The sequence below is a fragment of the Pelobates fuscus genome, chromosome 2 (genome assembly GCF_036172605.1).
Source record: "Pelobates fuscus isolate aPelFus1 chromosome 2, aPelFus1.pri, whole genome shotgun sequence".
Taxonomy (NCBI): Eukaryota; Metazoa; Chordata; class Amphibia; order Anura; family Pelobatidae; genus Pelobates; species Pelobates fuscus.
In genome coordinates this window covers 24,014,045-24,150,634 of record NC_086318.1, presented here as the reverse complement: position 1 = coordinate 24,150,634, position 136,590 = coordinate 24,014,045, and the positions used below count along the sequence as shown (strand labels likewise).

Below are 136,590 nucleotides of genomic sequence, written 5' to 3'. Positions count from 1 at the left end.
CATCTTTCTTGGAAAAAAAATACCAGCCTTAATCATTTGTATAATTAATTAGTTATGCGTGACATCACGTGATGTAAATCACAAGGCGTGACATCAGAGAAAATTCTGTAAAATCACAAACTACTCAGTTTGATTCTACTGTATAGATGGATTGCTCCCAGTGTCTCCCTGTCTCCCAGTGTCTCAGTCCCCTAGTCTCACAGTATCTGTGTCCCCATTTCTCCCAGTGTCCCAATGTCTGTGTGTCCCCATGTCATTAGGATACTGGGGACACAGAGAGACCTGGGGACACAGATATTTAGGGAAACTGGGAGAAATGGGGACACTGAGACACTAGGGACACAGACACTGGGAGACATGGGGACACTGAAACATTTGGGGACACTAAGACATGGGAACACAGACACTGGGAGACACACTTGGGGACACTGGGAGACATGGGGACAGTTGTGTACATAGACATGGGGACACTGGGACATATAGGGACACTGGGAGACATGGGGACACCAGGCACACTGAGACACTAGGAACACTGGGAGACATGTGGACACTGAAACATTTGGGGACACTGGGAGACTAGGCGACACTGGCTGGGAGACACACTTGGAGACATGGGGACAGTTGTGGACATAGACATGGGGACACTGGGACAAATAGGGACACTAGGCACACTGAGAGACATGGGACAAAGACACTGGGAGACTTGGGGACACAGACATTAGGGACACTGGCTGGGGGACATGGAAACATAGTGTCTCCATGTCCCAATGTCTCAGTGTCTCCCAATGTCTCCATGTCTCACAGCGTCCCCATGTGTCTCAGCATCCCCATGTGTCCCAGTGTCCCCTAGTTTCTCAGTGTCCCCATGTTTTCCAGTGTCCTTAAGTGTCTGTGTCCCCAGGTCTCCCAGTGTCTGTGTCCCCTAGTGTCTGTCCCCGTGTCTGTGTCCCCGTGTCCCCTAGTGTCTGTGTCTCAGTGTCCCCTAGTGTCTCAGTGTCCCCTAGTGTCTCAGTGTCCCCTAGTGTCTCAGTGTTCCCAGGTTTCCCAGTGTCTGTGTCCTAGTGTCTCAGTGTCCCCTAGTGTCTGTATCCTAGTGTATCAGTGTCCGCTAGTGTCTTTGTCCCCATGGGTCCCTGTTGCCTTTTCCCCCATACCTCACTTAACTGAGCTGTAGAGCTGCTGTCTGGACTGTCTGGACCACAGATCAGTGAGTAGTAGACAGAGGCAGGGATATGCTGTAACTTTCTATCCCTGCCTCTCTCCACACACAGTGACCCCTACTGGCCTGTGCTGGTATTGCAGAGTAATCTCCATTTATTCGGAGAAAATTACCTGCATTTGCATTGCCGGTATTACTGCAATACCAGCACGTCCAGGCAACCTCAAATACCGGCTGTGCCAGTAAAAAAAAAGGTGGCAAACCTAAGAGTAGTGTGTAAAAAAAAAAAAAAATGTTTGTTTTTTTTTGGAATGGGCCTAGTCCATGGGCCTGAGCCTGGAGCTGCAGCTCCATCAGCCCCTATGTTAATCCGGCCCTGATGATGATGGGCTCTAGCTGCAGTCTGGCTCCACTGGTCTGGTGTAGAACAGGCTCTCTGGAGGCTGTTTGTAACTGTGGTCACAAAAATCAATGTTCTGGGAGAACGGGAAGCAGCTCCATTTTTTGGGGGCCCTTTACACAGCTCAAGGTCTGGGTCCCAGGGTCCACCTTTATGTTCCACCAATGAGTTTGTTCACAGGGGGTTGAGTGTGTAGAGGATGTCCTGATATGCGTGTAAGGAATGCATTGTGTGAATCTGTGTTTGTATGTGTAAGGGCTGCAAGGTGTGCTTCTGTGTGTGTACGGGATGCAGTGTGTGCGTCTGTAAGGGGTGCATTGAGTGTGTGTAAGGGGTGCATTGAGTGTGTGTAAGGAATGCATTGTGTGTTTCTGTGTGTGTAAGGGATTCATTGTGTGTAAGGGTTGCATTGCTTGTGTGTGTGTGTGTGTGTCTGTGTGTGTAATGCATTGTGTGTGTAATGCATTGTGTGTTTTTCTGTGTGCAAGGGGTGCATTGTCTTTGTGTGTAAGGGGTGCATTGTGTGTGTGTGTGTGTGTGATGGATGTCAATCTCTCCCACCTCCCGTGTCACTCTCTTCTCCCCCCTCTCCCTCCCTTGTCACTCCCTTCTCCCCCACTCCCTTGTCACTTTCTTCGTCCCCCCTTGTCCCTCTCTTCATCCCCCCTCCCTTGTCCCTCTCTTCTCCCCCTCCCCACTTTCATTCCCCCTCCCTCCCCCATCAATTCCCCTCCCAGTCAATTTCTTTCTCCCCCCCCTGTAAATTTCTTTCTCCCCCTCTCCCTGTAAATTTCTTTCTCTCCCCCCTCCCTGTCAATTTCTTTCTCTCCCCCCTCCCTGTCAATTTATTTCTCTCCCCCCTCCCTGTCAATTTCTTTCTATCTCCCCCTTTCAATTTCTTTCTCTACCCCCCTCCCTGTCAATTTCTTTCTCCCCCTCCCTGTCAATTTATTTCTCTCCCCCCTCCCTGTCAATTTCCTTCTCCCCCTCCCTGTCAATTTCTTTCTCTCCCCCTCCCTGTCAATTTATTTCTCTCCCCCCTCCCTGTCAATTTCCTTCTCCCCCTCCCTGTCAATTTCTTTCTCTCCCCCTCCCTGTCAATTTATTTCTCCCCCCCTCCCTGTCAATTTATTTCTCCCCCGCCCCTACCTCTGTTGTAGTGTGGCCGAGCCCTGTATGGTCTGCGGGTACAGGGAGCTTTTGTTTCCTGTACCCGGCCGGACTAATAGGAAGTGCACACTCAGTGTTAGTCCGGCTGGGTACATGAGACAAGTGCTCCCTGTACCCACGGACCATACAGCGCTCGGCCACGCTACAGTGAGGGAGTGACAGGAGGGAGCGCTAGGCGCTTTCCTCCTGTCAGCCCCTCTCCTCATGCTGCGCCCGGGCGGTGCGCCCTCATGGACGCCGGCCCTGACAGTAACCAATGTTTCTCATATTCATTAACAGTGTTTGCCATGGCTTTGCCTTGTCTGAACTGCAAGGCCTTCTTTTAACGCGGGGCAAACGAGGGCGCATTGGGCCCTAGTACTCCTGAGGACCAAGGCAGTTTCCCCGTGAGCCCTGCTGCCCCCAACAATTTATTTTTTTCTCCCATGGGCTCGCTGGTGCAGCCGGGGGCCCACACTCTAAGGAGGCCACCCGGTGGGCATGTGTCAGCAGGGGCCCAATTGGGTGCTGTGGGTGCTGCACCCTTGCTTTTAAGCAGCCTGGGAGAAAGTGACAGCTGCGAGTCACTTCCTCCCAGTTGCGAGTCACTTTGTCCCACAGAAAACATGGAACCATGCAGAGAGGGAGGAGGAGGTAGTGAGGAAGGGTGCTGGAGAACCAGACCCAAACTCCCAACAGCTTGAGGCACCACACTGGACCCCAGGGAAACCACCCTCCAGCAAAAGGTAGGAAACTGGAACTTGGGTTTACAAATGTAAATTTTGCTTGTGCGTGTGTATCAGTATTTCTGTCTGTGTGTGTGCCAGTATGTCTGTCAGTGTATGTGTCTATGTGTCTGTGTGTGTGTCAGTATGTTTGTCAGTGTATGTGTCTCTGTGTGTATGTGCCAATATGTCTTTCAGTGTATGTATCTGTATGTCAGTCAGTGTATGTGTCTGTGTGTCAGTATGTCTGACAGTATGTGTATCTGTAGTCATTGCATGTATCTGTTAATCTGCATGTGTGTGTCGTATGAGTATTTGCATGTGTGTGTCGGGTTGTGTATCTGTTTGTATGTATGTGTATCGGTGTGTCTGTATTTGCATGTTTATCAGTGTGTTTAAATGTGTCTGTATATCTGCATGTATGTCAGTGTGTATATTTGTGTATCTGCATGTGTTTCAGTGTGTGTGTGTATGTGTTTCACAGTGTGTGTGGCACTGTACATGTATATGTGCATACACACCTGCACTGAAACATCCACACTACATATAAACACACCACTGTGTTAAACACCAAACTTATGTATAAACACACCCATGCTTGCATTCAAACGCCAACACCTCATACAAACACACCCCTAGACAGGGACGTTTTAGCCGCGAGGCAAACAAGGCATTTGCCTTGGGCGGCGTTTTCCAGGGGGTGACAAAAAAAGCTGCCCCCAAATGCCCAGGGCAAATGTCTTGTTAGCCTTGCAGCTAACAGTACAGGCAGGCGGGCAGCGCTGGCGAGGGAGCACTTTCCCCTGAGCTCTCTGAGTGATGCTGGGAGCCGGACCGGCATCACTCTGCGGCGCACGAGGGAGCTGAGCAGAGCGTTCAGGGGGAAGTGCTCCCTCGCCAGCGCCGCCCAGCAGCCCCACTAGACCCCACAGAGAACCCCCCGCCCCCAGCATTCCAAAAGGTAAGGAGGCTGGGGGGGGGGGGGTAAATAAAAAAAAAGTGAGTGTCTTAATGTGAGTGAGTGTGTGTCTGTTAGTGTGTGTTGACTGTGTGTGTCTGTTAGTGTGTTTGTCTGTTGGTGTGTGTGTGTCTGTTAGTGAGTGTGTTTGCCTGTTAGTGTGTGTGTGTCTGTTAGTGAGTGTGTGTGTGTGTTTGTCTGTTAGTGAGTGTGTGTGTGTGTGTGTGTCTGTTAGTGAGTGAGTGTGTGTAAAGTGTGTGTCTGTTAGTGTGTGTCTGTTAGTGAGTGTATTTGTCTGTTAGTGAGTGATAGTGTGTCTGTTAGTGAGTGTGTGTGTGTGTCTGTTAGTGAGTGTGTGTTTGTCAGTGAGTGAGTGTGTGTGAGTGTGTGTCTATTAGGGAGTGTGATTGTGTTTGCCTGTTAGTGTGTGTGAGTGTGTGTGTCTGTTAGTGAGTGTGTGTGTCTGCTAGTGTGTCTGTGTGTGTCTGTTAGTGAGTGTGTGTCTGTTAGTGAGTGTGTGTTTCTGTTAGCTAGTGTATGCGTATCTGTCAGTGAATGTGTGTGTGTGTATTTAGAAGGCGGGGCAGGGGGGAAGGGCCTAGGGCAGCACAAAACCAGGATACACCACTGGGTGAGGGGTAAGCAGGGCACAGGGGACACAAGCACATGCTTTTCCAAGGTCCAATCAATATTTAAGATGGGCCTGCTGAACTGGATTATGATTTCATTTACTAGAAGAAAAAAAAACAGAGCATCTCCTAAAAAATACAAGCTATAGGTAATACTTTTTAATGTTTTATTCAATTTTGTAAATTCCAGAGAAGCCATCGTTCCTCTTTAAACTACTAGAATGGTGCAAATACAAAAAAATAATGGTAATAAACTTGATATTTTTTTTAGCAGATCACATAATAGGTTCTGTAAGTAAAGTGTAGATAATGATTGATAAAACATGCATTTGTATTCATATTCCATTGTACATAGGCACATAATAAAGAATAGCTACTATATTTATTGGAAGAGAAAGACGGATTCCGTGTTTGCTGATTAACCCTTTAAATGTCATAGCAGTAAGCAATTCAAAAAGAATACTCATTTTGCTAGGCAACTATACATAACCAGGGCTACTATCAAATCTTGGGGGCCCCCACAAAACCACGTCAACACACAGATATACACACTGTCACGCATGTACACACTACCACACACATACATCAATCCACAACTTTCCTTCCCCTCCCACTCGTTTCATCTTTCTTTCTGGGCGGGAGTGATCTGATATCACTTCCTTCCAGCACTGCATCGCAGGAGATCAATGGGGGCTGTCCATACAGCTCTTGAAGATGCCATCTCCATCTGGATGGGGGAGGCCAGGCCCTGTAACAGAGAAAAGACTGTCTTCCAAAGATTTGCTCTTATTTTAGTAAGAGCCTTTTGGCTTACATGTGTGAAAGGCAAAATCTAAGCAGTATAACCACTACAGCTCAGTGTTTAGGAGAGGTTTCCAAAAATAAATACTGCTCTCTGAGACAACCAGAGGTCTTCCCCTCCTCAGCAACTTTGATTATACAGAATTAACACTTCCACAACATCAACGTCAGTTTTCTTCATCCTGAGCTGACCTACTCCCAACACTCTTGGTCCATCAGCATTGGAGAATCCTGTTTGGTGCTAAACACTTCTAAATGGTTTGGACAATCAGGGAACAGTGTCCAAAGCCTCTAGGAAATATAAAGAATGTACTGTAGTGGTTATGTTGCCTTCAGCAACTCACAGAATTATGAAATACTGCAAAGTTATCTAAAATTCAGATAATCGCTGACCTCACCCCATGCATAGTAGCACTATTTCAGCATCAAACTGTTGTCAAACTTCAATTCTCAGAGCTCTTTACCAGCCTGTGGTCCAAAGCCATTCATAAACTACAGGCTCATTATAGATAATGGGAATCGTAGTTAAAATAACAGTTGTATAAGAACAGGTTGTTTATCATTGGTACATACAATGGAGGGATTTCAAACCAGTCTGCCGAGTGAATCATATTCTGATCGCCATCAAAATGGACTATGCAGTAAGCTTTATATCTGGGTCAATCACGTCATCACGTTCCTGTTTCCCGTTAAATATCCTTAATTCTGTTATTCTCAAAGTCGATCTCTCCACTGCAAGGGCGACCCTATAACTGTCCTCTAGCGGTGAAAAGGTGACACTAAATTAAGATGATTATATCTTGTTTATGCTTAAAAACTGCCTATTTTTTAGAATTCTTTTTTAGCAGAAAAAAACACAAAGCATTTCTTTCCTGTTAAGCTCTGTTAATGGAAGTCAGTGTCTGTCTTCCCTCTGACAACATGAATGTATGTTTTGTAGCTGAGGAGTACACAGAGAGTTACAAAAGAAGAACATTTTAAGAAATAAAGATTTTTTTGTTTGTTTGTTGTAAAGCTGGTATATTTTTTTAAATGATTTAAACGTTTCTATTTTTGCCGCCATGTACGTGGTTTTGGGGAACCCAGGTTGAGTCAAGAGATCATGCCAAAATGAGCCGAAATTTCAAAAACTAATAAAATAAAAACAACAAAAACACAGAAAAACGTTTCATTTAAACCCTTCTTCCATACAATAAATCATTTCAATGCCATTCTAAGTGTTTTATTGAACATGTACTGATGAAAATTAAGTCATCTTGACAATACGATTTATACATGAATCAGAAAGTTATTTATTTCGATTTTGTACCTTTCCATTTTAATACATTATAATGTACTGAATTAACTGAAAAATATAAACGGTTCATTTTATTAAACCTTGTGTGTTGTTTTTATTTTAAGGGAGGTAATCCTGTACGGTTTATTCACTAAAGGGTTTATTCACTAAATGGAGAAATCCAACAACAGATAATGTTATTTGTAGCCCAAGTATTGCCAACACCTCACATATTGTTATTGTAAGGACGAAACGTCAGAGAGGACCCCTTATAACATCAATGAGAGCAGAGGGAGACTCCAGGTGACCTCATTGAAACTGAAGCTCATGGAAGAATCCATTTGACTTCACTCAGAAGTAATGGTTTTCAGAGTGCGGATCACTTGTTTTGCTTATAAAACATTTCTTGATTTTGAACGAGGAAGGCCTGCATATAGAACTCCAGCTGATAAAGGTAAGTTTTTCTTACCAACCATGCCACATTCCAACAACCCTTTTACCCATAGTCCACCTTGGTCTATATTTCCCCGTGCAATCATTGCATGTTCAGGAGGATGAAGAGGTGACTGGGTATTTTATTTAACAGACAGGGCTCTGATTTCAAAGTCAATTTAATATATAAGGTATAAATAGCCGAATTGGAAACGTTCTCTAAGTCAGCTACTCTTGCCTTAAAGGGTTACTCCAACCTGCATGGTCACTTCTGCTTTTAGAAGTGCTTATGGTGGTAGGAATCTGTATGTATCTGCTTGAAAAGCTGCCTGTACAGAATAATCTGCACATTTGTCCCTGGAGAAAGTTATACCCATGACACACGTGATTTAGGGAAACTGGAACTCTGCTTTGGACTGTCCACTGTTAATTCTGGGCAAAAAGTCAGTCTGTCATCAGCATGCGCAACGTGCTAGCAACAGATGTAATCAGAATCTACCTTTGCAGGCAGTGCTTGGACAGCACCTGCCAGGGGAAGCCTTGGACAGCACCTGCCAGGGGAAGCCTTGGACAGCACCTGCCAGGGGAAGCCTTGGACAGCACCTTCAAGGGGAAGCCTTGGTCAGCACCTTCAAGGGGAAGCCTTGGTCAGCACTTTCAAGGGAAGGGGAAGCCTTGATCAGCACCTTCAAGGGGAAGCCTTGGTCAGCACCTTCAAGGGGAAGCCTTGGTCAGCACCTTCAAGGGGAAGCCTTGGTCAGCACCTTCAAGGGGAAGCCTTGGTCAGCACCTTCAAGGGGAAGCCTTGGTCAGCACCTTCAAGGGGAAGCCTTGGTCAGCACCTTCAAGGGGAAGCCTTGGTCAGCACCTTCAAGGGGAAGCCTTGGTCAGCACCTTCAAGGGGAAGCCTTGGTCAGCACCTTCAAGGGGAAGCCTTGGACAGCACCTTCAAGGGGAAGCCTTGGACAGCACATTGTTTACTTCTATGTTAGATAAGTAAGGGTTCATTTTAACTTGTATAGATCAAATCACTTTAATAAATGCTTTGACAGCATGCCTAATGACATATGTTGCTAAGAAAGGTAATAGAAAGTGTTAAAGGGGAATGGTATTACACCATTGAATAAAATATGAAAATTACTTATAAAGCAAAAACAAAGATTACGAGAATTCTAAAAATGGACAAAAGCTTAAAGAAACTCAGTGGCTTGCCCTTTGGACCCCGTGCTTACTGTGCCTATCAGGGTATCAGCTACACCAAAACCATTGTCTGTGGCTGCTGGATCACTAATGCAGAGAGAACTTGCTGGCATTTCAGTTCTGGACTGCCCGTACGGGTCGAATCAGTCTCATATGCTTCAGAATTTGTTCTCTCTGTAATGGCACAAGCGAGCAAAACTATTTGATACCTGAGCAGAGATGTACCGAAGGGCAAGCTACTGAGTTTCTCTAAGCTTTTGTCCATTTTCAGAGTTTTTTATATACTTTGTTCTTGTTGCAACGAAAATTGAAGATTATGCTAGCGCCAGTGTTCTTATAATCTTAATTTTAATAATGACAGGAGGCGAGTATTTTGCATAAACTCTCTTTACTAACTCCACATAGCAGTAAAGAAAAGTGAAAACATTAACCAATCAAAAATGCAGTAGGAGGCATAGTAGTCATAATGATGAGGCTCCTCCCCCTCTTTCGAAAGCGACATCAAATACAAAATGTTTTAAACGGATAAAGTCTTGAAACATGCACCAACGGGTGACTTTCCAAAATACGAAGTCCTAGTGGCTGAAGGACGGTCCAAACGTGTCTATCCTGAGCGTAAGCTGTAATGTCCCGAAGTTATGCTGAAAAAGAACGTGGAAAAGGTTATGTACTGATCTGGCAACTGTTTGCAGTAATGTAATAAACCCAACACACATTCCACCGAAATGTAAAACTAGTCTAAGTATGACAGTAAACGATAACAATGAGCTAACTAAACAAGGCACATGCCTGATTTCATACAAGGTGAGTAGGGAGATAGAGAAAGGAAGGAATACTCAGAATATAGGTATACTTACATGAGTCTTCATCCCTCGAGGGTGTGGAGGGTGGGAAAATACTCGCCTCCTGTCATTATTAAAATTAAGATTATAAGTACACTAGCATAATCTTAAATTTTACCACATGACAGGAGGCTTCATATTTTGCATTTTTAACGCTGAAGCAGGAGAGACGTGGCTGCCCCCGAGTTCGGGCGGAAGTAGAAGGTCCGAAAGGTCGATTCTCGTGACAAATCTGCGGCCCGTAGGATGTCTGTCAGTGACGCGCCTGGGGCGAAAGCCGATGAAGCCGCCGCGCCACGGACGGAGTGGGCTCCAAAGGTCTCCTCTACGCCCGCCAGAGACAGAATCCATCTTACCCATCTGGCCAGGGTGGTGGTAGAGACTGGTACATGGGGTCTAACTTAGGATACCAAGAGATGGCCCGAAGGGGAGACCCGCAATCGGGATGTGACCTCCACGTACCGATGCAGGGTAGACACCACGCAGAGAAGCGGTTCTGTAGGGAAAAAGGGGTAGAAGACTGATGCGGAGTCGGATTTCATACGGCGGGAAACTTGGAAGGTAACTCCCTCCGGGGAGACCGAAAAGGCATCAATGTCGAATGCCCGTACGTCCGAAACTCTGCGGAACGATACCAAACAAAGTAGGAGCGTCAGTTTGGCTGATAGCTGTCGGAGCGAGAGTCTGTTGTTGTCTGGCCAATCCCTAAGAAACTGTAGGACGACCTCGACGTCCCATAGCCGGGAATATTTAGCTCTCGGAGGCCTCTGTAGTCTGATGCCCCTGAGGAGAGGGCATACCAATGGGTCTTTCCCGACGGGGATCCCTTGGGCCGCCGAAATTGCGTAGCGCACGACGTTGAGGGATCGATAAGATCGGCCCGTGGAGAAGAGATGAGAGAGAAAATTCAGGATGGCTGTTATAGGTGCAGTAAAGGGATCGAAATTCCGCTCACTGCACCAAGTAGACCAGGAGTTCCATGCTGATAAGTAACATCGTCTGGTTCCTGGTGCCCATGAGTCCCATAGGAGATCTCGAGACGTTTGCGATAAATCTTCGGTTTGCCAGGCTCCCCTGAAAGCGTCCAAGCCACTAGCGTGAGACGGTCTTCCAGGATGAGCGGGTGCTGGTTCCCTCTCGGGTCCGTAAGGAGCGTCCCTGTAGGATGATGCTAGAAGATCCGGAAACCATGGTTGACCCTGCCATAGGGGTGAGATGAGGAGCAGGGATCCGCGTTGAGTCTTCAGGTACTGCATCGTCCTTGCTACCATGGCGAATGGGGGAAAGGCATACGCCCCCAAGGGTGGCCAAGGTTGGAGAAACGCATCTACTGCCTTGCTCTCTGGGTCTGGGAGCCAGCTGAAGTACTTGTCTGTCTGCCTTTAGTTGCGTGAGGCAAAGAGGTCTAGGTGGAGGGGACCCCTCCTGGCCGAAAGGCGTTGGAAGATCGCTGGGTCCAGTCTCCAGTCGCTGCTGTCCCGCCAGTGGCGTGAAAACCAGTCCGCTGTCAGGTTCGTTTCTCCCGGGAGGTATTCTGCCATGAGGGAGATTCTCCGGGGTAGACAAAATTCGAAGATTTCCTTCGTGATCTCTGAGAGGAGTCTGGATCCGGCTCCTCCCAGACGATTGATGTAGCGGACCGCTGAGATGTTGTCCATCCGGAGGAGGATGCAGCAGTCCGTCCGGTCCCTTGCTAAGCTCTAGGCAGTTTATGTGAAGGTCGGTTTCTTGGGAAGTCCAAGTGCCTCCTGTCGATCTGCCCTCGCCTGTGGCGCCCCAGCCCCAAAGGCTGGCGTCTGATTCCAGAACGATGTCGGGTGTATTCCCGAAGATGGCTCGCCGTTCCAAGCTTCCATGCTGTCCAACCACCATCCGAGTTCTTCCCTGACTTCTTCCGTTACCGGAATGTTTTGGTCGTAGGAAGGGTTCTGGCGGAGGAAGGAGGCCTTCAGGCGTTGCATCGCCCTGTAGTGTAGTGGGCCCGGGAAGATTGCCTGTATAGATGCGGACAGTAGCCCCACGATCCGAGCCAGGTTGCGGAGTGGAATGGTGTGGCAGCGGATGACTCTGCGTAATTCCTTTTTGATGGCTGTGATCTTTGAGATTGGGAGCCGTAAGGTGCTGGTCCTGGAATCTATCTCGAAGCCCAGGAAATGTACCGTCTGGGTTGGGGATAGTTCCGATTTTTGGTAGTTCACCACGAAGCCTAGGGACGTCAGGAGCTGAATGGTATATCGTGTGTGTTGCGTTAGACTGTACCTGTCTGAGGAAAACAGTAGCAGGTCGTCCAGGTAGATAATGCACCGAATTCCTTGAGTTTGTAGTCGTGATACTACTGGTTTGAGAAGCTTGGTGAAGCACCACGGTGCGGAGCTGAGGCCGAAAGGGAGGCATGTGAACTGCCAGGGTTGGTTTTGCCATAGGAACCTGAGAAATTGGCGACAAGATGCGTGGACGGGGACCGACAGGTAAGCGTCTTTGAGGTCCAGTCTCGTAAACCAGTCCCTGTCTTGGAGGAGATCTCTCAGAAGGTGAATGCCTTCCATCTTGAAGTGCCTGTACGTTACAAAAGCGTTGAGTCCCTTCAAGTTTATAACCGAACGGAACTCTCCGGATTTCTTTTTTACAAGGAAAATGTTGCTGAAGAAACCCTGTCCGTCGTGAGCCAGTTCTATCGCTCCTTTCGCCTTGAGCTCCCGTAGTTCGCCGTCGATTAGGCGGCGGTCCTCCTCGGAGCATTGAATGGGATGCGGAGGAGCGAGTTGGTACGGGGGTTCTACGAAATCGATGACATAGCCCCGAACCGTCTGGAGGATCCATGCGTCCGTGGAGATGGTCGTCCAGTTCTGAAAAGAGCAATACAGCCTGCAGTATAAGGGGTAAGTGAAACTAGAGACATAATATTGCTGACCTGTGGGGAAGCGTGCTCTGCCACGGTTACGAGGTCCTCTGCCTCGGTCTGCTCCTCGGGTATAGGAAAAGGGTTGTCTGAAGCCCACTTCTGGGTAGAAAGGCTGTGGTCTGTGTGACCGGGGGCCAGAAGGCCAGAATCGGCTGGCTGCTCGGCCCCTGTAGCGGCCAGCCCGTCCAAAAACACCCCGACTGGGGTAGCCTCTGAAGACTCGTTTCATAGACGTCTGAGCCTTATTGAGGGACGTAAAGATGTTAACATGCTTGTTCAGCTCTTTTAGGAAAGGTTCCCCGAATAATTTGCCCTGTGCCAACGGTCCCAACTCTTTGGTGCCCAATTCCACCAGTTTTCCGTCAATACGGAGTAACGCTGCCTTGCGCCTCTCAGAGGAGAGGGCTACGTTGGTGTTACCAACAAAACAGAAGCACCTTTGTGCCCATTCTCTGATATCATGTGCCCACTCTTTAACCATGCTAGAGTCGAATTGATCAGCCCTAGTGAACGCATCATCCGCCAGGTATAATATGCGGGAGAGTGGGCCGATTGAGTCCAGCAGTTTGTCCTGGACCCCGTGGAATCCTTTCTCCACGCTCGCCAAGGGTCGCGGCCACCCCTGGACATAAAGGTGTTCATCACCTGATCAAATTCCGGGGTCCGCGTCACATGGTTGGGGATTGAGGGGCGCGGGCATTCAGAGCGTAGACGGTTGCACACCGTTTTGTCAAGTGGTTTGCGGAGCCAGCGGTGCATAAATTTGGAAAGGTGGTCGGGGGGTGTCCAGACCCCAGAGCGTGGATGGCGGATATTACGAGGGTCAAAGAGACGTTGCCCTGTGGGGTCTAGGATGGTATCCCCTTCTTGAGCAGGTGCGAGGTCGTCTGGTAACTGGATGTTCTCCAGGAAGGTGCCTCGTAAGAAGCCAGTATGGGAGCCGGAGTCCGAGTCCCAATTGTCATCTTGCGAATCAGAGTCCGCGGTTTGCCACTCGTCCAACGCGGCCATAGAGCGCGTGTGTTCTTCCCACTCATCCGAGGAGTAGTGGGCAGGTATAGGTGGGGCTGGTCTGTGGCATTTAGATGGTGCCTTGTCCTTGCCTGGTGTATCGCCCGCTTTCTCACCTTTCCAGTGACGTTTGGTGGGGCGTGAGTCCGCCTGTACGTGTGACTCCGAGGCCTCAGAGTCCTCGTCCTGAGGTTGGGCCAGCGTGGCTTTTTTGGTTTTGTCGGTAGATGCCGACATAACCCTGGACATCGCTTTCTCCATAGAGGCGGAGATGGCCTCTGCAATCATAGACTGGAAGTCCGCAGGGGTTTGGGATGCTTCCATAGTGATTATGGTGTTGGCACAGGGTAGGTGGGCTAGAGGTCAGGTAGTTAGAGTATGGATTCAGTAATAATAATAGTAATCACAACACCCCAACAGGATGTGTGGTAGTATAGGTACGAGTAGTACCAGAGACCCCAGCAGGGTAAATTGGGTTTTGTTGCTGGGCCTCACCCAGAAATGTATATGACAGTGAGTGTGGCACGAAATCCACCTAATCTGGTATCAAGATGGGGTTGGGATGCCCCTTACCATATACATAAATATATAGGTGGCACAAAATCCACCTGATGGCAGCAGTGAAATAAGGGCCTCACCCTGTTAGAACTGTAGGTGGCACAAAATCCACTTAGTAAATAAATAATAATAGTGGACTCAGCACTGAATAGGGCCAGCAGCCTCTGACTTCTTATAGGAAAAATGCCTGTGACCCCTGCCAGAGTGTACCTCTTTGAAGGTTGCAAGTTAGCACAGATAAGTATAATACACCCCAGACGGCTGGGATGTGTGTGAATGTCAGGAGAACCGAGCGGGTTGCGGTCGGAGGCCGGCACTGCACAGACCGCGGGACTCCCAAAATGGAAAGAGGGGGAGGAGCCTCATCACTGTGAATACTATGCCTCCTACTGCATTTTTGATTGGTTAATGTTTTCACTTTTCTTTACTGCTGTGTGGAGTTAGTAAAGAGAGTTTATGCAAAATATGAAGCCTCCTGTCATGTGGTAAAATTACTTATAACTTATGTTAATTTAAATCATGCGATGTCTCCTTTTTTTAAGATTTATATTAAAGATTTAGTCAATTAAACCATAATCCATTTCAGACAAGGCACAGCCAGGGCACACATTGCAAATAAGAAGAAATAGAAACATTGCTATCTGTATGTTTCTCTATGCTGACTGACAGGTGCACAGGGAGCTAAGATGGAGACCCCAGTTGTAGGATAATGAGGTACGGATTTCTGCATTTAAATTATTTAAATGATAATTGTTATTTCAGGACTTTATGTTATCTTCTGTCTACACCCCTTTGCCCTATAAAAATGAAGTTAAATTAAATTAATTTTACCCCAATTTCAGTGCCAGGACACTATCTGACACTACTATGTTTAACATTGCAGGGTTAAAGGGACAAGGGCACTGCACCCAGACTACCTCAATGAGATGACCTAGTCTGGATGCCTATTTTGTCCCTTTAAGGCAATCCTATGGATAACACAAATAAAAATAAGTCTGTATTGGTGAATCAGTGATCACAAAGTAGTTAGTTATGGGTTGCCCTTTTTAATGGTGGTAGCTGCAAACCATTCCAGACACTATCAGGGTTATTTACAAAAATCTGTATACACCTACCCAAGATTGGCAAAAGTGTGACCACAGTACAAACTGGAAGTATAGTGACTTAGAGAATGTTTCCAGATCAACTATTTAGTCCTGAAAACGGCACTGTCATACCTCTCTCTAAAACTCAATTTCTTCACATCTGATCTAGTTTACTTTAAAACATAACACAAAGTAGGGACTACATTGTCTTTTCTATTTTTCCGACGCTTGACCTTCTTTGTCTAAAGGAAGAGCTTAAAGGGAAACTCCAGTGCCAGGAAAACAATCAATTTTCCTGGCACTGCAGGTCCCCTCTCCCTTCCACCCCCCAATCCCCAGTTGCAGAAGGGGTGAAAGTCACTTACCAGAGGCAGCAACATGTCCCACGTCGCTGCTTCTTCCTCTACCGCCGCTCCTCCTCTGTATTACATCGGCCGGTGGGCGAGACTGATCCCACCCACCGGCCGGGGAGACCTAATGTGCATGCGCGGCAATGTCGGCATGCGCATTAGAGCTTCCCATAGGAAAGCATTGAAAATGCATTTCAATGCTTTCCTATGGGGAATTGAGCGACGCTGGAGGTCCTCACATAGCGTGAGGACGTCCAGTGACGCTCTAGCACAGGTTTTTTGTGCTATGATGCAGGAAGTGCCCTCTAGTGGCTGTCTAATAGACAGCCACTAGAGGTGGAGTTAACTCTGCAAGGTAATTATTGCAGTTTATAAAAAAAACTGCAATAATTACACTTGCAGGGTTAAAAGTAGTTGGAGTTGGCACCCAAACCACTCCAATGGGCAGAAGTGGTCTGGGTGCCTGGAGTGTCCCTTTAAGTCCGCTCCATTTCCTGTAGTCAAATACATTTTCCCACAATACTCACCTCTCCTCCTGTGTTCTCACGTTGTTTCATTTGCTGTTCGAACATCCTGTCATATAGACAGGGCGCCGGCAAAACTAGTGAATTTCATCCTAACAGAATGAGCACAGTTTGACCATTCGTGTAAAGACGAAATTCGTGCATTTTGTTCGATTCGAAAAAAAAATTGAATTAAATTTCGGACCCTGTCAGTGCCGTGGCTGCATATTGCTAGCGCTTAGTAGATAGCCCCCTAATTCCCACGGTGTTACGGAGCTATCTGCTATGGTGTCTGGACAGGTTTTGATGACAGCGTCTCTTTAAACAATTAATGGAGTCCTCTGCTGGAAAAGGGTCTGTGAAAAATGAAAGAGTTTTGTTGCATAAACAGCCAGCATTTCATTGTGTTTGTTACACTATCAATGGTTTCTCTTCTGTTATCTATCAGTAAAGTCATTGGACAAAGAGCTCTGCAAAATGCGTCATGCCCCTTACTGGAAGCAGTCTCACCTGATATACACCCTTAAGGTAAATTTGCCAACATCTAAATCTTCACCTTACTGGGAGTAGCTATTGTGGCTGGACCTGTATGACTATTCCCCTCCGATCATTGTTTCCTCCTGTCTGATGGATTCAGATCTGTCCTGCCTGCATTGAAAGGAAGGGAGAAGTGATGCCGAATGAAGGTGAGAGTTTACTGCATTATACAAAGTAGGTCACCATCAAAGATTATAAGGATAGTAGTGATGTTCCTACTCACTGATAATGCAGCTTCTACTGTTTTTATAGCCTTTCACTCTTCACACAATAATGGACTAAGGCAGTGGCGGCGAACCTTGGCTCTGATGAAAGGTGTGAACAAAATCTCCCATTACTCTCAGCCAGCAAGTCATGGGAAAAGTAAGCAGTTATGGGGGGCAAGCCAATTACACAGTGTAGGCCTAGTTACATATGTTGGCCTCAGTTCAGAAGGTACATTTTAAGCTATCCATGCCCGATAGGTGTAGAGTTTGGGACAAATTTGAATCGGTTCAGATTTGGTTTAAATCTTTGTTTGTGCAGTCATTAGTGAAAATTGGGAATTTCAATCAGATCAATCAGATTAAATTTCATTGAAATGTTACAAACTCAGCTTTTAGTAAATTAGTACATGGCATCCTTGCTCTATATTTACTTAGGTGATTGAGAGATCACTATTAATTGAATGAGGCCCAGGATAGCCATGTATTTATGATTTGTGAGGGTCTATTGCGAATTCACAGTGTTCATTTTATTTTAACAGAGAAATCACATGAAAACGACCCCTGTATAAACCTTAATATGATATTATTAATATATTCCGCAGCACAGGAAGTTTAACAATAAATGAGATAATTACAAAATGTTACAGGAATTATGATGAGGACCCTGCTCAAACGAGCTTACAGTCTAGAGGGGATATAACATGGAACATAGATATATTCAGACCACTAAAAATGTTCCCATAAAAAAAGTTTGCTAAATCAATCTTAAGAGAGGTGAGGTTAAATGATCTTGTGCACTATCCCATGATCTCATTACATGTCGGGAATCCAATCAATGTTAACTATAGCGCTGTCAAATAACCCCCAACATTCCACAGGTTCACCATCACTGCTTTCACTTTACATTTACAAACAAGGACGGCTGTTGTATTGTTGTACTCAACAACAATAAAATTACATTATATTTTTAAATGAGAGTATTTCTGTATTTTTTACCAGAAATTAAAAAATAAAATAAAAAAATGCAGGCAGAATATATATTTCACATAGGAGAAGTATTTTGTATTTCTATATTTAAAGGAAATAAGTGGATAGTTAAAGGGACACTCCAGTGCCAGGAAAACAATCCGTTTTCCTGGCACTGCAGGTCCCCTTTCCATCCCCATACCCGGTTGCTGAAGGGGTGAAAACCCCTTCAGTCACTTACCTGAGACCCCCGTTGATGTCCCTCGGCAGTGGTTTCGGGTCGCCGCCACTCCTCCCCTTCCTTACGTCAGCCGGTGGGCGAGACTGATCCCGCCAGCCGGCTGAGGAGAACTTATGCGCATGCATTTCAATGCTTTCCTATGGGGAATTGAGCGACGCTGGAGGTCCTCACACAGCGTGAGGACGTCCAGCAACGCTCTAGCCCTGTGCTATAGACCAGGAAGTGCCCTCTAATGGCTGTGTAGTAGACAGCCACTGGAAGAGGAGTTAACCCTGCAAGGTAATTATTGCAGTTTATAAAAAACTACAATAATTACACTTGCAGGGTTAAGGTTAGTGGGAGTTGGCACCCAGACCACTCCAATGGAATGAAGTGGTCTGGATGCCTGGAGTATCCCTTTAATGCAATGTTAAACACAAATACACACACCATAAGACTTGCTTTTCCCACAGAAATCTCACTTTAAGAGTGCTCTCACTACTGCAAGGGATTCTGGTTAGGCATATGTAAATGAGCTCAACAAAGAACCACATTTTTGCCTCATAATTCCACTTATACATGGATTTTATTAAAGGACAATGAGGAGAGTATTATGCTAAATCTCTTTCTTTATTCCTCAGCAGCAGAAGAAAGGATATTGTAGATATACTGTACTCCCCTGCCCCCCATACAGTGATCTGTCTCCCCTATCTCTCCCCAATCTCTCCCCATACAGTGAGCTGTCTCCCCTATCTCTCCCCATACAGTGAGCTGTCTCCCCTATCTCTCCCCATACAGTGAGCTGTCTCCCCTATCCCTCCCCATACAGTGAGCTGTCTCCCCTGTCCCCCATACAGTGAGCTGTCTCCCCTGTCCCCCCATACAGTGAGCTGTCTCCCCTGTCCCCCCAGTCCCCCCATACAGTGAGCTGTCTCCCCTGTCCCCCCATACAGTGAGCTGTCTCCCCTGTCCCCCCATGAAGTGAGCTATCTACCCAGGCCCCCCAATACAGTGAGCTGTCTCCCCTGTTCCCCATACAGTGAGCTGTCTCCCCTGTTCCCCATACAGTGAGCTGTCTCCCCTGTTCCCCATACAGTGAGCTGTCTCCCCTGTTCCCCATACAGTGAGCTGTCTCCCCTGTTCCCCATACAGTGAGCTGTCTCCCCTGTTCCCCATACAGTGAGCTGTCTCCCCTGTTCCCCATACAGTGAGCTGTCTCCCCTGTTCCCCATACAGTGAGCTGTCTCCCCTGTTCCCCATACAGTGAGCTATCTCCCCTGCCCCCCATACAGTGAGCTGTCTCCCCTATCCCCCCATACAGTGAGCTGTCTTCCCTATCCCCCCATACAGTGAGCTGTCTTACCTATCCCCCCATACAGTGAGCTGTCTCCCCTGTTCCCCCATACAGTGAGCTGTCCCCCCATACAGTGAGCTGTCCCCCTGTCCCCCCATAAAGTGAGCTGTCTCCCCTGCCCCCCCATACAGTGAGCTGTCTCCCCTATCCCCCATACAGTGAGCTGTCTCCCCTATCCCCCCATACAGTGAGCTGTCTCCCCTATACCCCCATACAGTGAGCTGTCTCCTTTATCCCCCCATACAGTGAGCTGTCTCCCTTATCCCCCCATACAGTGAGCTGTCTCCCCTATTCTCCCCCATACAGTAAGCTGTCTCCCCTATCCCCCCATACACTCAGCTCTCTCCCCTATCCCCCATACAGTGAGCTGTCTCCCCTGTCCCCCCCATACAGTGAGCTGTCTCCCCTATCCCCCATACAGTGAGCTGTCTCCCCTATCCCCCCATACAGTGAGCTGTCTTCCCTGTCTCCCCTCATACAGTGAGCTGTCTCCCCTATCCCCCCATACAGTGAGCTGTCTCCCCTGTCCCCCCCATACAGTGAGCTGTCTCCCCTGCCCCCCCACACAGTGAGCTGTCTCCCCTATCCCCCATACAGTGAGCTGTCTCCCCTGTCCCCACAATACAGTGAGCTGTCTTCCCTGTCTCCCCTCATACAGTGAGCTGTCTCCCCTGTCCCCCCATAAAGTGAGCTGTCCCCCCTATCCCCCCCATACAGTAAGCTGTCCCCCCTGCCCCACCATAAAGTGAGCTGTCTCCCCTGTCCCCCCCATACAGTGAGCTGTCTCCCCTATCCCCCCATACAGTGAGCTGTCTCCCCTGTCCCCCCATACAGTGAGCTGTCCCCCATACAGTGAGCTGTCTCCCCTGTCCCCCCCATACAGTGAGCTGTCCCCCATACAGTGAGCTGTCTCCCCTGTCCCCCCCATACAGTGAGCTGTCCCCCCATAAAGTGAGCTGTCCCCCCCATACAGTGAGCTGTCTCCCCTATCCCCCCATACAGTGAGCTGATCCCCCCTATCCCCCCATACAGTGAGCTGTCTCCCCTATCCCCCCATACAGTGAGCTATCCCCCCCATACAGTGAGCTGTCTCCCCATACAGTGAGCTGATCCCCCCTATCCCCCCATCCCCCCATACAGTGAGCTGTCTCCCCTGTCCCCCCCATACAGTGAGCTGTCCCCCCCATACAGTGCGCTGTCTCCCCTATCCCCCATACAGTGAGCTATCCCCCATACAGTGAGCCTATCCCCCATACAGTGAGCTGTCTCCCCTATCCCCCCATACAGTGAGCTATTCCCCCATACAGTGAGCTGTCTCCCCTATCCCCCCATACAGTGAGCTATTCCCCCATACAGTGAGCTGTCTCCCCTATCCCCCCATACAGTGAGCTCTCCCCCCATACAGTGAGCTGACCCCCCTATCCCCCCATACAGTGAGCTGTCTCCCCTATCCCCCCATACAGTGAGCTGTCTCCCCTGTCCCCCCATACAGTGAGTTGTCTCCCCCCATACAGTGAGCTGATCCCCCCATACAGTGAGCTGATCCCCCCATACAGTGAACCCCCCATATCTCCCCCATACAGTGAGCTGTCTCCCCTATCCCCCATACAGTGAGTTGTCCCCCCCATACAGTGAGCTGATCCCCCCATACAGTGAGCTGTCCCCCCCATACAGTGAGCTGATCCCCCCATACAGTGAGCTGTCCCCCCTATCTCCCCCATACAGTGAGCTGTCCCCCCCATACAGTGAGTTGACTCCCCTGCCCCCCCATACAGTGAGCTGTCACCCCTATCTCCCCCATACAGTGAGCTGTCCCCCTATCTCCCCATACAGTGAGCTGTCCCCCATACAGTGAGCTGTCCCCCCTGCCCCCCCATACAGTGAGCTGTCCCCCCCATCACCCCCATACAGTGATCTGTCCCCCCTATCTCCCCCATACAGTGAGCTGTCCCCCCTATCTCCCCCATACAGTGAGCTGTCCCCCCTATCTCCCCCATACAGTGAGCTGTCACCCCTATCCCCCCATACAGTGAGCTATTCCCCCATACAGTGAGCTATTCCCCCATACAGTGAGCTGTCTCCCCTATCCCCCCATACAGTGAGCTATCCCCCCATACAGTGAGCTGATCCCCTATCCCCCCATACAGTGAGCTGTCTCCCCTATCCCCCCATACAGTGAGCTGTCTCCCCTGTCCCCCCCATACAGTGAGCAGTCTCCCCCATCCCCCATACAGTGAGTTGTCTCCCCCCATACAGTGAGTTATCTCCCCCCATACAGTTAGCTGATCCCCCATACAGTGAGCTGATCCCCCCATACAGTGATCTCCCCCATACAGTGAGCTGTCCCCCCCATACAGTGAGCTGTCTCCCCTATTCCACATACAGTGAGTTGTCTCCCCCATACAGTAAGTTGTCTCCCCCCACACAGTGAGCTGATCCCCCATACAGTGAGCTGTCCCCCCATACAGTGAGCTGTCCCCCCTATCTCACCCATACAGTGAGCTGTCCCCCCCATACAGTGAGTTGATCCCCCCATACATTGAGCTGTCCCCCCATCTCCCCCATACAGTGAGCTGTCCCCCCCATACAGTGAGCTGTCCCCCCATACAGTGAGCTGATCCCCCCCATACAGTGAGCTGTCCCCCCTATCACCCCCATACAGTGAGCTGCCCCCCATACAGTGAGCTGTCCCCCCTATCACCCCCATACAGTGAGCTGTCCCCCCATACAGTGAGCTGATCCCCCCCATACAGTGAGCTGTCCCCCCTATCACCCCCATACAGTGAGCTGCCCCCCATACAGTGAGCTGTCCCCCCTATCACCCCCATACAGTGAGCTGTCCCCCCTATCTCCCCCATACAGTGAGCTGTCCCCCCATACAGTGAGCTGATCCCCCCTATCTCCCCCATACAGTGAGCTGTCCCCCCATACAGTGAGTTGACTCCCCTGCCCCCCCCATACAGTGAGCTGTCCCCCTATCTCCCCCATACAGTGAGCTGATCCCCCCATACAGTGAGCTGTCCCCCCTATCTCCCCCATACAGTGAGCTGTCCCCCCATACAGTGAGTTGACTCCCCTGCCCCCCCATACAGTGAGCTGTCACCCCTATCCCCCCATACAGTGAGCTCAATCTGCATTAATGAGAGAATTTGTCGGTGTGTCCCTTGGTCAGGGCCTGTCGGACTACATCTCCCGGCAGGCTGTGTGTTTAATAACCTCCTGTGTTAGCTCTCTGAGCATGCCGGGAACAGTAGTCCAGACGGGGGACAGCAATGTGGTGACATCATTAAACACGGCCCAGCCTGCCAGCATGTGCTGCGTTCCAGCGAACCACGCCTTCCGGTGACGTCAGTGCTAGGCGCCCGCTGCACGTTCTTCCCAGCCCGGTAGAAGCTGTCCCTGAGCCCCCTTGCTGCCCGTGTCCTGGGATTCCAGCCGCTGCCATGGCCATGCTAGCCGAACGTGAGTCACTGCCTCTCATCACTGCAGGGGGGATGGCATTAGAATTCCATGGGACCCCACAGAATAAGGGGGGGTGGGGGGCATTACAATTCCAGGGGACCCCACAGAATAAGGGGGGGGGGGCATTACAATTACAGGGGACCCCACAGAATAAGGGGGCATTACAATTCCAGGGGAACCCACAGAATAAGGGGGGGTGGGGGCATTACAATTCCAGGGGACCCCACAGAATAAGGGGGCATTACAATTCCAGGGGAACCCACAGAATATGGGGGGGGGGCATTACAATTCCAGGGGAACCCACAGAATAAGGGGGGCATTAGAATTCCAGGGGAACCCACACAATAAGGGGGGGGCATTAGTATTCCAGGGGAACCCACAGAATAAGGGGGGGGGCATTAGAATTCCAGGGGACCCCACAGAATAAGGGGGGGCGCATTACAATTCCAGGGGACCCACACAATAAGCGGGGTGGGAGGGGGGCATTACAATTCCAGGGGGGGTGGCGCCATTACAATTCCAGGGGAACCCACACAATAAGGGGGGGCATTAGAATTCCAGGGTAAACCACACAATAAAGGGGGGCATTAGAATTCCAGGGTAAACCACACAATAAGGGGGGGCATTAGAATTCCTGGGTAAACCACACAATAATGGGGGGCATTAAAATTCCAGTGAACCCACACAATAAGGGGGGGGGGGGGCATTAGAATTTCATGAATTCCCGAGGCTAACAAGGTATTTGCCTTGGGCGGCACTTTCCAGGGGGGGCAGCAGAAAACGCAGCCCAAAAATACAAATGCCTTGTTAGCATCATGTCATGGGGAGGGGGAGGGGGAGGGGGGGGCTCCATCGCATGCCCTGCTTTGATGCCAGAGACAGGAATATGTCATCATTCTGGCCCCGGCATTACTAAATAGCAAGCAAGGATGCTGAGCTTGAAGATTACAGCAGCCACTCTGGACCCCAAGGAAAACTAGAGGGGCTGGGCGGACTTAAATTAAAATAAAATATAATAATTTGTGAGTGTATGAGAAAATGTGTCTGTGCGCGCGTGTGCCAATAATGTGGGTTTTCAGTGAAAGTGCATGTTGGTTAAACTTTGTGTGCCAATGATTGTCTGTCAGTGAATGTATGTTGGTATGTTGATTAACCCCTTAAGGACCAAACTTCTGGAATAAAAGGGAATCATGACATGTCACACATGTCATGTGTCCTTAAGGGGTTAAACCAAGGCTTGACAAATTTGCTTTGAATCTAGGAGCCAGCTAAAAAAGTTAGAAGCCAGTTTTTTTCATCGACAAAAATACAATTCTTAAAGTAACACTAAAGTCACCAGAACCACTGTAGCCTAATGTAGTGGCTCTGGTGTCCATTGCCTGTTCCTGTAGGCTTTTCAATGTAAACACTGCCTTATCAGAGAAAAGGCAGTGTTTACATTATTGCCTAGTAACACCTCTAGTAGCAGTCACTCAAACGGCATCCTATCTCAGTGCTGTACAATGTGCAGCACTTTCATTCAGCGTCTCCACGCTCTGCATGAATTGATTTAATGCATCTCTATGAGAAGATGCTGATTATTGCAGCATTTTGCCGCGCATGCTCAATAGCTTTGGATTGGCTGAGATCATCAAGATTGATAATTTCAGCTACCGAGGCGTGTCAGCTGCGGCGAGACGGGCACATCCTTGGAAATAAGGTAAGTAAAAACACCATTCTCATGCGATCAGAGGGAAGCTGGTGATCTAAACATACACATTCACTGACAGACACACACATTCCCTCACACACTTGGATACATACATACACAGACAAATACACATGTCAGATATACACACACTGTCACAGAAACACACACAGAAATAAAAATAAATACATATTTTAGCCACCCTCCTGTATCCTACCTTGTGGGTACTGGATGGTGGCTTTCCTGGGGTCCAGTGGGGCTGGATGCGGCTGATGGGAGTGGGCTGTCGCTGGTCCAGACTCCCCCTCCTGTCTCTGTATCCCCTTGCAGCTTTCTGTGCGCTGGGGCAGAGCAGGGGAACGGCAGGTGGGATTGCGTCTCTGCGGGATAAGGGCGGACGGCGAGAAGAGACGTATGTACCTGGTGCCCTGCCAGCTTGTCATTCGACGGGAGAAAGTAGTTACAGTTCCCTTCACTTTCTCCTGGCGCACCAAAATCCAGAGACAGGACGAGGAGGGAATGGGCTGACTAAATGGGATTTGTCGAGCTATGAGTTAAATAGTGTTTGTCTGTCAGGGAATATATGTCGGTGTAAGTGTATCAGCGAGGGTGTATGTCTGTCAGTTAAAGTGTGCGTTGGTCTTAAACAGAAACAGATATGGCATTAGCAGGAAGGGGAGAGGCCCATATGGAGTTGCCAGAGTCTAGTCATGCCTTTAGGTGTATGTTGTCCCCATTCAATGGATGTCTGTTCTAAAAAAAATCCAATAAATTTAGGCTTGCAGACATGTAAGGAGATGTTACAATTATCTATTCAATAAAGTGTGAATTTCACAATTCGGGTCACTGCAAATATTCTCTAAGTCGGCTATGGATTCAGTTCAGCTACAGTGACCTTAAAGGAACACGATATGCAAGGAATACAAAACTGTAGGCTATAGTGTCCGGGTGCTAGTTTAGACTTCCTCCCCCCCCCCCATACAAGCAGGTGAAAAAGTTTTTTTTAGTTTTTTTATTTCACTCGGTTATGCCGCCTGCACCTTTTCCTACGATGTCATTCTGCTCTTGAACTGATGGGTCAATCCAATACTCCTCATATAAAGCATCCACATTCTTCTCGTAGGAAGCATTGACTGCAATGCTTTCTTATGCGCTGCTATGTCACGTGACCGAGTTTTACTCAGTCGTTGTAAAGGAAGTGCCTCTACTGTCTATCTGGAAGACAGCCACTGGTGTGCTTAACCCCTTAAGGACACATGACATGTGTGACATGTCATGATTCCCTTTTATTCCAGAAGTTTGGTCCTTAAGGGGTTAAAGTGAACCTGTAATGTAGTTTTGTACTTGTCTTTAATCGCCCCCATAGACACTGAATACATGACATTTCACAAACCTACATGATGTATTCAATGTCCGTTTCTGAGATCTCCTTCCCAGCACCGCCATATACTGAGTTTCATGGATGTTGCTCTTTATGTATTTGTATTCATTATGTTCCTTTTCTGTATCTCTTAAACTAGCTCGGAAAAAACAGAAATGGTCCGTGGATCCTAGAAACAGCGCTTGGAGTAAAGATGAATCCAAATTTGGCCAGAAGATGTTGGAAAAGATGGGATGGTCCAAAGGCAAGGTACTCTACCTTGAGAATTGAAAAGACACTGACATAGTAACATAATGTGACTGCATTTGCATCCTCCGTTAGTTTTGATTGTAAATATGTTAATTTCTATGGTTTCTTTGTTGTGCGCGGATGTATTGGTCATTAAGTGCTGTATTTAGGTTCATGAGTCATCCAATCAGGTGCCTCTCCTGCCATGCTTTAGTTAGTTATGACGCTCAGTTCTGTATTCTATTTGCCTGATGCTAATACCATTACTCTCTGAAAAGTAAATGGAGGAGTGTGAATTCTGATTTTTCTGTTCCTGACTTACCGTTCAGTTTACTTAGAACAGCAAATTCAGTTCAAGAATGAATCTCATGGTGGATCCAAAATTTGAGCAGTTGTTCGGCCTGGCTGACCTTGAAGCCTTGGTCGAATTCAACGGCGTGATGAGTTGTCAGGTTGTTTAGGAACATCTCAACTGGCATCAAAATAGCAAATGAACACAGGTAATTGATTTTGTCAATGCCCAGTGCAACTGCAAGCACAGAGAGAATAACATCAAGGTTCAAAATCAAGGCAATTATGGATCACGGGAAGAGGACTGGTGGGGGCCCTCCACTGGGATGACTTAGCAAGCCTATTTATCTGCAAGGTGTCTGCAATGCAATGGATCCTACCCCAAGATGACATCTTACCTTTTTTCTATTGTACTAATAGGAGACACTATATCTGCATTCACACCCCAAGTCACAACAACATGTGGCAGACACAGCTCCTCTAAATACTTCCGTTATACCTGCCCAGCCATCCTGAAGGCCTGTTTAGGTGTGAAGATAAAGTAGAGAAACATGTGGGCAAGAGTCAGGACATTATCCTGGAAGTATCAAAGACGTAGAATGCTTTTATTTGAGGTTTGTACTCTTATTTTATTTAAAATGCAGCTCGTCACAGTGATGGCATCTCTCAGCTAGTACATAATGGAGGCATTTCCAGCCATGAATACCTCCGCTGCAGAGCATTCAGAAACAAACACCACCTCGGGATCAGCAGAGCATTCCGCACCCAACCTATTCTAAAGAACGTTGCCGCTTATGAAACAACCAACAAAGATTCATGGGATGTGCTGTAGAAAATAAACAACCACAGCATTCACTGATGTGTTCAATGGACACATTTATATTTTGTCATATTTTTTTTTTTTTTTAAAAGATCCTTTACTTCATTCCACCTAAAAATAAGATTTACAGTTGGTTACCATCATTCTTGGCAGTAGGGATGCTAAAATTTTCAGACGAAAATGGGCCTATCCCATTTCGGACAAAAAGGGTCAAATCTGCTAAAAAGTACACCTTCCCCCACGTGTGATACCGCGAGAGCACCCTATAGCTAATCTGGACTAATAAAACCAGCCTGTATTGGTTAGGTCTGCATAATGACAGTGATTAAACAAGCATTCACAGTAGACTGCATTAAAACTATACTAAGTTCTAAGGAAGGAAACACTCATTCCACATCATAGCTGCCAAGTACTTTACTCTAACAAGCCGTAAACACCGCTGTTTAAATCTCAATGCAATGCCTTAAAACTAGCTGTGCTTTTCCAATTTCTTGCTATAAAGCTACATAACGCTGTTAGGGTGTACTATGATCCTGATGAAAGTCCTGGAAGGGGACTGCAACATCGGTCCATCATTTTTTAATGAATCTTCAATAAAGAATTTGTATTTTATGTTTAAAAGTCAGTGAGTGCTGGTCGTCCTCATATACTGAATATCGACTTTCTCCCTCACCAAGCACCCGGCTACTTTATTTCACAGCCTGAGTGCAAGGACTCTGGAATATATATATATATATATATATTTTTTTTAAAATCATTTGGGGGAAAAGTCATTTTTTGGGCATCCTGAATTTCTTGTTTCGGCCCAGAATTTTCTTATTTTATGTGTCCTTCATTTCATGGCAAGAGTACCAAATCCACCTTGAGATATGTCACTCGCGGTATAGTACATGGTGCAACATGTATCCACTGTCCACAATGATGGTGATTTACCTGCCAGGTGCCAGGATTTTATCAATAATTCACACAGATATCCTTATTTACTGCTGTTGAAACATTCTGAACTGTGTACTGCCATTTAGGGCTTCTGGAGACCTCCTAATAAACCTCAAGAACAAAGATTTGTTATTCTCGCTGGATCCCCTGGAGGGCAGTGTTCTCCCATATTATATTGCATGTTTTTTGTTTGATTTATTTTAAATCAGTGCTAAAGTTCCTTTAATCTTTGAGTAGCACCAAGGTACACCTGTCCCTTTTACACCGGACTTTGGTAGAAATGTAAATACTTCCCACCCTCACATGTGCTAAATGCGTGATTGGTGACTGTGCACCTTATACACTAGTTCAGCGGCTGGGGTCTAAATCTTGTGTCTCTTTTCATAGGGTCTTGGGGCTCAGGAACAAGGGTCCGTTGACCACATCAAGGTGCAAGTAAAGAACAACAGTTTTGGACTCGGAGCTTCCGTCAAACACGAGGTATTTAAACAGCCATTGTTCACGTCTAAGTACAACCTGTTTTGACTTCGTTCTAGTTTATCAGTCAACTTCTTTTATTTCCCCTTTATAATGTTGTAGGGCAATGTCGAATATGGGGTGGGTGTAAAATGATATTCTCTATACAAAGATATCAAGGCTTGACAACAGGGATCTGGGAGCCAGCTAAAAAAGTTTAGAAGACCCTTTTTTTTTTTTTTTTTTTTTAAACTAACAAAGCTTTCTTTTCAACGACAGTCACCAGAGCTGCTGCAGCTTAATGTACTGGTTCTGGTGTCTGTAGCCTGTCCCTGCAGCCTAAGCACTGTTAACACTTCCTTTTGAGAGAATAGGCAGTGTTTACATTGCTGGCTAGTAACACCTAGTGACAGTCACTCAGACAGCCACTTGTGGAGTTTCCGTCCCCTACATACCAGCTTTGTTTAATATCATGGCCTTAGTTTTGTTGTCAATATATCCATCCAAAATCTATTTGTTTCTATGTCTTTGCAAGTCTATGTGAACTGATATAAAGACATTCTAAAGATTTAAAGTTAGAGTTCTGTTCTGATTGTACTATGGGACGCGTTTCCCGGTTTGCAGTTCCTTTGTTGATTGTACCTTTCAGTCCGCAAGGTTTAGCCTGTGAATTTCTGTATTCACACTCATGGGGTAGCGCACTTGGCACTGTGGGAGCTTGTTATTCCTCATCCTTGCGCTACAGCAAAGCATTCATTCTAAAATAAGGTCAGATCTTTACCAAATACTAAACTTGTATCTGTGCTTTATCAGCAGTTTAGTTCAGACATTATGTATTGATGGGTTCTCCATAAGGTGTCACCATTTGACAATTCATTCTTAATTCAGAATGTGGAGATTTCAGGCAGAAACTGCAGCGAATTAAAAAGTTCTGTTTTTTTTTTTATTTTTTATCAAAGCAATATATTGGAAGAAAGTGTTCTAACAAGTGGTGCAAAAATCTAAAAGGAGATGAGTCAGTGCTTGCTGGTTTCTATGGTGATCGCCACACGTTGAGTACTTTACATTACTTTTTTAAAACACAGGTCAATCTCTCCCAATGTGTCCAATCCCTGACAAAAATGAATGCCTACACTATACACCGCGCTTCCCTCTGGCCCCTCAGTAGTGTAAGGGTTACTGTCAGTCTTAACCCTGCAATGTAATTGTTGCTGTTTCTTGTTGTCGGGTTAAGGGGGACCTGGTCACTGCACCCAGGCAATGAGCTGAGATGGTCCGGGTGCCTTAAAGGGATACTATAGGCTCATGTTTATTTTGTGCCTATAGTGTCCCTTTAAGTCATTGGCTTCAGGAGAGGCCATCTTGCTTGACCGAGCCTAATTGTGTGTTTCATCCAATGCTCAGGATAACTGGATAGCTCATCAGGATGATTTCAACCAGATTCTGGCCGAGCTTAATGATTGTCACGGCACTCCTGATCCCGGTAAGTAAATTAAATGTCACCTACAGCACTGCAGCTTTCAGCAGCTCTCATTCACAACTCTTCGTGCATCTCAAAATCGTTTCTTTAGTTTAAAACAAACCTAAAGAGTATAACGGCTCTTTAAATAGTGCTCTGAACTCTATTTTTAGTAAACACACACATTTAAATGAATTGTTAAATAAAAAATTAGGAAACTTACAGTCTGGATATAGACTTTCTTGTCGATTTTTTTTTTTTTTTTGTTTTTTTTTTTTGTTAACCTTTTAGTTGTTATTGTTGATAGCCCGAAAGTTAAAATGTAATAATGGATATTGCCCACATCATGGCGCTGTTGCTTCAGTAACCATTTGCTTGTCAGCCGTCTGTATTCTGCCTGCTTGCAAATTGAATATGTGTTACTACTACTACTACTACTACTACTGATGTGTGATTGTGGAGAGTGGAGTAATGATTGATTTTCACTGAATATACAGGTTTTTCTTTAAGTATTTTTCCTTTAAATTTAAAAAATAAATCAATATTAAAAGCTCTTCTAAATTACCTACATTTGCTACAATTTACTGTGCTATGATTCTCCCCAAATGATATTTGTTGAAACCATCAAATGGCTGAGATGGATGAAATAATACGCTCATAATTTCTTTGTCTGTCTGTCCCCAAATCTTTAATTCTCTGCCAAGATTATTCTCTAAGCAGTTAATTGTCATGAATTCACAAGGAAATTATTAATTTCAGGACAAATGGCTTTCAAAGTTTAATTTCTCATGAAATGTTCTTGCACATAGGTCTCTTTGTTAAATGCGGTGCATGTGTCTTTGTGACAAGAGATTAAAGGGAACCTATAGTCCCAAAATATTCTTGGGGACTATTAAGTTCCTTGCTATTACACTGACCTCTGTCAAACCCCCCTTTACCATAAAAATGTTAAGCCAATATTTTTTGTTTAGTTATTTTGTTTCCAGCACTAAGACACTGCCGTTACAACAGCCCGATTTGCCTCCCTTTACATCAGCAAGCACGCTGACGTCTTCCGACTTCTCGTTCATTTTTGTATGCTTCTCATTGAGAAGCATTGGGGATGAGAAGCACATGTGCGTCAAAACGCTGCACTTAGCCAATCAAATACTCCATACCATGAGCAATCATGGAAGAACCAAGTCTGACTCCGATCAGTGAAATTGTGCACAAATAAAATTGCAGAGGAATTGCCTTCAGTGGCAGAGAGACCCTGCGATGAGAACATTGTCTGACTTTGCACCTGGCCACGCAATAGTTGGTTTGCTTGATTTGTTTTTCTTTCCTAAATCTGTTTTTACCCATTTCCAACTCTCCAGCACTCACCAGGTTACTCAATAAACTGTGAATGATCAGGAATTCCCTGGGCATGCTAAATTCGGGGCAAAATAACAGTCATCGTCATTTCCAACAGTTCAATGTTTAGTAAATTATTCAGTCCGTTTTAGTCTATTTTAAATAATGATCTACTAGAACTTGGTGAGAAATCCAGATTGACTTTATTATATGATTAAAGCTGAGTATATATGATCCCATAAGAACAATGGAATAAAATCTTCCAATCTTACCTTAACCCCTTAAGGACACATGACATGTGTGACATGTCATGATCCCATTTTATTCCAGAAGTTTGGTCCTTAAGGGGTTAAGGACCAAACTTCTGGAATAAAAGGGAATCATGACATGTCACACATGCCATGTGTCCTTAAGGGGTTAAGGATGCTTTCCACTTGGGTCTCAAATTCATTTTACCAAGTGAGGAACGGCTGATGCTGATCTGTGCACAGTGTGAAAACTTCAATGACTGGATTATGCTTTAGGCTTAAAGGAATACAAACATGTATTCCTAAAACCATAGTGTTCTCCTCACTATTTAGATGTTCGGACCCCCCTGCAAGGTTTACTAAAAATCGTATTACTTACCTTTATATCCCTCTGTGTCGCTCTGCCTCCCATACTGCACATACACAGCAGATCATCATGCTGCGCCAATCAGCATCTCCTTATGGACCTGCATTGATTCCATACGTACCTATGGGGAGCATTCAGTGTCTCTGTGTATGTCAGAGTGACAGCCACTAGAGGTGGACTTAGACAGCAAAGTAAACACTGCGTTTAACAGATAAGGCAGCGTTTATACTGCTGATCCTGCCTCAGAAACTCTACGGTGAGCTGTAGTGGTTCTGGTGACTATAGTGTCCCAAACTAAATGTGAGAGATTACATTTCGTGTGTGTCACACATTTCAAGTGTCTCTAGCTCCCAATTACCGTATATCCTCAAGTAGAAGACGAGTTTTTCAGCACATTTTTTGTGCTGAAAACCCCCCACTTGTCTTATACTCGAGTTAATGTCTGTATTATGGCAACTTACATTGCCATAATACACACAGGACCGCCGGGCTCATTACAAGCCCGGCGGTCCTGTTGGGGGCTGGCAGCGAGCTGTAACTTACCTTCACAGCAGCTCCTGTCAGCTCCCTTCTCTCTCCTCCGGTCAGCTCCCCCTGCAAGTCTCGCGAGAGCCGCGGGGTCAGAGCGTTGCCACAGGTTACCGTGGCAACGCTCCGCGCGGCCGCGAGTCTTACAGTGGGAGCTGACCGGAGGAGAGAGAAGGGAGCTGACAGGAGCTGCTGTGAAGGTAAGTTACAGCTCGCTGCCAGCCCCTCCTCCTACAGCCTATCCACTGGACCACCAGGGAATGACAGCTGCCTTCCCTGGCCATGTATTAAGCAGGGAGGGGGGACGAAAAAAATATAAATAAAAATTTTAATAAAAATATATTAATAATAGTAAAAATAATAATATAAAAATAAAATATAATAGATAAAAAATAATGAAATATTAAAATAGTAATAATTAAAAAAATAAAAATGCCCACCCCCCCAACAAGGCTTTGCATCAGACACACATACACACTCTGCATCACACACTCTGCATCACACACTCTGCATCACACATACACACTCTGCTTCACCCACACTGCATCACACACATACCCACACTGCATTCATACACACCCACACTGCATTCATACGCACACACACTACACACACTGCATTCATACACACACTGTAAATAAATATTCAATTAATATAATTTTTTTAGGATTTAATTTTATTTAGAAATTTACCAGTAGCTGCTGCATTTCCCACCCTAGTCTTATACTCGAGTCAATAAGTTTTCCCAGTTTTTTGGGGTAAAATGGGGGGGGGGTCTCGACTTATATTCGGGTGACTTACACTCGAGTATATACGGGAATCAAATACAAAACTCTAATTTTGCTCCCAGTAGCTATTTACTAGGACTGCTGCCTGTTATTTCCGAATGATGGTTTATTACAGCGTTACGAAGTAGCAGATTAGTGAACGTGCCTGTTTTTGATTTCTGTGATTTTGTTCTGTTTCAGAGCTGTCGCAAGATAATGAAAAGAAAACTTTTAGCCTCGAAGAAAAGTCCAAATCTTCCAGAAAACGTGTCCATTACATGAAATTTGCCAAAGGTATGTGTTATGCAACATGCTTGGATACTAAATAGAATGAGGAGTGTTTTCAAGTTTAATGAGAATTATCACCCTGGATGTTCTCGTGTAAATCTAGTTCTGCTTCATGGGAAGGTAGGTTCACAAACATGGTTAGCAGTTCCTGACCTTTATTAATGCTCCTATTCTGTGCCTGCCGTACCTTGTCCCTTGTCGGGAATTAATGTATTCGGTTATTGTGACATAATTAGCAGTGTCCAAGTCTTGGCAGATCACAAGAAATTTTTTGTTTTCATGTTAAGCATGTCCTGAAAATCTGATTGCTCCTTTACAATTCTGGTACAATGCCAGTTCTACACAAAGTATCCTATTACTAGCGCCAAGTCATCGTCATCATAATGAAATTGTAATAATATAGTACGTAAGGATAAAAAGCCTCGAACTACTGACTGTAAGAATTATTTGCTACTTGTAGCTTTCCATGTGTGCATGCTGGGAATGATTTCTTATGTGCAAGTTATGTAGGACTACCCTGTGCATCGCAATCCATGTCTAGGTCGTTGTGGTACTTGGAGTGTCCATAGTGGACACAGATCCCTCTATAGCTTTGCCCAAACATTCCCTTAGATGTATTTAATAGAGGCAAACTGCTAAATTAATGAGGGGGTCAAAACATTAATTATGAAGAAAGGGTAGAAAAACTACATGTGTTTTCTTTAATAATAAAAAAAGGCACCTGAGAGGGGATATGATAGCACTATACAAATGTATACAGGGTCAGTACAAACCGCTATGTGCTAACCTGTTCATTATTAGGAATATACAACAGACAAGAGGTCACCTATTGAGACTGGGAGGAAGGTGTTTTCATATACAGCAGAGAAAAGGGTTATTTACATTAAGGACAATAACGATGTGGAATTCTCTAACAATGTTTTCTTATCAGATTTTGTAGGAATTTTTATTTATTTTAAAGACCTTTATTTATTCTTATTTGGAAAGCAGAATTTGCAAGGATATAATTAATAAGCATGGGAATTGGTTGTTGATCCAAGTAGAAGTCTGATTTGCCATTATGGAGTCAAGAAAGATGTAATTTTTTTTATGGCGTAATTGGCCATTGCTGCGGCTTGTGGTTTTTTGTTTGTTTGTTTTTTTTCCAGCATAAAAAGATAACTAAGTAATTTCTTTCCATTCGCACTATTCATCCAGGTGACTTTGCACAATAAGTGGATACAATTTTTTTTATTTTATTTTTTAAGCTTTCTGAAAAGTGTTAAATTCTGTAATTTTTATTTTTTTTACTCACTTTTACTGGCTCAAAAAAACATTGTTTATTATTATTTTATCTGTGAATGTATGACTATAAAAAATAGTGACTGCTCTGGGGGATAAGTTTTAATAGTTGAAAATTGAGTTTTATTATTCAGTCAGTAGTTCTGTGTGTATGATTTCTAGCACAGCTTGTTGGAAGTCCTGCAATTTACTTAGAATATGTGGCGCGATACGTGGCGGTAGTGGAATTATTCTGGGTATTCGTGTAGTTGTTTGACCTGAGGTGTTTCTGTTAAATGCCTTTAAACACACGAGTTATGATGCAATTACACCTGTCCTGTAATTACAGCTCTTACTAGCACACAGAGGCAGCACTTATGCAATTAATGGCCTTGGTTTGCTGAGACAAGCAGGGTAGTGTTGGTAACACTGTCTGCTGTCCTGTGTCCTACTGTCTGACCCTCTTCATTTCCTCATTCTACCTGCTCTGACACTTAGTCATCTGTAAATAGTGTTTCTTCCTGACGGGAAGAATTGTGATTAATAACTGATCAGTTCAGAAATATCAGAGTTATTTTTTTAATTTATGTTATATTATTTTTTTTATTTTTCATATATACATGTATTTCCCCATCTTGTTTGCTATTGCCTTGAAATACACTACCTGGGTTCAGTTAACCAATCCGCGGTGAATCCCTCCCTAAGCACACAGTGTTTTCAATGATTCATATTATGGTATTATGACATGACCCCTGTGTTAGTAGCTCCCCATAAAAACACAGAGTAATGTAACAGTATATCTAGTAAGTAAAGCATGCGTGCTACTTACATGGAATCTTTGTCATTGTAATTCTGTTGCCCTAGCTATTCCTTTTTATAGTTATGTGAATTGCATGTGGGGGATGCAGATCATAGACTGTTATTTCAGCAATGACAAATGTTTGCAATCCTTAATCTAGAACAGGGGTAAGCAACCTTCGGCACTCCACATGTTGATGCTGGCAAAGCATCATGGTAGGTGTAGTCCAAAACGTCTGCAGTGCCAAAGGCTGCCTATCCCTGATCTAGAACCTGATAGGGGTCTGTAGATCAGACCTTGAACGGTTTCCCCACCGACCAGATATCCCTTCCGGTGTACACAAATTAAAATGACTAAGGCACTGATTCACTCACCTGTGCTAAAGGAGGGATATAATGACATTGTGGCCTAATGATTGGTTCTGAGAACGAATTTGAAGAACGCAGCATTGATGGGCTTGGGTAGATTCAATACTGGCTTCACAAAACTAGTTCCACTTGCTTCCTAAGTACAGGTTTTGCTTGTATCTTCCTATGCAATTTGCTATTTATCAATCAATATATCTATATTGATTGGAAGGATACAAACAAAATTAAATTAATATGTTAATTGAGTCCTGGTGAGTGTGGCATGGACTGTCCAGGCTTGCAGTGGCTAGTAACTTTAAACATTGTCTCATTGACCATTTGTGCTTGCTTTGTGTGGCTTTTTCATTGTAAAACAGGTTAAGGGGGACCTCTGTCATCACACCTAACGAACGACAATGTTTTTGCTCGTCCATGAAATAAAAAAAGTGAACATCACCTGCGCAGGAAATCGTTAGAAAATTTACATCATAGGTAACACTGTGGGTGTTGACCAATACATCAACTTGGCCCACATGTCATCCCCTGAGTGATCTATGTTCTCAGCCCTATCCTTATGGTTGCCTAACAGCAGACCAAGGTGCAGAAGACGAAAACTGGTTTTTCCTCTCTTAGGCAGGGTTAAGTGATGGCTGAATGAGCCGTTCGTCTGTCAGGGGTCAGAAGTTCATGCTTGTGAAATAAGCAATGTTAATATCTGTAGGATGTTTTGCCCCAGGCTGATTTGGGTGGAGATACTCAGAGCAAACATATTTCTATGTATTTAATATTTAGGCAAGGCCAATAAAATCCTCAGCAAGCCATTGGCAGAGTAAATTGCACTGTTCAATACCCAGAATCGGTTTATATTTCTCTCGAAAACCTTTTAACTGTTGGAAAAGCTGTGATATATTGCACTTACAAGTGTGAACTCGTTGCTGGTACAATTCTAATTAACCCTTTATGATATGAATCTCTCTCTCTGTGTTGATGCAAATAAACTGCCCTTATCAATTTGTAGCACATATACAATGATACTCTGTCTACACATTATGTTAACCAAAATACTGGTCTTTTGGCTTAATGCTGTGATTATATAATAAGCGATAAAAATATCAAAGGTTTCAAACCTCTGCTGGGGTGGTGACATGATCTGAATGCCACTTTGTGTCCCATAATGCTTTGTGCTCATTGCATTCCATGATGGATCTATCTATTATCACTAAGGGATCTTGCCAAGATCTTGACCCAATGCTCCTGCCTTGCTGCTTTGTACCCTGCCTGGGTATTTGGTAACAGATTCTAAATCCTCGAAGAAATGGAATCTAATTCCGTTGTCTTTCTAGGATGAAAAGATTGAATGTCCCTCCAAACTGGGGCCACTTGGTAAACGTGAGAAAAGGAGTGGGATGGTAGTGTTTGATGGTAGTGAGCTTGTGTTGTGCATTTCTTTAATGGATAGACCAATTATCTGTTCTGCAAATTAATAGATCTTATATTCGGCATACTTCTGATAATCTGTATCAGTCTTGTAATTTCCCGATAACTTACCTCTTCCAGTCACCGCACGCTGTTTTCCGCATCAGGAAACTCCGGCCAATGAGGTGCCACATTTCAACCTCATGTTACCCCCACCCTGTGAGTTCCGCTTGCGCTATTTAGCTGAAGACAGGAATGTGAGACCGTTAATAATTTACTGTAATGTACCAGCTGCCTGATCGTGATAGGAGTGCGCGGTCTGCATGTTCAGTTAATGCCAGATTTGTGTCGAAATTGTGTTGCTTTTTCAAATCTTTAATGTACAGAATATCGTCACCGGTTATGGGCAATTGGACCAAAAGGCAACCAATAATCAGTATCTGCATTGACTCTGTAAAAATAATATTTATCGATCCCTAATCTGTTTGGTGTTTGTGGGACTACAACTTCTATTCTACTCAGTCGCCCCAAAATCTGGACTCGGTGATCTAATCTTATGCGGAAGGTCAATGAGGTTGACTTTAACTCAGGGCTGATTACGTGACTCTCTGTTGCTGTTTCAGCTCCTGGCATGCTCAGTCAGAGGTTGCACCCAATGGTAAAAATCGCTTATGTGCCCAATATCAACATGTGCTGAAAGTTATGTAAATTATAGGATGACGCGCTAAGAAAGCATCTTCTGTGCGTCTGGATTATTCCCCAATATGTTGTGGAGAACTCAGTGTATCTGTAAGCTTTCTCTGGTGTCCATTTTTAGGTATAAGCTAAATTACATTTCTCTGCACCAGGTTTTGCACAGAACAGACCACGAAACACATTTTTGGTAGGGTATATTTCATTCTCTATATTTATTAGGAATTTTATGTGCACATTCTATATACTGTACAATTTCCTAGATTGTCAGCTCATGCGAGCAAGTCCTTCTTCTCTCCAGCAGTTACTTGCGGTTTTTAATTCACGAATGCTATTAAGAGAATTACAATGATGATTATATTAATACTATTTAAAATGTAACTTCATCCAAAGTGGCCGTAAATCCCACTTATATAGGCGGCAGTGTTCCTTTAACACGGTATTTAAAGTTCCTCTGTCTGTAATTGGATTTCAGGCCTGGGTCCCTTAGTATGCTCCTTGCTCTGTATGTGAGTCTTTCCGGATATTTGCTTGTTTTCATAGAATGCACTTCCTTCCCAGCCACAATCCGGGTTGAGAGGAGGAAATCGGGAGTGGGAGAGAGAAAGCCGTCTTTGATATAAAAATATTATGACATCTCACCGGTGTATTTCTTTTGTTACTTTGATGCACAAAGCTGTAATTCGGTGGTTTCCCCTAAATATTTTTTTCCCCCCATCTGTTCATTTTGCCAGTCCTGATTTTAAGCTGTAATCCACGCATTGTGTTGGCAGCATTACAAATGACTTTACTTTGTCGGCAGATTAAATAAAGCATTGTTTAATGAAACGCTGCCTTGTGATTTGCTATTTGATGTGCGCGCATTTGCCATGTATGTGTACCAATTGAAATGAATCGGTGTATGCGGACTGCTCGGTTAACACAATAACTCCCAAGTTTTCCTATTTAAGTGGGACACTGCCTCTTTGGTCATCAAATTCCCTTGTTCTGTGTTTCTCTTTGAAAGGGTTATTTACTTAAATGTGAATTGACAAGAATGAAACATTTTTAGGCTGAGGGATTCAGATTCCAGACTGAATTTCCCTCTTTAAACAGGACACTTGGGAAATATAATGATATTCAAATTATTTATATTTTAAATATTTGGAAATATATTGGGTAATATCTTGTAAAAATACCATGTAATTGTTGGCAATTTAACAGACTGGATATAAGTTACAATTAAATGCTGTTTCATTAGGAGCTCTATAGCGCAATCTTGCAATTAGCTGAATTGGAAGCTGATTAATCATTGTTACTTATAAAGTGTTGTGTATCATGTTTGCACGACGGGCACAGTGAATATCTCTCTTCTTACCAAATATATTCCCAATGTTCTAGTAGTATGCTGCTCGCTGTTTAGGTTCCCACCCCTATAAGGATTCCAGCCCATACAGCTCTGCCATCATGCCCCCTTGGCTCAAACGATCAACTTAGAAGTTCTCAGCCAATCCAATGCCTCCCATAGAAAGCATTGGGAGGCTGGAGCACACGTGCGATAAAATGCCACACTGCATCCATAAAATGTTCTCTATGATCCCATCTGATTGCAATTTACTCTGGCATTTCAGTGGAAGCCTCTCTAGTGGATTACAGTTTTACAGCCACTAGAGACATTTAAACCCTGCACTGTAAAAATTGCATCTCCTGCAGAACGGCAATGTTTTTACTCGCAGGGCTGGATGACGTGCTCTGGGTGCCTGTGATGTCCCTTTAAGTCTCCTGCTCTGTTATTTACATGATTGAGCAACATTTTCAAAGTGTTTCTGGAAGAGGGTGAGTGCCTGTCAGATCCTGGTTGAGACACTTCCTCTCTCCCTGGCTGCATTCAGCTCGACGCAGAGTTCATGGGAGAAGGTGTATCCATAACATAGTATGGCTCATGAGTTGCCAATATGTGCTGGAATCCCAGTAATGCCCCAGCCCTGATTGTAGAGAACACCCGCAGTGTTCCAGATCCTGTAAAGAAGGTGAATGAGGTCATGCTGCTATGTCAGTGGGGAAACGGTTGCATGTGGAATATTTCAAACTCCAAATCTCTGCGTTAGCAACTTTGACTCAAATCCAAAGTTCTGCAGTTAAAATCCCAGCTGTGCCAACTGTGCTCCAGTCTGCATCCTGGAAGCTTCCTAAATAAGTGACCTGTAGCCATTTAACAGCTTTACTAGCGTGAATCCACACAGCGAGCCTTTCCAAATAACCTCTAATGGCTCTCGATGAGCTATGCACAGATAGGTGATTTAGTTCATTCACTCCCTCCACATACTGTATTCACAATCTGACTGTCAGAGTGTTAAAGTTAAATGCAATGTGTCTCGAACAGACATGGTGCCAACCAATCAGTGCCAGGGACAGTTTCTCTTATCCAGTCAATGCCAGTCTCTGTGCCATCCATCGGTGCCAGGGACAGTTTCTGTGTTTTCCAGTCAGTGCCAGTCTCTGTGCCATCCACCAGGGCCAGTTTGTTTGCCAGTCAGTGCCAGTCTCTGTGCCATCCATCAGGGCCAGGGACAGTTTCTGTTATCCAGTCAATGCCAGTCTCTGTGCCATCCATCAGTGCCAGGGACAGTTTCTGTGTTACCCAGTCAGTGCCAGTCTGTGCCATCCAATCAGTGCCAGGGTCAGTTTCTGTGTCATCCAGTCTCTGTGCCATCCAATCAATGCCAGGGACACTTTCTGTGTTATCCAGTCTCTGTGCCATCCATCAGTGCCAGGGTCAGTTTCTCTGTTATCCAGTTAGTGCCAGTTTCTGTGCCATCCAATCAGTGCCAGGGACAGTTTCTGTGTTATCCAGTCAGTGCCAGTTTCTGTGCCATCCAATCAGTGCCAGGGACAGTTTCTGTGTTATCCAGTCTCCGTGCCATCCAATCAGTGCCAGGGACAGTTTCTGTGTTATCCAGTCTCTGTGCCATCCAATCAGTGCCAGGGACAGTTTCTGTGTTATCCAGTCTCTGTGCAATCCAATCCGTGCCAGGGACAGTTTCTGTGCCATCCAATCAATGCCAGGGATAGTTTGTGTTATCCAGTCTCTGTGCCATCCAATTAGTGCCAGGGACAGTTTCTGTGTTATCCAGTCTCTGTGCCATCCAATCAGTGCCAGGGACAGTTTCTGTGTTATCCAGTCTCTGTGCCATCCAATCAGTGCCAGGGACAGTTTCTGTGTTATCCAGTCTCTGTGCAATCCAATCAGTGCCAAGGACAGTTTCTGTGCCATCCAATCAATGCCAGGGACAGTTTGTGTTATCCAGTCTCTGTGCCATCCAACCAATGCCAGGGACAGTTTCTGTGTTATCCAGTCTCTGTGCAATCCAATCAGTGCCAAGGACAGTTTCTGTGCCATCCAATCAATGCCAGGGATAGTTTGTCATCCAATCAGTGCCAGGGACAGTTTGTGTTATCTAGTCTCTGTGCCATCCAATCAATGCCAGGGACAGTTTCTGTGTCATCCAGTCTCTGTGCCATCCAATCAATGCCAGGGACAGTTTCTGTGTTATCCAGTCTCTGTGCCATCCATCAGTGCCAGGGTCAGTTTCTCTGTTATCCAGTTAGTGCCAGTTTCTGTGCCATCCAATCAGTGCCAGGGACAGTTTCTGTGTTATCCAGTCAGTGCCAGTTTCTGTGCCATCCAATCAGTGCCAGGGACAGTTTCTGTGTTATCCAGTCTCCGTGCCATCCAATCAGTGCCAGGGACAGTTTCTGTGTTATCCAGTCTCTGTGCCATCCAATCAGTGCCAGGGACAGTTTCTGTTATCCAGTCTCTGTGCAATCCAATCCGTGCCAGGGACAGTTTCTGTGCCATCCAATCAATGCCAGGGATAGTTTGTGTTATCCAGTCTCTGTGCCATCCAATCAGTGCCAGGGACAGTTTCTGTGTTATCCAGTCTCTGTGCCATCCAATCAGTGCCAGGGACAGTTTCTGTGTTATCCAGTCTCTGTGCCATCCAATCAGTGCCAGGGACAGTTTCTGTGTTATCCAGTCTCTGTGCAATCCAATCAGTGCCAAGGACAGTTTCTGTGCCATCCAATCAATGCCAGGGACAGTTTCTGTGTTATCCAGTCTCTGTGCCATCCAATCAATGCCAGGGACAGTTTCTGTGTTATCCAGTCTCTGTGCAATCCAATCAGTGCCAAGGACAGTTTCTGTGCCATCCAATCAATGCCAGGGATAGTTTGTCATCCAATCAATGCCAGGGACAGTTTGTGTTATATAGTCTCTGTGCCATCCAATCAATGCCAGGGACAGTTTCTGTGTTATCCAGTCTCTGTGCCATCCAATCAATGCCAGGGACAGTTTCTGTGTTATCCAGTCAGTGCCAGGGACTGTTTCTGTGTTATCCAGTCAGTGCCAGGGTCAGTCTCTGTTCCGTCTAGTCAGTGCCCCCAGGGCAGATGGGCAGACAGGCCCTCTGCACAGATTTTGGAATGCCTGTCTGACCATGCCTGGAATTTAGAAGATTGCAATATTTTAATTTGAGGAGAAAAAACAATGTAAAATATGTTTTTACCAACTCATAGTGAATAAAATGTAGTTTTTGGAAAATAGATTTTTCAGACGTGTTGATGTTGTTTGGCAGGTAAGGAGCGTGAGGAGCACGTACAAATGGTGTCAGGTGGGAGTAGATATAGCGAAGTAATGGGAGTGCTCACGGTGAGAAATAGGAGGCAGGACGTACTAGAAGAGTTGATGGATAGTGGGAGTAGAAGTTAGAAAGGATACGCAATAGATTGTGGAAGATATAATGGGAGTCTGAGTCAGTAGATCGCAGGAGTGACCGTGCAAGTATAAGTGTGCAGTGGATAGTGGGAGTAGGAGTCAGCAAGGACTTGGCAGTAGATTGTTTGAGAGAGAGTGCGAGGAGTAAGGGGAGTTTTGGTAATAAACTGCGAGAGTGATAATGTGAGAACAAGTAGGCAGTGCCCTGGATAGTGAGAGTAGGAGTCAGATTTGGCAGTAAACTGTGGCAATGATAATGTGAATAGAAGTAGGCAGTGGATAGTGGGAGTAGGAGTCAGGAAAGGTTTGGCTGTATATTTCGGCAATGATAATGTGAATAGAAGTAGGCAGTGGATAGTGGGAGTAGGAGTCAGGAAAGGTTTGGCTGTATATTTCGGCAATGATAATGTGAATAGAAGTAGGCAGTGGATAGTGGGAGTAGGAGTCAGGAAAGGTTTGGCAATGATAATGTGAGTAGAAGTAGGAGTAAGGGGAGTTTTGGTAATAAATTGCGAGAGTGATAATGTGCCCTGGATAGTAAGAGTAGGAGTCAGCTTTGGCAGTAGACTGGCAGTGAGTGTTCCTCTTATTCTCCAGTCAGTGATGCCAGTCCATAACATACAGCGGCAGTGCCCTGTGTGAGTCTATGCCTTTCATGGTTTACCTGGGAGTTGATTGTGGCTGGTGTTTTGTGCGTGGTTATAGTTACATTCTAAGGATTGCCAGCTGGTTGAGTTCTCTGCCTGCAGCTAATGTTCTAGTCAGGTACTGGATATGTTAATGACTGGCCCAGGCTCGTACACTATGGGTTTGGTTAGTAAAATGTCAGGACATGCCTAGTCAGTCCTGGTTTCTGTAAACCACTCTAAACTCACAATGGAATCTCTTATCCCCAACTTCTTGGTTTTATGCAAATGTTACCAAACTGGTAGAATCAGTGGCAGGTTGTAGAATGGCCCATGCAGTTACATAACTGACCTGACCGATGAGTCATTTCCAGAACAAATTGGTCAGTTCTCTTCTCTGGGATAGAGCGGTGAGGTTATTGGGGTTATAGGAAAAGCAAATTACGTGACGCAAAGAAACACATGTATTTATTTAATTATGTCATTAGAACAAGTCATATCACCTGCAGCTTAATCCTTGTGTTTGTCATAGCAGAGATCCACCCGTTACAACACTTCTCACATAGATCAGCAATCCCATCCAGCGTCTCATACATATCACCGTGTGAGCATACTTAGTGGGGTAAAAACACAAACAAACAAAAAGCTTCCAGTGTCATTGGACTGTGTTACAAACGGAGAGACCATGCTACTGTCCCACTTCTGCACCATTGCGAAGATGCTAAAATAACAGACTGTTTTGTAGTAACATCTACCGCTAGTGAAACTGTTCGGTGGTTTTGTTTTGTTTAGTTTTTTTGCTGCAGATTATACTATAAGAGCTTGGGTTGGCACTAGTTTGGCGTTTCGGCCCAGACCTTTTCAGTTGGTTTGCTAATGTGGTGAAGGAGAATTTTTAGGTTTATTTTATCGAATGAGATGACTTGATCTAAACTTACTGCGTGGTGCGTTTAAACAGGCGTGGAATGACAACCAATCATTTATGTTATATAACCAAAAGTGTAATTATCACAAAAAGTTCTGGATTTCTTTCAGGTGTTCTTAATTAACTAAAAGTTCATGTGTTTTTAACTGCAGTTTGCAAATATTTTAGCGATGCTTAGAAGGTAGCTCTGCTAAATACGTATTGCATTGTAATAAATATTAATGCATGTGTGTTTTTGTTGGGGGTGACAATAGCAAATTATAATAAACTATATTGTGGTTAATAGTCCTCGTTCCAGTTGGAGCTTTATTGTTCCCCCCAGTGTTTCTTATTATACGTTTAATAGCATTTTAGTGTAATATTTAGCAACAATGTAAATAATTAAATATCTGTTTTCAGTGCATGTCCTCTCTTACCTTTGTTTTATTCGGCTAGCCAGCCTTCTTTAAGCCCTCTTTGGTCTTAAAGGACCACTATAGTGCCAGGAAAACATACTCGTTTTCCTGGCACTATAGTGCCCTGAGGGTGCCCCCACCCTCAGGGACCCCCTCCCGCCGGGCTCTGGGCAGAGGAAGGGGTTAAACTTACCTCTTTCTCCAGCGCTGGGCGGGGAGCTCTCCGCCTCCGATCCTCCCTTTCGGCTGAATGCGCATGCGCGGCAAGAGCTGCGCGCGCATTCAGCCGGTCTCATAGGAAAGCATTTACAATGCTTTCCTATGGACGCTTGCGTGCTCTCACTGTGATTTTTCACAGTGAGAATCACGCAAGCGCCTCTAGCGGCTGTCAGTGAGACAGCCACTAGAGGATTTGGAGGCTGGATTAACCCTATTATAAACATAGCAGTTTCTCTGAAACTGCTATGTTTATAATAAAAAGGGTTAATCCTAGAGGGATCTGGCACCCAGACCACTTCATTAAGCTAAAGTGGTCTGGGTGCCTAGAGTGGTCCTTTAAGCGCAGTTTATCAGACCACAGACCAAGCAGATAATTTAAAGAGACACTCCAAACACAAAAAGCACTTTAGCTTGTTTAAGTGTTTGTGTCTGCAGTCTCTCATGTAATATTGCCCATACTCTCTCCCCAGAAATAAATGCATGTGTTCATTGGGGGCATATCTATTAAATTGTTAAAATATTCAATGGAGTGCCCCTTTAAGAGTTGGTGTCAAGAATCAAGACATCATTTTCAAGTGTTGGACATCCAAAAAAAGCAATCTGGGACGGTGGTCTTGGCAAGAGATACGTCAGACCAAAGAGGGCTAGAGGTGGCCTCCCAAATCTAGCAAGAGCAATCCAGGTGATGCACTAAACGAACATTAACTTATTCCTACACATTAGTGATATATTACGTGTAATCTTTATTTTCAGTAATAATATAAATAAAAAATAAAAAAAAAGACAGTTTTCCTTTAAGGTCATGGGACTCTGACATGAGGATTAACACTGCTTCCTCACCCTGTTCACAGATTAACTCATCACTCTGCAAATCCTTCCTTTAAATACATTCTGCATTGCTTAACAGGTTTGAAATTGCTTGAAATTAGGTGCTTTAGTGGGGTATTAGGACTCCCATCATCCCATCATTAATTAGAGGTGGGGAAAGTTAAGGTCGGGTTAATCTCTGGTGTCAGATGTCAATAATAGAAGTTAAAATTAACCTGGAGAAGAGCTAATTAAAACCCAAGAAACAAGCCGATTCCTCTTTCTTCAAATGTACCTATCCATTCAGCTCTGGCAATATGTGTAATAAACCAGTTCTGCTCTCTCTCATGTTATCTAATAATTGGCTTTATCCACATGTTTAAATGGTAGTAATTGCCAACTAAGAGATAATTGTGTGAGAACAGAATTGCAGACAATCCTGGGGACAGTGAGTGAGAATCATACTGTGTAGCAATCACTTTAGGCAAGGATTTGCAGGTGGATTTTGTTTTAAAGGAGCCCTAGCGATACAATGTGCACCTTTGTATATCACTCCTTTTACAAATTGGTTTAAAAAAAAAAAAAAAGGACTTTCAACGTTACCTTAATCTGAACGATGTGTAATGTAGACATAAACAGCAACTTAAAATATATATAATAGCTATATAATACAGGTTGGAAAATGTAATCAAGTTCATCATGTTTCATATGATGTTAAAGTGGCTCTGCCACCCAAGAAAAATAAAAAAAGGATGAAATACGCCTAACGACTGCATTCACTGCCGTTGAGATATGACAAATTACGGCTACCTTGTCTTATGGTAAATCATCAAGTTGAAAAATACGTGACCAAAGGCAGAGTTACCGCCGTTAAATTCTGTCACTTCCCAAAGCTGTTGCTAGTGATGGCTGTGGGAATAAGGCATCAAACACGTGTGAGAGTTCCGCAATGACATTGAAAATCAAAGATGGCGACGTCCTTCGGGAACAGCATTGAGTAAGTATAACTCTCCTCCACTAGAGTCCCGTATACCATGTAGCTAAAATATGCACAGACCCCAATAGGTGACAGAACCACATTAATTCAAAAAAAAAAAGGAGAAAAACACAAGTGTGAGGCAAAAAGGTAGAAAATGATTTATCGCGGCCAAAGTAACAAACCTTTCTCTTTTAGGCTTTAGACTGCTCGTGCCTATAACCGTTTACATTTCAATTCATATCCTTTGGTGCCTGAAGAACATGCAGTCCTCTTAAAATACTCGATGTGCTAAGAAAACCTCTCTCCAGGCAGTTTTCTTAATGTAAATAACCATGTCTGTATAATGTAGGTGACTTATAATTTCTAGAAAGTTATTTCCGTGTGTCCGTGTCCGTGTTCCTTTAAAACTTGTTTTGGTATTCCCCAACTCCCCATTCGATGTCTAGTCTGAACTAGGTAATGATTTACATAACAAGTCATTTATCTTAATGAGTAAAACTGTTCTTCATAGTATATTGTCTATATATCAGTGGCTCTGTCTGGACACATACTGTGTATTCAAAAGGATTGAACAGGTTTATTTATTAAAGTAATGATATAGGCACCTTGACCACTTCATCTCACTGAAGTGGTCTGGGTGCAGTGGCCATGTCCCACTTACCCCTGCAGCTGAAAACCTCTACCAGACAGCCACCAGAGGCTCTTCCTGCAATCTGTGAAACAGCGCTCTACGTCCTCACGCTTTGCATGAGGACATCCAGCGTCTTAGAATCTCGTAAGAAAGCCTTGATTCTCATTAAATGCATTAATTACTGTTTAATCTCTAAGGCGGTCAATCCATTTGATTTTGACATAATTAGATACTTAATGGAAATTGCTGAACTGGAAGGTTACAAACTTGTAAAGAGTTCTAAAGTTTGTGTGTTGTTGCAAAAGTCAATTGCAGCACTATATGCATTACTGGCCAGGTGTTCCCATTGCCAGAGCAAATGCATATCATTGATGTTTGGTGGATTAGGGGGTAATGATGGCAGCATTATTCATCTTCTGCTTAGGTACAGTGAACTGGAGAAAAGCAGCTTCCAAGCAAACCAGAGAGTCCTGCTGACAAATTGGAGTGGACCAGGTGATAAGCAATCTTAAAGGACCACTATAGGCACCCAGACCACTTCAGCTCAATGAGTGCCAGGTCCCCCTAGTTTTTAACCCTGCAGCTGAAAACCAAGCAGTTTCAGAGAAATGGCTATGTTTACACTGCAGGGTTAATCCAGCCTCTAGTGGCTGTCTCCCTTACAGCCACAAGAGGCCGCTTCCGCGATTTACACTGCATAAATCGCACTTATTTGACGCTGGACGTCTTCACGGAGTTCAGTGTCAAATAAGATCCCCATAGGAAAGCATTGAGTAATGCTTTCCTATGGGCGGGTTTGAATGCGCAGGCGCCTCTGGACGCGCATTCTGCTCCACTCAGGAGCTGACGTCGATGGAGGAGGAGAGGTCACCGGCGCTGGATTAAGGAAAGCAAATAAATGGATAACCATTTTTTTCGCCCCGGAAACGGGCCCTAGTCACCTAAACAGTGACTAGGGCTCTATAGCGTTAGGAATACATATTTGTATTCCTAACTTATAGTGTTCCTTTAGGTGACAGGCTGGGAGAATGACGAGGAGCAAATTTAGCCTGTAATATTGCAATATTTCAGTAGTCCTATATTCCTCTGAACCCCAAATGGCAGGGCGGCATTTATGAGACATGTTTTGGCAGCTGATGAACTTCAGCTCGTAAAAAGTTATTATTGTGCTGAGGATCTCTGTGTAATTGTGTATTTACTCTCCTGTACACACACTGTACTGTTCCGTTGGCTCATCTAATAAATAAATACAATTTAAAAAAAAAAATACATTGTATTGCAGAGAATCTAAAACTAGCTCCCTGATATATATTTAACAACGACATGGCAAGTAGCAAAGATTCCAAATGAACTGTCCCTGAACCGAATAATTTGGCTAAAACAACTGGATCCGTCATAAAATGAACAGTAATTGTAAGCTGAAGATTGTAAAGACAGACTTGTTAAGATGACATTGGATCAGCACCTCTTTAATAAAACTATACATGATTGTCAACTACTTGGTGTAGTGAACACAAAATCCGGACCCCTCGATCCATGAAAAATGAATCCGGTTTTATAAGGCATGTTTCCCCATACCACTACTAAACCCTGGTTACAAGAATACCAGGACAAAATGACGCCTTCCATGGCCTCACCAACCGCCAGATCTAAACATTGATATATTTTACTAGATTTCTGGAGCTCATTCGCTTTCAGTCTGTATGGATATACATTTTTATATCTACCACAACAGCTTGCCAAGAATAATTAAAAACATTCCAAGTGCAAAAAATGTGCTTTCTCTTGGTTAAAGGGGCAATCCGGACCCCTAAAGCACTTTAGCTTGCTAAAAAGCTTTATCTGTGAAGTATATATCCTGTTGTTGTTGTTGTTGTTGTTTTTTATATATTTTTTTCATTTTGCAAAAAGTGCAGCTTTCAATGGAAATTTACACTTTTGCGAATTAACTTGGCCACACCTCCTTGGCTTTCAAGCAGACACCAGGTCCTGTTACTTCCTGGCTTGATTAGCGCAGTGGAACTAGACTCAAGAGGCAGCAATTGCTCAGAGTACATTCCTTGCAAATACTTCTCATTGAGCTGCATTTGGAAGTCTGATTGGACAACCACAGAATATCTGGGAGGGGCTAGAAAGGGAAGGGCTTCCAAAGCAGCAGACAAGAGAACGTGCTTTAGATATACACAGAGTGAAAAATGAATAAATGCATGCAGTGATTTTTATTTATTTTGTGTTTGGGCAGTGGAGTGTCCCTCGAACATTTTATCCCCAAAGCTGCCTTCAGCGGCGTGCTTCCGGCTTCTGAAATGTCAGATTCAGGCAGCGCGGAGTGTTGCCGCACAGTGACTCTGCTGATAGCGATCGACTGACACACTCCCATTCACTAAACTGGCTTTAGATTAAGTTATTTTAGTGCCTAAAGTGTCCCTATAAGAATAGAAGTACTAGTGCTTCCTTGTAGCTGATTAGTTTGTGGATTTTTGCCCTAGCCAATCTGCACATAGAGGTTGCCCACCTGCACGTGTATAAGATTAAAATATATCCTTAGCTGATGTGGCATCTTGGAGCGGGCCAAGTATCTGCATACACAGCCACCCAGTCTATACTGCCATCAACAGCCCACAATATCGCTCCCGCTACCTCCTCCTATTCCCATAACTTCTCTCGTTTCTTATCTTCCTTAAGTTTCGGCATATTATTCCGTTAATTTCTACTCGTTCTCGCACATTACCTACTTCCGGCTGCGTGTTCAGAGCTGCTAGGATTGGGCTGTAATTGATGGCTCTTGATAGCCCCACGTGGCAGCAGTGATTTGTGCCAGCATATAGGAGGGGGATGCTCTATTTTCCGATATCTCTGGTAATTTACTTCTGGTGTAGCATTATGTACCGTCTTGCTGGTACCAAACAAAAATTGGTTTTCTTTTTCTCTCAACTTTCTCTTATTTACTTTTTTTTTAAAAAATGTAAAAAAATAGGTTTTTAACAGGACCATATATATAATTATTATTTTTTATTATTTTTTTTTTTTACCCAGGGACTGTAGTGGAAGTCAGGGGTAAACCTTCTTTCTCCAGATAGTAAAGAACAACCTAGGATGAGAGTTTGAGTCTCCCTAGATGCCTAGATGAGACAGCTGGGAGTTAAAGGAAGGCTGTAAAACTGCACAAAACCTCTTTATTGGTCCCTTCTAAAACCGTCTTATTCTTTACACAGGAAAGGATCTCTCGTGTCGTACAGACACTGACTTGGCTTGCATTTTTGGGAAACGAGAGAAAAGCAAGAAAACAACTCAGCAGGTAACTTTTAATATAATTTATTCTAGCGTCGACAAACAAAATGCCTTCATACAACTACAACAGGATGCTCTGTCCGGCCAGGCAAATACTCAACTGAAAGGGTTAAATTGGCAATGTTATTATTGCCATTTATATAGCACCAACAGATTCCGTAGCGCTTTACAATATTATGAGAGGGGGGGATTTAACTATAACTAGGACAATTACAAGAAAACTTACAGGAAACAACGGTTGAAGAGGGCCCTGCTCAAACGAGCTTACAGTCTATAGCTATTGTACATACACAGCAAAACTAGGGAGGCACCGAAACTGACAAGTCAGGATGCCCTTGGCCCAAAACCGAAACCGATAATGACTTTTTCCCCCAAATGATTTTAAAATAGTTTTTTTTCTATAATTTTATTAATCTGAGACTTTTTAATTGTCAGCAACTTACAGCAAAATTCATATTTTAGACGATAATAACTAAACCAGGAGAAAAAGAAGAAAAAAACCAATATTCAGTTTGGCTAATTTGTCCTAAAATAAGAAAATCTGTTTAATTTCACTTTCACTTCCTCACAATTGACAGCTAAGTAATAATCCTGAATTTATTACTAGGTCATAGAGGTAGCTGTAAAACTGCAACTCCCATGGTGCTCGGTGAGCCTAAAGGGTGAGAAAGCATGATGGGAGTTGTAGTTCTCTAGCACCTTTCCATTATCATTATGCCCACACATGTATTTTCTAGTCCTGCTTTCTATGTGTGACAGGCAAAATGATGCAGGATAAACAATGAGACTGCAGGAGAGGGAGTGAGCTAAACAGTGGGTGAATGGTACATTTATCCATAGTGAAATTAACAAATACAGGGTTATTCGTAAAACTTACATTTATCAGGGAATTATACATTTACAAAAATATATTTCCAGAGGTAACTGTTGTAAAACTGCAACTCCCCTGCTCTGTGAGCCTAAAGGTTGAGAATGCATGATGGGAGTTGTAGTTCTCCAGCACCTGTTGCTGTAGGTTCTACATGTGCTGTCCAGGTTCGGCCCTCTCACCCACACTGCTGCTCTCCTCCCCCAGGCCAGCAGGGGGCAGGCTGCCGTCGACCCCATAGACAGGTGTTTCCCTGCCCTCCCCCCCAGTGCAGGTTGCGATTGCCAGATATGTCCGGTGGGGTGGTCACCCAGTGCTGGGACAGGTCCCCCGAGGAGCTGAATGACCTTGCCAGGCAGCCGAGCTAGTGGTCCTCCCCTTGGCCCGCACCGCAAGTGGCTCCCCGGTACCCCAGCCCATCAAACCTTCAGGCCTGCAAGGCTGCATGCTCTCCAGGACAGCTTCACAGCTCCCACATCACATGACCGCCCAGCGCCTGCCTTCCGCGACACCTGCCAGAAAGCGCACTGCGACACAGGGGTTACAAATACTAGAGAACGCGGCTCATGGCTTGTCCTGTACCAGTTCTACTTCCGTGTGCTACTTTCTCTGGTGTTTATAAATCCTGTGCGTTGCACGTTTTGACTGACGGTCAGATAAGTAGTTTATATAATATGTACCTGGCAGCTCACTGTGCTGGGTTTATTATTGTGGGATCACATGTGGGACCCGATGTCGGGTCCTCTGCTTCTAGTCCGAAGCCAGGCTAAAAGAAAGGGGTGTCATTTTCGGCACGTTTGGACCATTTTCAGCTGAAATGTGATAGGCCTATTTTCGGACGAAAATTTCGGTGCATCCCTAAGCAAAACAAACTGGTCCTTCTCAAAGTGCCGTTGGCCATCCTATCTACCAAGACACACAATACGGCAAAAGTGAAACTGAAATCAGCTTGAATACAAGGTGACTTTCTGTGACCTTTCTTTGACCAGGTGTAATGATGGCCAGCTCTTTGTAAAGCTACCTGTTTTTATCACTGTTGAGCCTGCAAGCCTTTTCAGTCTAGTAACACTTTGGGAGCAACCAGAAAGGAAGAAACGATCCGCGGGGATTTACCTGTGGAGTCTTGTTAATTGAATAAAACTCCACTAGTAAATTCTGGGCGAATCGATGCGTTGGGTATGAATTAAAATGAATTTCATTCAGATGAACTGGCTCGAACAGATTTTTGCATAAGCTACACCCTCACCAATTTGTGGGATAGATCAAATAAACTTATCTTATGTATAAAATACAGCTTCCTGTAAGGATATCCCAGACAGTATCCTTATAACAGAAATATAGAGGATACAGCTGTAGATCTAAATATATATATATATATATAAGTGTAATACAGTTACACTATATGTCCCGATGGAGTTACACTCACAAGATGAAGACTGGTATTTATCGCTTTAAGGTGCCTCCCTCTAGAGTATTGGGGGGCTGTTCCAGGACCCCTTCCTCCATGATGGGAGCTTTCACACCAGTATAGTAGACTGGACTCCAAAATTGATCCTAATAAAAAATCTGCTTTATTTTATACATTAAGTGTAAAAGAATTTATGAAATGAAAATAAAAATTGAAAGCTGGTTTAAGGTCCTCAGGCACCATATGGTCCTTAAGGAAGTCCTATGTATAGGACCTTTTAGCCATTTTTATTTTCATTTCACCCATGACCGGTTACTGTCGGCAGGAAGGCACGCAAGTAAGCCCTATCAAGGTCTTTTTAGACCCCGGGGGTGTCTCTTTAGGGGCAAGCTGAGAATCACTGTGGCTGAGCGATTACAATTATTTAAAGGGCTATATGCATAACTTTACTTGTCTGTTAGTCTGGGGCCACTAAATATGGCAGGCACGTCATGGAACGTCTTAACGCCGTGAAGAGGATAAAAACCACTTATTGTGTTGTTCAGTTATGTTCTATTGTCATATCATGTTCTCAGTATTAGTCTGTTGTCAAGCATCTGATTATGAATGCTGTCACCTTTCTCTCTGGTGACTCCAGACTGTCCTCATCATCTGCTGTATAGCGTTTGAAATCCGCAATGAGACTGTCCTTCGGGGTCATTCTGAGACTGTGGCCAGGATTGTTTTCTCGTTGTTGGCTGTGTTATCTCGCTAGGTGTTAGAGAACAGTTGAGCAATATCAAAGACATCCTGGGTGGATCTTCAAAGGTTGGAACGTAAAACACAAATCTGCGACTTTGTTTCCTTTAATAGATTGTGTTTTCTCCAGATGCTTTACTGTCATGTTATTACTGAGGAAGGAGCATTTTTTTCCTAGAACAGGTTTGTTTTTTGGTTTTATAGCACATGCCTGTCCTCTGTGTCACTCGGAATTACACAACTTCCTGTTTTCTTCCTGGTGATTTGCTTCTCTCCGGAGTCTCTTCCTGGCATCCCCACATCTTACAATGATGTGTGTTCATATTACATGATCATTATGGTTTTCAGGATGATCGGCTGTTTAAAATTTACATATTTAAAAAAAAAAAAAAAAAATTCTATTGCAGAACCAATTTTCTCACCTCTCCATTTAACTGTAGCAGAAATCTTGAATTACTCCGTAACAGGAAAATTGTCTGCAATTCAGAGTGATTTTAAAGGGAAAGCACCAAAACAACTTTAGCCTAATGAAGCAGTTTTTCCATCTCCTGCTCTGTAAATTTAACTTTAATCATACACGGGAGTCTTCTTCAGACTTTAGAGGACTATTAATAGTGCAGGAGACAAGATGAAACTAGATGAAAACTCAATTTGAAATAAAGGAAGTGTAAACAGTAGATGGCTTTTTAGGAAGTGTTTGGAAAGGCTGTGTAAGTCACATGCAGGAAGGTGTGACTAGTTCTGTATAGACAGTGATTTAATTCCTAAATGGCAGAGAATTGAGCAGTGAGACTGCAAGGGCATGATCTGTACACCAAAACTGCTTTATCAAACTACAGTTGTTTTGGTGACTGTAGCGTCCCTTTTAAGGAGAATTTCATATTTAATGACAAAATGGCAAAAAATGTTAGGCTACAAAAACAGAACTGTAAACACAGCCAACATTTTGAATTCCTGATATTTTACGCTTAAAGGGCCCTAATAGTCCTGGAAGGATGCCCGCTTGGCATTGGAAGACATCAGCATGCCGCTGATTCCCAGAAAGAGATTTACTCACTATAGAGGAGGACGTGCCCCTACTAGTGGCTGTCAGGGATACAGCAACTAGAGGTGGATTTAACCCTGGAATATAAACATTGCCGTTATTAAAAATAACAGGACCACGGTGCATTGCTGGAACAAAGAAGGACGTTAACACTTGTTTGTAACCTTTTTCTATCAAGAAATATCCAAATGAATCCATGGTAATGGCCTAAATATTCCTTGTTTATCGTGTTTTGTAGAGGCTGTACTGCAACAGTTGTCAAATTGTTAAAAAGTGTATATAACTCTCCCACTCTAGTTCTGAATTCCTAGACTGGCATGCATTCCCCAGATGCTATAGAATGTACCTTTACCAACATCAGTAACTGTAAAAGTAAGGTAGATTTGTGGAGGAACCGTCATTCCAAGCTCCATAGTTCTTTGTGCTTGGACTTCTAAGTTGCTTTTACTTTGCTGACAGCTAGAGGGCGCTGAATGGTGATATCCTGTTAAAGGTTCTGTGAAGAAGCTCCGCTTTTATTCAGGTACTGTCTGTCTGTATATTGTGTTAACATGCAGAATCTCAAAGAAATCAAATAAGTTGCAGAACGTTCTGGTGTAGTTTTCCTTTAATTCTGATTTTCAGCCTGCTTTCCAGACACATTATTTTCATGAACTATGCAGCAATCCTCTTATTAAACTCTGCCTTCCAGGAAAGGTTAAAGGATCTTAACATGTATAGCTTGGAGGAAAGACGAGACGTGGGGATATGATAGAAACATTTAAATACATAAAGGGAATCAACACAGTAAAGGAGGAGACTATATTTAAAAGAAGAAAAACTACCACAACAAGAGGACATAGTCTTAAATTAGAGGGGCAAAGGTTTAAAAATAATATCAGGAAGTATTACTTTACTGAGAGGGTAGTGGATGCATGGAATAGCCTCCCAGCTGAAGTGGTAGAGGTTAACACAGTAAAGGAGTTTAAGCATGCGTGGGATAGGCATAAGGCTATCCTAACTATAAGATAAGGCCAGGGACTAATGAAAGTATTTAGAAAAATAGGGTTAAACGTTAGCTGGAGCATTTAGTCTGCCTTCTCCTAGTACTGGTCTGCATAAGATTGCTGAAAGAATACATCATGTGAGAGCTTGACTCAGGCCGGACCTCCCTGTCACTCACACAGCGTTACTTGTTGGTAGCTCAAAGTGAAAGACTGGATTGTTTGTCTCCTGCTGCATTGTGTACAGTTTATCTTATTCACACGTTTGGAAGAGTTTGTGCTTTTTTTGTGGTTATTTTATGCTCTATTTTAAATAGTGACTTTTCGTAAAGATTGCATCAAATGAATAATTGCCACATGGAGAAAGCAACCATTTCATTTATCGACCATGTTAAATTCGGCTACAATCGACACTTCAACAGATCACTTAATTCTGTTTATGTTGAATGGCCCAAACTTACAAAAAAAAATTAGTTTTTAACTGTGTTAACTTTTGCTCCGATCTAATTTTTGAAGGGTCCAAAAAATTCTAGCACCTAGTCACATGACACAGAGAGGCGAGTGATATTCTGAAAGAATGTACCGGTAGTTCCCACAGCCAAGCCATTCACCATGTATCCAGCCTTTGGTTGGATTTCCTTCTTCCGGCCCCAGGATCAAATGACCAAATCATATATTTTATATCAAAGCAGAAGAGTATTTCAAGTGAGAAGTGTATTTAATATTTTGTAAACCTAATACGAGATGATTTTGTAACAAAGCGATTATTAGAACACTATTTGCCAACTATATGTACTTATCATTTCCTGTAACTGCTAGACTTTTAAAAATGTGCCAGGTCTGCTGTGATGGTCAAAAAAAAAGCAAACCTTTTTAACCCCTTAAGGACCAAACTTCTGAAATAAAAGGCAATCATGACATGTCACACATGTCATGTGTCCTTAAGGGGTTAAATACATCGGTTAAGTATCTGTAGAGCTTTGGAATAAATTCTGAACATGTTGCGAATTCTATTGGTTCTGAGAGGTGATAATATCGCTTACCCCAGTAACCACTAGTGACATTTCTTGGTGTTTTTATATGTTCGGGAGACTCGCCTCTCAACATGTGAAATGGACAACGAGGGACACTTATTATTTGGCGTATGAGTGTGGTGTGTAGCCAGGAGCAGGGCTGTTCTGAGAAATTGAAGGAGACTTCATAACAATTTATCCAACTAAAACGTAATTTAGAACACGAACAATGTATCTTATTTACACAGACTGATTTCCGAACACATTTATTGTAGACACATTACTGGGAGGATTATTGCTTTAGAGCAGATAGGCCAACATTATGGAGCTCCCAAACTATGGCCTGTCCCTCCTAAATAGGGACACTTTGGAGCTATGGGGAGAGGTATGTTTGTTTTGCTGGCGTGCCCTGAACACCTTTTGTGAAAATTCACGTGGTGCATAGACCGGGTACAGGGAATAAAGGTGTATTCTGTCATTAAATGCCAGGATGTGTAAGCAAAGCCTTAAATTTGGTGCAAATACAATTATGGCTGTTTTGTTTTTGTTGGGTAAAAAAGGTGGCCAGCCTTGTCCTATTGTGTAACCTCTCTATGTGAGAGATTTCTTATATTTGTGGCAGACTGTGATCTTGCGTGTATGTGTCATAAGTGTGATAAGCTACACCCGGGTGGCCCCCAGGTCTTGTAGAAACACAACTCCCAGAAAGCTTTGCTAGCTATGGACTGCAGTATTTTCCAAAATCTCTAGGTTACCCTGTATTAGAGCACTCATCCACTGGACGCACGGTGTGACATGTACATATACCAATCCATATTGGTTGAGGTTGCTTTACTGGAATGCATCCCCCCACAATGACCATCCGTGTTTTTAACTAAATACTTTAAATGTTTTGTTCCGTTGGGTGTTTAGTTGCTAGCCCACATCCTCCCACATCCCTCAGTGTTTAGGCTGCTGCACGGTGTGAGATCTCCGGATGCGTCTGGTGAAAGGTGAGCACGTGTATTACGTTGGTGGGTTAGAGTTCATGGCCTTGTTAATGCAGCGGTCCGACCTGTCCTGCAGGTGTGATAGCAGGAAAAGGTCATGGAATGTAGAATTCTGGTGGCGCTAACTACATAAGCATCAGCCCCCAGAATTGTGAAAGGCTGCAGTTCAGTGTTTGCTTGATGCATGTAGAGTGGGTCAGGAGTTGGGGAACTAGTTTAAGGTTGGCTAATACTTCCTCAGGTTGGCCATTTGTCTCGCTCAGTTTCTTGCAATCCCAACCTTTCGTTTATTGTGTGTAATCGGAGTGGACTCCTGTCAGTCAGCTATGTCTATCTTGCCACTCCTTATTAATGGCGTTTCAGACCTGATGTACTTTGAAGAAGCTGTGGCAGTTTGCAGAGGGATGTACAGGACCAAATATGCCTTGATTACACCCAGTTTAAAAACACATTCAAAGCAAAGAGTATCATGTAGTTTGCATTGAGTTCACAGGTGATAGACCTCCCTGTGTTGGTATTTAGTCTGTGTGTAAATACTCACATGTAACGGATACACCCCATTCGGCAGCGTGTGAAATCCTGGTTCCAGTCTGTACACAAGGAGAGTCTGTCTATGGCTCTCCAACTGTTCTTAGACTACGTTCCCCAGAAACCTTGCAGGGTGATTTACTAAATCCCTAATTTTGGCAAAACAGAGGATAAACCAGCTATTTTAACCTCAATAGTGCTTAAATTCAGAGCTGAATGAATAACCCTGCCATAGAGCAATGACTGGCGAATAACCAAGATTGTGCACTCCTATTTTATTTATATATGTATAAGTAATCCTGCACACTCCTGCAATAATATTTTCTGCCCGGTGCTTGTCAGCATTAACTGGGAAATAGCAATAGATTAGCACTCCAAGGTCTTGGTTAAAAAGTAAAATATAACTTTTATTAGCTCAAAACAAAAAAAAAAAAAAATAACGTTTCAGTGCGGATCCTGATGAGATTTATTTTTTGAGCTAATAAAAGTTATATTTTACTTTTTAATGAAGACCTTGGATTGCTATTGCTTATATATATATATATATATATATATATATATATATATATATATATATATATATAATTATAATATACACTTACCCACCCTTTTCTCTCTTTATTTTTTCATTTTTATTTTTTTCAGGTTTTTTAATTCTTTAGTAATTTCAGAAGTTTTATAATTTGGCCTGTAAGGGAACATAATCCTGTTTTTGTTTTTTTCTTATGTTTTTAATCTTTGTTCTTTTAAGGGTGGTAGTAATTTTAGTATCATGTTTCCAGACATTTAAAATGTTTACAGACCATTCCCGCGCCCCCCCCCCCAAAAAAAATCTTCAACCATCTCATCAGAAACCATTTATTTTCTTGTGCATTTTAATAATGTTTATGTTTTGTTTTTGTTCTATGGATGTTTCTGTAGCTTCTAATGTAATTTGGAGGGATTATGATAAATATCCTCCATGCTAAGTGCACTTGTCCTGTCTTAATATATTTCCGTAAGACTTTAAAATGCTCTTATTTAAAATGTTGATTCATGATGGGTCTTTGTTCCTTGTGAACTCCCCTTCATTTGCAAACAATAGGCTGATCACAAACACCGGTCCTTAATTTGGAAACAGCTACAGATTTTTAAGAATACAATTTCTGCTCAATACTTCAGATCAATTCAATTGTCTGCCTATGTCTGCAGAGATTGGGATACGTGAACAGGTTAGAAACTGTTATTTGGTAATGTCTTGTTTACTAGTTGGCTATTATTTATGCAAGTGTTTTGTCATGCAAGGGTTGGGGAGGCAAGGGGAGGCCAACTTCACAATGGGGTTTATTCACTAAAACTGAGATTCAAGGAAAATCAATATAGAATTTTCTTATTTCATGTCAAAGTAGAGTTTAAAAATGTTTCCAATTTGGTAGTTTAAATCTTGAATTTGTCGTTCCCTTGTCAGTTCTACACAATTTCTAGTTTAGAAAATAATCCCAAATGAAAGGAGCCATATCTCACAATAAAGTCTACATACGAGGTCACACAGTGCCAAGTTTGGGTTGTGTCCCCAAGGAGGGGAAAAGACAGGAATGACGTCCTTCAGGTGTATGAGAACAAAAACAAAGCCTCATAAATGGAAAATGGGTAACGTACATAGTTTACAGAAATGGAACATTGTAAAATGCACTCACTCTTGGATCCAATGCAATAGAGGTTATCCATTTATAGAGTTAATCCAGCTGATTAAAACTTTATCTTGGGCCATTGGCTCATAACATTTGGGAGAAGACCCAAAATGTGGTTCTCTAAATGGTTGGTAAGGAGCATTATATTTTTCATTAGGTGAGACACTTTGAACAATGGGTCTAATGAAGAAAGTTAAAAAAAATAAAAAAAATTTAGATCCATTATTTTGCAATTGAAGAATTTGTCTCCAAGTGAGGCCACTTGTGTAGGTGATATCAGGCCTCCTCTTAATCTATTAATCTATTTGCTGTCCCTAGAGCTTTTTAGCTTTTTTATAAGACTATCAACCAGCAAAATGTCATATTGTTTTATTTAATACACATGTTTTATAGCCATACTAAGAGTCCCTGTAAGTTTTAATTCAGTTGTCTGGTTTCTGCTGTATGAAGTCATGGCATCAGGGGAACACTGGCTATTGGGATTGGGGGCAATAGGGTGTTATTGTGCAGCAAACGTAATTATATAAGTGTCTTTTTAATAATATAAACCCACCCAGTATAACGAACTATAACCTAACCTACACAGTGCAACTGACGTGTGTGGGAGCCAGGAGTGTCCCTTTAACCCCTTAAGGACACATGACGTGTGTGACACGTCATGATTCCCTTTTATTCCAGAAGTTTGGTCCTTAAGGGGTTAATAATATAAACCCACCCAGTATAACTAACTGTAACCTAACCTACACAGTGCATCTAACGTGTGTGGGAGCCTGGAGTGTCCCTTTAATAATATAAACCCACCCAGTATAACTGTAACCTAACTTACACAGTGCATCTAATGTGTGTGGGATCCTGGAGTGTCCCTTTAATAATATAAATCCACCCAGTATAACTAACTGTAACCTAACCTACACAGTGCACCCAACGTGTGTGGGAGCCTGGAGTGTCCCTTTAATAATATAAACCCACCCAGTATAACTGTAAACTAACCTACATAGTGCACCTAATGTGTGTGGGAGCCTGGAGTGTCCCTTTAATAATATAAACTCACCCAGTATAACTAAATGTTACCTAACCTACACAGTGCACCTAACGTGTGAGGGAGACTGTACTGTCCCTTTAACCCCTTAAGGACCAAACGTCTGGAATAAAAGGAAATCATGACATGTCACACATGTCATGTGTCCTTAAGGGGTTAATAATATAAACCCACCCAGTATAACTAACCGTAACCTAACCTACACAGTGCACCTAACGTGTGTGGGAGCCTGGAGTGTCCATATAATGATATAAAGTTTGTTAAAAGGACACTCTTGGCTGCCATGGGCTATATCTGCGAGATTAGGGGGGCTGAATGAGCAGGTGCCCTGGGTGTCTCGTAGAGAGGGGCGCCCCGCCGCACCACCATCTAAGCAGCAGCTGCTGCGGAGACTTGCTCCGAGCGCCCAGCCATGCCTTCCTGGAAACCGCCACTCACAGCCCAACCACTAGACCTGTAGAAATGTTTGCCTTCCCCATTGTGATAAACTAAAGGGGCCATAGTCACAGGGTAAAAGGATGGCAAGTGGCTTTCACCACACCCATCACCACATGCACATTATTACTATTTAGAAACATAGAACCAAGGAGGCAGTTTTGAGATATGTATGTATGTGTGTGTGTGGGAGTGAAACTTGTGACAGTGATTGTGTGTCTGTGAATGTCCATGTTTGTATGTGAGTGTATGTATGATTATAGATCTATGCATATATGCATCTCACTGTGTATGTATGTAGAGAACAAAAAAATGTAAGAGGGTTACGAAACAGACAATGGGTAAAGGGGGCTTAAGAGATACAATCATTATTATTATTAATATTGAGATTTATATAGCGCCAAGAGATTCCATAGCGCTTTACAATATTATTAGAGGGGGATTTGACTATAAATAGGACAAGTACAAGAAAACTTACAGAAACGATAGGTTGAAGAGGATCCTGCTCAAACGAGTTTACAGAGGTGGGGTATAAAATACATTAGGACAGGGTTGAAGTAACATGGGTTAAGAGACACAAAAAGTGACAAGATTTAAGAGAGACACAAGGTCAAAAAGGGGATTAGGAGAAACACACAAGGGAGAGGAGAAAGGAATGAGTGGGTGTGAGTTTGGTGTACCAAAATATTTTCGTCCCAGGTACGAGCAAAAACACAGGGTACTAGAAGATACTGAGAACTTACAACAGGTCAAATAGCTTGCCCGTCGATGGGTCCCCGCTTGGTTCTCGCTGGTTTTAGCTTATATTGTGACATTCCTGAGAGAATCTACACTATTTGCATAACAGATTATAACGGACATGTTGGGTGGGATCAGTCCGTTATTTATAACTGACATGTTGGGTGGGATTAAATAACGGACTGATCCCACCCAACATGTCCGTTATAAATAATGGACTTGATAAGAGACTCCTGTGTTCAATGCAGTGGTATTTTTGTCTCCATCCCTAGGTCAGTATACAGTTTCTGAAGGTGACCTTGTTGCACTTTATTTATGAAGTGTAAAGTGTAGATACTTTGCACTTTATCTTTATTGCACTTTTGATTGTATACTTATAACATGATATATTGTATCTAATTGAATAAATATTTTAGCATGAAAGGGTTTCCTGTGGGTTTCTTCAATCCTTTAGAAGTAAACCTTATAATAACAAAGTTACATCATGTCCATTGATAAATGCTTTTCCTCGATATTGATAATTAATTCCTTCTATATCACAAACACATTGTGTAACCATTATAAGAATGACACAAAGCTCCGATTATACACCTGTAAAATAGTATAATGTAATAAAGCCAATGTTTTGGGAATATTTGACTAATCTTCTTCTTCAAAACCCTGGATTAGTGGCAGTAAACCTCTATACTAGCTGTCGGGGACTGTTACCCACAATGCTCAGCCAAATGGCTGGCTAAGCATCATGGGAAATATTCCATTCAGCAGCTGCAAAAGCGGAGGCTGTGCACAGCTGCCCTGTGTCATGGCTGTCCCTTGGAGAGTGCTAACAATATTTCCTTGCTCGTCTAACTATGCAGAAGCTGAAAAAATGCACATGGCTTTTATCTACACACATTTTCTGGAAGTCTCCTCCTTCATAATAGTTTTCTTTTCCTTTTTTTAATTTTTTTATTTTTTTATTCTGTATTTCCTTCCTCTATCCAGCTGTGCTTCCTGATGGGTCCTTATCACAAGGGAAAGATTGGCGGCTGTTCCAGCATATTGACCTGGGGTGTTAATAGCTGTCTGATCTGGGGCTGTCACCTTTTAATTGCTGTCAGGAAATAACCCAAATCATTTAATGCCTCTTACCATCCCCTCCGCTTGTTTTCCATCCAGTCAAGCCTGTGGCACCACGTTTTAGTCTGCCATCACATCCCAAAAGAATTCGTCTAAATTCTTGAACCCTACTCACTCAGCCCAAATAATATCTTATTAACCTAAAATAATAATTGGGTCCTTTTTTTTTCACTCTAGCCCCCTATTTGGATCCTATATCAGAAGACAGGAATTCAATAATACCGTTTTACTGGTGTATAGTCCGAGGGGGGGGCTTCCCCCTGTATATTATCAGACTTATTGGTAAAGTTAGAATTCAAGGTCAATTCAACGTGAATTTCAAATTTAAGGTCAAGTAGCTGAACTGGAAAAAGATTTAGTCAGCTCTGCTTTCTGTTTGACTACTCTAGCCCAATTTTAGATTCTCTTTGAACGCACTTTAAATTCTCACGTTAGTAAATAGCCCTGTATATTCTTCATAGAAAGCTCCCGGTTATGACATCTGTAAATTGGAGAGCTCTGGTCCAAATGGCTATTTCCACAGACCATTGCATGGCATTGTTTTGTTGATACATACTTCAGATGGAGAGTTGGCTCCATAACCCATTCTACGGTTATAATTTACACAACACACTCTGTATATAACCTTCAGTAGACTCGTGCTAGTGTCAGAAGGGTCCTTCACAGCCCTGGAGAAAGCAAGGCTGATACAAGAAAGTGTTTGTTATGGATGGTTTCCTAAGGGTTTATGAATACAATGTAACCATTTCCACCACTGAAATGGCACGGCTATAAAATAACTCCTGTTTGTTATTGTGGATGTATTTTGTTATGTGTGTTACTCTGTGTAATAAAGCTGTCATGCATTTGTGGTAGGTCATAGAAATTAATCTATACTTTGCATTACGCAACTTGCAAATGTCTACAATATTGTGTTTTTACAAAAATAAATTCTATCTCTGTGCCATTGGTGTAGCTTTTTTTTCTGGGGATGGCTTCTAATGAATGGATTCATTGGCGATTTCTCTTCCAAAATGTAGAAATAAAAGCTCAGTTTCTCGCTGGCCTTGTCAACCACGCATTTTATCCGTGACAGGTTTATTTTACCAAATCGAATCGTGGCATTTCTTATTGGGTATTTAATTAAAGGTTTGAAGGCACGGGGCAGGTCTGGTAATATTCCTTGTGACCGATGTAGATATGAATTATTACACGTAAAGGGTTATTGATGGAGACTGTGCTTTTAATTAACCCTTTCCCTGCTGGAGCATTCTGTGAAGCAGGCCCACCTCGGTGCAGTGGGGTTAAAGCCCTCCCTTTCTCAGAGCTGTTCATTAGACTGTGAGCAAAGCCCGGAGGGGACCTTTGGTGATTTATCTCCTCTTGTTGGGCTCTTGTCGCTTCTTGGTGCTAAAAGAGCCGACTTGGCTGTAATGTGTCTCCATTGGAAAGCAGGCATTAGCTGGAGTGAACCACACTGCAGACCTGTGAAAAATGGCCTCTGATTGGCTAATTAATCAGTCAAAAGAGGAATGACATGGCTCTCGGCTTGAGGGACCCCACTGCGGAGGTAAACTGGGCCGGTGATAAATGGTTTCCTGAGGAATTCATATATCAAGGAAACTTAGTCATTTTTAACTAGTCTGGTGCAGGCTTTTTTACCATCGAGTTTTTATGTTTTTTTGCTGCCTTAGGTTTCCAGGGAACTCTGTACCAAGTGCTTATCTATCTACACATATATTACATAAAATCACACACCGTCTGTCTACACAATATGTGATTGCACCCTCGCCCTCTGTCCAGTCTGTCCGTCTGTCTGATCTATACACACACACACACACACACACACATCTAACGGTAACAAAACAAATAACACATGGTTTCAAAAATGAGTCTCCCAATAACCTGGAGCATTTGATGGTTTCCCTGTGACACCAGACAATCACTGTGCATCAGAATAAACTGATTATCTCTGTTTTGCATAAAACTCAGTGAATTCATCTTTTCCTAAATGCTGTTTGAATTCAGAAAACCTGACAAGACACCAGATCGATGATGAATTGTTTATGATGCGCTTCTCAGGGGCTCTGGCTATCTATCAGTATTTTGTTTCTGTGAAACCGCATGATACATTCAATCACACTGCTAATTACTGTAACGACTTATATTTGTTGCTATGGCATTCGTACGCATTGCATAGCTCAGTATGTTTAATTGTTGTGGAGCTCTGTGATACTCATATACCACACATTACTGGGAGTTTTATTAATGCGGAGCTCTGATCTACTTACAGCACAACAGACATTAGTGTGACTTTGTGAGGTCTACGTTGCATTCACAATACAGTAACCATTTCTGTAGCGGTTTGTGATCGATACAGAAGGGGGAGATACTTCAGTAATTAAAAATAGTTTATATTGCTGCCATGTGATTGTAAATGTGTCCCCTCCTTTCTTGTTTGGATGCTGTTGGAGGCCGTACGCCAGTCCTCTGAGTTCTAGGTACATGCTGGATAGACGTTCGGAACCCAGGAGGGATCCATATAAGTTCAGAGGGTTATCCACTGAACTCCTAACTTTCACGAATTAAATATTTGTTCTCTTTGCTTTGTGACCTACTGCAATATTTTCTCGTTCTGCATCAGACGTCGCAGTAAAAGGATAGTTGTTAGTAGTTTTGCTGATGCATATAGCGGCATCCTATCCCTGTATAGTGTGTATTACAGTACACCTCACTGGAGTGTGAACGTAATGCCCAACAGCAATACAGGGCAGAGACTTACAGCTGAATAAGCAATTGGGTTGTTGGTACAAGTGTGTTTTAATGCAGAAACCAGTTCATCCACTTTTTTTTTTTTTTTAAATTCTTTATTTTTTCAGTGCATTTGATAACAGTAATGCAATTTGACCAAGCAAAGGTAAACAGAAATCAATGTATAGCATTATGTCACAGGTGCTTGTTTTTTGCGAGCATCGCACTTTTTTTTTTTTTTTTTATAAAACAATCCTAACAGACAGTTACATGTCAGTGGTGCATGTTTGTGGGTATACATGTGAGGGTTGTAGTTCATCCACATTTTGAACCCTGTGTTACCTCGACATTTCCTGAACTATTACAGTGCAGCCCTCGGATCCTTTCTATACAGTCTAGTTTGGGATTTTAGAAGATGCTATGCTTTTCTAGTGGTCTTAGAAAAAGCTATCATGGTTCTCCCCATTACTGTATTTATTTTGGAATATGTGTGTGTATATATGTTTGCCAAACCATACTTTTACTATTAATCACCTTGCACTGGGCTAAAATTCACTGTTAGAGTCATGACATTTTGGGCCAAAATAGATGTATTGGATATTCTCCAATTAAACCTGTTGGCCTGAATTTTACAGTGTAATTTTCAGTTTGCCACAATTCACCTTTTGCATGCGCTGCTATCAAACTCCGTGAAACATCGGAAGTGCCTCTAGTGACTGTCTGGTAGACTACAAGCAGTCTTAACGTTGCAGTTTTTCTGTTTTAGTGTCATGTAATGTAGATATAAATAAAAAAGAATTTTACAGCGTGTGTGTGTGTATATATATATATATATATATATATATATATATATACACACACACACACACGCTGTAAAATATATATATATCGCAATAGTCTTAAAATTAATAAAAATGGTGCAAGATATTTTAGTTAATAACTTTTAACACCCAAACCAAGTGTTAACTTATAGACACATGCAGCAACCTATATTGAACCCTGGTATAAAAATTCCCAACAAGTAAATCTAATATATATATATATATATATATATATATATATATATATATATATATATATATATATATATATATATATATATATATATATATATATATATATATATATATAAATTTAAACCCAACAGTGTGAGTGGAGATTAAAAGTCAATACGTCAAGTGACCAAATGTTTCTAACTGAAAAGGAAACAATCTTGCTACCCATGAGTGTCACATAACGCTGTTATATAGTGGGTAGTATAAAATATACTTGTAAACACTTAGTTTAGGGGGTTTTACCTGCACTGTATAAATTATTAACTAAAATATCTTGCGCTGTTTTTATTCATTTTAAGATGATTATTTTATGTATACTGATATATACGGAATAACGGGCTGCAACTTGTAATTCATTTGAACGTTTCTTTTCAGCAGGGTTCTATATATAATTTCTGCATTTAAATTCTCTCTGTTTTTATGTATTTTAGATCCTTAAGATCATATCATTCTCTGTGCAAGTATATTTTATACTACTCACTACATAATAGTGTGTTTTGTGCAGGGCTTGACAAATTTGTTTGGAATATAGGAGCCAGCTAAAAAAGTTGTGAGTCGGTCATTTTCAACGAGAGTGCAATTCTTAAAGGTACATTATACTAACCAGAACCACTACAGCTTGATGTTGTTCTGGTGTCTATAGCCTGTCCCTGCAGGCCTTTCAGTGTAAACACTGCCTTTTCCGCTCAAAGGCAGAGTTTACATTGCTGCTTACTAACATCTGTAGTGACAATCACTCAGACGGCCACTAGAGAGTCCTGGGTCACTGCTGCTGTGCAGCACCCAGGTTCAGTTTCTCCAAGATCTGCATGGAGGCGCTGAATGTTCCTCGTAGAGATTGGTTAATGTAATGCATTTTATATGAGGAGATGCGGCGTGGGAAAATGGGAAGAAAAGTGAGTAAACACCTTCCCCATGCAATCGGAAGGGGCAGGTACTTAAACGCACACACTGACAGGCGTACACACTTATGCTGACAACAGGCTTGCATGCACACACTTTGACAGACTCTCACACACTCTTACACTGACAACAGGCTTGCACGCACACACTTTGACAGGCTCTCACACACTCTTACACTGACAACAGGCTTGCACGCACACACTTTGACAGGCTCTCACACACTCTTACACTGACAACAGGCTTGCACGCACACACTTTGACAGGCTCTCACACACTCTTACACTGACAACAGGCTTTCACGCACACACTTTGACAGGCTCTCACACACTCTTACACTGACAACAGGCTCTCTCTCTCACACACACACACACACACTGACAGGCTCACACACTCTTACGCTGACAACAGGCTTGCTATGACACACTCGTACACACAAACAGGCAGGCGCTCACACACTTACAGACTCTCTGACAGGCTCTCACACACACACACACACACACTCTGACAGGCTCTCTCTCACACACACACACACACACTCTGACAGACTCATACAGGCTTACACACACACATTTTTGTTTTAATTGAAACCCACTCAGTCTCCCTACCTCTGGGAGAGCTGAGTGGGTCTTTCCTGGGGTCCAGTGGGGCTGCTGTCTTCCTGTATGCGAAGGAGCAGTACTCTATCTGTAGCTCCTCTGCTCCCTCATGCTCTGTAATGATGCCGGGGCCAGAATGACATCCTAGTCCGGCTCCCGACATCATTAAACAACGCGAGGGAGCAGAGAGCAGCTGCAAACAGAGTACTGCTCCCTCGCACGCCGCCCACAATGCTCCGGCTGGCGGGCGGGTGTCCGCCTCCAATATTCCCCATGACGGCCGCCGTCAAAGCTCCCTCCCACACTAACTAGAGAGCTGGCAAATCCCAGGCGCCAGATTGCCACGGCGACTATAAATTTCGCCCTGGCGTCTGGGATTTGCCAGCTCTCTAGTTAGTGTGGGAGGGAGCTTTGACGGCGGCCGTCATGGGGAATATTGGAGGCGGACACCCGCCCGCCAGCCGGAGCATTGTTGAGCCCTGGTTTTGTGACACTCATGGGTAACAAGATTGTTTCCTTTTTAGTTGGAAACATTTGGTCACTTATACATATAGACTTCTAATATACACTCACACTGTTGGGTTTAAATTTCGATTGCGCATATATATATATATATATATATTTATTTTCTACTTGTATGTTTAGGTAATCATTTCACATAATTACGTGATTTTATTAAATATACCCATGCAGAAAGTCCAGAGAATTAACTTGCAAGCCCTATATTTAACCCTGTAACTTTACAAAACACCCTAAAACATGTACCTGGGGGGGTACTGTTTTACTCGTCCTACTTTGCTGAACACAATTATGAGTGAGTGTTTTAAAACGTGTCACGACAATCTCATCAGTAAAAGTGCAGTTTTTGTGTTAACTTTTTTTTATATTAAAAGCCCAAATACGAACGCTAACTTTTAACAGTATTAAGACATTCACAGTTAGAATGCCACTCAGAACTAAGGAAATAACATTTCTTAATTTCTCACACCTTTTCTGTTTTTATTCCTATAAAATTGTTTCATACCTACATATTTGATGTGAAATTAAAGCCCTGTTTCCACCTTAACAAAATGAGATTATATAATAAGTGTGGGTGTATATAATATAAAAGGTAAATTACGGTTGAACAAACATACAACTCAAATGAAAGGTTTTGTTTACATTTTGTTTTGATCAGACGTGTACAATTGACTCCTTCCTTAAGGAGTTAAGAAGCATATCAAGTGTTTTTTTTCTTTCAGTGTCTAAGAGTCAGGTTGCCGGCACCTTTTCAGTGCTGTTAATTGGACAAACACTTCCTATTTAGAACTCTTTAGAAAAGTTGTCGTTTTATGTTTGTACTAACTAGAACACTGTTAACCCCCTTGGCTGGTTTAACTGGTTAGGTTAAGTTACCAGTATCTGTCGTATTGGGCCAGCTGACATGTGTCTCTCTCAGGAGGGTATTATACAATATATATAAATATACATACACTTTTACATTTTATTTCACATGGTCTTTTAGCACTACATTTATCAAGGTTTTATAGTTTGGGTAGACCACATAAGCTTGGGCTGTGGGTGGAGGCGAACTTGGAGGACCACCCCTTCCAGTTTAATTTACCCGGTACGTTCTACCCTGGCAGTTACTTACAGTAAGGACTCTGGTTAAACACCCTGATCTAATAAGCCCAGAGCTTGGTTACAAAGTGTCCCTGAGCAACAAGCATTTAAAAAGGCGGTTTCCCATATCTGTCTCGTTGCTGCCTGAAAGCACCCTGAGGTGATGTGTAACTCAAAACATCACAATTATTACCCCTGCTGGTATGTGTGCCTTCCAATCCGCACGTGCAAACTCAGCACCCTCAGCAGGCCCCTACCCACGCTGGCCTAACAGGCTGCTGGTTTCTGTGACGTGCTCATCTATCAAACCCTACTGTAGAACTCACTATTTAAAGTGACAGCTCAAATTAGCTCAGCAGATTTATGGCTTTCCATTCTTTCTCCAGGACAACCAAATGAAGATCTACATCTCACCTGTGGGCATCTTACCTTGGGTTTTTGTCAACCCTTTGAATGCTGCTCCCTATAATTGCTGTCAGTCAAAGGGTTAACGTGTGTGTTACCCATAACGAAGTAGCAAGTATTATAACGTAATGCTCTCAAGATATCATAAACCGTGAACGTTGAGTACATTGTTTGGTCTCCAGAATACCAAGATGACATTGTTTCATTATTTATATTTCACACCCAGCGGCTGGAGTGCCGGTTTTCCCTTGCTATTCCAACTGCTTTAGAATGGAATTTGTGCACGCTAATATAGGCGCACTTCCTGGCTGTGTCACAGGTAGAATCTTATCTTATCTTACTGATATCGCTGTATCTCCCTCGCCTGGCTTGTAAAGAGCAAAGCAGTGTGACTTCCATTTTCCTCGGTGACTCAGAGCAGAGTGTGAAAGTGTCTGGATTTTGCTGCCTTGAAAGGGCTACTGGGATTTATAGCCACTGGCCGTCTTCTTAAAGGACCACTATAGTGCCCTGAGGGTGCCCCCACCCTCAGGGCCCCCCTCCCGCCCGGCTCTGGAAAGGGGAAAAGGGGTAAAACTTACCTTTTTCCAGCGCTGGGCGGGGAGCTCTCTGCCTCCGATCCTCCTCCGTTCCGCCCCGTCGGCTGAATGCGCATGCGCGGCAAGAGCTGCGCGCGCATTCAGCCGGTCACATAGGAAAGCATTTACAATGCTTTCCTATGGACGCTTGCGTGCTCTCACTGTGATTTTCACAGTGAGAATCACGCAAGCGCCTCTAGCGGCTGTCAATGAGACAGCCACTAGAGGCTTTGGGGGAAGGCTTAACCCATTTATAAACATAGCAGTTTCTCTGAAACTGCTATGTTTTTATAAAAAAAAAAATGGGTTAACCCTAGCTGGACCTGGCACCCAGACCACTTCATTAAGCTGAAGTGGTCTGGGTGCCTAGAGTGGTCCTTTAATAAACCTGTTTGTTGTATACACCTGTTATCTGGCGGTGATGTGATAAGAGCTCGTTAATCTGAGCCTCTGTTTGCTTGACGGGTTGGGATTTAGTTTAATTCGTGCTATACCTTCTCTATATTGGAATCCTCTGAGCAAATGACTCTTTTGGCCATTATCAGACTGATGTAAAGAGAACGATGGTGTCATCTATACGACAAAATACTGCATTAAAAACAAAATCCCAGAGTATCTAAACTGTACTAATGCCTGAAGCACTTAATAGTTCATAATATACTTCTTGTTCAACTTTAATTATTACCCAGCATCCCCCCCGAATGCCACACATGCCGCTACAGTGTATGACATGCCATAGCAGGTTTCTGGAGTGTCTAATGTGCCATAATAGCATGTACAATCATGGCATGGCTCCCTGGCAGCTTCATCAGGCAATAGGGTCTTAAAGGACCAAATTCTGAATATGGCATTAATTCTCTGAGATCTTTAATGAGTTATACTAGCGAAAGCAGCCTAGTGTTAAATATTTCCTCCCTAATCAGCCATAGTGTAAATGCTGTTTGAGAACAATAATCAGCCGGATTGCATTGAAAATCTTGCGATCTGTTTCTGGAGAGCTGCTGAGCTGGGCAGACCTGCTCTCCGAGGGGCAGCTGTGTGTACACAATACCTAGCGATGGGAAACATTACACTGCAGGGAAGGCTCCTGTAAGCTCGCGTGATGGCTTCTGAAAGGACAGCTTGTGTGAAATGCCTTCTGCCATGGTGATCGTATACAAGAGCTGTTTGAGTTATTGCTACTGCAGCCCTAGGCATGGGTTCGGAGAGCAGTGGGCAGGTGGCTAGGATTTGGACATGGGGGCGCAGCATGTTGGAAATCACAGCATAGAATAGATCTTTAGTTAGTACATCAACCCCACTGCTCCCCTGATACTGCTGTACCCTTTTTTTACTCTCTTACTAACCATTCCAGTTAGCAGGCCCTTCACCTGTCCTGCTAAATCGGAATGAGCTCCCCTTCACATCCCACCCAGGTTTCTTATAATAAGGGTCTTCCCACTCTGTCTGTGGGTTCTCACGCTGCTATTGTACAGCACTGAAGTATATGCCAGCACTTTATTTCTAAATTATTAATTCTGATTGATTTTTGCTGTTAATGTACTCCAGCTAACATACTATTTATTGTGCATACACCTGTGCGTTGGAGTAATCAGATTAATAAAGTATAGGTAAATATCGTAACCCCCAAAAAACCCCAATCATTTCGCTACTAAATGTCTCACGTTTTTCTTTGATCTGGACTGTATAGGTTATACTGTATTTTAGCATATTCACTAACCCACAGTATATTTATTTTTTTCTTTGAAGTTCCCACCATAAATGGTTGTGTTTTTAACACTAAAATATAGTTTGTTTTAGGTAAATGCCCTATGGGGAATTTGTAATGTAATGCATAGTGTGTTAAATATGTTTTATTTCTTTGCCATTAGGACTATTGTAAATTACTTTTGTTAATTGATCTGTTTTTGAGAAAATGGACATTAAAATATTGATAGTGGATTATACTTTTTCTGATATAGGCAAGTAATCATCTGAAAGAGGTCTGGTTACCAAAAGTTAACAACAAGGTAACAAAAAAGGGTCAATATTACATGTTTTTCATCCCTATAACTTTGTAAATACAGAAGATATGGGCCTGCAAGGTGGCCCCTTTGTTTTTATTTATGGCTTACACATTGCAATAAAAGTTACAGCGAAAAAAGAAAGTGAGTGAAAAAGTGAGAAAGTGATGGCATTGTATACAGATAACTCTAACCATGTGCTAACCATGTTTTTTTTTTGTTCGAGAACTGCCGTGTGAGCACCTAGGGGAACATCTGATCAGGTTAGGGGCATGTTCACAGCAACAACAAAGTACGATTATGGTGAGAGAATGATGAAATTGAACGAGTGAGGCTATGGTGAGCTAGAAGACAGCTCCTCTAAATAGAGCTGAGTGTAAGCTAACATGACAAGAGCTGGCGGGGGGGGGGGGGGGGGGAGGGTAGATGGCGGTATTGGAGCTAGTTTATCTAGGATAATCCTGGTTTTGGCCAGGTTAGGCCTGCCTCTAAGGCATGGTTAATGCCATGAGTATGTTAGGTAGTGCCCCTAGACAACCTAAGAATATTAAAACATGAAATTAACTCAAAACTTAGAATAAGTGTCAACATATAGAAAAATAGAAGTACACAAAAAAGTAAAAAAAAATAAAAATTAAATCAGGTGATCGCCATCCCAGATGTGCTACTGCGTGCTGGAACAAACTGGGCAGCATTCGCTGGGTCCCAGGTTGTGGTTGTGGGAGGAGAGGAAGGGCTGAGGCCTATGGTAGACAGAACAGCGTCTATTTCCGATGCATCCGATACTTGTGCTCTGTATTCTGGTGCTGGACTAGAAGTACACGTGACGATCCCCATCTGTAGTTTACTCCTTTCTTAGATGGGATTGATGTTGAGGGTTGCAGGGATTTTCTTCACTGTAGAGTTGTACGTGTGAGATCTGAGAAGAAAGTGAGTTCCATGCCTTCGAAACGGTATGTTGTCTTCCCCCTTGTGGCATTTAGGAAGGCAGCCTTGTCTTGACAGTTTTGGAATTGAATGAGCAGATCACTCGTAGTTGTTCTTGTAGACCAGTGTGGTTTAGGTAGGCGGAACATCCCATCCAGCAGGATGCCTTTAGCCTGCTTCGGTGCTAGCAAGGCCACAGACTGCCTGCAGAGAAAATATGGTAACTCCGTGGGGGTCACCTTGTCCGAAAGACCTCTAATCTTCATGTGTTTCCTGCGCCGCTTGTTCTCCAGAGCAGACAGTTGTTGCGTAAAAGTGGTTTAAACTGAAGTAAGGTCACTGACCTTCTTCTGGAGTTCTAGGACTTTAGCGGTGTGAGTACTGGAGGTCTGTTCCACAGTTGTGAGGCGTGCGGTGAGCCCTCTGACATATCCTCCCTTACCTGGGAGATTTCTGGCGTCTGGTGAAGATCAGACAGGAGGCTGGTTAGTATCTCCATAGTGACAGGGAGATAGGCTTGCAGTTGGTTGTGAGAGTTTTGGTGGCCCTGTGTTCTCCAGAGTGTCAGGGTTATGGAGGGGGTAGTCATCTGAGATGTCAGAGAAATCACTGAGTTCGGCCACCATTTCAGGCCTGACCTTGCCATGTGGCCTTCGCAGAAGATCACCTATATCCGTCGTGAAGCATAGACGATCTGGCCGCGGCTTTTTGTTCTTCCTTCCCATAGTGTTAGACGCACGATCACCCACACGGCACTGCCGATAATCGCTTTGTGGAGCTCGGGGTCAGGCAATTTGAGGTACCGCTAATGGAACACTGCGGGTTTGCCTCTGATCGGGCCGAGAGCTAGCTCCGCCCCAGGAGGCCCTTTTAATATGTCAAATACATAAAAAAAAAAAAAAAGAATGTGAGGTTTAAAAGTGCCTCTTCATTGGTTGATTTCATATGGAATGGCCCAAATTGGTGACTGCCCCCACCTTGGCAACATTTAGAACGTGGAATTATCACTTCTCCATTATAAATGTCAATTAACCTGGACAGCAGTGATTGTCGGTCTTTGTCAGACTGCTTTTTACCTGCTACCCAAAGCCGTAGTGGTTATGTTGCTTAGAATGTCCTTTTTAATATATTGACGTATATAATTGTATCCCTATTGGCTAAAACAAGCCTTCACCCTCAATGGGTCTGTAACGGATCCACTGGCACCCCGACTGGGTACCTCCGTTGAAAGATGCTCCTAGCGCTTCCAGAGGACTCCAAGCACTCCACCAGACACCATAAGCACCGCAGGCTGCAGCTATCTCCCTTCAGAACGAAGCAGGAACAAGCTCTTACAAGAGCTCAGTGATTATAGCAAGGGAATATGCCTAGCATAGCAATCCCTTGTAGCAGATTCCCCCAATAAGACACAGGACTCAAGTTGAGGGTAAAACAGGAACTCTGGACTGGCTCATCCAGCCTGGCTTTTATTTCCATCTTACACATTTAAGCCTGCCCACAGGGGAGGTGTAAAATATCCAATAGCATAGATGTTACCTCCCACACATCTCCTCCCCTTAGATTAACACTTAACCCAATTACACATACAGTTAAAACATACTTTCTACCCAACTTTCATAACTCTAAAACCATACATCACATTCACATAAAAAATACATATCCACAATCAATCCATTCAGGGGAACAACATATTAAAAAATGGCATGAATCATACCAGGGGTTCAAAAGTTAGTAAAGTATCTTTTAAAACCCCTGTTAGCATGACTTTCCAGCTCAGACCGGTTACCTCCCACAATGCCTCACAATCCCTCCCCTCTGGCCTGGAGATAATTGAGGAAGGAATCTAATTATCTCCAAGGACTGAGGCAAAACTCCATTACCCACATGGAAGACAAAAAGACAGTAAAAGACATAAAATACTTTAAAATACAGAAAGTTACTTTTTATCCATAACACACAGACATTTCACATATCCCCAGATAGCTGGGATCTGCGCGCACAAAACTACCGAATAGCGCGCAGATCCTACTCACACAGTTCACTCGCCACGGAGCCGAAGTCTTTAACTACACGAATGGGCTCCATGGCATAACTATCTGGGTTAACACATTCACATAAGGTCTGGTCCATAGTCCAAAGGCAAGAGGCGGGCAAGCAGCCCCCTCCAAGGACACGTGGCGAGTTCGGTTTCGCCACACTTCTCCCCTTTACCCCCCAGACTAACAGGGTATCTGACCTCCTGCCGGTCAGTGCCCTGGTTAGTCCAGCAACCCACCCATGAAGCACAAACAGCAGTACCTCCCACCCACAATAACTGGTTACTACACCTGGGTAGAGGAGAACTTTGTCCAGGTCCAGGTGCCTCACCACGGCTGTGTGGGGGACTGGTAGTCTGCCTTGGTGGGTTGCTGAGTGGGCAGAGACCAGCGGTACTCTGCCCTGGTGCCAGTGCTACCACTGAAGTAGCCTGATTGGAGCCTGGTTGTGGGAGGGGGAGACCGACCGTCTCCCCTCTGGGTACACAGCTCTGCTGCTGGAGACAGACTGTCTCCCCTTTGGCTAAACAGCCCTGTCGTGGGGGGGCAGGACCGACCGTCCCTACCCCCTGTGCTGGAAGTGCAGAGACCACTGTCCCATCTGCACAGGTGTGGGGCTTACAGTCTCCCCCTGGTACATTAAGCTGCCGCTGGGGAGAGGTGGTAACCAGCTCCTCTCCCATTAGAACACTCTGCCGCTGGGGAATGGAGACTGGGCTCTCTATTCCCTGTACATTAATGATCCGCCACTGGGGAGAGGTGGTAACAATCTCCTCTCCCATACATACTTCCCGTCTCTGCGGAGGGAGACCGACTGTCTCTCCTCCCAGCACAGAGTCCTGCTGAGGGGGAAAGGGGGCTGGGCTCTCCATTCCCTGCTGGATACTCTGCCGCTGGGGAATGGAGACTGGGCTCCCAATTCCCAACAAATCACACTGCCGCTGGGGAGGGAGGACGGCCCCTTCAGCTCCCTGTAACTTGGGCGCAGAGACCACGGTCCCATCTGCGCTGGTGTGGGGCTTACTGTCTCCCCTTGGTGTGCTAAGCTGCCGCTGGGGAGAGGGGGTAACAAACTCCTCTCCCTTACACACTTTCAGCCGCTGGGGAGCAGGGCTGACCCTCTGTACTCCCTGTAGGCAGGGCGCAGAGACCACGGTCCCATCTGCGCTGGTGAGGGGCTTACTGTCTCCCCTTGGTGAGCTGTGCTGCCGCTGGGGAGAGGGAATAACAAACTCCTCTCCCTTACACACCTTCAACCGCTGGGGAGAGGGGATAACAGGCTCCTCTCCCTGCACCGTAGACTGCCGCTGGGGAGCAAGAACGGCACTTTCAGCTCCCTGTAACGCACACTGCCGCTGGGGATCTGGGCCGACTGCCCAGCATCCCTGTAGGGCCGGTAGAGAGACCGCAGTCCCATCTCCACCTGCCATCTGTGGGTCTTCCCAGGACCAATCCGTGAGGCCCCTCAACATTTGTGAGTAAGGGCCACCTGCTTCCCCACCTGGCAACTCTGGCTGCTGCTGGGGATCTGGGCCGGCTGCCCAGCATCCCGGTGGAGAGACCTTGGTCCCATCTCTACCTGCCTGTTGTGGTTCCTCACAGGACCAGTCTATGAGGACCCCCACTTCGGGTTCCTCCCGCCGCCTCAGGGAAAGACGGCTAACCTCCTCGGATGCAGCCTCTACTCGGCTGCTGTAACACTCCTGCTGCTGAGCATACTTCCTCTCTTTCGCCAACCGGAATTCTCGGTCCAGCCTTGTGTTTCGCTCAGCCATGACCTGGTTCCAGATCACCCGGCGTGTCTCCATGGGTATATCATCCCCATACTCGGCCACTCGCTGCCTCACCTCGGCCAGCCAATCATCTCCAGAGCCAGAACCTTCCATACTTGTCTGCTCCCAGGGGCGCTGCATGACTGCTAGCGTTGCCCTCAATTTGTAAATCCAAACAGTGTCTCTGAGCTGCTTTACCTCACACTAGGACGCCATCCCACCGCTTGCCACCAATGTAACGGATCACCTGGCACCCCGACTGGGTACCTCCGTTAATGGATGCTCCTAGCGCTTCCTGAGGACTCCAAGCACTCTGGCAGACACCATAATCACCGAATCCGAGAAACCTTTAAATTCTCCCAAGCGTATGAATGCTGTAGACCATTGAATAGGAACCATACGAATAGGCTTGTACTCCTAGCAGTCAACTGGGACAGCATACATTAAATCCTTCCCCCAATAATGAGACGACAAATCACTTTGAGGGTAAAACAGGAACTCTGGACTGGCTCATCCAGCCTGGCTTTTATTTCCATCTTACACATTTAAGCCTGCCCACAGGGGAGGTGTAAAATATCCAATAGCATAGATGTTACCTCCCACACATCTCCTCCCCTTAGATTAACACTTAACCCAATTACACATACAGTTAAAACATACTTTCTACCCAACTTTCATAACTCTAAAACCATACATCACATTCACATAAAAATACATATCCACAATCAATCCATTCAGGGGAACAACATATTAAAAAATGGCATGAATCATACCAGGGGTTCAAAAGTTAGTAAAGTATCTTTTAAAACCCCTGTTAGCATGACTTTCCAGCTCAGACCGGTTACCTCCCACAATGCCTCACAATCCCTCCCCTCTGGCCTGGAGATAATTGAGGAAGGAATCTAATTATCTCCAAGGACTGAGGCAAAACTCCATTACCCACATGGCAGACAAAAAGACAGTAAAAGACATAAAATACTTTAAAATACAGAAAGTTACTTTTTATCCATAACACACAGACATTTCACATATCCCCAGATAGCTGGGATCTGCGCGCACAAAACTACCGAATAGCGCGCAGATCCTACTCACACAGTTCACTCGCCACGGAGCCGAAGTCTTTAACTACACGAATGGGCTCCATGGCATAACTATCTGGGTTAACACATTCACATAAGGTCTGGTCCATAGTCCAAAGGCAAGAGGCGGGCAAGCAGCCCCCTCCAAGGACACGTGGCGAGTTCGGTTTCGCCACAGGGTCAATATTCTAACCTATGTCTCTGAGCCATCAACATGGGGGCTTTAACTTGAAGTGTGTGAGGTTTGGGTCTTCCCTCCCGGTCATAAATGTTCTTGTATGGAGTGAAGATACAGGTGACGCACAGTTCATACAAGTTAAAGCTCTTCATAGTGTTTTTAAAATGTCTGGAGCTCCGGGTAATGCAGAGACAGGGAAAAGGGCCTTGGTGCACCACCTGCTGTGCAAAGAACAACCTCTACATATTTTTTTATTTATTTTTTTGTGATTTTTATTAGCACAATGTACAATAACTCGCCTGAAGCGCCCTTGTCAGTCACACCATTTGCGGATGAAAGGTCCACGTTAAAAATGTTGATTGGGTTAGACTATTACCTTTGCCAGATCCTGTTTGGATGAGGGCTTACTTCACCGCTCTCAGCATAATTATTATAAATGATGAGTTCTACATCTGATGGATTTCACAAGCCTGTTTTGTTTTGCCAATTAATGATTATATGGCTGTTGCGATCTCTGGCTGTAATCCAAGATAATCGCCTCCTCCCTTATCAATTTCTTCGTCTCGTACTGTACCGATCCAGTGGAGCGCAGAGCACATCCATTTCACCAATAAATCTCATGTTCTGATTTGGAACACATTCTTACACTCAACATGGCTTTCTCTGTTAACCCTGTGAGTACTACCCCTCCGCTCTCAAACGGTTAATGTCACGTTCTGATATTTCTCTATCCATGCAGTTTACAGAAGAATGTGCTCATCGTTGGATTACATTCCCTGTTGTTTATCAGGCAGATCATTTTGGGAATTGTAGTCCAACAAAAGGTGGAGGGCTGGTGTTGATCTGCCGGAGCACAAATCTGGTGTCTCTAACCGGACACAGAAAAGATGTCGGTGCTGGTCAAAGAGAAGTGTTTGATTATTTAAAAATTGTCTGATTGCACTGTAGGCTGCGTGTAACCTCTGGTTGTACATATATTGTTTATTGGATTTGCTTAAAAATAACAAAAGCAATCCAACTGGACAATTACCTATGATAGCTGCACAGGTTATAGTGTAAGAAGTTCCCCTCGTTCTTTTTAATTTAGCTTTGTACCTCCCACCCCATGGTGTAAAGTTACAGGAGGTAGCTCTGCATAGCCATACAAGATCTTGTACAGTAGTGCGCGCATGTCACAAATCCTACGTAACTACCTTTCTGATTTGCTTGTTATGAGATCCTCTGCAACTCCCAATTCATGAAAAAAAACATGAGAAAGCAGCATAAGATGTATTAAGTATATACCATTACATTCCCCGTAATTTCGTTCATCTTTTTCATGAATGTACATTTTCATGATGGCTGAACATTTCCAATATAACCGATCTTATCCTCTTCAAATGCTGACTTCAGCCCAGCCCTGACTATCGCTTTAACAGGGAAATTCACTTCTGTGGGATTTATGTAACTGAAATTCACCTATAGCTTGTGTTAACCTTTTTTTCATGTAGTACGGTGCTTTCTACTTACATTTATATTTAACGACGGATATCGCATTCCTGTCCAGTCCGGGTACAGACAAGGCACACATTGGGAATTTAGGAGTGACACCAGAAACGTTTCATTCCCCTTTACTTTCTCTGTACTGACTGCCAGGTGCAAAGCACAGAGCTTATAACAATGATTGACTGGAAGCTAAGACGGAGTCGCCCTGTTGTAGGATAAAGAGGGTGGATTTCTACATATATTTGTTTTTTTAAACATGTGGGTAAGTGAACAAGATATTAAAAACTCTGAAGATTGTTCAGAAACAGCGCCATGTTAATGCCACATTGGTATCACTCATGAGGCCGGTGTTCTAATATACGTTTTGCCGTGAATCTCCTTTTAACCTTTTGATTCCTAGAGATAAGTACGCCCATTTTGTGCTGTCATTATGTTAGTGATGGGTCCACAACCGCCCCCGGGAGCCTGCTTTCCTTGTTACTAACCAGCAGACAGCAAGCAGAATCCCACTACTTCTAGCCAGCAGCATTGTTACTTTTTTTTGATAGCCATTCCTGGATTCTAGGTTAAATGTCAGCCATGTGTATTGGCTGAGCGGTGCTGACATGAAACCAGCCATTAACGTTTTACATGACACACTTGTAAAGGTCATTTTTGTCACACCAGGTGCTGCTACTCATAGAAGCAGATATGCCTGCAAGGAGTAGGGGATGATGAGACTTGCAGTCAGTGTGCTGCTGTGTAATACTTGGCTGTGGCTGCAGGAGCTGGCTGGACGTGTCACCTCGCTTTGATACTTTGTACTCAGTGTACCGTTGCTCTTCTGACAGCCATTCATTACAGAATATACCCCCTGGGACTGAATTTCACAAGGCCGCGGTGACTTTTCTTTTTACCGTTGGGTTTCTTGGTTACATATTGGAAAGGAATGTGCAGTGTTGGGCCTGATAACAATCCTGTACAACCCTCTGCTTGTGCCAAAACACACTCCACATTACACTGTGTTTTCCACTTGACTGAAATGAACAGGGTGCAAGCTGTAACCGCAGGTGGGGCAGTAGCTGGCTTCCAGGCTCTCCGTCCTGTACTGTCAAACCAGACACTGTGACAAGGACCGTTTGGGAATCCACAACATTTAGCAATGTTAAAAAAAAGGAGTACAATGTTTAAGAAGGTCGAATTTCCATTTGTTAGCAATCAGGCTGTTATGTAGTGATTTTCCATGCCAGAAAGAAGACATTTTTGCTTCCCTTGCAATGGCATTCAAACGGGTTGCGTAAATTTAGTTAATTTTTTTATTATTCTCATTTTCATTACATATTGATTTTTCTTTGTAGCTTCCCCTCCTGAACCATTTGGAAGTTATGTCTCCTCACTGTTATGTTTTGTGGATATTTCCTTACACTGTCTTGACTTTTTAATATCCTTTTACTTATCCCTATCGTTAGCAAGTCTGTGTTTGTGAAGTCAGACAAATAAAACGAATAGTAGAAATTCTCACCTCTGAATCCTGAGTGCCTCTGTGCAGCACATTGTTATAATCTCTGGCCTTCACACCTGGCAGTCAGCAGAGAGAGAGCATACAGACAGAAGGAGGCAAAGCTTAGATATCTCCTCTATATTAGCAAAGTTAGCCCTGACGGAATGATGATGTCATTTGCTAAATGTTTAATATAAAATGAAAAGTAAATGGAGCATCTCATGAAAAAAGGTTAACACAATTTGTATTAATTTATAGTGTCTTATTTAAAGGGGCACCGTAGGTATCCAAACCAATTAATCTAATTGAAGTGGTGTGAGTGCAGTGTCCCTGTCCCCCTTAGTCCTGCAGTGTAAATTATTGCAGTTTTAGAGAAGCGTCAATGTTTACATGTTTAGACAACCTCTAGTAACTTACTACCAGGCAGCCACTAGATGCGCTTCCGGGATCTTACCAGACTCCAGGTCACCTAACGGACGCTGGATGTGCTCACAAGCTGCATGAGGACATCCAGGGCCATATGTAGAGGGCCTAATGAGCTCACCGCGCATGCACATTAGCAACCCTGTCAGATGACGTCTGAGGAGGTGGTGCACAGACTCGGTGCCGAGGGAGATCATCGCTGGAATCAGGTAAGTACGTTTTTTTTTTTGTTTAAAAGTGTATTGACTGGGGGGACCAGAGGGCACTGTAGTATTGGGAATACAGATTTGTATTCCTTTAATGGTGTCCATTCCAGAGGAGTGACAGACCCTGTTTAACAATTACAGCTCAGCTTAACGGCTGTGGTACAATACGTTTTTGGGTGCCTTGGTTTCTAGTCAAAAAGTTTTGGCAGTTTGGCAAAAAACCAGGGGCTTTGCTTGAAGCCAAACCCATTTTCCAGCACACCTTTACCGGATACCTATCATGCCCAAAACAAATCAAATTCCATATTTACGTTGTGCTAACAGGTTTTCTAGCAAATGCATAGATTTGTAGAAAAAAACTATTTTAAAAAATAAATAAATAAAAATTCTCTCACCTGTCAGTTAAAACTTTATCATATATTCTATACCTTAGATTTGACAGATAGGGGAAAGCAGCAAAGATCTCCCTCGGGCGGTCTTTCTGCTCTTCCTCTCAAGGCGCGTGCACTTTGGTTGCTATGGAAACTCCCTAGCCAATGCGGGTAACGCTGGCTAGGGAGTATGGGAATGGTGTTCGGACACGCGCCGTCACACAGGACGTTTGCCCTGCTTGGTAAAGCGCCTCTAAGCAGGGCAAACCACGGAAGATTGGAGGATGGACCGGAGGCTGGTGTTACACACCAGTCAGATTGTATTTATTGTATTCAGAGACGGTTTAAAGTAACATTTTGCATTACAGACTCATTAAAAAATGTTCATTATCTGGTCAAACTTTGAACAGCGATGACAGACTGCAGGAGATAGGAACAGATGCCTAATGTCGCCTTAAATACCACCAGGCCCCAAAATGTATTTACATTTATTGATAGGCAACATCATGCTGTACACGGCCTCATTTTTCAAGTGTCGCTTTAACCCTTCTACTGCCCATGCAGGTTTTAGATACCCTGTACCCAATAAACCATGATAGCATGAATTTGGGGTTACTGTAACAATAAATATGTTATATTGTATTATGTAGATTATTCCCTACACTCTGCATGGCGCACACAAGACAACGGCATGCTCTCTAACAGCGACTTTTTAATGTTTTTCTTCAGTCAGTTTAATTAAGGTCCCTTGAGGTTCTACCGATACCATTGGAACAATGAATGGCATTCATTCTGCTTTTGTCCTCTTTTTGTAACGCTAACCACTTCAGAAGGTCCTGTTAATTGGGTCCACAAGGGAACAAAATTAGTCCTGTGGCAATTTCGATCTGCAGCGCAAACTCTTTCGGCTAGATTTATTTTATCGTCTGAACAATAAGGCATCTTAGTGCACTATATATTGCATATTTATCTCAGAGAACACACGTACAGTATGTATGAAACAGTTTGTTATTATAGAATTAATTGATACACAAATACAGATTTCTATAGAAACACCTACATATATTTGGCATTAGATTGTCTTCATAAGACAGTGATGTCATCACTAGGATTTAGATCATTACAGTAAACAAATAACATGGTGATGTCAGAGGCTGTGTAACCAGAAATGCACAACATATAGTGAGTTAAAAAGCCACGCTGTTCTGACTGAAGTTTAACTTAATGGTATTACATGTTATAAATATGAAAGACTTTGAACAACAACAATGGTGTTTTCATTTCTACAAAGTGAAGTGGTGCTGAATGCCAGACTATAATAACCCACAATAGAAAGCCAGCGATGTGATGTCAGAGATAGGCTGCAGTTTTTATTTTAGTGACGTCACAATCTGTTCTCTCCAACGTTTGTGGAGCAGCAACACTTTCATACGGATTTACCGTATCCACAAATCGGTGAATCACTGTCCATTTCTTGGTCTCTCACCCAAGTAAATGAACTTGTGGAGTGGAGATACCGTATTTTTCGCTCCATAAGGCGCACCTCACCATAAGACGCACCTAGTTTTTAGAGGAAGAAACCCAGAAAAAAATATTCTGAACAAACTGTCCCATAGTGTTTCTTACTATGGGACAGTTTGTACAGAATATTTTTTTTCTCCCCTGTCCCATAGTGTCCCCCCCTCCCATAGTCTTCTCCTCTCTCCCATAGTCTTCACCCACCCCCTCTCCATAGTCTTCACCCACCCCCTCCCCATAGTCTTCATCCACCCCCTCCCCATAGTCTTCATCCACCCCCTCCCCATAGTCTTCATCCACCCCCTCCCCATAGACTTCATCCACCCCCTCCCCATAGACTTCATCCACCCCCTCCCCATAGACTTCATCCACCCCCTCCCCATAGACTTCATCCCCCCCCATAGACTTCATCCCCCCCTTACTGTCCCCCTCCCCCCCTTACTGTCCCCCTCCCCTACTGTCCCCCTCCCCCCCCCCTTACTGTCCCCCTCCCCTTGTCCCATAATTACTTACCTGTCTTGCAGCGTTGGCCGGCAGCACAGGGCGCACCGCGGTAGTGGAACTTGAATTTCATGTTCCGGTTTCCGGCGGGACTGAAAGGAAGTGCGCACTCAGCTTGTGCACACTTCCTTTCAGTCCCGCCAGAAACCGGAACATGAAATTCAAGTTCCACTACCGCGGTGCGCCCTGTGCTGCCGGCCAACGCTGCAAGACAGGTAAGTAAAGCTTCATATTCGCTCCATAAGACGCACAGACATTTCCCCTCACTTTTGAGGGGAAAAAAAGTGCGTCTTATGGAGCGAAAAATACGGTAATTCTAAAACATGCTCACCTTTGCTGCACTCCTGAGTGTTTGCGACATTATTCTACTTTGATGTTCTGGGTGCACAACTACATTTAAAAAAAACTTCAAGACAAGTGCAGGCAACAGACGCATATGCAACCTCAAGATAAAGATATATATATACAATTGCCTTGGTATATGATATAAATGGGGAAGAAATATGAAAAAACAATTTGTTTTGTGCTGATCTTGGAGCAGAGCATCAGAACATTTTAGTTGAAGGTTCGGATTGCTGCTCAGTTGTAATTGCAATTCAGTGTTTTCTTCACCACAAGGACAGCCAGACGTGTTTCTCTAAGCGCGATTAACACCAGCGATGACGAATTTATGGCTTGATTGCCACCACTGGCACTATGATACCTTGCAACAGACAAGGGCAATACTGGCCATAGTCTGCATACAATGCCGCCATCGGTCTTCGAGACCTCCGTAACGCTCCGATGATTGATGCACATGGGGGGGGAATCCGAAAACCTGATTACCTACAAACATCATTTTAGTGGCTCAGAAAGCAGGCAGCAGTGGTGTTTATGGTATTTATTATTCAGCCGTTTTATTTTTTTTTTCTGTCAATCTGTATAAAATATGTCCGTTTCTGATTAATAGACGAAAAAATGTGCCCTTGTTTATGTACAGATCCAAACCAAACTATGTAGAAATGAAAGACATTTATCACGGAGATCTTATTATGGCTGTGAGTGCAAAGATCTCGTAACACGCTGTACATAGTATAATATGTACAATAAATTTTGTTCTCAGCCTGTCAAACTGGGAAAATGGCAGGATGTCTCCCCTAAAGGCACTGAAAGGGAAGTGCTACCTCTCTCTGACCTTCTGTATATTTAACATTTCTTATTGTATAGAATTCTTTGTAGATGTGCATTTTTTTGGACCAACTTGAAAAGTTTTCTTGTGTCTTGCGTTTTGCTTTGAAGGTTCCCTCTTGAAATAAGCCGTGGGAACAGAAGTTTCCAGGACAGTTTATTTTGTAAAGCAAACCTGTGCGTTTTTAATCAGCGCTCGAATCTTCCCGTTGCTGCCCGCTTTCTGCTACTTCCAATGTGTAGCTTAAGGAGATTGCAGACTGACTGACATAACAGAAATCCCCAAACACACTTACTAAAGGGTCAATCTAGGCTGGTAGCTCCATTTTTTTTATAATGTACCGGTATTTATTTTTTATTTTTGCCTGCACTGTGCAGATAATGCAAAGGGCATTTTAATTTATTTGTATTAAATACAAAATAACGTAGCTCTGAAATGTTGTCATTGTGAGTGGTTTCCCCACAATGCCGCTCACCAAGGCAGCTCCCAGGCTGGACAATCTCAGTCAAACCATAGAGGCTAATGTGAGGATGTAGTGCTGGTGCAGAGGCTCAAGCAACGTGTGTAATGTATACGGCGAGGGTGTGTTGCATTACAAGGATTTTCAACATAAAGCACTTGGAGTATGCAGTATTTCCCGCATTTCCTTTAGCACACATGGAAATTGTACAGGTGTATTGTAAACCTCTCTTATGCCTTGTGATATTGCTGATGTGTTTATTTCACTCTGCACTCAAAAATAAAGAATTACAAAAAAAGAAATTGTACCGGTGTTTGGAGTGTTTCTTTAACCCCTTAAGGACACATGACGTGTGTGACACGTCATTATTCCATTTTATTCCAGAAGTTTGGTCCTTAAGGGGTTAAAGAGACAGCATATGCACCCAGACCACCTCATCTCAATGAAGTGATCTGTGTACCATATCTCCCCCATATTGCCCTGCCTTTCTGCAGGGGATGGGGATTACAGGGTTTAAATGTCTGTAGTGGCTGTCAAACTGACACCAGACACACTGCTCCAGATATAACGGAGTGAAACTCTTTTATTATAATCAGGTGGTCTTCTAGAGATCATTGGAACCTTGCAGACACAGCACTTCCCTATGGGAAAGCATTGGATTGGCTGAGATCATCAAGATTGAACTCTGACAAGGAGGCGGAACTATCCACAGAAAGAGCATGGGGAAAGAGGGCAAGTAAAATACCTTTTGAACCCTTGTGGATAAGGGCCCTCATCTGAACAGTGACTAGGACACTACAGACACTACGCTATGGTGTTCCTTTCAGCTATTTTGCATGGCATGCAAAAATAAAAACGGTTACAAGTGTGTTTTGGGAGGGGAGGGGGCAGCATTCGAAACACCACAACCCATAGCTAACTCTTAGTTAGGTTTCAAATTAGCGCATACATCTCGCATTGGACAGTACTGCTTTATGGTAATGTTACTGAACAAGATTTTCCTAGGTGTAAAACCAATTTTGTTGTTTTCTGATTAATTTTTTTCTTTCTTCATTCCCCGTTGTAGCTGTGAAATCGGGTGACCCACATTTAGAACATATCTTAGAGTAATCTTTTCGAAGGAAGGTTAACCCTTGTAAGACAGTCTTCTGTTTTGAACATTCTGACACTGATCATGCATTTATACTGCAATACAGCCAGTTAAATCCTTCATCTTTCTAATTTTATGTGTTTTAACAATACCCCATGTATCTGATCTTTTTTGGTTGATCTCAGAAATTAAATAGAAACCATCAACTCTAACCTGGACGTCATGTCCTAGTGCACCTTGAATATTAACGCTTGTGAAGCATATTACTGTATAAGGACATTTATTTGCATTTTTTTTCTTATCTATTTAAAGGTGTACATATCACCATGTGGGAGTTAAGGGGGGGACGGGACATTTGGCCCATCAGGCTTGTTCTATTTCAGTATCCGCCCTCGGAGAGCTGAATGATTGAATGACTATTTCACATTGAACTGCCCGTATAATGCACTTGCACCCTCTTGGCCTTAGTAATTTCCAAAGCTCTTACTTTCATTTGCGTGAAGGGCCCAGTTTCATTCTCTATCACTGTCAGTGAGTCGGTAGAACGCATACAGCCAGGACGGAGGAGGCTACCCTCAACAATAACAGATAAATGGGCTTCAATCGTCTGGAATGAATTCAGCAATTTCTCAAATTCCCTTTACTGCTCAGGATAAGGTGAAGTATCGGTGTCCCTCCTCTGTATGGCTAGTGAAGATTTGGCTCGACTCTTAAAGTAAGTAGTACGCATTATTGAAGGGCAACACAGTTATAAATACACTACATCATACAATTATCTCAAAGTCTATTTTAAAAGGGAAATAAAATAAGATTAGTGAGATCATTTGAGTTCAGCCTTTCTAACCTGTGCTCTGATGTTGCCCCCCAAATTAACCGAATCCTTTTCTTTTTATCTTTCTGCGTGTAATCCACTGCCCACAAATTGTCCTGTATGCAATTCTTATGATCTGCAGCAGGGCTTCTCCCTACCTAACATAACGACAACTCCCATAATACTCTTCTAGTCTAGATCTGACCGAACATTCAAGTAATTGAGAACCAACAAAATGTTGCTGTTGCGTACCCCAGCTTTACAGTGTGGGGGTAACCTGAATGCGGAATTATAAACCCTGGAATATATTTGGGGAAAGGTTTCTGCAACTGTCATCATTTTTCTTTCAGATGTTAATCATTCTTTTATTAAAGAAAACAATCTAAAAATAATACATTCATTCTTAAGTGCAGGTTTTCTTTTTATGGTGAATCTTTCCATTCTGTAGGAAATGCCTACAAATTGAAGAGTTGTTGGCTTATTTAAACCTCAGATCATTATATCTGAAACGTTTCTCGTCGAGGCTTAGTGGGTTTATTGAATTCAAGTTTTCAAACCATGAGTATCCAGAACTACATCTGCCACCACTTTTCATCCCGGTTTCCTTCTGACACTGACACTTCCTCGTTTGGCTTATTACTGTTACAGGAAGTGATTAGTAATCTTCTTTACAACTTCTTGTCCAGACTACTCGGGCTCTTCCTGTGCCACCATAAGACATGTTTTCAGAGCTTGTTGACTGGAGTATTTAGCTAACTATTAACGTGCATCTGTGTTCACATCATTATTTAAAATGAGGAATGCCATATCTAAATTGTAATGGCAGAATTCCTAGAAAATTTATAGGTTTTATGCAAAATCGGTAACGATGTAACAATATGGTCCTTCCCCCTCATCTGTCAATCACTCGTTGGCATAGAGGGCTGTGCCATTGGGTAAGCATCACAGCAACTACAGAGCATCTGCTTTGGCTACTGTACCTATTTCTCTAGCTAGCGTGTCTCACAGTTTGCTAGAGGAATATAGAAGCAGATATGGGAAGGTCTATCCTACCTTGGACTATTATACTCAAGCAAGACTAATCGCGAAGGTGGTAGGACACACTACCGAGAGTGGTTGTTACCTACCTCCAGAGCAGGCTAATGTAAGTACTGAATACATATGTCATCTAGCAATTGCATGTATCAAATATCTTCATGATACATTCTATATTCTTTTCTTTGGAAGATATTATAACTTCATGACAAACTCCGTATTTGTTCATGCTAACCCAAAAGGTATTTTGTAAGTAAAAGCGAAAGAAGGTTGTCATTCTGTTACTTATACAACTTATAACTTCATTGATCCTTGTTTTGGGTGTTTTTGGATGGAGTGAGTGGTTATAAATCAAAATCAGTGGTAGAATTTTGCTTTAGTTCCAGACAGTACATCCACTGGTTTCTAAAAATGAGAATGAGAGTCTCCCTGTAGACCCGTGGAGATTATAATGGTAGGTCGCTACCCCACTTTGCATAGATATGGCAAGCAGCAATCTCTGTCTGTTCATTGCACTTCTATTATTTTTTCATTTTATACAAGTTATTAACTCAGCTAATTTATATGAATTTCATCCAACCACCAAGGGTCAAGTAAAAGACATCCAAGCACATAATGGAAAGAACAGCTTGCATTTCAAAGGAACCGTAGATGGCAATTATTTACATAAAAGCTTACTGTATTTAATTAAACAAACCAGTTGTATTGGTAAAATGTTGCACTTTGTGATGTTGGTCGGGGCTGCGTTTTAAGACAACCATTAAAGTAGGTTCTACTGCGGCGCACGGGGAACTTTGAAGAGTTTTCACAGCGTGTCCTGCCAGATGTAACACAGTTATTCTTTAAAAAGCGTAATGTAAAGATTAAGTGCGCATTTCACAGCTACTTTATTATATTAGGATTTATAATGCGCATGTGTTTGGTTTGGTTTGAATATGTCACAGAGCTTATTCCAAGTCTTAGTTTAGCAGTACCTGTGACATTTACAAAGAAAATGGTTTAGACTTAATTTTACTCCTTTGTTACATTCATTCATATATGTCCGTTTTTTGCGTTATTTGTTTTTTTTTACTTTGTAATTTACTTTGTAAGAATGTTTACCTTCCCATTGGATGATCTCTCTATGGGCAATTTAAACTGTTATAAAAAGTAAACAAGAAACATTTAATTTTTACAATAAAAGTTATCCTCGCTTTGGAAATGTGGACCCCCGTGTGAGCCTGTACTTTAAATTGTGCTCCCGCCAGTCTTGAAAAAAATAAACTAGAATGCTATCTATCGTGTGCTGGAACATAATCTTTACCCAATGAATTGCCACTGATTTTATCCCACAAATAGTCCAAATTACAGGTTAAATAGACTTAATAAATTGTGCTAAGAAATAAAAAATACCACCAACCAAATGATCATTGCACCAATTATACGATCCAGTCATAAGGCTGGTGCTGAGTAATGTGTGACCCTGAGCCCTCTCTGACAATCTGTTTCCTGACTTTACGTTTTTGCCGCAGCATTAGAGAGATCCCCCCCCCATCCACATGGCTGTGTTATGTATGACCTCACAAGCCCTGGAACGGGCCTCCCAACACAGGTCTCCAAGTAGAGGCTCCCATTTCGGAATGTAAATATTCCATTTCTGGCTACTGACCCTTAACCCCCATTCAAAGCATTGACTCTTTCATATTTTATTCAGAGGATACAGTTTCTATTTTAGGATTATTTTTTTTATGGTTGATGATCCAGCTGGGATCTTTGTACTTTGTATTACTGAGCAAAATTTGCTTAATATCTGGCAGCCAGTGTGTGTGTGTTTGTGTGTTGCTCTCCACGGCTCGGTTTTGCCAGGAGATTGTGGATTAGTCCATAGTAGAGCATTAAAACATGGTTTAAAGCGTGTTTCAGCATTTACATTGGATCTACCTTTCTTGGCAAATGATAAACGGGATAGGTGTGAACGAACTACCGGCTGAGCACGCAATGATAAATAACTAAGCTGTTAAATTATTATTGGCGGATTAACAAGATCCGGATTGAAATTTACATAACAAGCCTAACCAACGTTTTACAATGATATTCACACTATTTTTTTGTTTGTTTAGGTAACTGAGTTGGTGATTAGTTATACAGAAATTGGGTCGTTTTTTCGATATTTGATAGGTTAGATCTGAGAATGAAAAATACAACACAGGTTAATTAAATATTTTTGAAGCTGGTTGCGTTGGTAGTTGCATTATAGACATGTTTATCTTTGGTGTTGATGGACAGATATAGGGGTTTTAAAAACAGCTGAATTTTTACAGTTTGGCTATTTTGCCTAAAATTTGAAATTCGCTTTGAAATGCTGACATAGAAACATAGAATGTGACGGCAGATAAGAACCATTCGACCCATCTGGTCTGCCCAGTTTTCTAAATACTTTCATTAGTCCCTGGCCTTATCTTATAATTAGGATAGCCTTATGCCTATCCCATGCATGCTTAAACTCCTTTACTGTGTTAACCTCTACCACTTCAGCTGGAAGGCTATTCCATGCATCCACTACCCTCTCAGTAAAGTAATACTGACATTTGTCATTTTAGTGATGAAATGCACCAAATATGTTTTACTATTATTTAATTGCCCCATGTAAAAGACCATGGAGTTTGTGTTTTGTATAAATGTGTATATATACATAGACATACTTTAGGGGAGATTCTTTAAAATGGTGAGCTGCTACATTACCCAAAATTAAAGAAGAGGGTTAGTACGGTAATCAGAACGCTTTCCTCTACTGCCAGAGAGTGGAAATTGTTTGAACTTTCCGATGATCTTAATGTCCAGCTTTACAAAACAAAAACGAAGGTCAGGAAGAAATATTTAATTTATTGCAGAACAGTTCAATAATTATTAGTACCTGGCTACAAAGTTCTATGTGATTGTAAAACACTGAATTCCTGTACATTTCATACGTACAGTTAGAGAACCGTGACGCACTCGCTGACTGCAACTGCTCACAGTAGGACCACTTGGGTTATGGTCGATATTTGGCAGTTCGGGTCAGAATCCGGAAAAATTACCAATTTTGGAAGTAGGTAAACTGCATTTATTGCATAGAAGGAACTTCACCTAAAATATATTGTAAATATGCATGGATTTTGGTAAATAAAGTGGGTAATAACTTCTGACCAAATACTTCAGTCATTTTGTGTCTGGTATCGAAGGTTTATTACATCTACAAAGTGGTGTTTTACAGATCAAAGTAGCCAATATATCCTGATTAGAAATATACCTTGTATGTCACTGGATTTAACTGATTAATCTGCCCTTTTTGATTCTGGCAACGTTTCAGGCGAAAGAATGAGAGGGAGTGGATTTCAGGCCAAGGAAGTGATAAGGCTTTACCTGTGTATCATCAAACCCTCTTTTTTTATATATAAATACATAACATAATATGCTTCTCTTTTTACTAAAATAAAGGCTGCAAGACTATTGGGACTTGGATTTAAGCCTTGTCATTACTGATGGGGTTAAGTCTGCAGCAATGAAGCAGAGCTAAATAGCACATGTTCAGTAGCTGTGAAACGCAGTCTTTCCTGTTTATGTTTCAGGAAAAGTATCCAGCCAATATCTTGCCTTATATACATGTGTCCCTGTCCATCCTATTGCCTCATTGGAGGAAATGAGGCACGCTGATGTTTGCGCTATGATTCACCGCTCCGGTGTCCGTGCTGCCTCCTCCTCGCTCCCCTGTGTGTGCTTGGAGGCCTGCACAGATTGACTCACTGCACGGGTGTGTCCCCTCCCAAATCTAATCAGCTGTCTAGTGGCTGCACTTGCCCAGCTACAACAACAAGATACGTCTTCCTCCTTTAACATGTTTGGGGTTTGTTTTTTTTGTTCTTCTCTTTTCATAGTCATTGGCGAGCCAAATGAATTAATATAATGTACGCCCATCACGTCCCAGGATGTTGGTGTGTGCTTTTATTGGAGTGGAGGGTGAGCCAGCTGTAAAACCACAAACCTAGGGCCCATCTCCGCTATATTTTATAATCATTGCTGCATTCACTTAAAATGCAGAATTGAGTTTATATTCTTAGTATTGTTAGTCTGAGAGATAACGAACCAGGACTGGGTGAGATCTCTCTGACATTTGCTTTTTTCTGCAGGAGGAACGAGTGATGAGGGGATTTAGCTTTACAAATAAAATGATTTTTTATTTATTAACTTATTTGCGAGTTTTCAGGTTGTTTTCTCTGTCTTGTAGTATAAATGAGGGGTGGAGTCTAATTTTATGCTTTCATTCTATTAGGGGGCAAACTGCGCGCGCATGCATGTATGATTTTATATGTTCATACATTGCATGAAGAAATGTCTTTCCTTTCTCTGTCTATAATAAAGTACGCTTTGTGTTTAGGAACAGTTTGTACCCACTAGTATGTCGAATATTTTTGAGGTAAGTAGGGAATCCTATGGTAAAACCCTCTTAGATCAGCATCATCGCCATCTAACCAGAACTGCGCAGGTGAAGTGAAGGAGACGGATTTATTTGTACAGTGTCCGAAGGCTATGCATTTTCACACAGTAAAGATATTTTGATGGTTCGAAGTCTAAATTATGCTTTGGTATGTCATTGGTTAGGGAGCACCAGCCTTAGTACAAAAATGACAAAAACATCAGCAACATTTTAAAGGTAAGTTTTCAGGCACAGCTTTATATCTTGAAAAACCGCTTATAGAACTTGCAGTATCCCTTGCTGTTAGCATATTTTTAAGTGTGAAATAAGTTTGACCAACGGCAGTATGCAGGAGAAAAATATCTCTCTGTAATGTAGAACACTGAATAAAACGTCAACATTTATGTAGAACCTGTGTTTTCTTTTAAATTTTATATTAAAGAATAAGGAATGGACATCATAAACCAGTTTAGATAAGGCAAAACCAGAGCAAAAATTGCAAATAAAGAGAAATGGAAACATTATTTAATCTTTATTTTATGATATCATTTCTCTATGCTGACTGCCTGGTACAAAAGGCAGATTTTCTAACCATGATTGACAGGGAGCACAATGGAGGCGTCCAGTAGTAGTATAAGAGCTGGGAAGTTCTACGTTTAATTTTATTTTCACATCTCACAAATACATATTTGTTATATATAGGATAAATAAACATAATATTACAATGAGAAATGTCAATTAAAGGTAGAATTTCCTACTGTTGTTTTGTACCTCTAAACTAGGGCTGAGTGCCTCAATTTTGGCTCTCTGTCTGTCATTTTTATTCACTCTGCTATGCTGATATTCGGCATAATAAATGGAGGAGAAACCCAAACACAAGTTGTTTTAGTTTTTTTGTTTGTTGACACATTTTGGAACTTGAAATGATCTGGTTCTTAAAGGAACACTACAGTGTTAGGAATTCAAAACTGTATGCCTAACTCTAAAATGTTCCTTGCGGTATTTGGCCTTTCCTATAGAGGGAATTATTGAATCAATGCTTTTCCGTGGGGATTTTGAGGATGCTGGATGTCCTTGTGCAATGTCGTTTCGCAGAGTTCTGGTAGACAGCCACTCAAGGCATTAACCGTGCAATGAAAACAGTGTTTGACATTGCAGGGTAAAGGGGACAGGAACACTGCACCCAGACCACTTGAAATGAAGTGGTCTGGGTGCCTATATTGTCCCTTAAAGGTAATCCCTGTAGTAATCTGTTAAAGAGGTATTTATCATCACAAGTTTAATTGTGATAGACCGCGTACAAAAAAAATCTATGCAAGTTTAAGCCTCACAGGCATCCTGACATTCAACATCTGTATGGAGGAGATACATTGTCATTCCAGTCAGGCAGATAGCTTCTATCTCAGTCTCCACGATTAGGGTTGTTTGTTACAAACTGTGATTTCTAGCATTCAATGGTAATGAGTCATACTGGTTTTGCTGAGGTGGGTACAAAAAAATGTTAAACTCTGGATTATATTGCATTCAAAATCTTCATCGAACACACCGTTTCTAAATGTAGCACCTTGATCTTTCCACGGGACGCTTTATTTTGTCTGACATTTGGTGTTTATTTTCCTCCACGACAAACTGCATTCCTAATATGCATGTTTCAGGATATCCCCAGCTCCGGCAAAGATCACACCATGATTTGTCTCTGTCACTGCAATGGTGACCGCTTTGCCAAGACAGCCAGCTGTTTAACCATTTAACTTACTGAGCGATAGGTAATGTGTGGCCAGACATTGCACGGTCTCATGTTTTAGGAGCCGAGTGGCATTTGACATTTATAATGGAGCAAACAACAAGAGGACATAGTCTTAAATTAGAGGGACAAAGGTTTAAAAATAATATCAGGAAGTATTACTTTACTGAGAGAGTAGTGGATGCATGGAATAGCCTTCCAGCTGAAGTGGTAGAGGTTAACACAGTAAAGGAGTTTAAGCATGCGTGGGATAGGCATAAGGCTATCCTAATTATAAGATAAGGCCAGGGACTAATGAAAGTATTTAGAAAATTGGGCAGACTAGATGGCCCGAATGGTTCTTATCTGCCGTCACATTCTATGTTTCTATGAGTGTCCCGGGAGTGAATGCACTGGTTCAGCAAAGACGGTGTTCAGATTGCGTAATATCTTTTATAAATGTATCATGTTAACCTGGATTTATGGCATTAAAATATAGTTGTTTGGGTGAAAAGAGCAGTTCTCGATTGCAGAAAGGATTCGGAGAGGTATACTGTATAACTATAACGGACTATCAAGACTTGATGATCATCGAGAAGACTAGTTCACAAACTAGTTGTATTCACAAACATTGTATACATTGTATTCACAAACATCTTCTGTAATACTTTCAGCTTTAGTGAAACCACAAATTTGTCCTTACGAATATCTCTCATTTTTAAACTTTGTCATTTCTAATGGAGCAAACTTAGCTTAGTCTCACCTTGTTCTCCTCATATGGTATCACTATATTTAGATGCCCAGTCACACTCAGCATTGTACTTGTTGTCAGGAGTTTTGAAAGCTGATGTTTTCTTATGTCCTAAGATTAAAACTTAGAGACACTGTAGGTACACAGGCAATTTTAATCTCAGTCAAGTGGTCCTGTTACAATGCCCCTGTTGTGTTAACCCTACAAAGTAAAACATTGCATTTTGCAGAAGCAGCACATTTTACGTTGGGTCTAAATGCCTCTGGTAGCTGTCCCTCATATTTCCACTAGAGGCACTTCTGTCCAAATAGCCGAGTGAAACCTTTTAGCCACTCATGCGCACTGGCTTCTCTGTGATGCTTTCTTAGGGGAAAGTATTGGATTGGATCATCAGTCTTGATAATCTCAGCCTTGACAGCAGGACGGCAGCGCAGTGGCCGTGACTGCGAGGGAGAAAAGGTAAGTATTTTGTCATAATAGGGGGTAACCCAACTAGTTAGAATTGTTAATATAGCATTAGGAATGTTAAGGAGAAGAACTGACACCGTGATAAATTCAGCAATTATTCAGAAGTTATGTTTGTGCTGCTTGTAAAACACACACGCTACAAACAGGTGACCCATTTGCACAATCTGTGCCTCTTTATTGAATTGGGGGTGGCCCTGTGTGTGGTGTGATGGCATCACCTTGTGTTGAGCTGAGTTGAGAATAGATGTGTGGGGGTCTTTCATTCCTTGAGGTTTGTGGCTTCCTACTTGCAGCCACAGAGGTCATTTCCTGTGGTTAAAACCACATGAAAGAGTAACCTGTGACCCCTGGAGAGAGGAAAAGCAGTGTACGGAAAGGGATACAAAATGAACTTACGGAGTCACGTTTCTGTACTTAGCTGGACTTCACAAACCTGGATGTATGCAGCATGTATGTATCGATGATTACATACACTAATATCGATATCATATGGTAAATGTATTTTAAAATTAATAAATAAACAACTTTGGCCTGTACACACAATGCTATGTAGTGCAAATGCCATTTATTGTTGGAATTCAAAGTAAATCTCAAATTTTAACCAATAACAGCCAAACTGAAAACACCTCTTGGGGAGATGTTCAGATTAGGATAGTTTGACCCGAAATGTTTTATTCAGTTTGAGTTTGTAATTCATACTTTAATAAATATCTTTGTGAGTGACTTACTGAGTCTTAAAGTGTGGCGATGGCTTTTGATATTTTGTTTTGGGGATGACATTTTTATGAAATTTAGAAAATTAGTGGAACACCCTTGTAGTAGAATTACACCCAAAGAAAGCATGTTTGTATTTATTTTGTGTGTTTTTTCTCAGAGGGTATGTCTAAAAATAGCTTGCCAGAGATGCAGACCTACTGTCTGCAGCTTTTGCAAGCCCTCCCCACCTTTTCCAACACAGACTGAAATCTGTGCCGAGGGAATACACCAATCAATTAAAAACTTTAGGTCGAAATAGCCAATTAGGAAAAATTCTTCCGGTCAGCACTTCTTTGTTTGACTCTCTTTTGTTCCATATTCTCAGTGGGGAATTTCTGATTTGCTTAGAGCAGAGATAGGCCACCTTCGACACACCAGATGTTGGGGACTACATCTACCATAATACTTTGCCAGCATATTGGCTGTAAGAGCATTGTGGAGGTATAGTCCACACCATATGGAGTACCGTAGGTTGGCTAGCCTTGGGTTGGAGCCCCTGTACGAGGATTCCTGATTCAAGGCTCAGACTGAGCCGGAAGGACAGGCAGAGCTAACTGGCACCGAACGCAAGACATTGGGGTTAAACCATTTGTGAGTAGCCTAACCCCTAGAAGTAAGACAGAGGCAGGGACCTCCTCGCAACATAGCGGTTTATTCCAATTAAGTTTTGATGGTGCTTGGAGTTTTTCTTTAAGGGAAAAATAGCCAAATGGAAAACAAAATTGACTTCGGGAATTTTTCTAGTTTGGGTATTTTGACTTAAATTCACTTTTAATTCTCACTTTACTGAATAACCCCAATAGTGTATATCCCTATTTCTCTTGGGATTGGAGGCTGTAACTGTAGATTGCAGTGACTACGGTGAAATTTATGACTCAGAGAATTAATTTTAGCTGCGGTTGTATAATCTATTTTTTTTATACATTTTAGATTTTTATATGCGGTGGTCTGTGCATAACTGTTTCCTTTTTTATTAGTTTGTTATTGACGTGCACACCTTTATAGCTTGCATTTCCTTACACGATTTTTAAGTAGTCATAAAATACAACTTGATTGTATTTTCTCTCCTGGTTTTACCACGTACTCCTCTTGTAACATAAGCACTTTCTATCTTATATATGACAAGCCTTTGTTTATTATTTTATACAAATATTTCCGTACACACTTTTTCTTCATGGGGCTCTTTTAAAGGTCCCATTTTAGTGCCGCCATGGAAGCTTCCCAGCATCTAGGGTCTTAGACCATCAGGAAGGGCTGATAAGACCCCAGCATGCAGGAATCCTTAAGCTTATCAGCCAAGTGCACATGGGGTCTGAAAGTGCATCCTTTTCCTGAAAAGGAGGACAGGAGACATAAACCAAGAGAAACTTCAAACATTTCAGCAGCCTTCTGCTCCGTGGGAGTGTTAGTCGGGAGACGGTGCAGCTTTCTAAGCAACATAGCACTGAAAACAATGTGTGCACAACAAGATCACACTTGACACTTAGGTTCGCCCTATTTAACGGTGTCCAATGCTTTCAGTAAATAGAAGGACCTGTGGGTCTAAAAGGATTAAATAGATTTTAATCTCTGGTTGGATGAGCTCAAGTTGTCATAACTTTTGTTGACACCTTGTTACTGTTTCAGCTAGTTAAGGAACTCTCTGAGACCGTCTGATGGAGATGAAATGGTCTAGGTGCCTAAAGATGTACTCTCACATTTTAAGGAAATAATATTATTATTATTGCTTCATTTCACAAGGAAACTGTAACGTTATGTCCTATACAAGCAGACAGGGAAATTATTCACTTAGCTCTTCCCAATTTCCTTTACTACTCTGCCGTTATGTCTAGATATGATTCACGTTTGGTCACCATTTCCCTGAATTTATGGGACTGACCAGCACTGTCACCTTTAAAAAAAAAAAAAAAAAAAAAAAAAAAAGAGAGAGAGAGAGAGAGAGAAAAGAAAACATCTATACTGGCAAATTAGTGAAAATTGGCAAATGTTCCAGATCAGTGACCGCTCCTCCCTGACCGAGACATTTCCTCTGTATAAATTGAATCTTTAGGAAGAACCACATTTATGCCTTCATTTTTTTTTCACTGCCATCCAGTGGAATCACACTAGGTTACATCGATCAATACACTGGATCATTATTTTGATTGACTTATGTTATGTTAGACAAATAATGAATTAATTTTGCTAAAGGACACTCCATACATATATAGCACTTAAATTTGAGGACGATCTTATGTGTGAAGAGTGTGTCCTCTTTGTAAAATGGAGTAAAAAAATTGCTGATATTAATATACATTTACACTTTTCTAAATTTACCTGGTTACACCCCACCCCTCCACCTCCCCCACCCCCCCACACACTCTCCCCCACCCCCCCACACACTCTCCCCCCGGCTTTCAATCAGACAAGCGGTGCTGTTATTTCCTGGGTTGGTTAACTCAGTCTAACTAAACTCAAGAGGCAGGAAATTCCCTGGAGAATCTGCCTTACAAAGACTTCTCATTGAGCTGCATTGGGAAGTCTGTGATTGGACAGCCACAGAAAGTCTGGGCGGGGTTAGAAGGGGAGGGCTTAAAAGGCAGCAGACAAGAGAACTGCAGGTTTTGCAAGCTGATTTTAGATATATGCCCAATAAAAAAAATACATAATTAAATGCATGCAAGTTTTAATGTGGGGTATATTAACTAAACAGTGATTTTTATTTTATATATTTTTATTTGGGCAGTCCCTTTAATGGTGAAGAAAAGCAGCTACCTGTGATCACCTATCATATCTATATTGATCATTTTCAATGTATTAACCTGTGACAGTATGCATATTATCAGTGTTCGGATTCTTGATTGTCTAAAATTCTGATGCATTTTGACAAGTATTGAAATGGTCTGTGACTTTCTTAGGATTATAGAGGAAAATGATAAGTAGTGTCTGCTATGCTGTGATTTATTAAGCTATCATCATCATGTTGAACTTTTGTTTTAGTGCTCAAAAAAGGAAGACTCAAGTAAAGATTGGTTATCAAGAAAAATTATAAATATTTAGTGACCGTATTCTAAAGTTGTTTTTTCCTCATCAGCTATTGTCTAGAAGAACATATTATCTGTGTGGGTAACGGGATAGGGCAATAAAACATACATTGAAATGTGGATCAGTACCTCTGGCTGTATTATTGGATTACCTGGAATCGTTACTGTGCTGTCAGATAATAAAGCATGTTTCAGTGTAATCATTTTATAATGTTTAATGAAATAAATACCAATGACTGATATTTATTATTATATATAGATCTAGAATTATTATTTCTATTTCTTGTCCGTTTATTTTTTAGATTGATCCCTACATTTATGTAGTATACTATTTGACAGGAGTTTATTCTACTTAATAAAATTACTTCCCAGTGCTGTGGGGTAAAGTAAAACTAAAATACAGGGTTGACATTGACGGGGCAGGAGTGGGACAAGATATACATATTGACGCACAAATGCTCAATAAGCTGAAAACTGCAGGAGACATGCTACAAAGTCCTGACGAGGTGGCACAGAACAGCCGACGTTATACACCGAATTAGCAGTGAGATTTCAGGGGCATGTTGGAGGTGTGGGGCCGCCGAGGGTACTGGCCTGCATATTTGATGGTCTTGCCCCGTCCTTGTCCCCTTCTGGATCCAGATACTCTAAAATATACAACATCACAGATTCTGACCTCCCATTCCAAACTTTACCCATGCGTCTACAACATACTAAGTCGCCTGTATCCTCTTATAAGAAATCCCCACTGTGTGGAAACAGTCAGGGGCGCCAACTTTACAGCAATGGGTCTCAAATGTAGAGGAAATTTACAGTATGGAATCGGTGACCACGGCTCTAAAGGGCCTCACTGAAAAATGTGTCCTCACCTGGTCTCCATGGATTGTTTATGTATCAAGGCCTGATGCAGTAACCTAAACAAGCCTACAATGACCATGATACTTTCCTCTTATACACTTGGCCAGCTCGAACACCACTGCTGTATATTGTTATCCTAGCTCAGTCGTCCATGACAAAGGACAGTCTTGACCTCTTACTGTGGACCACACTCTACTCACCCCCCTCTATTTTTTTCCCCTTGTCTCCTCCTTTCATCCCCCCTCCCCCCACGCCCCTTACCCTCTCACATACAGGGACGAATTAATTTCCTTCCTCTATTTACACCAGAACGATGAGATGTTCTCTATGCCTTCCAAGGGCACCGCTCTAAAAAACCCTTACCCTTCTGCCACATCAGCCACCAATGATACTGTGCTCTGTGTCGTGGCTTGTACAATGTTGTTACCTCGTTGTTTGACAAATGTTTACCTTACTGTACCTGATTATACGCTATAACTATCCTGTGCATCTTGACACCTGTTAAAGTAAATTGTCAAGATTGTCACAAAAAAAGAAACAAAATAGGGTAGGCACACGTAAATTATTCAAACAATGCACCCAGTTCAGAGATGACCAAACTCCTCAGATGGAATAAGTGAAAATTTGATTGGACACAGAAACGTTTTGGCTCTGAGCCTTTATGAAACACCATAATATTATAATAATGGTATTATAATAATATTATACTTGATGTTCATATGTCATAGTTTTTATTCTTTTTACTGGAAGTTGCTGTGAGATTGTTTATTGTAGAATGGCAACATGAAGTGGCTCATCAGCAAGGCTCTTTACTAACGTAAGCATTTAAAATGTCTAATTTATGGTCAAAAGGCATTAACTGGAAGCATAGCTGACTTTTCCTGCATTTTTCCTGTTCAGCTATTCTGATTTTAAATGTGAAATTCACTTTGACTTCTCACTTGAGTAAGAAGCACTGCAAGTGTTCCGGTGAGAGAAACCATTGATGGGCCTGTGTCCTTTGGTGCTTAAAATATTAAAGGGACACTGTAGGCACTACAACAACTTCATCTTATTGAAGTAACTCTTAATTTCACTGATTAGAAGGCTTCAAGACACGCCTCCAAGCCCTCTCTGTATGTGAGCTGGGTATCTTACTGGGAATGTCTCTCTCATACCATAGTCATGCGTGCATGCTCAGTGCTGTCAATGGTCCATAGCATCATTGAATGCAAAGATTCTCTATGGAGGAATAGAAGGTGCATTGAGGCATCACGCGCGTGCGTCTTCATTCCCCAACGCTCCTCTATGAAGAGCAACCTGAGGACGTTTTGGCAGCGCCAAGGGAGACTCATTGCTGGAGAAAAGGTCAATTATTTGATTTATTTGGGGTGGGGGGGGGTTGTGGGCTTTATTTTTTGCTTGTTTTTTTACACATTGGGGGGCCTGACATGACTAGGGACATCAAGGATGTAGCTTTAGGAAGACAGATATGTATTCCTACGGCTACACTGTTCCTTTAACGTGTCTTCTAAAGTTTAGTTTAGGCACATTGGTCACTCACGCTGATTGAATGTTTACAGCATATTTCTTGTTATTCTTATGACTGCCTCGGGACATGTCACATCTGTTATTTCTGTTGCTAATAGTTTGGACTCGTAGTCTCACTAGAAACTGTTGTGATAGAAACAGCTTTCAGAAATACCTCTCATTCAGGTGTTATTCTTAAAAAAAAAAAAAATACATCACTAATTAGCACGTTAAATGTCCCCCAGTGTTTGTCAAAATCAAACAGGCGAACTTGACCTTGGGTTCAGTAGTAATACTTCCTCAGATCTCAGGTTGGTAAGGAAATGTTATCATTTTTAATACTTTTATTTCCCTAGTATACACACCTGCCATGCCACAACTAACACCTGTCTCTCTGAAAATCCTATCTGTATGTATATGCAATATGGTACTTTCCTCCCACTCATTCACAGTTCAATACATTTAGATTGTAAGCTCATGGGCTATCTAGCTAAATATTTTTCATTAAAAAAAATCACTTCAATGGCTAGATCTTGGCTCACAAGCAGGGCCCTATACCTTTTGTATTAGTCTGTGTATATTGTACAGTCTTTATCCCCAATTTTACGACATACCATCAATTTGGCATCCCTAACAGCAGGATACCTGCGGAAGGGGAAAAAGGGGGGGGGGCCTTGGTTGAGGTTGCATCACTGGCTCAGCCCAAAGGGGTGGGTCTTCCCAAATTACTGACAGGTCAGCCTGGTGTGAAGTTGCCTGTCAATCATCCAGGCTCTCCCAATGAGGGCAGGACATGGCAGGGTGCACTGATATCTAGTGATGCGCTCACGCTGTGGTTTTTGGGGACAGTTTGATGATGAGAACACCAGGGAACAAAGTTGTCGAGATTTACAAATGCCAATAATAATAATTCTCCTGCTTACATTAAACCAATATCCCAACTGTATGGTTTGAATAACCCTAGACTATACAGCATATTATATTTTAGTCTGGAATGCGTGTAAGGTAAGGACTTTTAAGAGAGAGAGAAGTAAAATTATAAGATTGGACCATTCTCCTGCTGACACATCTCTTATACTTCTTACCATTACTGCTTTTGTTACCGTTCTGGCCATTCACAAGCGCTCAACAAAAAAGAAAAAGGACGTTTTCTTCTGTGAAGAGCCATGTCTGGGATTTCTAAACTGCTGCTAGAATGAAGGTTTTAGTGGTAATATTTATAGGATGCTATGCAGTGTCTGCTTTCTGTTTACAACAGTGCTAGATAATGCACAATTCCTATGTATTCAGAATATAATTTTCGAAATGGTTAACCACGGGTTCCCCCTATGAATTATTACTAAATGGGAAGAGTCATATGCTACTAGCCAGGCCTTAAAAGTTACTAGCCACTGCAAGCCTGGCGGTTCCATGACAAACTCACCAGGTATGGGTTTTTTGTTTTTTGTATACTGGCCAGGGCAGAATGTTCACTCCGTTTTTATTTGGCTGTGTGTGGTTACTGTCATTGTGTCACGGAGTGATGATGCCAGCAGTTGTTACTGACCTTTACCACCCTATAGTCATCCCATTTCTATATGGGGCTTGTATGCTGTTATTGGCATATTACACACATTACATGACCTGTACCATATAATGTACTATATGTTCCTCAGGTTCTACACTTTACAGATGCTCCCAGGGGGACGTGGGCTGTGTGCGGAGACTAATTATTTGCGAAGTTAGTACCCAAAGCCCTTGACTTGGTGTTTTGTCAGCTGTGCTACATTTTGTTACGGTAACTAGGGCTAGGAAAACAGGAAAAGCCAGTGCCATCACTTGATAAGGATGTGCATGACTCGTGACAGAGAAGGAGAAAGAGGTTAATTGCTCCCAAAATGAACACAAGCATTTGGAAAAACTCCAAAATAAACACAAAATGCATTAAAATAGCCTTATATTCTATTTCTTTAAGACACTAAATGCAGTGTTTTATATACCAATCAATAAGTACACAGCACTGACTAGTCAATATTAACGGTCTGTTTTGGTATGGGCTTCTACAATTAGATGGCTGCTATTCGTAAATCTGCAAGTTACTAAAGTTGTTAAACATCAAATATTGTCTCAATCCATGTATCTTAAGGCATTATATTTAAAATACCCTGGCAGATTCCAACCTAAAGCTATTAGGAATGACCTTCCTAAAAAACTTTAACAAAAAAATAAATCTATATATATTTTTTTGTTAAATATGGACACGGTTTATGAAATTGATGTAATACGGTTCAGAAAATGTGAGTAAATATTTAATTTTTTTTAAAACAATATTGAAAACAATCGTTTCAAAATAAAATCTGAGTTCTGAATGTCTGCTTGGTATTTCAGTGTGAACCTACAATAGTATTCACGGTCAGTTAGCAGAGAACACACAGAGGAAAACCTTGTATGCTAACAAAATACAGCCTTATTGGGGTGCCTTAAAGTGGAACAGGTACTTTAGCAGGCAATCTCATGGGAAATAAAATACAACAATTCTGGTGTTGTATCAGCCACTTTAGCCACTTAAAATCCCATGAGATGCTACATAGCCCCCCCCCCCCCCCCCCCCCCCCCCCCCATTGCCACCTTTTAATAAAATTCAAAGACAATACTTTGCCTTATCGATATCTTCTGACCGTACTATAATTTATGAGATCCAAGACAGTCTTGGCATTCCGTGCGGTTTTAAATGTTACATAATCTAAAGATTTATTTATAAAGCACTTGAATTTTCGTTTTCAAGTGGGGTGCTTGAACAATATATTTTGTTACATTTAACATACACAGGCATGAGAGCCATTAGTAGCTGTTAGAGGGTCGGTTTGGCACATTGCTGCAGAGATAGACTTGTTGATGTTTATTGGTGGGTTATTCTGTAGTTGTGGTGCTCTGCACAGAAGTGGTAAACTTTAGTTTATAGGGGCCAGGGAGAGAAGAGGGGAGCCCACTGGAGAAGTGATTACAAACCAGATTAGATAAGGGCAGGTCTGCATTACATTGTAAACCATTCATCTTGGTCATGTAGTCACACCACACAACGGATAACACACAGCATTATTTTACAGAGATAAATTGTTGTGTATTTATCTACATAATGGACTTTTTATACAAACTTGGCTCTAAAGATTCCGTGTGTCCCAATTTGTCTCCCAGCACTTATGTAGAAAATGAAAACGTGTATAGTAAATTGTGTGACGCTGGTTGTTTTGAATGTAAGAGTACAGATTTCCATACTGACGTGTGATTGAAAGCTCGTTAGGAATGTGCATTATGTGGGAGTCATGTCCCGTCTGTAATCAGGTCAGGCGCTCCGAGACCCACATTTTAAATGGCTGCAGAGTTTGTCACTGGCAATATGAGGACACGCGTTCAGTTTGCATTGCAGTGTTTGTTGTCCTGGTACACGTGATGTGATATGTCACGTGTTCTGGAAACACGTGGATTAACCCCCTTTTATTCAGAAGGACCGGCAGCGCATTTCAGAGCAGCTCAGAAACAGTTATTTAAAAACGTCTTTGGCCTCCTGACCCCTCAGAATTTACTGTAATAACACAGAAAAACATAATTGTTAAGGTTTTCTAATACTTTTTGTAGCCACGGGTTACGGGATAAGGCATCGCTTTTATCCCAAGTCACTGTATTTATATTTCTTTTGTTTCAAGCTGACACCAATTACACACTATTACTGTCTAAATTAGGTTGATTCTCTGGACATATTTCTCAAGGCAGTGGTATTATGGTATGGCAGTGGTTGTGTTTGTATACGGTATTATATTTCCCAAGCCAGAGCAAACTACAGAATTTAACACAGCTTGTGTGAATTGGTAGGACATATTTCTCATCTGAACTGATGGAACTGTTCAGAATGAAGGTAGACCTGTTGCCGGGAAATTATTTTGAATAGAATATCAACTGGTTGACATTATTTACCTGTAGCCAAGCTACAGTTATTGAGTTGAAGTTACCATGTCAACAGTATATACGTATAGGATATAACCATTTCTACGTATAGCATTTATATATTAATGTATTACAATGCTGCACCATTCACATATTATGTTTGCGACCACCTGATCGAAATAGCAGAGCTTTACTCTTCCAAAGGGAGCACCTCTATTGGCTGGCTGAGTGTCTAGGACCAGTATAGATTATACTACGGCAGTAATAACGGAGTAAAAGTCTTGGTAAAAATCTAATTTGCCTATCATTTTCCACTAATATACTCTCCATCAGTACATAGTTTCCTAAGGACAATGAACAAATAAAAAAAATAAAAAAATTTTATATTAGGATGTTTAATTGAAATTCCTCTTCTGACACTCAGAGGTAAGTATGAAGAATGAATAAGCAATACCCTTGTCGTGTCTATACATTTACTAGCCGTGTAGTTATGGTATTATTGATAGAAAAGTTGGTAATGCAGTTGAGACTGTTCTTACCTTTTGTCATTTAATATGTTTATTTTTTTCAAGTTAATGAAGTCCAATAATTGTGTTATATTTGCTTATAAGCAGATGCCTAGCAAGCGACTGGAGAACTGCAGTGTGCTTACATGCCACGAAAACTATTTGTATATCTGTAATCACGAGACTTTGCGACCTGAAACTTGACATCACAATGGAGTAATAATTTAAAACCTGTGCTGTTTGGGTGAAGAATTGCCCCTCTATTTATTATACAAGCATGCACTTCATATTCTGGCATCACTAGCTAAAGGACTGTCTTATTTTGTACTTAAGTACAGTTTGACAACAAATGAATAACCCATCCCGTTCAGTTGCAGTGAAGGATTGTCTCTTAACAATTTTTATACTCAAATGGTGGAGCACTCGGTTCCATCTGTTTGGCTTGCTTTATCACAGTCTCCCACAATATGTGGCAATGGCTGTAGCCCTTTTTAATTTTAACTAAAGGGATTTTCATAATGATCAAAGTGCAACTTCCATATATAAAGGAGATGGTTTGCATGGACACAGGTATCCCTTCACCTGACGTAAATGTTATAGTGAGACCTTAAACAAGTAGGTTGCAAAACAGCTCAGAAATTTCTGACACCTAATGTCCATTCTATGAAGATGAATTGGCCATTATATGTTCAAGCCCATGCGCGAGACAAACTTAGAAATTTATTCCTTTTAAATAAGACACTGCAAAATCTGTGTTTTGTTGTTTTTTGGGTTAATTCTTATATAGCAAGATAGTACTTGGGGTTGACAGGGTAAGTAGAAATAAACATGGCCAACTATGTAAAATCAGTGAACTAACATTTATAATCCTAATATCCTTGCTAATAAAGTTTGTAGGCATGACCAGTTCGCACTTTTTCTTATCTGCTAACATCAGTAATAAAGCATTTTGTATCTTCGACGACTGACTTGGTCCATTTTGACATAATCCCATATAATGGACATTGTGAATGGAGTTAGCGGGAAGTTGAGGACCAGTCTAGGACCTACTTGCTGAAGGATCATGTTCCACAAGGCATCCACCTCAGGACAGTGCCAAAGGCCATGTGATAGATCTGCCTCCCCCTGATTATACATGAGGAAAGTCCTGCCATGGTTTAGACCTGCCATGATGCAGAGTAACGGAGAGAAAGCATTGGAAAACCAGAATCCCTATGGAAGTTAAGTTTAAAAAGGTAGCAGAACTTCATTTAAGACGTGCTCCTACCAAGCTTTGCATGTAGTTTACAGCTCCAATAGAAGACTGCATGGGTGACTGTGTAGTCAGGCTTTCAAATGTTTGAGGGAAAAGTTGTGAATACCATGTAGGTACTAATACTGTGACTTTTGGATTGGTGTGTGTTTAATCAGATTGTTGATTACAACTTGTATCAAAAACATACTTTAGGTCAAAGTAATGCATGGATGCAGACAAATAAATTGCAGTGCGATACTTTCTCAGAATACAGTGTTTGATAAAGAAAGCCCAGTTTTGGCCATTATCTGCTGTTGGTCTGTGAGCTCACAATCTCGCTGATTACCTGCTTATGAAAATATCACGTTTCTACTTGTTTACTGCGCAGCAAAATGGAATGTAGGTCTCGATCTGCCACTTCCTGCTTATGACATCAGCCAATTACCAACTGATTGCCCGATGGCTTAACGAGCCGTAAGAACAAAGGCTTTGTTTGAATCTTTTTCTTTTCTTTTTTTTTTTAACCTGTAAAATTAAGGATGGGTATACATAGCTCTCCTAATGATCCACATTCCATTACAGTACCCATACACGTCGTATTAAGTGCGTCAGCTCGACACGTGTCCACTTTTTCCAAACCTTCATTTGTGCCGTCTAACCTATTTAGGTTTGTAGGTGTCTTAATGTAATGCATGTATTTGATAAACATCTGGGAAGTAATGAGTTGAATATTTTTGACATACCTGGATAATTGTGGAATGGTGCACCTGATTTCTTCACCTGTTATATTGGGTGCATTCACATTCTGTTGTGATTTATCCACGCTTGTAGAGATTCCAATTAACCTGGATATTTATCTCCTCCTGAAATGGATCGCTCTATGTTAAATGGTTAACAAAACAAACAAAAAACCTTCTGTATTGTTTACCCCCTTATTATTTTCAATATTCTGTAGCGAAAGAGACGGTTGACACATCCATCAACAAGAAATGTTATTAAGTGTTTTAGGTCTACTTTCTCGTACTTCATATGTCTAATTACAGCCTACATTTAAGCTCTTCGCTTCTGTCGTTTTAAGTACCTATAATTTGGTCTCTCCTCTGCATCATGATAAATGTAAAGAATTCATACAAGTTTGTACAATGTTAAGATCTACTCTGGGTAATACACAGTGATTACCACTCAAAACTAATCACGCTAGACCTTTCTGTGGCCTTCAGCAAATGAGGTCACTTTGCTGTTGCTTGTTCTGCAAGGAATCAAAGTACCCGTAATTGATTTCAAAACACAATCCCTACATTTATTTGACCTTGTAGCCTGCGGAATATTATTCCTGTACCTGACCTATGCGGTCTCGCACTTCGTAGAGCAAAGTGTTTTCCAGTTTCTGTTTGCTACCTTGTTAAAAATGTTCTTCTTGTAGGCTTGCCTAAAACATACAAATAAGTATGTTATATGATTAGAATTTTCATCTTTTAAATGGGCTAGTGTCTACATTGTATTTTGCTATGTAGATATTGTGATGACACATATGAAAGCAATACACCCTGTTCCAAATAATTATGCAAATGATATTTTTCTCATTTACCTAAATAATTGATGTAAATAACAGTCAGCATAATTTTCATGTTATCAACTATTAAGAGTACAATTCAAATTTTATTGAACAAACCTAATAACAGTATTTTTTTTAAACATAAACTTACAATGCACTGTTCCAAGTTATTACGCACAGTAAGTTTCAAAACACTTTATAGGTTGTAAAGAACTGCAATTTGTCATTTGTTGTGTTTGCAGCATATTTACTGAAATCAAAAGCTATTTCAATCAAACTTATAACAACATTTTAACTTTTTAAACATTTTAACAGGTCACGTTACATTTTAACATAGGACCCCTTATTTGATAGCAGCTTCACAAGTCTTGCATCCATTGGACTTGTGAGTTTTTGGACAGTTTCTGCTTGAATTTGTTTGCAAGATGTCAGAATAGCCTCCCAGAGCTGCTGTTTGGATGTAAACTGCTTCCCACCCTCATAGATCTTTTGCTTGAGGATGCTCCAAAGGTTCTCAATAGGATTGAGGTCAGGGGAGGATGGAGGCCACACCATGAATTTCTCTCCTTTTATCCCCATAGCAGCCATTGATGCAGAGGTATTCTTTGCAGCATGAGATGGTGCATTGTCATGCATGAAGATGGTTTTATTACGGAAAGCATAGTTCTTCCTTCTGTACAAGAGAAGAAAGTGGTCAGTCAGAAACTCTACATACTTTGCATCAAGAGGTCATCTTTACACCTTCGGGGACCCTAAAGGGGCCGACCAGCTCTCTTCCCATGATTCCGGCCCAAAACATGACTCCACCATCGCCTTGCTGACGTCCCAGCCTTGTTGGAACAGGGTGGCCGTCCACCAACCATCCACTATTCTGTCCATCTGGACCATCCAGGGTTGCACGGCACTCATCAGTGAACAGGACTGTTTGAAAATTAGTCTTCATGTATTTTTCTGCCCAATGCAGCCATTTCTGCTTGTGAGCATTGGTTAGTGGTGGCCGAATAGAAGGTTTATGCACAGTTGCAAGACTCTGGAGGACTCTACATATTGATGTCCGTGGGACTCCAGAGGCACCAGTAGCTTCAAATATCTGTTTGCTGCTATGTAATGGTATTTTAGCAGCTGCTCTTTTGATCCGATGCATGGATCTGGCAGAAATCTTCCTCAATGGGCTTTTATCTGCATGAACCCGTCTGTGCTCTGAATCAGCCACATATCTCTTAATAGTGCGATGATCACGCTTAAGTTTTCGTGAAATATCTAATGTTTTCATACCTCGTCCAAGGCATTGAACTATTTCACTCTTTTCGGCAGCAGAGTGATCCTTTTTCTTCCCCATATTGCATGAAAATGGTGCTCTGCTTAATAATGTGGAACACCCTCCTTTAGTAGTTTTTTCCTTAAATTGGGCTCACCTGGCAATCTAATTATCACAGGTGTTCGAGATTGTTTTCAGTGATCAAAAGAGCCCTGAGACACAATGCCATCCAAACTGAAAAACAAAATATTTAATCTTTGTGACACTTAAATAGAATTTGCATAATAATTTGGAACAGGGTGTAAGAATTTTGCTGAAACTGTAATATTTATCGAGACATTTCCGTAACGTGTGATGAAGCCACATACATCCAGTGCGTCTCTCTAAGAAGCAATGGATAGTCTGATTGCGGTGACTGCTGCGCATGCACTGTATGCCTTGATACTCAAAAAGCATTGGATTGGACTGTGACCACCATGACTGATAATCTCATTGTTGGAGGAGCAACTGCAGAGAGGAGATTATCCCAGTGCTGGACTACAGCTCCACTAATGCTCTTCCTTTTTTTTTTTTTTTTTTTTACTAATGAAGTGCGGGCCCTGAATCTAAAAAATTTCTCATGTTGTATATTTCTGCTACTCTTCAGGTTCTGGTACTGAGGTATAATTGTTTAAGGTCAATCTACATTTTAGATTAAGTATTTCATTAATTTGTATCTAGCACCCAGTGTACCATATCATGGGAAAACCCATTCAGTCATCTAGTGCTTTGTCATGTTTTAGATGTAGGGACACTCTAAACACAAAAACAACTTTAGCTTAGTATATAGACCATGCCCATGAGGTCTCACTGCTCAATTCTCTGCCGTTTAAGAGTTAAATCAGCTTGTTTATGCAGCCCTAGCCACACCTCCCCTGGCTGTTACTCACACAGCCTTCCTACAAACTTCCTGTAAAGAGACATCTAATGTTTAAATCTCCCTTATTGCACATTCTGGTTAATTTAGAATCGCATGGTTAATAGCCTTGTAGACCCTGCAGGAGTAAGTGTATGATTAAAGTTCAATTGACTGAACAGGAGATTCAATTTTAAAAAAACTAAGAAAAAACGCACTGTTCTGTCACATCTGATTGAAAACAAAACCATGTTTGATGCAGGCTGTCAGTCACAGCCAGGGGAGGTGTGGCTAAGGCTGCATAAACCGAAACAAAAGTGATTTAGCTCCTAAAACTTCAGAGGCATGATGTTTGTACCAAAACTGCATCATTAAGCTAAAGTTATTTTGGTGCTTCGATTATCCCTTTAATTTCTGCTATTGTGTCTCATGAGACTACAGTTGATGTGACTGCCCATCACACATGTACTTCTTAGTCTGTAAGTGTAAGTGTGTGTTTACTTGTTGCTTCATCCTGTAGGTGTATATACAAGCTGATTCTCCCCAGTGCCCCCGATGGCAGAAAGAGCACCACCATCAGTAACCGTCACTGCAGACATTCATTTAACCCTCACATTGAGACAGTCTGTAGAGCTCCCTAGCATTCCCATTCATGCCAGTTGGTAATGTATAACTCTCTGCCAGATACGTCATATCAGCAAATGTCTCACCCTTAATAAAAAAAAAAAACACAAACTTTAACCAAATGAAATGATCTAACACACAACACAAGTGACACTGCATAACAATACAGACTATGGTCCGGAATTCCTGTGATGTACAATGCAGACAATACGCACAGAATCGTAACATACACACAGACAGATATAACATACACACTGTAACTTTAAATGGAGGTTAAAGAAACCGCGAGATTCTTGGTTTGGATTTGCAACTTATGTTCAATACATTTATATAAATAATGAATCAAAATATGTAATTCTTAAAAAAACACCTGCTGTAAACCGAAAATATTCTCCATTATGTTGGGAGAATTGTGCATGTTTGCTCATTCACTTTGTCAATCGTCTCTGCAGAGATTGCTATGTTTAAGATTTAGAATTTTTTTTCAGGTAACGTCTTTCGGAAGGGTGGGGAGGCATTTTTACCTTGAAAATTTCTAGTCTGTGGATGTTATGTGTATATATCTAACCTGTTTAATAGCCTGTGCTGTGGATTAGCTAGATACCAGTAGCTATTAAAATGTTGCCATGACTAAACAGCAGGCACCGCAGACAGTGTGGTAGCGCAGGGCACTGAGCTGGCATCTACTAGGACCTCCGAATGATTAATGTTTCCCCATTAGCTCTCATGGCACTGAATAGTTTCCTAGGCTTGGCACCGTTCTGCTTGTCTCCATGCCCTGTTAGCTTTGTGCGCACTGGCCCGTACTTATTGCATTTCTTATCGAAATAAAAGTTTGTGACCGGGGGAGTGGGGGGGGTGATCTTGTTTCTAGGATCAAAATGTCTTTTTAAAAATGTTGGGTAAAGCCAAGAGCAGAGAGGGGGTTTAGAAGTGAGGGTAGTGTTTTAATGCTGCTAAGAAATCATACAGAAGCATTACTTCATATCAGGAGTCAGTTACAGTAATTAACCTGTCAAAATTGGAATTCGTAATAGAAAGAAGAGTAAATGGAGCCGGGTGTTGGCAGTTTCTGGTGTTTGGGAGTGCCGGGTGATTGGCAATTTTCACTGTACATTGGGCTTTGTAAAGGAGGGAGTTTGGTGGAAAATTGAGGGTCCGCAGCACCCACCAATGTACTAACACTATACAGTAAAGGAGAGCCAAAACCCGCACTGTGTGTACCGTACTCTCTGCATTTCTTTGTGTTTGTATTTAGAAGTATGTCATAAGCTAGAGTTGAAATTTAACTCCTATTTTCGCGCTCACCTGTATATTTCTAATTTTGTAATTTTGTTTTTAATGCAAAGCGGTATGCTCCTAAATGACATCCTCATACTAATTCTTTCAATTTGAAAGGAGCTAGATTTTATTTTTATTTTTTTATGTAAAAAAGAAATAAATAAAAATACATCCCCACTTTAGTATATGATAGTCTCCTTCAGCCGTATCTATGCACCTTAGGTCACCTTGGGTGCTGTTTTTTGTTTTGTTTTTGTACATATACTTTGTTTAAAAAAAAAAAAAAAAAAAAAATCCTATTTCTTCTCAAAACCTGATGAATTATTATATTAAAATAATTTTGTGGTGAAAATTGTTCTCTAAGCACCAAAACTAGTCCAGCTTAATGTAGTAGTGTTGGTGTAAAGAGTCTCTCCCCTGTATACCTAGTCTTTTCTCTGAATTTGTCTAGTGGCTAGTTCTCAGACAGCCCTTAGAGATGCTTTGTTACAGGGCTGACATTTGCCGCTCTTTTGAGATGCATTGGTATAATGTATCTCTATGAAGAGATGCTGCTTGTCGATTAGATTGCCGCACAGTAGGCCCACTAATGCTTCTCTCTGGAGAAGTATTGGGTTGCTTGATATTATCAGTAATGATGAACTCATCCAAGGGCAGAACAGCAGCCATGGCAAGACTGGCATGGCAAGGGATCACAATTTTATGCATTTGCAAAGACTCTTGTTTTGGCATGATTGCATTACGTTAGTAGCAGTAATCCTTTGTATCTCGCCCATGGTGTCCTACATGTCCTACAAAATCTCAGTTCTTTGTGTCAGCATTCTGTACTCTGGGACTTACTAGGCATGGAATCACTGGAAACCGTATCAAAAACTACAATCTTTATCTACCAATCGACATTTCTGAAACTATCCAAGCAATCCTGTGTGGTAATTCCAGCCTTCCTTAATTGTTTTATAGAATTGAAGGGAGGAGATTGTGAGGTTTTTGGTTTTAATTTTTTAATTATTTTTTTTGTTCTTTCATACATTTAGGAAAGATGCCTTTTTGAAATGGTAATGTCGTTCCTGATCATTAGTTGTTGGTCCATATGAAGGAAGTCAAAGTCGGTAGCACAAATGACAGTCATTATACACAGGGAGAAATTAAACTGACAGAAAGTAATTGTATCGTGCTTGACGCATTTCACACCTTTGGGAACTTATTCGTTAGCAGTACTTACTTGTACTGGATATTGGATTGGATATTGCTTATGAGCAAGTGCTGAAATGTAAGAAACACATAAAGCATGTTATAAACTCTTTTTTTTTTGTGGGATGTATTTGCCTTTATTTCTGAAAGCTTGCCAGAGGAAGAATTGTCCCTGTGCTACAACTGCCCCTCTCCAACTTAGCGATCTGATGCATGGTCAGGTATCCATGAATTTCTTTCTGCATCATCATCCGTAGGAATGCAGTTTTTTTTGCCAAAGTTTTCACAAGTTACACGAATATCAGAGGGTTGACACTTTGCTCAGTGATACAGTATTTTGAGTTATCTAATATGACTAGCTCTGGAGTGACTCTGCTCTAACATTACTATTCCTTGGTTACAGAAATGTAATATTGGTTTATCTCAGGAATATATTGAGACAGCATTTTCTATTGATGTCCATGGACTTTTTGGCACATTAGTCCCAAGATATCTTGAAGAGATATCCAAGAACTGATTTAACAAACATGGCGTCTCTGGGTTGCTTAAAGAGACACAGTCAGCGATTTTACAGTGTTAATAGTGATATTAAGATATATTAAATAGGAAAGATTATGGTTTGTAAGCTGACAATTGTTTAGGTGAGTTCGAAATATTTGGTTTTCATGTTTTGACACGTATGAAACGTAATTGGACTCAAAACGCTTACTGAATAAGCAAAATATTTATTTATTACATAACACTACTGTGTCTAATCATAGAAAATATAGATATTTACTTTACAGGGAAAATCACACCATTGAATAAAACGTTGAAAATCACCTATAACTTGTTTATAATTGGGAAGTGTGAATTTCTACATTTCACTTTATTTTTCAGACCTCATAAACGTGTAATTTTTAAATATAAGCGAAAAACATATTTAAAAATCCAGAAAAATGACCGTTTCCCTTTAAACAGCAGGGTGCGCAACTTTGTATCATCGATAGTCCCAACAAAACACTTAGAATCAGGATGTTGTCTTTGTTCCATGTCAGTACAAAAATTTAATAAAGCTTATTTATTTTGCCATTAATAACCTGTGATGGGCTACTAATGTAATAATGTGGTTTTGGTCTGATTTATATATTTACCTCTTCTTATAAATTGATTTACTGGTCAAAAATGGAGACTGTTGAATTTTCCAGTTTTTAATGTTGGTTATAAAACACAGACTAAATGTCTGTATGTACATATTCTATCTCAATATTTAACACGCTCTCTCGATTTGTTTTAGGAGGAGTCTGAAGTTGAGTCTGATGAACAGGCCAAAGATCAGAGACCCTCAGAGGACTATGAGCCTGCAAACACGGTGACCAGCGCCCTATCAGTGAATGAGTATTTTGCCAAGCGTATGGCTGAATTTAAGAAATCCCAAGCCAACAGAACACAATCAGCACCTCTGAAAACCAAGGAACGTTTGGTAGATTCCTCTGAGAATTCTTCTGAAGACACAAAACAAAAGTCCAAAAAGAAGAAACGGAACAAACAAGATGGCAATATTGAATCTGATTGTCTAAAAGAGCCTGAAGTCATAGAAAATTTAGAAAATGAATTCAACCAAACTGCTTCAAAAAGTCAACTGCCAAAGAAAAAATCCAAGAAGAAGAAGGTAAAATCCAAGGAGATAAAATCTGAGGACACCAAATGCAATGGGGAGGAAGACGATGCACAAGCATCGGACAATGAATTTGGAGATGATAAACCCCAAAAACGGAAAAAGAAAAACAAAAGGAATAGGGAAGAGAGACCTGAGCACAGTTATGAGAAGGACGGGGACTCTCCAACTGAAACAGAGAAACCTAAAAAGAAGAAGAAAAAAAAGCAGTCTGCATAAGTTCCAAGTGATCTTAATGAGATTTTGATGGTGAGAGATAAGACCGAAGTGACTGATTCTTCCCTGATCTTCCACCCACATATGACAGCCTTTGTAACTGCCCAAAACTGTTTCCATGGTCGAATGTCCCAAATAGCATATTATTTTAATGCTAAGATCCTCTAAAAATATATTTTATATTGGAAAATTATTTAACTGTTCTAAGCCCCAAATCATGAAAAAAAATAACCTAAAAAGAATATAGCACATTTGTTGCGAACAGTATTTATTATCTATTAATTCCCGAGTTCCTGTAAGAAATAGATCTGCTGGCATTAAACCCTTTTAAAACTAGTGGTGGTGCTCCATCTGAATTCAACTACCAGTTTTCCGTCAAGAATTTAATTCCCATTTCCACAAACAAATCTCACAAATTTGTCAAATATTAAAGAACTTTAGAAGGATTTTCTGATTTATTTATTTTTACGCTTCCTGTATTTGAATTGTCCATATATCAGGAGAATCTAAAAGTAAAATGCGCAGTTACTCTCCTGTGCCCAGACTTATTTTCACACGGTTCGTTATCTGATAAAGGAGTATGTCGTCTGTGTTTGTCCGTATGGAATTACAGCCTACTTAATGGTAATTGTCTGCCTGAACTGATGTATCCAAAAATAAAAATTGTTTCTTTTGTTTAAAACAAAACCCACAAACCATGGTCTAATTAAAGGATTATATTTGTCCATGCCAAAGCTTTGGAACAAGGTTCTTGTTGATTCTTAGCCAGGTGTTCCTTTTTGCCAAGCAGGTACGTGCACCACACAGCATAGGTCCACAACAGGCAACTGAACACATTTTTTTTTCCCTCCCCATTAAACCATTGGCATAGACACTGTTTGTATGTTTACTGATCTGTTGGATTTTCCAAGCAGCTTCTCTCCTAAATTACAGGTTCCTACAAAGAACACAACAATTCAGTGAGCGTTAAAGGGTTTCTTTAAGCATTATGACTATTTCAGTTAATTGAAGTGGTCATGGTGTCTGGGGTCTGCACGTGCAGTGTTTCACAGTGTTTCACCAGAGTTTAGCCCCTTTGCTGGTGGAGGTGTAACTCCACTTCTGGCAGCGTCTTGGCTGACAAATGGCAGCTCTGTGCAAATGTTGATGCACAGAGCATCATTCATTGGCTGAGATTGTCCAGCTGATGCTCTCAGCCAATGAATGAGAGGCTGGATCGACATCTGGCATTGGCAGCTCTACAAAAGTTGGATTTCGTAAACCTGCCTTTGAGAATCCAGGTAAGATAGAAAACTGATTATGATGGTTGGAGTTACCATTTAATTTGTTTTTTTGGGAACCAAGTACCGTATTTATCGGCGTATAACACGCACTTTTTCTCCCTGAAAATAGGGAGAAAATCATGGGTGCGTGTTATACGCCGATATCCTACATTTACTTACCTGTCTTGAAGCGTGGGCCGGCTTCACAGCGCGCACCGCGGAACTGGAACTTAAATTTCAGGTTCCGGTTTCCGGCGGGACTGAAAGGAAGTGTGCACACTATTGTGTGCACACTTCCTTTCAGTCCCGCCGGTACTGGAACTTAAATTTCAGGTTCCGGTTTCTATACGAATATATGGGAAAACAAGGGGCTGGCTGCACTCACCTGAAGATGCTTAAATGGGGTGCTGCTGGGGGCCAATAAGTACAGTAAAAATGAAAATCCAGCGTACTCCCTTATCTACTAAACCGCTACTTTGGTGCTGACAGATTTTGCTAGCTTTATTAAAAACACCTAATCTAGGCAAAAAATAATGGGGGTTTAGTTACATTATATGATCATACATTGCATAAGCCTGCCACAACGTCCATGTACCCCATCTTTGGCAGGTCCTACTCTGTCTGCTAAATGAGCTACTCACTTGGGGAAATCCTTCCATCTCGAGTTCTCTGCAGTACAAGGCTTAAATAGGGTCCTGAGATGAGGCACCTGTGACAGGGAGGGGTGCAAAACCAAGGAGCTGGCTAGACCCCTAAATATAAATGGGAAAACAAAGGGCTGGCTGCACTCACCTGAACATTCTTAAATGGGGTGCTGCTGGGGGCCAATAAGTACAGTAAAAATGAAGTCAGAACTTAATATAATTTATACCTCCAGCACATATGGATTGGTTTAAAATCTGTAACCACAAGGAGAAACTTAAGAATTCTCTCCTATCTGATAACTTTTTTAAATCCCTGCAACCAACTTAAACTATCCAAAATATAAATTGGTTGAATGTAAACTCGATAACGTTAAAGGACCACTATAAGCACCAAGACCACTTCAGCTCAATGACGAGGTCTGGGTGGCAGGTCCCCCGAGTTTTAACCCTGCAGCTGTAAACATAGCAGTTTCAGAGAAACTATGTTGACATTGCAGGGTTAATTCAGCGTCCCTGACAGTCATTAGAGGCGCTTCCACAATTTACCCGGAGTAAATCGCACATATTTGACGCTGGACGTCCTCACGGACCTGCAGCGTCAAAAAAGATCCCAGCATTGAGTAATGCTTTCCTATGGGTGTGTTTGAATGCGTGCGCCTCTGGCGCGAATTCGCATTTGGCTCCATGCGGGAGCGGACATCGATGGAGGAGGAGAGGTCACCAGCACTAAAGGGCCCCGGTGCTGGATTAAGGTAAGCAAATAAATTGATAACCATTTACTTGCCACGGAACAGGGCCCAAGTCAGCGTTTAGGTGACTAGGGCTCTATAGCGTTGGGAATACATATTTGTATTCCTAACGCTTTAGTGTTCCTTTAAGATGCATGATTGCTCACATGACTGGGAGATGGCTGCAATTAAATCTGCTCTGTAATATCACTGTATTTCACTTTTAGCTTTGATTAGTAGATCAAATATTTGCATAAAAACTGATATTTGTCACCCTTAGAAAGCTACGTATAGGGGTTTATTCACAGAACAGGTTATGTGCGTTTATAATCTGCTTCTAATAAAACAGACACTTTGGCGAAATGTCTTATCTGCAAATTTTACAAATCACCATATGAAAAATTGCAAAGGGAAAAAAACCTGATTGTAATCTGATTGTTGCCCATTAATAGGTTTATTCACATACTCTTGTGTGTGTGTGTGTTAGATTATTAAGGCATGCTACTCTAAATAAGTAGCTTGTGTTTTTGTGACAGAGCCAACTCAAGTGCATCTTTTGTGCAATAGGAAATTAATGTAAAGTCAAAGGATGCAGGCCTTAATGAAAACAAGTTTAATTGATATTAGGAAATGTCATTTATGTCCTCGACAAGTTTAAACCTAGCTCCTCTCACAAGTTGCAGGATGCATGTTTATGTTATGAAGTGTTAGAAGGGAGGGTGACGTTAACTCTTGGCCAAGGAATTCTTTCACACAGTCATTAATCATTTCTCTACCCATCTAATAATTAAACTAGCTCTGCGGTATGCATTTCTACGGTGATGGCCATCATCTGGCACTCCACTGCTGCACTGCATTATGGGAGGCCATGTGCTATTTTGTAGTCCACAACAGCCATAGTGAGAAAGGCTTCCCGATAGATTGTAAATGACAGACTTATTAATGGCTTTGAATTGTTTCACCTATTCAGTAGATGGTTAAAGTGTAAGCAGAGTACTGTGTTACTGTAGTTTAGTAGTAAAGTAGGAGTTAATCTAAGTTTTTAACTCCCACTGGAATCCACTACCGACGTCTATACTTATCAAACCTGTTTTCAGTTTTTTCAGGCCAAACTTCATGAAAGCCTTAGTTTCGCACAGGTGTCCCTTCAGACACCTGTGCACTGAGTGTGGCATGTTGTTACTGCTTGACCATTAGAGATGCTAGATTAGATTACAAGAAATAAACATGTCTATGGTAACTGACATCTAAACGAAAACCAGCATTCGGTTTCTAGACATTTGCTGATCTCGTATTATAGAATCTTGCCCTCATTTGGCTGTACTTGTGAAAAAAATGTCAGGGATTTATTCAGTGAAATGCATATGGCAGCCTGCACTTTACCTGCCCTCAACTAAGACAATTTTCTTGTATATCGGAATATAAATTGCAATGTGGCAAACTCTGTACCAAAATTAGTTTTCGTTCAAAAAAATGTACCCACTGTAATTAAAGAGTTAAAATTGTTAAAAGTTGGTTTCAGCTGTGTGCATGTTTGACACTTGTTCTTGGATGACTTTATAACTTCTATCCCGTACCAGTCAACTCTTTATACATTTCTTTAAAATTCTGTGACTTCACAAGTCACATCTCCATGTTGATCACACTTAATCCAAATTGGCCTTTTTAGAAAACCTACAGATTTGCTTATGTTGTCTTAGTTAATTATGTGTGGTACAATGCGACTGGTTTAAAAGATGTTTTTATCTTCTTATTTTAGTAGAAAGACAAAATACAATCACTCGAATAACTGATTACAAGTGATAAGGAACGCCTCCTGTCTGCTTATGATTTACAGTCAGATTAGTAACGACGCAGCTATTTATTGGAATGCCTGCTTGAGTTTTCAGAGGAAGAGTCTGAAATGATAATACAATGATACAAAATAATAATGTAATGATCAACGGGAGTAAAAAAAAAAACGTGTAAAGGTCATACAGGTGGAAATATAATTTGTTGGGAGAAGCATAGCTACTACAAGAAAGTAGGTCCTATACGGCAGCCATGCCTTCCAAGGAGAAGAGCCATTAGGGGACTTACCTCCTTACACTGTCCACAAACGTGGAGTGTCAACAGGCGGACCCATCAAATCCAGCGACCTAAATCTCTGTCTCTGCTCTCCTGGGAAAGTGACTTGGACATTACTAATAGCTGGGCCCATGGTGCATATATGTTGACTATCATCTGGGCCCGAGGCTGGCAGGGACTGTTGCTGGAGCTAGATTCTCAAAGTCACCAGAGCTTTGGGCTGTCAGGGAGTTTATCTGTGCAAATTCCCCATCTATGCCCAGCATCCGTATAAACTGATTAATCCCTTGTGTAGGCAAGATGTCCTATAACCTGGCCCTACCAATATTGTTTTACCGTGGCCTAAGCAGAGATATCCAAGTCTCCTCAATGACCTCCGTGTGGTTTATATCTCGTGTTTTGAGATGCGCAGATCTCTTTGCAAGGCCCAACACTTTCCCTATACTTTTTATCCCTCATGCGTCAACCCATTGTGGTGTGTGATTATGCGCATTGCTGTAGCTGTGTGCCCTGTCTACTGTCTTCCAAGCCTGTTTTTACCTCTGTTATCCTCTACGCCCCCTTTGGGGTGGCTGCTGTCGGGAGACTGTGACCCTTGTGGCCATTTGCCTGACCCTTGTGGCCATTTCCCATGTTCTGCCCCTTCTTTCCAGGGCAGGGCAAGCCGCAGGCGGCTAGCCTCCCTAGCTTGGCTTGTCAGTGGGTCCGCGGGCCAGCGGGGGTTTATGTGTTGAGCTTCCATGTCAATGGTGTTGCCCGGTCCCTGACCCTGTGAGCCTCTTCCCCCCCCCCCTGTTATTTGAAAATGTGCAGCCTGCTATATGTATGTTGTGAAGACAGATAATATTGGTTTTCTTATCTTGGATGCTATTCCACTTTACTATTGTCTAATACCATGCCAAAGTCTCAGTATCTGTGAAAATATCACTGCAGAAATATTTTTTTTTCAAAAACTACATGATTCATGTAACAAAAAAGTCAGATTAGCAACAACAAAACAAAAGAACATCTGAATAAAATTTTAAATTATGCTTAAAGCGACACGGTTGTCGCTGTTGAAATTAGCATTTCAAAAAGATAGGAATACTTAATACTTAAGTCATGTTGACTGTGTTGGAATTTTACTGAATACCGATATACAGATATAGGGATTACTTAGTGTGGCGGGACTGCTGACGGTCTGTGAATTGCCAGTCTGATATTCTGTGTTTCCCCACAAAGGGAATTCGTTCACCTCCCGATACCCCATTTAGAATGTTGGTTTAAAACCTTCACATCTCGCCACAGACGAACGCCAGCCAGGGGGAGCATTCGTGGATTGTTTCCCGACTGGTTCATTTTCCAAACGAGAGCCTCCCCAGTGCCCCATTAGAATGTTCACGCCAATCAATTAGAACGTTCGCACTTGCAACATTAGTGTGAAACCGCGAGGGAAGTAACTAATTCTACCCTGGGTGGCCGCCATTTCGTATAGACAAACGGCACCCAGGGGGAGCAATAATATCGCGAAAGGAGATGCTTTCCTTGCCTGGTTTCCAGATAGGGACCCGGTGAACGGAGGTGGTTCACAACAGGAGCTGTTGTGAGGGTCCCTGAGGTTGGTGTGGACACTTCTAAGGCGCTGGCGAGTTTGTCTGGCTTTGCGGTGCCTGCTGGGACAAAGAGACCAGCTCTTTTCCCATGGGCAGCCTCTCTGTGCCTGAGAGACAAAGGGATGGTCTCTTTTTCCCGCACTTGGTCTCCCAGGTACAGAGGTTCATGGGATGAAGACCCCCTGGTCCCCACATGTGGGAAACCCTGTGTTTGGGTGGCGGGCTTTTTGATTCCCGTTAGGTTCCCGGAGAGGGGGAGGACCCTTGTATGCTGTGTGTTACACCCCTTGCATGGGGTTATGTTTAAAAGTCATGTGTGTGGGGGGCGGAGCCTGACTAGCAAGCAAGCAAGACGTGCTAAGCTTGTGCTCCCGCCGAACGGACGACCAAGCGCTGAAAATCGGGACGCACAAACCGGGAAAACCCACAAAAAGGGGCTCAACAGATGGAGGAACCCGGCAGGCACCCGCAGATACCGGTCTCACCACCCGGAGTGCCCGGGATCCGAAACGGCGGATCGAGGCTGGCGAGAGAAGGGGGTTTGGGAAGGCGGCCGCTTCCCGCTCACCACTCCGAGCCACAAGCACGTAAGAAACATCCCCCCCCGGACCGGTGGGGGACATCCCGGTCCCCGCCACACAGACCCAGCCCGGTCACTGACCTGCTGTCACAACCGATGGTTCAAACAGACGGACCGGAGGGGAAGGCCTTGAAAATGGCGGCCAAAAGCGACGACCACACTCGTGGCATGCAGCAGCAGCATGCATCACACCATCCTAATCCTGAAGCTAGAGACTCACTAGATATAATCTTTGAGAAATTCTGGACTCAGCTACTGGCCCATATACGACCAGCTACAGCCATACCACTCCCTGACTCAACTACAAAGCAAGCCTGCAGCCCCAGGAGGACTGGGACACCTCAGATGGGCGCAAAAAAACGCCAATCCACAGTAATCAGATTGAAAAGCCTTCCTGGACAGAGGGCAATGGGGGGACTGACCCGCATGTACCGGCCACACAAACGGAGGGCTTTAGTTTCCACACGAAGGCCCGCGCAAGGTACACGCAAGGCCCGACGCACCCGCTCGCCGGGAAAGACCCTGGACCCGAGAGGACCCCAGGCTCGTGGAATAAAGGTACCAGCCCTCACAATGACCCAGAGCCGAAGAAGCACCAGGCCTACGAAAGGCTGCATAGCCGACCAGCTAAGCCTCTCCAACTGCCCCTACACCCAGCTGCGCATGGGGATCGGATGACCGACCTAAAGGAGGGATGCAGATAAATTGGTCTTACACACAGTGGGACTGTAAAGCTTACAACATACCTGGACTCTCTCAAAACACACTCATACTTTGCGTAACATTTCTCTTTTTGTTTATAAGCGTTGCCAGGGATTTCATAACCTGTGGTATTTTGTGCTATTCAACAGTATAAAATGTGCACTGTTCTTATGTCACACCTTAGACACACATATAGTATACAATACAATGCACTACATAGCCTTGTTCAGTTATGCTCACCCTACTACGTACATCTACACCAAGCGATCATAACTTTTAAACATGTGCACAGTTGTACCCACCGCCTAAATACCGCAAATCCTAGCCTGATTCCGCATGCTCCAGCTGTTGAGGCAAGACATGCTATATATGTTTTTCTCCACGACACAGCATTTCTGATGTTTGAATTTTACAACTAGAATACACTTGTTTCCTTTAACCCACATATTTCTTAACGTGTACCACGCATGGCGCAGCGTATGTTCCTATCTGAATAACACTTAGCAAAGTCTTAGCCATGAAGGAGGATTTGCAGTTAGATATCTATACCTAGCTTGTTTACCGTTGTATGAATACAAAAACGCAATGCTCTTTAAGTGAATTAATCTATAATATAAAAATTGTGCAAGGACTGACCTAAACCCTAATGTTATATCTGTTTATCGAAAAGCATGAGGACTGCCGTTGGGGTACCACATGCCCGCTTGTTATTTCTTAATGCACGGAAAAAATAAAGAATTAAAAAAAAAAAAAAAGTAATGTGTGTGGCCAATAAAGTGTTGTTGTACCTCCAGAACTGTATGTTGTCCAGTTACTGGGGGGAATGTGGTCTTTGTAAATCCTAAATGGTTCCAGTTCAGCTGAAGGAAGAGACATAGCGAAGGGTAACCGGTTGGGTTACCAGGTGTTCTGCTACTCTTAGTTTCTGTATTTCTCCTCCGCCTGACAACTCTAGACACTGGATAGCGCTACCGCCGTCTAGGAGTGTCAAGCCCCCCAGCTGTCACCAGGCTGCAGGGAATTGGTAACACAGCAGGTTCCTCCACAGACTTCAATGCTATAAGTAAAGCAGTGACATTGGCTCCTGAAGCTGAAAGGGACCCACCAAAAGAAGATGGCGGCACCCGCACGGTGCCAGTGCCGTTTTATTATGTTAGGAATACAGAAGCAGATTGAGGGACCTTTCCCGAGTAGTAATTCGACAAATTGATCCATCATGTTCAGTCTTTGTTTGAAAGTAAATGTGAACAGTTTAATAACAGATGTTGGTGTTGATACCAAGCGTTTCTGGGCTGTACTGCTCACTTCAAATCAGGCCACACTGCAATTTTATTGGGTTAAAAGCAAACGTTCACTTCACGGGGCTTTTAACATTCTATTTGCCTGTTTTAACAGATATGTTTGTGAGGTCAAACATTTTAAATGTAGAAATGCACACTATATCACCCTCTATTCTGGAAGCGTGTGCCTCCATTTCTACTCCATGTCAGTCATAAACTCTGCTTTAGACGACGTTTCTGTTTCACCTCCTCCAACAAACTCTGTGCCCTGACTGTGCCAGGAATGCACTGGGATGATCTGGATTATGATCTAATTTGCCAAATCACTATTATACATTAAAAGAAAAGAGATCAACACAAGATAAAAATGGTTAACATAATTGTTTTACAATATTTTATTAAAGGGAAACTATAGTGCTAGAAAATTTTTTAAAAAACTTGTTTTCCCGACAATATAACCCCACCCCCCCACCCCCCCCCCCCCCCCCACCCCCCCATGGTGCAGAAGGAGTTAAAAGCCCATTCTGTCACTTAGCTGGGTCCAGCACTGATGTCCCTTGGCACTGGTTTGTGCTCCGCCTCTGCTTCTCCCCCGTCAACAGCTGGCAGAGAAGACCTAATGCGCATGTGGCCATGCTCGCATTAGTATTTTCCCCATAGGAAAGCATTGGTGATGCTGGCTGTCTCTACTGTCAGGAGACCAAAAATCTCCCAACCACAGCGGAAGTGCCTCTAGTGGCTGTCTACCAGACCAGGTGGAGTTAAACCTCAAAAGGTATTCATTGCAATTTATTAAAAGCTGCAATATTTACCTTTGGAAGGATAAAGGACCTGGGACACTGCACCCAGACCACTTCAATGAGCTGAAGTGGTCTGGGTGCGTATAGTGTGCCTTTACGTTGTGTAAATTACAGAGACGGCTCTCCTTTAAGGCCAGGACCTGGTCATACAAAACATCAGTTTTTCTCCGCTCCAGCCACTGATTTATGGAATTATGCATAAGTAATTAGTATATTAATGACATTCATCGTGCTGAATGAGCCACACGCTTAATCTTCAGATTACAGATGGATACCGTGTAATACTCTGGTAGAATCCAATTTCACTGTTCTCTTAGCATATATTATTAAATGTATTGCATGGTTTTGCACAATGGAAGCAATATAGTTGCAATCCCTAATTATCTCACATTTATTCCAAAAGTATTAAATATATCTCATCTTTCCTCAAACAATCTTAATAAATAATAGGGCCATGGCACAGAGAGCTCTGCATCATATTTTATTTTCCCATTTAGCAAATTTCAACCCTTTGTAACAATGCATGCTTACAGTACATAAGGAGCCGAATTTAACCCTCTGTTATCAGTGCAGGTTATGTGTAAAACACAAACTGGTGGGAGGGGCTTAACCGCCATGACAGACAGTCGCATATCTGAGAATCTCCTGGACTTTTCCATTTTCAAGCAAGTTCGTGCTATTCCCCATAGCATTTACTGTCCGGCTGGGGTTATCTACTGACCGGTGGGCTAGTGCCTTATCCTTATCGATTCATATTTCACCTGGGTTTTTGGCCCTCCGCGTGAAAACTGCAGATTCTGCGATTGGGGCCTAGCCTAAATTTATTTTGTATTTATTATTGCCATTTATATAGCGCCAACAGATTCCGTAGCGCTTTACAATATTATGAGAGGGGGATTTAACTATAAATAGGACAGTTACAAATAAACTTACAGGAACAATAGGTTGAAGAGGACCCTGCTCAAACGAGCTTACATTCTATAGGAGGTGGGGTGTAAAACACATTAGGACAGGAATTTACAATCAAATAAGGTGGGCTGCCCTTTCGGAGAGGGCAAGAGACAGGTATGTGAGGTAAGGGTTAGTCTTGGAGGCCATAAGCTTTCCTAAAGAGATGGGTTTTAAGGCACTTCTTAAAAGATGCAAGACTAGGGGAGAGTCTGATGGCGGTAGGCAGGCTATTCCATAGGAAGGGAGCCGCCCGCGAGAAGTCCTGCAAGCGCGAGTTGGCCGTACGAGTGCGGACAACGGACAGGAGGTGGTCACGGGCAGAACGGAGAGACCGAGAAGGGACATACCTATGGATCTGTGAGGAGATATAAGAGGGGCTAGAGTTGTTCAGTGCTTTATAGGTGTGAGTTAGTACCTTGAATTGACTCCTATAGCATACAGGAAGCCAATGTAAGGACTGGCAGAGGGGTGAGGTGTGAGAGAAACGACTAGAGAGGAAAATCAATCTAGCAGCAGCATTCATTACGGACTGTAAGGGTGCAGTACGGCTATTGGGTGGGGAGACCAATCAGGAGAGGGTTACAATAATCCATGCGGGAAATTACTAGAGCATGGACAAGCTCCTTGGTAGTATCTGGTGCAAGAAAGGGGCGGATGCGGGCTATGTTTTTAAGATGGAATCTACAGGATTTGGCAACATGCTGGATGTGAGGCTCAAAGGTGAGACCAGAGTCAAGTATGACGCCAAGACAGCGCGCTTGCAAGGATGGACTGATGTTGGTACCACAAACTTGGAGGGAGAGCGAAAGAGGAGGATCAGTATTAGGAGGAGGAAAGACAAGGAGCTCAGTTTTTGAGAGATTGAGTTTCAGAAAGCGGGAGGACATCCAGTCAGAGATGGAAGAAAGGCAAGCAGTGACACGTTGCAGGACGGCAGGGGAGAGGTCCGGGGAGGAGAGATATAGCTGGGTGTCATCAGCGTACAGGTGGTAGTGAAATCCAAAAGAGGTAATAAGTTTGCCAAGAGAGGCAGTATAAAGAGAAAATAGAAGGGGACCAAGGACGGAGCCTTGGGGAACTCCAACTGAGACAGGGCAAGGGGAGGAGGTATCATTAGAAAAGGAGACACTGAATGAGCGTTGGGAGAGATAAGAGGAAAACCATGAGAGGACAGAGTCACAGAGACCAAGCGATTGAAGAGTTTGAAGAAGGAGAGCATGATCAACGGTGTCAAAGGCCGCTGAGAGGTCAAGAAGAATTAGTATGGAGTAGTGGCCTTTGGATTTAGCTGCGATTAGGTCGTTAGTAACTTTGATAAGGGCAGTCTCTGTAGAGTGGAGAGGGCGGAAGCCAGATTGAAGAGGGTCAAGGAGAGAGTTGGAATTGAGGAAATGAGACACACGGGTGAAGACAAGTCTTTCCAGAAGCTTTGAGGAAAAAGGGAGCAGGGATATGGGACGGTAGTTAGAGGGGGTGGATGGGTCGAGGGATGGTTTTTTTAGTATAGGTACTACAGTGGCATGTTTAAGGTCAGCAGGGACGATGCCAGAGGAGAGCGAGCAGTTGAAGATGTGTGTTAGAGAAGGCACGAGACAAGTGGAGAGAGATCTAATAAGGTGAGATGGGACAGGATCGAGCGGGCAAGTGGTGGGGCGAGAGGAGCAAAGAAGAGCAGCCACCTCTTGGTCAGTAGCTGGGGAGAATGTCTGAAGGGTAGGAAAGGCATGATCTATGTGTGATTGAGAAACAGAAAGGCAAGGAGGGGAGAATTCTTTCCTTAGCTGTTCAATCTTGTCAGTGAAGTAACATGCGAAGTTATCAGCAGTAAGGTTAGTTTTGGGGGTGGCCACAGCAGGGCGAAGAAGAGAATTAAAGGTGTGAAAGAGACGCCTGGGGTTGCGGGAACATGAACTAATGAGAGTGGAAAAATAGGACTGTTTGGCAAGGGCAAGGGCTGCACTGTATGAACACAATATGAATCTATAATGGAGAAAGTCTGATTGTGTACGAGACTTCCTCCAGGAGCGTTCAGCACAACGGGAGCATCTTTGCAGGTAGCGCGTTGATTTAGTATGCCATGGTTGGGGGCGGGTCCTCCTCGAGGTGCTTGTTTGGAGTGGCGCTGCAGTGTTCAAGGCAGATGTAAGAGTAGAGTTATATATGGAGATGGCCTGTGAAGGACAGGAGAGGGAAGGGATGGACAGCAGTTGTGAATCAATGTCAGCTGACAAATCAATGAGCGGGGGAAATAGCTGCTCTTTTATCTTATCTTTTCTGAGGCATGCTGGCCATTCATCATTTTAGCCCTCTAAGCTCCAGTTTCCCCCCTTTAGATCAATGGGGGTTATCCCGGGCCACTCTGGAGCAACTACATTCTCTAGCTGGGCCTTCGTGCTCTGAAGCAGACAAACAAGATGGCTGTTGGACCTATGTCAGCTCCCCAACAGGCGTGGGAAACAGTGCAATCATATATGTCTGCCTTCCTCCATGCTTTTGATGCCATGCGTTCTCGATTCGCTTGGACCAGTGAGCCAGGAGATAGGGTCTGCATTTCAGCTTTCAGTGGAGGATGTTGACCAGACGACCTGAGATTGGGCTCCTACAGTTAGCACTACCCCTCCTCACCCAACTAGGCTGCAGGCTTTTAAGTCCTATACTACTGTGTGCTGACTGCAGTTATGGAAGGTTTCTGGTTGGCGCTACAGATATGTGCCTAGACACAGAGCAAGTTCACTTCAGAACAGTACCCTCATGTTGGATTGCCATACTGAACTTGGCCTACACAGCACCCGCGACTGCATGCAAGCTTGTTTCCTGACAGGGGCTTCGGTTGACTTTCTGTTCGTAACAGGCCGGCACAGGAGAGGTCCCAGCAGAAGTTATTGCCTGTTGATTGTGTATCTTTCATTTTTAGCCTTTTTCTATTATTAGTCTCATCTCAATGAAACTTACACTTAGTAGATGTCTGTTCATTAAACTGTCTTCACTTTACTATCTGATTATCCTGCTCATATTAAGTTGTCACTAGTGATGTACCGAACTGATCGCTGGCGAATAGTTCCCGGCGAACATAGCGTGTTCGCCACGGCGGGTGAACACATGCGCGGTTCGATCCGCCCCCTATTCGTCATCATTGAGTAAACTTTGACCCTGTGCCTCACAGTCAGCAGACACATTCCAGCCAATCACCAGCAGACCCTCCCTTCCAGACCCTCCCACCTCCTGTACAGCATCCATTTTAGATTCATTCTGAAGCTGCATTCTTAGATAGAGGAGGGAAAGTGTAGCTGCTGCTGCTCATTTGATAGTGAAATGTATAGCTAGGCTAGTGTATTCAGTGTTCACTACAGTCCTGAAGGACTCATCTGATCTCTGCTGTAAGGACAGCACCCCAAAAAGCCCTTTTTAGGGCTAGAACATCAGTCTGCTTTTATTTCCTGTGTAATCTAATTGCAGTTGCCTGCCTGCCAGCTTCTGTGTCAGGCTCACAGTGGATACTGTGCCCACTTGCCCAGTACCACCACTCATATCTGGTGTCACAATAGCTTGCATTTAAAAACAAAAACAAATGTTTTCACTGTAATAGATTGAATAGCAGTTAGTTGTCTGCCAGCGTCTGTGTGTCAGGCCTACAGCATGTACTCTGCCAACCTCTGCCAGTGCACAGTGCCACTCATATCTGTTGTCACAATAGCGTGCATTTAAAAATAAAACATTTTTTTTACTGTTATAGATTGAATAACAGTTAGTTGTCTTCAAGCGGGTGTGTCAGGCCTACAGCGTGTACTCTGCCAACCTCTGCCAGGGCACATTGCCACTCTTATCTGGTGTCGCAATAGATTGCATTTAAAACCAAAAAACTTTTTTCACTGTTATAGATTGAATAGCAGTTAGTTGTCTGCAAGCGGGTGTCAGGCCTACAGCGTGTACTCTGCCAACCTCTGTCAGTGCACATTGCCACTCATATCTGGTGTCACAATAGCGTGCATTTAAAACCAAAAAACTTTTTTCACTGTTATAGATTGAATAGCAGTTGTCTTCAAGCAGGTGTCAGGCCTACAGCGTGTACTCTGCCAACCTCTGCCAGTGCACATTGCCACTCATATCTGGTGTCACAATAGCGTGCATTTAAAACCAAAAACTTTTTTCACTGTTATAGATTGAATAGCAATTAGTTGTCTTCAAGCGGGTGTGTCAGGCCTACAGTGTGTACTCTGCCAACCTCTGCCAGTGCATATTGCCACTGATATCTGGTGTCACAATAGCGTGCATTTAAAACCCAAAAACTTTTTTCACTGTTATAGATTGAATAGCAGTTACTTGTCTTCAAGCGGGTGTGTCAGGCCTACAGCGTGTACTCTGCCAACCTCTGCCAGTGCATATTGCCACTCATATCTGGTGTCACAATAGCGTTCATTTAAAACGCAAAAACTTTTTTTACTGTTATAGATTGAATAGCAGTTACTTGTCTTCAAGCGGGTGTGTCAGGCCTACAGCGTGTACTCTGCCAACCTCTGCCAGTGCACATTGCCACTCTTATCTGGTGTCGCAATAAATTGCATTTAAAAACCAAAAAACTTTTTTCACTGTTATAGATTGAATAGCAGTTAGTTGTCTTCAAGCGGGTGTCAGGCCTACAGCGTGTACTCTGCCAACCTCTGCCACTGCACAGTGCCACTCATATCTGGTCTCACAGTAGCTTGCACGCATAGTACCACTAATCCAAAAAAAATTACAGGCAGAGGCAGGCCACCCCGCAGGGGCCGTCGTGGTGCTGTGATTCCCTTTTGCCCTAGAATAATGCCCAATTTTCAGAGGCCACGTACCCTGAACTTGAAAAGTTCTGAGGACATAGTTGACTGGCTAACACAGGACACCCAATCTTCTACAGCTTCAGCTCGGAACCTTGACGCACCATCCTCCTCCAGCTTAGCTTCGAGCACCTCTCAAAATACCACTCACCCGCCTGCCGCCACCACCAACACTAGCACCACAGCTGCTTCATTTTATCTGTCAGAGGAGTTATTTACACATCCGTTTGAAGAAATGAGTGATGCGCAACCATTATTGCCAGAGGATGTAGATAACAGGGATATGTCTCAGTCACGCAGCATTACACACATAGACGTACGGTGTGATGATGATGTTGTACCTGCTGCTGCTTCCTTTGCTGAGTTGTCAGAAACAAGTGAAGCGGTTGATGATGATGATGCGTCCATGGATGTCACATGGGTGCCCGCTCGGCAAGAAGAAGAACAGGGCGAAAGTTCAGATGGGGAGACAGAGAGGAGGAGGAGACGAGTTGGAAGCAGGGGGAGGTCGTCGCAAGGAGCTAGTGGCACAGTCAGACAGCATGCATCGGCACCCGGGGTCAGCCCGACAGCACGCCAATCAACGCATGCTGTGTCCACCACCAGAATGCCGTCATTGCAGAGCTCAGCAGTGTGGCATTTTTTTTGTGTGTCTGCCTCTGACAACAGCGATGCCATTTGCAACCTGTGCCAAAAGAAACTGAGTCGTGGGAAGTCTAACACCCACTTAGGTACAACTGCTTTGCGTAGGCACATGATCGCACATCACAAACGCCTATGGGATCAACACATGAGTACAAGCAGCACACAAACTCAAAGCCGCCATCCTCCTCCTGGTCCAGCATCTTCAGCCACGTCAACCACTGCTGTCCTCCTTGCCCCCTCTCAACCATCCGCCACTCCGTCTCTCGCCTTGAGCAGTTCCCGCTCATCTGCCCACAGTCAGGTGTCTGTCAAGGACATGTTTGAGCGTAAGCAGCCAATGTCAGAAAGTCACCCCCTTGCCCAGCGTCTGACAGCTGGCTTGTCCGAACTATTAGCCCGCCAGCTTTTACCATACAAGCTGGTGGAGTCTGAGGCGTTCAAAAAATTTGTAGCTATTGGGACACCACAGTGGAAGGTACCCGGACGAAATTTCTTTTCACAAAAGGCTATCCCCAACCTGTACTCGATTGTGCAAAAGGAAGTAATGGCATGTCTGGCACACAGTGTTGGGGCAAGGGTCCATCTGACCACTGATACCTGGTCTGCAAAGCATGGTCAGGGCAGGTATATCACCTACACTGCGCATTGGGTAAACCTGCTGACGGCTGCCAAGCATGGAATGCGTGGCTCTGCAGAGGAGTTGGTGACACCGCCACGACTTGCAGGCAGGCCTGCTGCCACCTCCTCTACTCCTCCTACTCCATCCTCTTCCATAACCTCCTCGGCTGAATTCTCTTCTGCTGCTGCGTCTTGCTCCACATCAACGGCACCCCCCCAGCTCCCCAGGTACTATTCCACATTCTGGATACGGCAGTGTCACGCCGTCTTGGGTTTGACTTGCTTGAAAGCAGAGAGTCACACCGGACAAGCACTCCTGTCCACCCTGAACGCACAGGTGGAAAAGTGGCTGACTCCGCAGCAACTGGATATCGGCAAAGTGGTTTGTGACAACGGAACAAATTTGTTCGCGGCATTGAAGTTGGGCAAGTTGACACATGTGCCGTGCATGGCACATGTGTGTAATCTGATCGTACAACGCTTTGTGCATAAGTACACAGGCTTACAGGACGTCCTGAAGCAGGCCAGGAAGGTGTGTGGCCATTTCAGGCGTTCCTACACGGCCATGGCGCACTTTGCAGATATCCAGCGGCGAAACAACATGCCAGTGAGGCGCTTGATTTGCGACAGCCCGACACGTTGGAATTCAACACTCCTAATGTTCGACCACCTGCTCCAACAAGAAAAAGCTGTTAATGAATATTTGTATGACCGGGGTGCTAGGAAAGCCTCTGGGGAGCTGGGAATTTTTTTGTCACGTTACTGGACGCTCATGCGCAATGCCTGTAGGCTCCAGCGTCCTTTTGAGGAGGTGACAAACCTAGTCAGTCGCACCGAAGGCACCATCAGCAACATCATACCATTTGTTTTCTTCCTGGAGCGTGCCCTACGAAGAGTGCTGGATCAGGCCGTAGATGAGCGTGAAGAGGAAGAGTTGTGGTCACCATCACCACCAGAAACAGCCTTATCAGCATCGCTTGCTGGACCTGCGGCAACGCTGGAAGAGGATTGTGAGGAAGAGGAGTCAGAGGAGGAATGTGGCTTTGAGGAGGAGGAGGAAGACCAACCACAACAGGCATCCATCCCAGGGTGCTCGTTGTCACCTATCTGGTAACCGTGGTGTTGTACGTGGCTGGGGGGAAGAACATACCTTCATTGAGATCACTGAGGAGGAGGAACGGGAAATGAGTAGCTCGGCATCCAACCTTGTGCAAATGGGGTCTTTCATGCTGTCGTGCCTGTTGAGGGACCCTCGTATAAAAAGGCTGAAGGAGAACGACCTGTACTGGGTGTCCACGCTACTAGACCCCCGGTATAAGCAGAAAGTGGCTGAAATGTTACCAAATTACAACAAGTCGGAAAGGATGCAGCATTTGCTAAATAAATTAAAAAGTATGCTTTACACAGCGTATAAGGGTGATGTCACAGCACAACGGGAATCTAACCGGGGAAGAGGTGAAAGTAATCCTCCTCCTCCCACGACCACGCCAGCAAGGACAGGACGCTTTAAAGACGTGTTGTTGATGGAGGACATGCGGAGCTTTTTAAGTCCTACGCATCGCCACAGCCCTTCGGGATCCACCCTCAGAGAACGACTTGACCGACAGGTAGCAGACTACCTCGCCTTAACTGCAGATATCGACACTCTGAGGAGCGATGAACCCCTTGACTACTGGGTGTGCAGGCTTGACCTGTGGCCTGAGCTATCCCAATTTGCAATAGAATTCTGGCCTGCCCCGCTTCAAGTGTCCTGTCAGAAAGGACCTTCAGTGCAGCAGGAGGTATTGTCACTGAGAAGAGAAGTCGCCTAGGTCAAAAAAGTCTAGATTACCTCACCTTTATTAAGATGAATGAGGGATGGATCCCGAAGGGACTGACAGTGGGCGATACATTCGACTAAAAAAGGCCTGATGAGATGAGCTGCCTTGGGCTAAAAATGGTGACCCTATGTAGGAGGAACAGTCCCTATTCTGCTCTGTCTCAGTGTGTATCAGGGTCCCTGAGGACAGGTGTCAATCCATATCTGCCTAGTGACCCTATGTAGGGGGAACAGTCCCTATTCTGCTCTGTGTCAGTGTGTATCAGGGTCCCTGAGGACAGGTGTCAATCCATAGCTGCCAAGTGACCCTATGTAGGGGGAACAGTCCCTATTCTGCTCTGTGTCAGTGTGTATCAGGGATCCTTAGTATAGGTGTCAATCCATATCTTCCAAGTGACCCTATGTAGGGGGAACAGTCCCTATTCTGCTCTGTGTCAGTGTGTATCAGGGTCCCTGAGGACAGGTGTCAATCCATATCTGCCAAGTGACCCTATGCAGGGGGAACAGTCCCTATTCTGCTCTGTGTCAGTGTGTATCAGGGATCCTTAGGATAGGTGTCAATCCATATCTGCCAAGTGACCCTATGTAGGG

General features: G+C 42.9%; 1 protein-coding gene across 1 annotated transcript; it reads left to right on the top strand.

The window, feature by feature from the left end:
- The first annotated feature begins 22,616 nt into the window (after window positions 1–22,616).
- PINX1 (PIN2 (TERF1) interacting telomerase inhibitor 1) lies at window positions 22,617–118,187 on the top strand. The gene is made up of 7 exons (XM_063440810.1): window positions 22,617–22,725; window positions 25,933–26,042; window positions 28,456–28,548; window positions 29,929–30,007; window positions 33,430–33,522; window positions 50,582–50,664; window positions 116,904–118,187. Exons 1-7 carry the CDS (start codon window positions 22,707–22,709, stop codon window positions 117,501–117,503), a joined length of 1,077 nt encoding a protein of 358 aa, XP_063296880.1. The 5' UTR covers window positions 22,617–22,706; the 3' UTR covers window positions 117,504–118,187.
- The last annotated feature ends 18,403 nt before the right edge of the window (window positions 118,188–136,590 follow it).

Coding starts and splice junctions, on each gene's coding strand:
- PINX1 (XM_063440810.1), top strand. Junction 26,043..28,455: donor TGGGATGGTCCAAAGGCAAG/GTACTCTACCTT, acceptor CTCTTTTCATAG/GGTCTTGGGGCTCAGGAACA. Junction 50,665..116,903: donor GCAAGAAAACAACTCAGCAG/GTAACTTTTAAT, acceptor GATTTGTTTTAG/GAGGAGTCTGAAGTTGAGTC.